At 43.2% G+C, this 142316-nt stretch overlaps 12 protein-coding genes, 1 long non-coding RNA gene and 1 pseudogene across 20 annotated transcripts in view; 5 read left to right on the plus strand and 9 right to left on the minus strand.

Annotated features, from left to right (window-relative positions):
• Positions 1-2443, plus strand: part of LOC8086415 (transcription factor PCF6) — a 6863-nt gene extending 4420 nt beyond the window's left edge. The window contains exon 2 of the mRNA XM_002459309.2: positions 1819-2443. The gene's annotated coding sequence lies outside the window, so the exon portion shown is untranslated. The remainder of the gene's footprint in view (positions 1-1818) is intronic.
• On the minus strand, positions 2932-7767 carry LOC8086416 (leucine-rich repeat receptor-like serine/threonine-protein kinase At1g17230). 2 transcript variants are annotated; one of them, XM_021453888.1, is made up of 3 exons: positions 4405-7766; positions 3546-3936; positions 2932-3342 (listed from the first exon to the last, which is right to left on the minus strand). In XM_021453888.1, the coding sequence occupies exons 1-2, from the start codon at positions 7358-7360 to the stop codon at positions 3548-3550; spliced, it is 3345 nt and encodes a 1114-aa protein (XP_021309563.1). In that variant the 5' UTR covers positions 7361-7766; the 3' UTR covers positions 2932-3342; positions 3546-3547. The 2 variants fall into 2 exon arrangements, with proteins under 2 accessions (XP_021309563.1, XP_021309564.1); XM_021453889.1 differs by lacking the exon at positions 2932-3342 and having other exon boundaries at positions 3397-3936; positions 4405-7767.
• Positions 23336-25004, plus strand: LOC110432419. Its single transcript, XM_021452808.1, has 2 exons — positions 23336-24638; positions 24919-25004. The coding sequence occupies exons 1-2, from the start codon at positions 23336-23338 to the stop codon at positions 25002-25004; spliced, it is 1389 nt and encodes a 462-aa protein (XP_021308483.1).
• Positions 29480-30654, minus strand: LOC110433079. The gene is made up of 4 exons (XM_021454694.1): positions 30446-30654; positions 30286-30318; positions 29986-30178; positions 29480-29900 (listed from the first exon to the last, which is right to left on the minus strand). The coding sequence occupies exons 2-4, from the start codon at positions 30315-30317 to the stop codon at positions 29604-29606; spliced, it is 522 nt and encodes a 173-aa protein (XP_021310369.1). The 5' UTR covers position 30318; positions 30446-30654; the 3' UTR covers positions 29480-29603.
• Positions 32326-33618, plus strand: LOC8079938 (glutathione S-transferase 3). The gene is made up of 2 exons (XM_002459310.2): positions 32326-32843; positions 33116-33618. Exons 1-2 carry the CDS (start codon positions 32511-32513, stop codon positions 33449-33451), a joined length of 669 nt encoding a protein of 222 aa, XP_002459355.1. The 5' UTR covers positions 32326-32510; the 3' UTR covers positions 33452-33618.
• On the minus strand, positions 35334-36827 carry LOC110432209. The gene is made up of 2 exons (XR_002449613.1): positions 36672-36827; positions 35334-35593 (listed from the first exon to the last, which is right to left on the minus strand). It is a non-coding gene; the product is annotated as an uncharacterized LOC110432209 (long non-coding RNA).
• On the minus strand, positions 44363-46775 carry LOC8086417. Its single transcript, XM_002461420.2, has 3 exons — positions 46631-46775; positions 46186-46478; positions 44363-45145 (listed from the first exon to the last, which is right to left on the minus strand). The coding sequence occupies exons 2-3, from the start codon at positions 46330-46332 to the stop codon at positions 44663-44665; spliced, it is 630 nt and encodes a 209-aa protein (XP_002461465.1). The 5' UTR covers positions 46333-46478; positions 46631-46775; the 3' UTR covers positions 44363-44662.
• On the plus strand, positions 48199-54652 carry LOC110432425 (annotated as a pseudogene). Its single transcript, XR_002449874.1, has 14 exons — positions 48199-48463; positions 48565-48857; positions 49727-49819; positions 49916-50332; positions 51199-51448; positions 51570-51777; positions 52393-52517; positions 52726-52772; positions 52882-52959; positions 53057-53181; positions 53399-53465; positions 53592-53724; positions 53838-54043; positions 54155-54652. The product of XR_002449874.1 is annotated as an uncharacterized LOC110432425 (transcript).
• On the minus strand, positions 54736-58253 carry LOC8079939 (protein TIFY 5). 2 transcript variants are annotated; one of them, XM_021454052.1, is made up of 3 exons: positions 57680-58253; positions 55333-55410; positions 54736-55293 (listed from the first exon to the last, which is right to left on the minus strand). In XM_021454052.1, exons 1-3 carry the CDS (start codon positions 57977-57979, stop codon positions 54982-54984), a joined length of 690 nt encoding a protein of 229 aa, XP_021309727.1. In that variant the 5' UTR covers positions 57980-58253; the 3' UTR covers positions 54736-54981. The 2 variants fall into 2 exon arrangements, with proteins under 2 accessions (XP_021309727.1, XP_002461466.1); XM_002461421.2 differs by having other exon boundaries at positions 54736-55410.
• LOC8079940 (protein TIFY 5) lies at positions 66091-68931 on the minus strand. Its single transcript, XM_021454053.1, is given in 4 exon segments — positions 66091-66141; positions 66144-66503; positions 68276-68500; positions 68502-68931. Coding segments are annotated over 4 exon segments (729 nt in total). The 5' UTR covers positions 68595-68931.
• On the plus strand, positions 80253-87566 carry LOC110432566. Of its 2 annotated transcripts, none has more exons than XR_002449992.1 (2): positions 80253-80978; positions 87323-87566. XR_002449992.1 is itself a non-coding variant. In XM_021453285.1 (2 exons), exons 1-2 carry the CDS (start codon positions 81391-81393, stop codon positions 87406-87408), a joined length of 2124 nt encoding a protein of 707 aa, XP_021308960.1. In that variant the 5' UTR covers positions 80987-81390; the 3' UTR covers positions 87409-87566. The 2 variants fall into 2 exon arrangements, 1 of the variants encoding a protein (XP_021308960.1); XM_021453285.1 differs by lacking the exon at positions 80253-80978 and adding an exon at positions 80987-83428.
• LOC8079942 lies at positions 87552-91686 on the minus strand. Of its 3 annotated transcripts, none has more exons than XM_021453288.1 (6): positions 91479-91686; positions 91027-91335; positions 90689-90806; positions 90504-90596; positions 89970-90173; positions 87552-87994 (listed from the first exon to the last, which is right to left on the minus strand). In XM_021453288.1, exons 1-6 carry the CDS (start codon positions 91577-91579, stop codon positions 87734-87736), a joined length of 1086 nt encoding a protein of 361 aa, XP_021308963.1. In that variant the 5' UTR covers positions 91580-91686; the 3' UTR covers positions 87552-87733. The 3 variants fall into 3 exon arrangements, with proteins under 3 accessions (XP_021308963.1, XP_021308962.1, XP_002461469.1); XM_021453287.1 differs by having other exon boundaries at positions 91027-91338; XM_002461424.2 differs by having other exon boundaries at positions 91027-91686.
• LOC8079943 (F-box/kelch-repeat protein At1g30090) lies at positions 92256-94829 on the minus strand. Of its 2 annotated transcripts, none has more exons than XM_021453286.1 (2): positions 94452-94829; positions 92256-94034 (listed from the first exon to the last, which is right to left on the minus strand). In XM_021453286.1, exon 2 carries the CDS (start codon positions 93853-93855, stop codon positions 92611-92613), a length of 1245 nt encoding a protein of 414 aa, XP_021308961.1. In that variant the 5' UTR covers positions 93856-94034; positions 94452-94829; the 3' UTR covers positions 92256-92610. The 2 variants fall into 2 exon arrangements, with proteins under 2 accessions (XP_021308961.1, XP_002461470.1); XM_002461425.2 differs by having other exon boundaries at positions 94456-94812.
• Positions 132228-133401, minus strand: LOC8080489. The gene has a single exon (XM_002461426.2). It carries the CDS (start codon positions 132998-133000, stop codon positions 132362-132364), a length of 639 nt encoding a protein of 212 aa, XP_002461471.1. The 5' UTR covers positions 133001-133401; the 3' UTR covers positions 132228-132361.

Raw genomic sequence — 142316 nt, forward strand, 5'->3', positions numbered from 1 at the left:
GTAGGAGATCCACCCCCTCTCCCATATCCACTTTAAAAGATATTGGTAATATGTTGGAGGAGAAGATAAAGCTACACCACCATTAATAGGAGATCACCTATATAGACTTTTAGGAGATGAAGGATAGATAATCTGTTGGAGATGCTCTAGCAGTTATTATTAGTTAGTATTATAGCTGTGTTAACGCTTTCCTAAGTTTTCTTTTGGGAAGGAATGTATACAAGCTGAATGTTTAATAACATATTTCCTTTTTTAGGAAAGTTAATAATGTATTTTTAGAGTCCTACTATCTATGGGGTTGCATTAATAAAATATAGTCAATATTCATATATGATCATCACTTTTTCTTATTTTTCTGATATGAGGATGTCGTTTTCAAAACTCAACACTATAATTTTAAATTTATAGAAAAACTATTTTTTTATCATTGTTGTTTTCTGTTCTGTAGTGTTCTATTTACAGCACCTATTAGAGAAATTAAATAAAGGACACTACTAGTCATTTATTAATTATGCTATCATGAATAGGTTGAACTAATCTTGTTGGTATCACTTATAATAGTAGAACCTTTATATCTTATATATGTTTTTCTTTAATGATGCCATTCAGATTCTAAAGTATGCTAAGTTGCTAAGCCCTAGGTATCATTGAATTTGGTTGCCCTATCTTATTTCTGGAAAGCTTTGAAGTGGAGACTTTATGATAAAAGCTAAGCACTTTTAATAATTAAATTATCCTACATATAGGCTTGTCTACCTCGAGTTCTGGCATATATCACCTAAATAAGGCCTACTGGCCGACCTACTAATATTATTTTTTATTTATTTCTCCTTTTTTATCTTAAGTATAACTATATCTGCTTCAGCAGAAGCAAAATATTTAGCTGGCTTATAAGGCTTCTAAATTTGAATAGCCTTTTTGAGTTATTGACAAAATAACAACCTTAGCTTTTAGGGGTTGCTGGCTCTGTGCAAAACAAGAAAACTAGGATTTTCCTAAATTAATTGAACAAGCTATGAGTGGCTCTGCATTCTTTGCTTCCAAGTTTCTTATGGCAGTCAGCCAATAAAGTTTGCCATTATGCATTGTAATGTCTAGTGTTTTTGCCTTCCTACAACTGTCTTGTGTTTCCATTTTGTAGCCTTACATAGTATAACGTACGATTTACTTACTAGAATCTCTGCCTGAAGGTCTTGTGGTTTACAGTTTACTACACTCTGGACTCCTGAAATTTATTTACATATTGATAATATATAAAGCTACATGGAATTGTATCCCCATCGTTATCCTCAATATTGATCCTGACTAGTGAAATGAAGCTTGAATTTGACTATGCATGCTGATAGAATAATCCTGGAGTCAAGTCACTCTTGGCTATTTGACCTGCTATTGCATGCACCTCAAGAAAGGGTGTTCTTGTGCTCAATTTTTATTCTGCGGTCAACTTAAGCTTGAGTTTGACATGCTAACAGAATATTCTTGGGAGGGTTGGTCAAATGAGCAATGCAATGGGCTATTTGACCAGCTATTGTGATTAACCTTATGAAAGGGCTTCAGTGCTTCTCTCTAAAATGAACTGGAATGAAAAAGAAAAGTGCTCTACTAATTAGTTCTGACAGTCTGACGATAGTGCCCGTTTTCAACAGAAAAATAGTAGTGTCATAGCTCAATCTATCTTGTTTGTCAGCCCTGCAAACTGTTTCGAGTGGCAGGAAAGTCATATACATTATGTATTGTTTGTTGATAGCAATAATGCAACACAATGCCTGCTTTTCCTTTTTTTATCTGACCGAAATCATCATTGTTGACATTTTACAGGATGTGAAAACATCAAATCAAATAATTGCAACCTGCCCCTGGAAGCACCATTCATTGCTTGAAGCTGCCATAAGTGCGTTGGGGATGATTCCCCGAATTCTTGGAAGCAGATCATCCTTCAGACATCTGGTCATCACAGAAGAACCTCATCGTCTTTACTACTCTGACAACCTTCTGCACTTCTTTTTCCGCCTGCTGCTGTATTCATTTCCTGGAGGTGAGATTTTCGGTGCATGATTTGCCAGAGTGCGCTGTCAGAAAGCCATTGTAATCCTTCCCATTCTGAACTCTGCAATGGATGGATTCGATTCGGCCCCTTGATCGGCGCTTTCCAGTTTCAGGGATCAGTTATCCCTGCCATTTGTATGGTTCTCGGTTGTGTGTTGTACAAGAAGTGAGAAGACTCCAATGCATGAAATGAAGTCATATGTGGGCAAGTTTGTGCCCCTGTTGTGTGTTCTGAATACTGGCATAATGGGAGTCTCAGATGTAAATTTAATTTCTTGTTTGCAGTGATTATTTCATATTGATCCCTGATTTGTGAAAATCTAGCAACTTGTGGTCGATATATGCTGCAGAATGAACGTGCTCAACTGATTGAATTCTGAACAATGATGAAAGTGTAGAATACAGTCTCTGCCTTAGTGGCTTGCAATTCATCAATTTGAGCAGCATGTGAGGAACTGATGGAAGTTCTGAATTAATCAGTGATTTCACGCCAGAATTTGACAGATGTGAGTTTAGACGTGTCTTCAGCAAGACCCAAAGCTATTTTAAAGCCGTGGAATTCTCAGTGAACAGTATCTTGTTAGGTGTGGTTTGCTGTAGCAGTCAGATAAAGCTTGGTGCGATCTAGCCAGCTTTAGAGGCGTGGCAGCACGGGTCACTGGATCGGCGCGCTTTTATCAAAGAGCTTGCAGGAGTACCTAATTCTGTGTGCCTTTGATGACATGCTTGCAGGTTGCAGGACACCAAGTCAAACACAACAGGAGATGTAGAGGGTGGTCAAGGCATCTATCGTTTGGAACTGAGTAGGCTGAAGGTAGAGGCTTTTCCGAACACGGTAATTCACTTTTTATCATGTTACTATTACAGTTAGTAACAAGTCAAAAAGAAGCAAAAAATAATCCAGGATCAATCTGTCATTATTTATAGCCACACTGGTCTATGTAGTATGTACAATGTTCAAGCTAGCTAGCGATAGTTGAATCTGTATGTTCTGCTGAAGTGAATCTATCAATCTAGCTGAGTGTTTCAGAAAAGGAACACTCAAAGGTGTCTGCCTCCATTGAAAGAGCACTATCTGAGGTAGGAGTGAATAACTTCACTTCAAATGCTTCTAGCCTTCAACTGGTGGTTAGTCTTGGTCAGAAAGACGGATCTCTTTTCCATTTGGAGTCAGGTTATAGCCAACAACTTCTTGGAAATCAAGATTTCAGACTAGATGGTCTTCAGCTACGAACAAAGTTAATCTATGGATGCTCCCTTGATGCATGCCTAGTAAAATAGATTGATGATACTGGCCTGCCAAACAAGGAAAACAATTAACTGGCGAGCAAGATTTTTGTAAGAAGGAACAAAACAACATTATTTTCTTCTGATTACTGTCTTAAAACTGGGCAATAGTTATACTAATAGTTCATTTATTTCTCAAACAATGTAGAAACTATCAGATGTCACTTGATCTCAGCACTCCTTAACAAAAGAAAACTGTTACTTGACCTCACCTCTAAATTTTTGGGGACGAATCATATTCTATAGGTGCTTCGGATGCTGGCGACGAGAATGAGTCATAGGAGGACGCTCTAGCGTCGATTAACATGGAAATGACTTCTCTCATGCTAGGTCTATCAAATGGCGACTCATTGGTGCAGAACAATGCAATTTTTAGCACCAGAGACATTTCTTCCACGACTCTCCTTGAGCTCAGGTCTAGTCTGCTGTCAAACACTTCTGTATTTGGCATCATTTTGTTCATCATCCGCCTCACCAAATTCACAAGATCTCCTCCTTTCTCAAGAGGCTGAATTGGAGACTGCCCAGTCAGTAGTTCCAACAAAACTACTCCGAAACTATAGACATCACACTTCTCAGTGACCTTCATGGTGAATGCATACTCTGCACAGGATAAAACACACACATGATTAGTAGCCATAGACATTGCTTAATAAACTGAGTTTGCTAGTTTGTTGCTGGAAAGAACAGCTTAGAGCATCCCCAACCGTTTTGCAAATAAGCTTTGCATTCATGTATTTGCAAAAAAGTCTTAAAAACACTTATCCAACGGTTTGGCATTTAGACTTTGCAATTTTGTTAACTTGGCAAAAAGAGAGGAAGGATTGGCATATATGCCAAACCTGTTCACACTTGGCATTGGGAAATTGGTGCGAAGTGATTAATGCCAAACCATTGGAGATTGCCTCTTTTCACCTTTGCCATATTTTTTTGAGACTTGGCAAACTCCCTCATTTGCCAAAACGGTTGGGGATGCTCTTAGTAAACTAAGATATGTGCATGCTGCAACTGCAAGGTAATGTGGAATCTATACAGAACTCCTAACACAGTGGTTTAGAGAACAGATCTTACCTGGAGCAATGTAGCCGTATGAACCAGCAACCGCAGACATTGATCTAGAGTTGGAAATGTCAATAAGTTTGGCCAAACCAAAGTCCCCTACATGAGCCTCCATCATCTCATCAAGCAATATGTTGTTCGATTTGATATCACGGTGAATGACCTGTGGTTTGCAGTCACTGTGAAGATACCGCAAGCCTTCAGCAGCACCCAGAGCAATCCGGTAACGCGTGTCCCAGTCCAGTAGATAGGCATCCTTGCTGCCATGAAGCAATTCTCCCAGGCTACCATTTGCCATGTACTCATACAGGATAAGATTTGAGTCCTGGTGGGAGCAGAAGCCATAGAGCTTGACAATGTTGCGGTGCCTGACATTTCCAAGCGTAGTTATCTCAGCTCGGAAGCTTCTGTCAATGTTCGAACCTTCTCCTTGGGCCTTGAGCTTCTTGACTGCGATTTTCCGGCCATCAGGCATCACAGCCTTGTAAACTGTGCCACAAGCACCTCTTCCAATCACAGCACTCTCTGAAAAGTCCTCGGTTGCTTTCATAAGCTCCTGATAGGTCACCCGTTCCTTCAGGCAGTAGTGGGGACCAGAAAACCCAGTCTTGCGCTCTTCACTTGATACAAGCTCTGGTATCTTGGCTCTTAAGGCCCAGCAAACGACTGCAATCAGCACCAATGAAACCAAAGCAATGACAATGGAAGCAATGCTGATGATCTTCTCCCTGAGAAAGCGCTTCTTCTGTGCTGCTGCTTCCTTGCTTGAGTAAGACGATGCTGAACCTGGACATGCTTTCCCCTTGATACCACAAAGGCCATTGTTCCCAAGGAAGTTGCTGCTGTCCAAGTGCTCGAACAGAGGAGTGCTGGGAAGCGGCCCAACGAGATTGTTGTAAGACAGATTGCACTCCAACAGGCTCGAAAGGTCACTGAACGAGGAAGGAACTTGACCTTCAAGCTCATTGTTGTCCAAGTACAGGTACTGCAGCATGTGCAAATTCCCGAGCTGCGTCGGTATCTCACCAGACAGCATGTTGTGACTGACATTTAGGGCAATCTGCAGGGAACTAAGCTCACCAAGCTCAACCGGGACCTGACCAGACAGACGGTTGCCTCCCATCTCCAATTCTATGAGCCTTGAGAGGCCTCCAAAGCTGCTTGGAATGGTTCCATTCAGACTGTTGTCAGACAACTTGAGCTGCTCCAGGTTTCCCAGCCCACCAATCTCTGTAGGAATCACTCCAGTGAGTGAGTTTCTACTAAGGTCAAGCCTTTGAAGCTTTTTACACCTCGCTAGCTCCGAGGGAATTGGTCCCGTGAGCTGGTTCGACGAAATGTTGAAGGCAACAAGCTCCGTCAGGTTGCCAATGGCAGCAGGCATCTGTCCGACAAAGAAATTGTTGGACAGAATTAACCGCTCGATGCTCCTGAACTTGCCAATCTCAGGCGGTATCGGACCAGAGAACCGGTTCTGGTTCATTTCAAGCGATGTTAAGTTCTGTAGCAGCGATAGTTCGACAGGGAGGCTCCCGGTCAGCATGTTTCCCCCCAACCGGAGCTGTGTCAGAGTCTTGCAAGTCTTCACTCCTTGAGGGATGTTGCCGATGAGGTGGTTCGATCCGAGGCTCAAGAACATGAGCTTCTGGTATTTGCAGAGGTGAGGAGGGATGCTCCCGGTCAGCTGGTTGTCTGACAAGTCGAGCACTGAAAGGTTGCTGTTGGCTCCCAACAATGGAGGGATGGCGCCCTGGAGTTGGTTGTCAAAGAGTTCCAAGTACTCCAAGCCACTCAGGTTCTGAAAGACCATCGGGATTGTGCCGGTGAGGTTGTTGATAGACAGGTCGATCTTTCTTATGCTGCTTAGCTGGCCGAGCTCCGGTGGGATGGTACCTTGCAGACGGTTCTCGAAGAGATAGAGTAGCCGGAGCGTGGATATCCGGCCGAGCTCGGCAGGGATGACGCCGGTGAGCTTGTTCTCCGAGAGGTCAATCTCCAGGACACTCTGCAGGTTTCCCAGCTCAGGCGGGATGGTGCCGTCGAGCTGGTTCCGGTAAATGTAGAGCTTTAAGAGCGACGGCAGCGCCGCGAGCTCCCTGGGCACGCCGCCGGTGAAGGAGTTGTCGTTGAGGGCGAGCATCTGAAGGTTGGTGCACTCGCCGAGCTCCGGCGGCACGTCGCCAGAGAGGTAGTTCTGCCAGAGGATCAATGTGGTGAGGTTCTTGAGGCGGGAGAGCTCCCTCGGAAGCTCCCCAGCGAGGTGGTTCTGCGCGAGGCCGAGCACCTCGAGGCTGGCGCACTCGGTGAGCTCGACGGGGATGGGTCCGGAGAGCTGGTTGAGCCCGGCGCGGATGACGCGCAGCCGCTGGAGCGCGGAGACGGAGGCCGGGATCCTCCCGGTGAGGTTGTTGCTGTAGATTTCGAGCTCCTCGAGCGCGGTGAGGTTGCCGATGGCGAGCGGGATGTCGCCGACCAGCAGGTTCTCGCTGAGGAAGAGGCGGCGGAGCGCCGGGAGCGCGCAGAGGTCCGGCGGGACGGCGCCGTGGAGCGCGTTGGTGCTGAGGTCGAGCACCTCGAGCGCGGCGCAGGCGGCGAGCCCCTGCGGGATGGGGCCTTTGAGAGCGTTCTTGGAGACGTTGAGCACGGCCAGGCGCGGGAGCGCGCAGACGGCGGCGGAGAGGCCGCCCTGGAGGTTGAGGCCGTGGAGCGTGACGCCGGTCACCTCGCCGGCCGTGGAGCAGGCAATGCCGGCCCACCCGCACGGGCCCGCGCCGGCGCCGCCCCAGGTCGAGAGGCGTCCGTCCACGTCCTCCAGCGCGCGCTTGAACTGCAGGAGCGCCGCCGCGCCACCGTCCACGTCCGCGGCTGTGGCCGCCGAGTTGAGATTGAGAAGAGCCAAGAGGAGGACCGCCGCCGGGAGCGAGAACCGCGGCACGCCCGCTGCCATTGCCGCCGTCGCCGCGCGCATCCTACTCCTGGAGCAAGAACCGGACCCCCCGGGGCCAGCAGGTGGAGCGAGAGGCGCAGAACTATGATGACAGCGGCGAGGAGCAGAGTGCCATGGACAGACAGGACAGAGGTGAGGTAGCGGCAGCCGAGGAAGCCGTCGTCTTGTCCGTCCCCCCCACCACCACCAAAGTACCAGTAGCCACTAGGAAGACGGACAGCGCGGCATGCGCGGGCGGGAACGAGGCGAGGTGGGTGACACTGGTTGCGCAACAGGGCGGCGGGAGTGGTGGTGGTGGTGGTGGCCGCGAGTGAGTGGCACTGTGGGGGGAGGGGCGGCAGGGAGAAGGGATGACAAGGAGCTTTATGGAGGGCGAGCACTGTGGAGGACGGGACAAGCGCGCGCCCGCGCCGGGGGTCAACAGCGCAGCGCAGGCGACGGACGGCATTGACGTGAAGCGCTGGCATTTCGTCGAGCAGGGCAAGAGCTGGCGGACGGGCGGGTGGTGGTGGTGGTGGTGGACGCCTGGACGGGCCCGCTTGTCAGAGACACGTGAGGCGGGGCTCGGCCGTACGGGCCGACGACGCGTAGAGAGGGAGAGCCGTGGAGGTATACGGCGGGCGCGTACGACTACTATCTGTGTTGGTGTGGGTTACGACTACTCGTCGCCGAAAGCCAGCTTTTGCGATCCGTGATCGAGTCGAGGTAGGAAAAAAGCGGGCCTCGCGACAGCTCTTTTTGGGTTGTTTCTTCTTCAATTCAACAAGCTCATATCTATGGCGAGTGAAAAAAAAATTGGAACACCATTTTTTTTTTCACAAATAGAACAAACCCATTTTCTTTTCAGGGACGAAGCCGGGATTTGGCCAGGGGGGGCTGATTCCTCTTCTTCTTTCTCCAGTGTCTCTTTTCCTTCTTCCTCCTCCTCCATGGCGTGGGAGGGGGAGGAGGGGCTTAGGGTGCTTAGTGTATCCATGGCCGATAGCCCGGGCTGAAGCACGGCTAGCACGGGCGATGGCTTCGTCGCTGGTTTCATTGAAAGTATCGTTTTTTATTTTACTTCTTGTTTGAATGGTTTTATTTAAAATTTATATATAAATATTATTTATTTTGTTATGACTTGTTTTGTAAATAAAAATACTTTAACAATGACTTACTTATTTTACTATTTCATAAAAAATTGAGTAAGACGAATGGTTAAATAAGAAGTCTAAAAGTTAAAAATGACACTTTCAGTTGGACGGAGGGAGTATATGTTAAGACAACCTAGTTTGTTATCATTTAGACTTTTAGGGAGCTCACTAGAAACGTGTTGTCTGTATTGTCAAACATTTATTGTAATTATAATGATGCGCAAATCTTCTATGTATTAGAGAAAATAATACAAATATGTGTAGTTCTCCTACAGAAAAACAAAACTTCTGTGATGTTCACAGGTTTTGGACAAAAGATCACAATACTTTAGCAATGATTGAATTTAACTATCGAACTATAGATGATATGTATGCATCTAACTTCTTTATTGGGACTGTGATGGTTGGTCATAGCTCAATAAAACAGGGCGTAATGAGCCGGTAGCGTGAGGGTGCATATCATGTGAAAATGTGTTAGTTTTTTGTTTTTGAAGAAAATAGGTTCAAATTCACTTGAAAGCATGCTTTCAATTTTCAAAAAAGTTTGTTAAATTTTCTAAATTTATATAGCCCCAATTTTTCATTCCATGCAGTTTTTTTAAATGGGTTTTGGTCACAACTTTTGTGACAAAATACACATCGATCTGTGAATGAACTGCACATGACACGTTACATATTGTTTCTAAACTTCAAACTATGCTTGCTTTTGGGTGAATTTGCACCATTTCTCAAATTTTGGTGCACTTTCACCTGATACGGGTGTGAGGGGAGAGAGGTGGTTGGAGTGGGAATGAAACTGGTGGCAAGGCCATGGGACATGAGAAGGTTAGATGATCTATGCAGCCGGTTGGTTGGAGATGACTGGGGTTGTATGTACGGGTGAGAGGTGGTTGAGATTTCAAAGGCTAATAATTACTTATTATAACTTCGACTTGTTTCCTCTTCTGCTTAATGAAAAACATGCATACAGTGTGATCACAAAAAAAAAACTTTGACTTGTTTCTTAAGAAAAAGCTAAACCTTGCCTTAGTTTTTTAGCAATTTAATTAGGAAAAGTGCGAGTGATCTGCATAATTTATCATGCATGAACGTGTGAAATAAATTAATTAATCACCTAAACGGTCATCTAGCCTAGCTTTTTACACATCGTTTTAAGCTACTAAGTGGTATGTTGTTTCTATTTAATGAGTTGTTTATCCTGTTTGTTGGCTGTGTAGACCTATTTACTGTTTAACATTTAGGATAAGATGAATAAAAATGATAGTAAACACAAAAAACCATAGTACATATGTACTCCGCATGTAGAATATATAAGCCACAAGTTTAAACCTCTGGCCTTTGAACCCAATGATTTGGGTCAAATTTCCGGTACGTCTGTGCTTATTGATTGTTCACTTGTACTATTGAAAAATTACTAGATAACAGAAGTTGACCGCAGAGATGGGGTCATTATAGATTTATTATATACTGTATGTTCCATAATGTAAAGTGCAACTTGTCAATTAACTTTGGCTGATTAAACAGGTAACAATAGGCCAATAGCCTGTCCTTTCAAAGCCCTTATAGCTTGCTCTCTAGCTTAGGAGGTTCCATGTCGTGTCGGGTAGAGTTACTTCCTTTCCGTAGCTAGCTATTTCCCTATAGATTACACGCAAAAGACAGCCGAATTTTACATCATCACATCACATCCATCCATTGAGCCCAACTCAGGCTTTGTTTAGTTCCCAAAATTTTTCAAGATTCCCAGTCACATCGAATCTTGCGGCACATGCATGAAGCATTAAATATAGACGAAAATAAAAACTAATTACCAGTTTACCTGTAAATCGCGAGACGAATCTTTTGATCCTAGTTAGTCTATAATTGCATAATATTTACCATAAACAAACGAAAGTGCTACAGTAGCAAAATCCAAATTTTTTCCCAAACTAAACAAGGCCTCACTCACATAGTCACATGCGTGTGTACATGTAGCAAATGGCCGTGAAGTTGTACTACTAGTCATGCTCATGTGATGATCCGATCGAATCATCCAATAATTAATTAATTGAACAAAAACATTTACAGAATAAGATATCACCTCTGGGCTCTGGCCCGTATTGGAGTCTTCAACACAGTTTGGAATTTGGTCCTATCTTGGCCTTATTTTACATACAGGCAGAGTAGATGATTTTTTTTTAAAAAAAAAATGGGTGGTGGGCAATGGACACAACCACCGTCTAATTCACATGCATGCACAGGTCAAGATATCCTTCCAAGGTTGGTCACCTCATCACATGGGTCGTCCTGCACACCCCACTTGACCTCGTTTAGGCCTTGTTTAGTTTCCACCAAAAACCAAAAATTTTTTTAAGATTCCTCATCACATTAGAGTACATGCATAAAACATTAGATATAGACGAAAACAAAAACTAATTACACAGTTTGCCTGTAAATCACGAGATGAATCTTTTGAGTCTAGTTAGTCTATAATTGAATAATATTTGTCAAATAAAAACGAAAATGCTACGGTACCAAAATTCGAAATCTTTTCGGAACTAAACAAGGCTTTAGCTTTATGTGCATAATTTTTGTTCTTCAGGTTACAAGTACTACTAGTGTACTAAGCTAGCTAGTACACAAAGATGAAAGATCCTTAAAGAAATATAAGCTACATTTCATTCTTGTTTTGTTTATGTACCTGTACCTATACCTGTATAAACTCTCTCCGTCCCGAAAACAATACAATTCACACATGTTAAGAAAAAGTTATCACATAATAAAAAAGACATATGTACCTCACTCTTTTTATTCTTCATATAACAAATGATTGCACCTACGAACTTTATATTTTGTTGCATCTTCTACATATCACACTTTTTTTAAAAATAATTCATTATGGCTAGAAATGCATTCTTTCCTAAACAGAGCAAACCGTGGTAATATAAAACATTATAGGTTACTGACTTGCTCTGCTGGGCTGGGGATAATAAATCCTATGGAAATTGTGCTGACATATGACCACATGTCATCACTGATGCATGCACGGTAGGCCAAGAAACTTTGGATCATGCGGCAGCCGGCAGATGATTCAACAGTTGACTGGTTTCTGGTTTATATCCCATCAGAGTCTGTGCCTGAACGACGGCCCTGAAGGCAGGCAGGCCGTTTGTCCAGGTGTGGGCCTGATCAGCATGAGTATCCTGGATTTCAGTTTGTTTAAGTGAGGTCAATCCATTGATCTGTTACATGGAACAGTTCTTTTTTGTAAACAAGGAATAGGTACAAGCAGGAGTCCTTGTGTTTGGCCGGGATGCTTTGGATGCTCTGCACACACATAGAAAGTTAGGCCCTGAACCACAAAGTGAAAAAAAAACAGAGGACATCCTAATATCCTATCCATCCATTGATCTGCTCTGCCTGGACTGAAGATACATGCATGGAACCTGAACAAAGGTATCAAGAGAGGGCAGGCTGTGTTGTTCCTCTCGAATGCAGACGAAAAGTTTGATCATATCTGATGTACATACACACATGGCACATATCAGAGAATTAGGTCAGTTTTTTTTTTTATATGGAGTCCATGCCTAACTCAATGGCATGTGGAAATGGGCGTGCAGCAGACAGCAGTAGTGACTAGTGAGCTTGCTAGTGCATGCAGCTGGGTGTCTGTGCCTGCCTTGGCAGTGTCATCGTAGATACACACATATACACCTAGGCCTTGTTTAGTTCCTGAAAAATTTTGCAAAATTTTTCAGATTTCCCATCACATCGAATCTTTAGACGTACGCATGAAGTATTTAATATAAATGAAAATTAAAACTAATTACACAGTTTGATCGGAATTGACGAGACGAATCTTTTGAGCCTAGTTAGTCTATAATTGGACAATATTTGTCAAATACAAACGAAAGTGCTACTATTCCTATTTTGCAAAATTTTTTGGAAGTAAACAAGGCCCTAGCTAGATAGCTAGTTGGGCAAGACCTGTGTGTCACTCACTATTGTTGTTCCTGACGCACCAATGCAAGAGGGCCGGCAAGAGCAAAGGGATGGGAGCAAGAACACAAGAGAGGAGGACCTCATCCTTTGCCTGTTGATTGTAACCACTGACCTTCTCATTGGGAGTGTCCACTCACTCACTCACTCACTGAAATGCAAGTGCTCCATCACTAGTCGTCGCCTGGTATGATCTATCCTTGTCAGTTGCCAAGAATTATGAGCTCCACTTCCACTGCCTCGACCATCACGTCCGTCGATCGCACCTGAAATGATTAAGCAGGGGACTCTGTTCTTCCATTTCGTGCGAGCCAATATATATGTGTAGTACTAGTAGTGCACGCATTTTTCAAGTCCACAAACCTTGCTGTTGCATTATTTTTTCAGTTTTCAAATTCAATGTTATTAGTATACTTCAGATTGTAACCGAGTTTTACATCGTTTGACTTGTTAGTGACCACAGAGAGATGCGTAGACAGGTCGAAATCCTGCAAGCAAGCCAAGCCGTGCAGCAACTGAAACGTAGTAGTCGAGGATCACAGGACTGCACGTACGTGACTGATCCATCACCACCTAACTGTAGAGGCTGAAATTTTGTGCAGCAAAAGCGATGCTATGCTATGTCCCTCACTCGCACCATCGGCACCGACTGAAGACGACGTTTCAGACCAAGATTTTGGGGCTGGGTTTCTGCCTAACATAAACCGGCGGTACGGTGACAGGGGCAGAACTAGCTTAGCCACAGGTCCATGTCAGGCACCCCCTCCATGTTCAACCGATCAACTCACTAATCATCGCCGGTCGCTTCGTCTCCCGTTGAAAATTACTTTCACGTTTCAATTACATCAGCTGGTTTCGGCTGAATCATGCATGAACAATGACAAGATGGACGATGTTGGTCGAGATCATGTTTTACGTGTGGATGAATCATCGATCGAACATCTGTGTGCTTCTGTTACACTGAATTAGCTCCACAATTGATCGATGGTTTGTCGTCACTTGAGCTCTTTGAAATAGCATGGAATAAGAACCTAATTCTTTAAGACTTTCATGGATTGGTTTGCTGATTAAGCCAGGGAACATACTCCCTCCGCTTCCAGAATTATATTGTTTTCTTACGGTAAAGATGCTTTTATCTCAGTAAACAAAATGAAGTCAGCTACGGCCCCTATCACTCTATTTCATTTGCCACTTTCCATTGAAGCATATGAACAATTTCAGCAGCTTCAAGTTATGATGCAAAATGTACATATTCTGGAGCAGCCAGATCAATGGAGTACGTTATATCTGGGGAAAAAATCAATTCAAATCAAGAAGAGCATACAAAGTTCTTATTGGGAGTTCACAAGTTCTCATCGAGTTTACAAATGGCTGTGGGACAATTCTCGCCAAAATAAAAGAAAATTCTTCTTCTGGTTACTACTCAAAGACATACTTGGTACAAGAGAGTTATTAAGAAGAAAGCACATGTTTTGAAACTATAGGGTCGAAGAATCTCTTTCACATCTCTTCTTTGACTACCCCTTCGCTCAGGCTTGCCGGAATATCCTGAATCTGATTGCACAACTGAACAAACCTTGAGGCCTTCAAGCTACAGCTTCATCTGCTTTACTTCATGGAAGTGATAATCACCATGTGTTGGGCAATCTGGACATGTTGTAATGATGTCATCTTCAGAAACATAACACCTTATGTGCGCCACTGCAAGATAATCTTCATGTCTGAATTTGCTTTAGTTATACTAAGAACAAAATCTTCTTTACATCTTAGTACAGATCTATGGCTAGAAGCTTATGTGTAATCTTATTTGTATCTTGAGACTAGTGTGGAGAACCTACTCTTAATTTTAATAAAAGCACAGTAAGGGTTCACACCCCTCCTATTTTCATAAAAAAACATACTCCCACCGCCCAAAGTACATCCTAATTGTTGGTTATCGTATAAGAGCAAATCCAGCGTAGGAGCCCTCGAAACAGAGTCATCATTTTTCATTTAAGGACTACCTCTACTTTTGATAGCCGAATTTTTCATCTACTCTAATAAGAGTAGGGGCTTAGGGGTGAATAGTAATTTGTAGGTCCCCTACTTTAATTGAGAGATATCAACCACCGGTGGGTGGGAAACAGCCACAATGACCGTGTAATTTGCTTTGAGTCTAATTAATCTATGGTTAGAAAATAATTACTAAATAAAAATAAAAGTATTACAATACCAAAAACTTTTCATCTTCTCAACTACACAAGACATAGATGAATACTTGATGCCGACAAAGAATTGTGTTAGGATGCTTGTTGGGATCCTCCTTGCCCATAATCATCATCTCTTGGTTTTCTCCACCCTGCCACTGACATCGATATCCTGGGTACGAAAACACGTGGGGTGCAGTCGTGCAGTCCGTGCTGAAGCCGGTTCAACACGTCATGTGAAAACTTGGTTGGGGTAATACACGCCCGTCGCCCTGTCCTATTAGAGCAACCAACATATAGTCCATATACATGGGACCCATATAACTAGTCTATAACTATTGTTTTCTTCTGACAATGTATATGGACTAAATAGTCTATAAGATGGGACCCAAAGAGGATAAAGAATTATTTATCTTCATTCCACCAGCCACTACAATGAGAGAGAGATGGAAAGAAGTAAGAAAATAAAATTTTTTATTTTCTATGGGGTAGTCCATAAGCTTATGGATACCTTTTACTATGGACTACTATATGGACCGGTCTCACACTGTTTCAGCTAGCTGATACATATTATTATAATGCCTATGGACTACTTTTGAGTAACATTGTGGTTGCTCTTAGACTACAAGAGTAACTGTGCTGTGCATGTACGGTGGCCGGTGGGTGGGACTGGAGGCACGAGGCTTTGCCCTGCTCTTCACCAACAGGCAACAGGCAAGGCAAACAGCGCTGGCCGGTGGGGGTTGCAATCCATCGGCATCGCCCTCTCACTGCTGCCTTTTTCGCATTGCCTGTAGCGTCACATGCATCGACCTTTTTTTGTTTTTACAACCATCGATCCCTGCCTTTTTTTTTACCACCCACGCACAGTGAAACAGACGCTACTCGATCAGCACTCCACTCAATTGGACGTGGCCATTCTAGCTTGCATGGGTGAGCTACCGTGCGTGCGTGCATGATCCAGCAATCATGGTCTACACATTGCATTAGATTATCGATCCAATCATATCCCCCGGCCCCTACACACCGGCCCTGCTAACTGCATTCTTTGTTCTCTTTCCTATGATGATCCAATCAATCATTTTCTAATTCTCCCTGGTTTACGAATCAGCTGTTTGCCATCGCGTTGACGCCATCTTGCTCACCATCGTCGTAGCACTTGATACAACACTAAATATAAACACATACTTACTCGCAAAATTGAGACCACATTAGATATTTAAACATGGAACACTAAACTGTTACTATCTATAACAGTTTGGTAAACACACTTATAATTTCAGTTTTTTTTTTGTCGAGAACAAAAGAAAAATTAACTCCCAACAACTCCGCATCGTGACTCCAAAACCAACCTTGCCATGAAAATTGTTGTCACCGCTGAGTATCAAAGTCCTATGAGCACCCAAGAAAGGGGTGAATTGGGTGTGCAAAACCAATTTTAAAACATAGGGCTCAGTTTAAACTACCACTAGAAAACACAGAAACTACTCTAGCAACATGTGCATTAAGATTTTTCTAGTGAGCTCTCAACTTACCCTCAACCAAAGAAGAGTTTAGCAACCTATTAGAGCCAGTCATGTCACTAGCATATAGCTAATTTAGGAAGATAAAGCTTGCATGAGCAAAACACATGCATAAGAATATGTGGTAAATAAAGAGCTAAGGATAAAGTGGGCAAACTCCAAGATATGTGACAATATATCTTATGGTATCAATTGCTAGATCATAGCTCCTACTCCATGTTGGAGAGTTCCACTGAGGTACTCCTCTTGGTCACTAAGTCTATTCTAGACGTGGTGTTTGCTCGACCAAAGGTAATGAAGTCACACAATCTTCCTATGCTAACTACTACAATGTTGGACCATCGCACAAAGCCTTCATCAACCAAAGATAGTGTCGTGTTCACCATATCTCATAGTAACACCACTATCACCCGATTTGACTATGATGTCAAATACAAACCAAAGGTAAGTGTGAGTCATACAATCTCACCACCTCCACCTAATCGCGGTCACCTTGACATCGTGTCCACTATAGAGTTTCTCCACATGAGAGAGGGGTCTCCTTGTCCCCTACACACCGACAGACCACCGCTCCACACCAAAAAGTGGAGGGTCGCCATCTTGAAGGTCACCATGCCTTCACTGGAAGATAATAAAGACCTTAAGCATTGAAGATAGCCAAGATACAAGGGTAACATGGCCCAATCACTCAAAACTCTCAATCTCTAAGGCCTAAACTCACAATGACACATTACAGTGTTTATCCTAGCCTTGGATGTGATCTTGAATACCTTGAGAGAGTGGCTGGAGTGTGTAGAAACACTTGCTCTAACTTGTATCAGTTTTGCAGCACTCCAGCACGCTCAAGCAAATGAGGCAACCTAATATATGTATCCTTTCCTACCTCGAAGAGCCATAGTAAAAAGTTCACTAGATTTTTTGCGCATTGCTGGATGATCCATTGAGTGCTTCTAGATACTACATCGCATCATCCGGTGGCGTGTATTCCTTAGGCAAACGTTGAATATTCACTTGCTGAAATTGCACCATGTTCACTAGATGATCCACCTCTTTGTGTGTTTGTTGTCCACCATATCATGAGGCGGGGTATTCAACCATTGGTGTGACAATTGCCATGGCTCCGGCCATCATGGATGATCTTCTAGGAATCTAGGTTGCTCCTTTGCTACACTGTATCATCTAGTGGGGATCGTGCTCTAGTCTTCAAATGTGCTAGCTCTCTAATGTATTTGGTTGTTTCTTCTTTAATTTTTATCGTATCATCTGTGGGCACTGTTAGGGGTGGTCATTCAGCTAACCTGAAAATTTTGGGTTGGTTAATTGAAAGTTCAGGTATTGGAAATTGCTAGCCGATGTTGGCCCCGAAAAAGCTTTACCTAAAATTTCAGGTACCCGACTATTTGGATTTAAGCTTTACATGATATCTCTAAAATTGATAACAATTTTGACAAAATCATTGTAGCACTTTAAAGCAATAAATAACAGTCCTTGAATTCACTTCATGTCTTTGTATCAATTAACAACAAATCAATTATTATGTGCTAGCATAGATATATATTAAGTCATATCAAATAAGAGATTTACACTACATTGAACCACTTCATGTCTTTATATGGAACTAAATTCTGGTTTTTATATTTATATTATCCAAAATTATTATTAGGTATTTCAGAGTCGGATACTTCGTGTCTGGATTTGGGGATTTTGTATTGGGTATTTTGCCCATCTCCTAAGTAGGTTCCTTAACATATACAAGTCTACCAACACTAGTATATATAGTAAGGGCAGTTTCAACGGTGAGTTTCACTTCACTGTTTTCAAAATTGCCAGATCAGCTTTGAAGATTTAGATTGAGAAATGCAACTGGCTCTCTCAGTGAAGAGTTTCATTTTACTATTTCCAAGACAAGCTGCTGCAGTTAATATATACATGAGATCCAATGTGCCATTTGGACTATGTTTTTTTCGCAGCAGCCATTCACCCGTATTTTATTAAGAGGAGCAACAAAGTTTACAAAGCCATTTGGACTATGTAGCCATATGAATGTGATAGCCGATAAGTACGAACTACGTGAAAAGACGCAATGACGACACATACTACACAAGCCAACTAACTTCCTGGGATTTGTATTTCAGACAATTGACATTTTCATTTAGCAGCTTGTCTATTTGTGGCCAACACCATGTAGCATCAACCGACGAGCCACAATACACAATACGGAGAATTTGCCTGAAATAACATCGTGACTTTCCAGATACATGATGATTCTTCCATTTTCAAATCTTAAAACTTCAATATTTGAGACCGTAGCTTCAGTTTACTGCTGCTTGTAGCCATCAGTCTTTGCCTCGTTGGCATGCTCCTCATGCTCTTCCTGTGAGCCTTGTTGGAATTAAAAATACCATATCTATCACAAGGCTAGTAGTAGATAATTGAATTGGACAGCAAATAAGTAGGAGCTATATGAAAACATGAAGTGTAGACCCAAAATGGAGACGCAGTTTAACAGCAGCCGAAAGTATTGGCATATATCACATTTGCACCTATACAATCTTGGATATGAGACCATATCAAATATACTTTCAGATAAAATAGACATATATAGCTTGACTGCAGTCGAGTTCAATCTTTCAGTTCAGACTTCAGTGACATATACCATATCAATATACTTTCAGCTTCAAAAAACTCATTTATTGTACCATGTGTGGACTATGTTTATATTGTACACAGCTCGGGGACAGGCCGTTCTTCGGTGGCGACGAGTTCGGGTTCCTGGACGTCGCGCTCGATCGTGCCGTGCTCGGCCATGTTTTATGGGTACGAGCAGCATGGAGGAGTGGAGACATGGAGGCCGAGTGCCCACAAGGAGTTCTATCAGATTGAGTGAACACAACACTCCAAGCTCTCGATGTAATTATGTATGTAGGAGTATAAACAATAAATAAAATGGAAAATGTGCCTCAAAAAAATGGAAAATGATCATTTTTTCATATAGAAAAAGTTGTTTATTCCTTCCCTTTCACGCATGCGCACGAGCTGAAGACATAACGTGGGTTCTCTTTTGTTGTCAATCAAAGGGAAAAACGTGGGCTTCTCTCAGAAAGAAAACCTTCTCAGCATTATTATTACTAGCAAAATATGCCCGTGCGTTGCTACGGGAGCAAATTGATAATTGTAGAAAATGAGCACTTTGTTATATTTATTTATGTTTTATCCTTTGTATTAAATTTGATAATTTTTAAGCTTTTAAAACTGACTTTGAAGGAGACTGTCCATATATATAGTTTATATACATGCTCTTAGACTTTTTAGGATTTTTATTTCACGCGCAATGGCACCTTATACTCTCTGGTTGAAAGGATCCTAATAAACTTTTGAATTATAATTTGTAGATTTGATTTTGATTTTATATAGATTGTATAAGTTTATGTCAATTTGTGCATTGTTCGTGAAAAGACAAGAAGCTAACAATATACCTTTTATTAGTAAGCTGAAGTCTATGTAAATTTTGAGATTGATTTTTATTGTGCGTTGCAACCGGAGAAATGCATCAAATGACCATAGAAAGTTATGACATAATGTTACATTCTATTTATAGTTATGTTTTTATAAAATTTAAAGTCCATAATTTATTTTATTGATAACCATGACATCTATAATATTAGATAGTTAATATTTAAAATAATATGTAGCTTGGAGACATATTTATTTAATAATAAAAATAGAAATTAGTCAAACCTTCTCTTACTTTAATATTACCTCTTAATATATCTTAATATTATATTAAAACATGAGAAGTTTGTTGGTAGCTTTATTTTTTTATTTAGATTAGGATTTCTATGAAATATGATATATCAGTTAAATGTATGTAGATTATAAACACATGGGTTAAATGTATGTAGATTATAAAAACATGGACTTATAAAGTGTTCATATGACATAACAGCACACCATGCAAAGGTAGTGGAAGCATCCTCAAGCATTAATTTAGTTAAATTAGTAAATCAGTGAGATATAAAGGAATTGTGCTAAAACTTTTACCACAAATCAAGTATCACATTAAATAGACTATTATAAAATTTTCATAATAATTAGAGCAAGATAACTACAATTTTAGTTTTATACTAAAAAACATAGGCAAGCATCTACCAGCAAAAAAAAGTATACTAAAATTTGTGATATTTTTGTTTACTATATGGATCTAAATATGTGGAGCTGAAAAACATTTGTTTTGTAATTTTTAGATTTTTCTATGAATTACTATATATTTATTAATTTTTATAGGAGATTTTGCATTAGGAACCCTAGAAAAATTTCTATTCTTTTTTCTTCCTCTTCTAGAAGTCTATGTACGGGCTGATGCGGCTGGTTAGATTGGCTGATAAATTTGCACTTAGATCCCCTGTACTTTCTTTATTTTTAATATACTCTAGTGTGTAGGAGATTTTGTATTGGGAACCTAGAAAAGTTTTTATTCTTTTTTTTTCTCCTCTACAAGTACCGGAAGCGGACATCGGATAGGGAGGCAGAAAAAGAATTGGCAAACTGAAATTTTCTCCTTTTATAAATAGGTAATAGATTAGATTAGAAAAAAAATCGAGGGGAAAAATGGACCCAATATGCAAGAAGTAGCCTTGTGTGGCTCTGATCCTCCGGCAGGCCCATTGGGCTAGTCCGGCCCATTATCAAAAATTGCAGGCCGGTGACGGTCTGGCCTTCTGGGCCTACATTCAAGTCGTTATAAGCATGCTTGCCCTGTTCATCAACGTAAATTTTTTTATCACGTTCTTGTATGTAAATCAGCATGTTTGTTGTAATTGTAATGCAAATCACCACTTCTAAAAAATGTCATTACCATACTCACCTTTACTGTATTTGTTTAATTAATGTACCCCTAATACTAAAGAACTGGCCTGCTAATTTCCTTTTTCCATCGTATAGAGTCGTGAGCATATGTCCCAATTTTTTACAATTTGGCCTTTTTTTTGAAAAAAGTTCACAATTGGACCCCTGGAAAACTTAAATGCAGAAATGGACCCAGGGGGTCGACGCCATGCATCATGGCGTCGAGGTATGACGTCTCGACGCCATGGATCACGGCGCCGAGGTCCTGGGTGCGGCTAACGTAGATTCTGACGTGGCATTAAAAAAAAACTCGACGCCACAGATCCTGGCGCCGAGGTATTGGGACAAAACACCGCCCCCGCCCGAGGCCGCGTCGTTCTCGTCGTCTGCACGCCCCGCCCGCCCGCGACGCTCCCGCTGCGCGCCTGCCGCCGCCGCCCCCGGCGGGCCCGCCCCGCCCAGCCGCTGCGCACGCCCGCCGCGGCCGCAGCCGCTTCCTCCGGCCGCTGCCCACGCCGGTTGCGGCTACTGCCTCCGGCGCTGCCCCCGGCCTGCCGCGGCCCCTGCGCCCGGCCGCGCCCCCGCCGGTGCCCCGGCCGCGCCCCGCGGCTGCCCCCGGCCGGCCCCTGCGCTGCTTTGGTTAGGTAATTTTTTTTCTTTTCCTAGTTGTATAATTGTTTAGATAATGTAGTTAGTTTTCTAAGTTTTATAATTATTTAAATAATTCATGTAGCAATTTTCTATATTGGTATTAATATTGGTATTATTTATATGAATATTGTTATGTAATTTAGACTTGTTTATTTAATTTAGAGTAGTTTATGTAATATTTCTAGAATTTAGTTATGTAATTTAGTTAGATTAATCTAGTTTGTAATTTTAGTTATATAGTTAGTTACATACGTATTTACTTAGATAGATATTTAGGTGTTTTATTTGTATTAGTTATATGCCTAGTAATATGGTTGTTTTGTATATCAATTAGATGGACAATTTAGTAACCTTATATCATGGAGGAAGTGTGGAGAAAGATCAGTTTGGCAATGTTGATTTTGTTGGAATGGAAACGGTCCCTTTGATGTTTGATGAGCGGCCCTTGTTTTCTGAATTGATGGGTAGTGCTCGTGATGAGCTTAAATGTAATTCGAATGAAGAAGAAATCTTAGTTGAGGGGGTCATTCACCATGGTGGGTCAGGGACAATTTTTAGGCGGTTGGTCCCAATTGTATTCGAGGTTCAATGGAACAAATATGTCAAAACTGTCATGAAGAGTGAGTTTAAATGTTTGGATTTGGTTGTGCGCAACTTGTCCAAGGAGCCAGGCCCTCTAGTGGATTCTCCTCTTAATTGGCAACCACCCATTGGCCCTCTAGTGGACAATCCGGCACCCTCAACTTCTCTGATACCCATTCAGGACGTGGGTGTGGAAGATGTGGTTGTCGTTCCTGATGCTCAATCCGGTCCCAATGAGGTTGGCTGCCTACAGACCCCTATGACCCAGACAATTCCATGTAAGTGGCGTAGTTGCATTATTCATTTTGTTAGCCTTCCTTCGTTCGATTTAGTTGTCTCAATTGTATCCATATTTGTGGTTTTGTTGTAGGTGACAATCCAAGTAATGATTGTTGTCATCTTGTGCCTCCAACATTTAATGTTGACGCAACTTTTATAGCATCTAATAGTTTGGATGTTAATATTGAGGATGATGAGGAGCCCTATGGCACAGCTAGAGCTGTTGATTCCGATGATGACCGCCCAGTTGCACCTTTAAGTGAACAAGAAATGGAGCTTATCAGACGTTTTTGTCCTGATCGTGATCCACTAGTTCACGAGTTTAGTGACCTCAGTCATTCTCAAAATGCTTATGCAGAGGGAAGAGATGATGAGCTGCTGGAGGCTCCTGAGCCCAGTGACAGTGTGCAAATTCAGAAGGGCATGATCTTTAATGACTTGCCCAGCTTAAGAAGGTGGTTACAACAATATTTTGTAATACGTAAAAGACCCTTCAAGGTGATGCACTCCCATGTTGAGCGCCGCTACACGGTTGTGTGTGAGATGTCAGATTGCAACTAGAGGGTCTGTGCTCGTAAACAGAAGGCCACCGGGAAGTTTAAGATCACCAAAATTGTAGGTCCACACACTTGTGCCCAGACTGACCTTCAACAGAAGCATCGACAGTTGACCTCTACACTTATTGCTAGTACGTTATGCACAACTTTAAAGGGTCAGCCCAATTTGAAGGTCAGAACAATTATGGACATGGCTCAGAAGATATTTAAGTATGATATAAAGTATGGCAAAGCATGGAGGGCAAAGTAAAGGGCCTGGAAGATGATATATGGGGACTGGGAGGAGGGGTACGAGCAGTTGCCAGCAATGTTCAATGCAATGAAAGCAGCAAATCCAGGCATGCATTACGAGTACATTCCGAAGCCTAATGAATGGAGGAATGGGAGGCAGATATTCTTTCGTGCATTCTGGTGCTTTCCACAGTGTGTCCAGGCCTTTAGGCACTGCCGTCCAGTGTTATCAATTGATGGTACTTTTCTGCTTGGCAAGTACATGGGCACTCTTTTGGTAGCCATTTCCTGTGACGCAGACAACGCATTGGTTCCTTTGGCTTTTGCTTTGGTGGAGAGAGAGAACAAAGACAGCTGGGGTTGGTTCATGCGCCTTGTTCGGATACATGTCATTGGCCCACATAGGGAGGTTGGTGTCATATCTGATAGGCACCAGGGCATACTCAGTGCCGTACAGGAGCAGATTCCTGGTTATGCACCTTTGCACCATCGTTGGTGTACTAGACACCTTGCAGAGAATTTACTTCGGAAGGATGGTACGAAGGACAACTTTCCTCAATTTGAGGAGGTAGCTCGAATGCTTGAGGTGCCGTTTTTTGAGGAGAAGTTGGAGCAGTTAAAAACCGCAACAAATGCAGAAGGTAGGCAGTGGCTGCTAGGTTTGATGAGGGAACCTGAGAAATGGACAAGAGCCTATGATGATGGTGGATGGAGGTACGAGTTTCAGACTAGCAACATGGCAGAGTCATTTAATAGTGTGCTCAAGGGTATACGTGCCATGCCAGTCAATGCCATTGTATCTTTTACCTTTTATAGGCTAGTGGCCTGGTTCAACGATAGACATGCTCAAGCATTGCAATTACAGAGTAATAATATGAAATGGGCACCTAGACCTAAGAAGCACCTTGACAAGGCAAAGGAAAGGGCTAGGACACATGACATAGAGTGTTTTGACCATGCCACTGGCAAGTACCAGGTCACTGAGAGGGGTGGTACAACGTCAGATGGTGAGATCCGACCATCAAGGAGTTATATTGTTGTCCTTACTGATTTTTCATGTGGATGTGGGAGACCAAGACAGTACCACTCTCCTTGTTCTCACTATATTGCAGTAGCTAGGCATCGCAACTTTGACTACGAGACCAAGATACCATGGGAGTTGAGTGTTGATAGCCTTGTGCTAACTTGGTCGCCCCATTTTGAGCCTTTCCTAGATGAGGGGCAGTGGCCAGAATACATTGGCCCAAGGTACATTGCAGATTCAGGTGCTCGCTGGAACAAACGTGGAACCAGAAAGCGGACGAGGCATAAGATGGTCATGGACCAGATTTCAGGTAGAACGAGGCGAGGGAGAGCAACCCCGTTTGTTACTGACCCCGAGCAAAATCAATGTGGCACATGTGGTAGACTTGGACACAACTCGCGTACTTGCCATTGGCCGCTAAGTCAGGTGCACTTAATATTCTATGTACTTTAGTTGTTAAATACTTTCATATGCAACTTACTTTTTGGCAGACATACATGTTCTAGTGCTCCTTTGTTTAATATAATGACATTGTAATGTATTATTTTTTTCTGCTTAATTACTAACTAATGGATCAAATTTGTTTATAGGATGGAGCAGTTCCACCTCCTGGATCCATACTACGAGGAGAAGCACCGAGGACGACTCACTGCCGAGGGGGCGGTACTTACTTTGATCTTTTCTTTTCAGTTATTACTAATTTGTGTACTTATGCATTAAATAACTTGATTGTATGGTTGCAGGAACTACCCCCGCTTCGACCTCGAACGCATGACAAGTTCGAGGAGATGCGGTATGACGACAGGTACACACCTCTGCTGCAGAGGGCTGGCCTGGATGTCATATCGTATCAGGTTCGTCGTGGGTTGCCTCCAATTAACCCCGCGGCGATCACAGCTTTGGTTGACAGGTGCACCATTTATCCATAGTAATCGTATGTTTTTTTCAACAAACTTTATCTATCTTACTGAAAACCCTAACAACAATGTTCTTTAAATTGTAGGTGGAGGCCAGAAACTCATAGTTTCCACCTACCTTGTGGAGAGATGACTGTTACACTCCAGGACACTCAGAAGATCCTGGGTTTGAGTGTTAGAGGTCGTCCAGTTATCGGACACTGCAGGCCCGATGGTTGGAGGGTCAGAGTTGAGGCCTTCCTTGGAAGACCACTTCCTCCGGAGGCATCGACGCACCGCACCTCAGGTGTACCAATTGCTTGGCTTAGGCAGAGCTTTGGTAATTGTCCGGCACATGCGGACTAGGAGACAGTTGCCTACTACTGTAGAGCTTGGATCTTGCACCTATTTGGGTGTGTTCTTTTCCCTGACGGGACAGGGGACACTGCATCGTGGATGTACCTCCCGTGCCTCACTGACTGGGACACCACAGGTACTTTTCTCTTACACAGTTATTATTAATTTGCTTACTTATGTTTACTTATGCATTGATTAAATTGATTGCAACGGTTACAGGTACTTACAGCTGGGCTTCGGGAGTGCTGGCTTACCTATACCGTAGCCTTTGTGAGGCGTGTTGTCGAACTGCAAATAGTTCTTCCGTTGGTGGTTGTGTTTACCTACTGCAGCTTTGGATGTGGGCTCGTCTCCCAGTTGGACGGCCCATAGTTGACGCTCCTCGGGAATGGTTTGCAGTGGGCAACCCTCGTCACCGTCCGACGTTTGCCCATCTTTGGGACCAGGCGAAAGTCCCCTTCAGCAGGACTTCACGTGCGTACGTACAGTATGCCAATGAGCTCGACACGCTTAGGCCCTCCATGGTGAGTAAAATGCAGTAGTTCTTGTTTAATGTATGCTCGATAGTTTCTCTAACTTGCCATATACATGTCTTATGTTTGCAGGTGAATTGGGAGCCGTACACGGCGAATGATGCGCTGCATCTTGGAGTAAGCAGCATGTGTAGCGAGGATGAAGACTTGTACTTGATGATGTGCCCTCTGATTTGCTTCTATGCTGTTGAGTGGCACCTTCCAAATCGAGTAGCCCGCCAATTTGGCTTGTGCCAGCAATGGCCTGTCCCTTCATTTGATACTTCCGTGGAGCTGCACAAGTAAGTCATTTTGGTAATTTTCCATGCTTGCTCAAAGTTCAATATTTATTCAATGTTCAATACCATAAATGTTGCTGAAATTTACATGCTTGCTGAAAATTACATGCTTGCTCAAATTTACATGCTTGCTGAAATTTATTTGCTACTTTTCATTCAATGTTTGCTGAAATTTATTCAAAGATGCATATTTATCCTAAGTTCAATACCACAAATGTGCTAGTCCCTATCCATGCTTGCTGAAATTTATATCCTTAGTCATGAAGGAAGTATTTGATGCATTCAATTCCAACCTACTTGCTGAAATTTACATGCTTGTTGAAATTTATTTCATACTTGGTCCTATATCCATGTTGCTAGTTCAATATTTATAACCCCCTACTGAGTTTTTGAATCAATGTTGTAAAATCTGTTTTATTATTTTCATCCTTAATATTTAATTTCAGGATTGATCGTCAGAAGCAGAAGAAGACAGTTGAGTTTCAAACGTTGCATCATCAGCACATAGAGGTGTGGGACCAGTTTCATGACAACCTCTATGAAAATGAGCAGCCACATACTAACTACAATTTTCGTGCATACCTTAATTGGTACCTAGGTGTTACACGAACAAGGTTGAAAATTCAGTGGACCCAAGCAGATTATGCGTACCTTGAATCATCTGAGGATGAGGACACTTCCTATGACCTTGCAGCACGACAAGGGACACTTATCGAGGCAGCACCTGTCTTGGACCGAGTGGTACATGTCCTTTCCACTTTCCAATTGTACGGTTGTTGTCTTTTCCACTTTATAAATTGCACCTATATAAACTAATGCAAGTCTTATCTTATAGGGCAACGCAATCAAGCAATCTGTACTTGACATCGAACGGTTTTCAAGACCAGGTGTGGACGAGCACACACTAAACTTTCTTGGAGTAAGTACTTGACATCGAATTTATCTAAGAACAGGTATTACGACCCTCATTTATTATATAACTAACAATATGAATTTTAATCTTTGCATAATAGAGACTAGCACGTAGGCTTAGGCGTGCTGCAGCTCGTTGCGGTTGCGGTACTAGTGCTGCGATGAATGTGCATGTGCCACAGGAACAACAATGCAACACACCTGTTGTGCATGGTACATCTTCTTTGGGAGGTATATTTTCATTACATTTGTTGTTTACTTGAACTGAACAATTTTCATGGTATGATATAATAAATTATGTGCACATATCATTTGAACAATGTTGATAGGATCTGGAGGACAGAGCTCGTCTCGGCCAACCATGGACACTTTTCAAAGCGATGATGATGACGACGAAGAGGAGGTGGCCGAGGAGCGTGACTATGACGAGCTTGGGTTATCTCAGCTTCCTGATGCTCCTTCTACTCAGCCTACGCAGGTTGCAAGAAGGCGACGTCGTTCGCCTTCTAGGTACACTCCAGGCACCGATGCTCTTGGCCACAAGGGTAAGGGTAAGACTAGGAGGCAGTGATGAGGACTTCTGTGCTAACACCATGGTAGCAGCTTAGAATTGATGGCTTAACTTTTGTTAATTTGCATGTATCGACACTGTGAACTTTGTGGACTATTTGTACTATATGAGACTGTATGGTCTTTGTGGACTATTTGAACTATCATTTCTGATGGCGTATGTGATTGTGTTGTGATATTTGGATGAATCAATGTTTCTATTGTACTGTGATGTCTATTTATAACTGTGGATGTACCTAAAACAGGGGAAACTCTGGCAAATTTTTTCCATGAATTATTCAATGTAGTGCACATTTTCTGTGGTCCATTCCTGGTTTTTCATTGAATCATCACATCCGAAACAGTGAACGAATCTAGCCTTTTCAGATGACAATCCAAATAGACTTTTCAGTTTTCAACTAGGCTTTTCAGTAATCGAATCTAGGCTTTTCAGATGACAATCCAAATAGACTTTTCAGTTTTCAACTAGGCTTTTCAGTAATCGAATCTAGGCTTTTCAGGTACATTTATTATATACTACAACGGCTACCAACTATTGAGTTCCTATATATATACGCAGTGGTGAGAGCGTTGCTACTCACTTGAGATTGTTCAGTTCAAGTAAAAATGTCTGGAGGGTCGTCTAGAGGGAAGGGAAAGGGAAAGGCGGCGATGAAGGGTAATCCCTTTCTTTGGGAGGGTCCTCTTGGTCCTAAAGACTTTGAGGAAGCAATTTATGATAGGTCCCCCCTTGAGAGCAAACATGATTTTACTAAAGAGGCACCACTGAGGGCATATGATGACCGAAAAGAAGAGTGGCCAAAATGTATGCATGGTGAGGATTGTTTGGTGCAGATGTACACAGAGGGGATAGATGGAGGGCGTCGTTTCTTCAAATGTCCACGAGCATGGGTAAGTCATATTACTAATTCAACCTTCAATAAGATACTCTCTTGTGCTAAAGCTACATACTTATTGCAGTCATCCTTGTCAAAAGAGAACTGTGGCTTCACCAGATGGGTCGATCCTAGACCTATTCATCCCCATGCAGAGTACATCTACTACCTGCAGGACCGTATCTTTGATTTAGAAACGGAAGTTAGCAGTGGTTACAAGGACGACGAAGAGGACAACAACAGCAATGCTACTGGCTCCCAAAACACAATATGCAATGATCCATACTGCACATGCCCTAATCACAAGAACAAGGGCCCTCCTTCACCACCACCCCCACCACCACCACCAACAACGGGAGGATACTATGGAGAAGGGGCAACACAGTTTGCTATGTGGCCACACTACTAGGTAGAACTGAACTAATTCACAGGCCACATCCATATGTTTGTTGTTTGGTTTAATCACCTAAGGCATGTTAGGGTTAGTCGAAAGAACTATGTACCTTTGTGTGGTATATGTTCTCACATGCCATTCCCTGTGCTTGTTAATTGCTTGAATTACCTAAGGCATGTTAGGTTTAGTCTCGAGCCTCTGCACCCTTGTTTGGTGCATGTTTTGACATGCCATTCATTGTGATGTGTGCTACTAGTTATGCAATATACTAGTTCGTTAACTTCCATTTCAACTAATTATCCTCATTTCATTGCCTATGCAATACTCAAATAAAAATATTGTCTACTAATAATGAAACCAAATTAAAATTGCTAAAGTGCATTACATAACAACAAATTGAAAAGTCCAACACAAAACAATATTGTCCATGAACCAAACAAAGAACAAGAAGGTAATGTAACTACTGAGTGCAACGAGGCCACTTTCCCTTCCTCTGGGCATCTGGATTCTCATCCATCGCTGCCTTCGCTCGGCGCACACGCTCAAGCTTCTTTTCCCTCTCCTCCCGAGCCGCAGCAACACGTCTTCTTTCCTCCTCTTCCTTGTGCTCCCTCTTTTGAGCCTCCTCTCTACGTCTCTTCTCTAATATCTCTGCACGCTCTGCATCCCACTCCTTTAGGCCTTGTAGAAGCCGCTTGTCGGACTCCTTAATCTCAGTGTCGATCCACTGCTCAAAATCACACAATGGTGGAGGGGTCTGCAACAAATATATTTGTTCAAAAAATTAAATCATGCTTCTTAGGACACAAAATACTAAGTGCACAATAGAAATAATAACTTACAATAAAGTTACTGCGGCGTTGTTTTGGAGTAGGCTCCCAGGCAAAATTGGAACACATCCAATACCTCTGCCGATAGGTTTCCTTGTCTTCCGAAATTTCTACCTTGCAAGGATCACCACAAAAGCACATAGGTACTGGAACACCGCTAGGAAGCGGCTTGTGGATGTACGGACTCCCGGTCGTCCGGCCATAGCTACAGTTCAAAGAAATCATAGCAAATAACGATTCAACCGAAAACTACAATTTACCAAATGATAAATAATAATGAATGAAATTTATCGAAACATGTCGAAAGGTTACCTTGGTTTGCTACTTTTTCCACGACGTGGCATTCTACGATAGCATAATATAAATATTAATCATCCATTCAAAAATCTAGAAATGGTTTATCTAAGTCTACAACATACGTGTAATATAGGTCAAATCAATGTGTCAAAAACTAATATGTGAAAGAGTATACCTGGCTCTTCAAGATCTATGGAACAAATCAAACTTTTGATGGTCGAAATATTGAATCCAAATTCATGCTCGGTTTTTGGAGAGAAAGAGCCGAGAGGGGAGATGAAAATATGAACTGCGTCCACGGGTAGCGAAGGGCGTCGGCCGGTATGTAGTAGGGAGCTCGGCGCCGTGATCTGTGGCGCCGAGCTCCCTGCCACGTCAGATCCACGTCAGAAGCCTCGCTGGGCACGGCCAGGGACCTCGGCGCCATGATCCATGGCGTTGAGACGTGATACCTCGACGCCATGATGCATGGCGTCGACCCCCTGGGTCCATTTCTGCATTTAAGTTTTCTAGGGGTTCAATTGTGAACTTTCTTCAAAAAAAGAGCCAAATTGTAAAAAATTGGGAGCATATGTCCCCTCCCCCCCGTCCAACACAAATCATGACCGAGTCCGTGTAAACCAAATCTAAGATCAAAATCTTCTCGGTTATTGGTGTCCATTCGTCGCAGTCGTCCATGTCAAATCCTGGAGGTTTCTTCTGTCTGCCATTTGTCATGCACTGGACGGGCGACCCTTTTTTCCGCCGGGCTTCCGATCGAGTTGCTGCCCTAGACGCATGTCAGCGCCAAATTAAACATTACCATAAAGCCACGACAACACGGTAAACAGAACCACATGGTCACTTGTCAGGCTGCCACGTGTTCCATCAGCAACATATAATCTCCCTTTCCTAAATTCCTAACTTAACCACCATCCAAGTCAAGAGGTCGGGGTACCTGTACGTTCACCTTCTATATGGCGAGCTTATTAACTAAATTAGAGCATTGCTAATAATATAATCTGCTGTTGGCTATAATATATATTAATATTATAGTCTTACCTATCAGCCCATCCATATAATAGTTGCTTACTAAAACATACTCCAACATTAATATATGGCTCACTTTCTTATCTCAAAGAGTTTCTTGGTTCTTGTGCTTGAGCTCACTGTAAACTTGCAACTCATTTTCCTTCTGTGCCCCCGACCTCAATATTTAGCTCGCTTGTAGCTCATTAGTATAGTTGCTCTTGATCTTATCACATGGGGTATTGCATCTTATTAGTATTTCAATGAAGAAATTATGTCCTCCGATGAGAGAAATCAAGAGGAAGGATAGTTATAAAATCCAAACATAAGTGGCTTCGGATGATGAGGACATGAGGTCGTTGATCCCAAGTAAGTAAGCTAAGGGCCTGTTTAGAGTGGGAATGAAAATTTTTGGGGTGTCACATCGGATGTGTCGGAAGGATGTCGGGAGGGTTTTTTAGAAACTAATAAAAAAACAAATTACATAGCTCGTCAGGAAACTGCAAGACAAATTTATTAAGCATAATTAATCTGTCATTAGCATATGTGGGTTACTGTAACACTTAAGGCTAATCATGGAGTAACTAGGCTTAAAAGATTCGTCTCGCGATTCTTAACTAAACTGTGTAATTAGTTTATTTTTTTATCTACATTTAATGTTCTATACATGTGTCCAAAGATTCGATGGGATGGATGAAAAAAATTTAGGTGGGGAACTAAACAGGGCCTAAGGTAAAGGAATTTATAAAATTTTGGTACTGTGGGAGCTTCCCCACGACAGTCTTTCCAGTCAAAAAAACACGTGTATACTTTGAAAATGAAAAGTCAAATTTACATACCTGATCATCAAAGAAGAGATAGTAGGTTTGTTGGCACTTTGCAGTTAGCGCAGTACTCGTGTAATAGTTCTCTTTGGCATGGCGCCCTCGGAGAAAAAAAGAAAGAAAAAAAAAAGACTTTTGGATGGCTTCATGCGTGACGCCACCGTCCTCTCCATGTTTCCATGGGCAAGTAGGCAACTGGGTAGTAATTAAGCCTTGGCGGCCAACGGCGGCGTCAGCGGTGATGCCTCGATCCTGCAACGACCGCCTATAAATACACCTCGCCGGCCGTCGCCGCCTACCAGCAGCTTCTACCTGTGCCACAGCACGCCGGCACACGCCCAAGCACATCTCGGTGTCGGTGGCAGGCACACGCCGCCAAGAATCCGACCACCGACCGCCGCCGTCGTCATGGCTACCTCCGAAGACGCCGATCATCAGGTGACGGTCGTCGACTTCTGGGCGAACGGCTTCGGGATGCGTGCCCGGATCGCGCTGCGGGAGCTCGGTGTCGCCTTCCGCTACGTCGAGGAGGACCTCCGCGTCCGCGAGCGGAGCGAGCTGGTTCGCCGCATGAACCCCGTCCACCGCTCCGTCCCCATCCTCATCCACGGCGGACGTCCGGTCTGCGGCTCCGTCAACATTCTCCAGTACGTCGACGAGGTCTGGGGGCCCACCTTGTTCCCGCGCGACCCACTCCAGAGGGCCCACGCCCGCTTCTGGGCTGACTTTGTTGACCAAAAGGTCAAATACTTTTCTTCCTTGTTAATAAATATAAGAACTTCTAATAAATTTTAATATACTAAAAGTTCTACTATGCCACAAAATGCAATGCCAATACATATTGCATAGCAGATTTTTAATGGAGCTAATTGGATTTGTATATATTCCTATATTATTCTTATGGCGAATTCGGTCAAAATGTAATAAATTGAACTTGTTATACCACAAACCAAACAGACTTAAAAAGCAAACAAACTTATTTTTGTTACAATGAACTTTATTTTGCTTATTAGGTGTTTAGCACACAGACGAGGTTCCTGAAGAGCAAAGGCGATGAAAAGGAGGCAGCAAAGGGAGAGCTCCTGGAGCAACTCAAGCGCCTGGAGGAGGTGCTAGGGGACAAGACCTTCTTCGCCGGCGACGAGTTCGGGTTCCTCGACGCCGTCCTCATCCCGTTCTCGAGCATGTTCCATGGGTACGAGCAGCATGGAGGATTTGATCTTGACGTGGAGTGCCCGAGCTTGATGAGTTGGGTGAGGAGATGCAAGGAAAGGAAGAGCGTCAAGGGAGTCCTGCCTGACGAGGATAAGATGTATGAGCTACACAAGAAGTGGTATGGCATTGAGTGAAGCAATGAACAAGCGAGATGGAATGATGCCGGTTGCAAAGAACGCAAGAGGGCTTTCTGTTACATCTATTCAGTTTCTTGTATTATTATCTTTTATTTTTACTTGTGATTGAACTTTACTATTGTTAGTTTGCTTAATTGGTTTTTGTTAGCCCATCTCCTTGAAAATTCTTTTGGTGGCAGTACTAGTTTGTACTATCTCTAACTTTAATATATAAATATAGGATGTTTATTTAGTACTCCTACAAGCTAATATAACTTATTTTTGAATGATTAACTTGCAAGCAGAAAATATTATGGAAGGAGCAAAGCAATATAATTTTTGAAAAATGCTATAACACAACTAAGTGTTCCTCAACCTCGCAATACTTGATGAGAAAATTCCTTGTATGGACCTATGAAACTCAGTTATTCCTTGTATGACCCTGGAAAGTTCAAAATTCTTTGTGTGGCCCTGTGTTCAACTTTATTGCCCTATATGACACTACCGTCAGTTTTGGACCCTAACACCGTTAAGTGGCCTGCGGATTGTCCATAATGCCCCTGGTGCAGAAAAATGTGCTAATTCCTTGTAAGCGCTGCTTCATTTGTTGTTTACAATATTACCCATATATGAGATAAGAGATCTCATATATGAGAAAAATGCACAATATATTGAGATCTCTTTAGTGCCTATATAATGTGGATGAATTTTCTTGCAATGTAATTATAACTTATTTTCAAATAATTAACTTGCAAGAAAATATTATGGAAGGGACAAAGCAATATAATTTTCGAGAAATGCTATAACACAACTAAGTGTTCCTCAACCTCGCAACACTTGATCCCTCTCTCACATTCTTCTCCATCTCTGGCCTCTTACCCTCTCTTCTTTTTCAACTCCGACATGATTAGAAGGGGCTCTAGGGAGGCAGGTCGGCCCACACTGGGGACAGTGGGAGTGCAGCGGTTAGGGTTCTGATGGCGTAGGAGGCAGCCGGACCAAGTTAGGGCGAGGACATCCATGCCCATGACGAAGGGGGGGGGAGGGGGGGGAGGGGGAGAAAGAGGTCGTCGCACGCATGGTAGGGTCTTTGTTGGAGCTCGATCTGCACGCGGCTGCAGCCGCGAGACCCTACTGTGCCGTGGCGGAGCGCCGAGAGCAGGAAGAAGATGAGAAGAACAAAAATCAAAAGTATTTTGGGGTCTCAGAACACTCATCTATAGTTCACCCTTGGCTACTGCTTTCCTTTAACAAACTACACCGCCTTACCAGATCTTGCCAATAAGTAAGGTTATTTTGTTTTTAGTACTCTCACTTCGAAATTATAAGGTAATTTGACTTTTGTAGTACTCTCAGCTGTGGATTGCATGATCCAACAAGCCCATGGGAAAAAAAACTAGTTGATGAACTAGGGAATCTGAAGAAAATATTTTATGCTTCAGAGTCAAGAAAAAGAATTGATTTATCAGTAAACAAAGTACATAATCCGAAGTTTTGAAGATCTACATAGGATGAAAACGCATTGCATATTAGGCATCCGTATTCACAAATAAAAAGCAGTAGCACATCAATATGTTTACTGAAGAAACCCATGACGCGAGACTTATGCAGAACAGAGCATGCAGCAATGAAAATAACAAAAACAAATTACAGACTGTACACATCTGAAAATATTTCATGTTTTGACAAGGCTGTTTTCCTATCTGCAAGTATATTACAGAGGTATATCTATCACCACATTCATAACATGACATATCAAGTGAAATCAATTGTAATTGAAGAGATGACCCTCTAACATAGTGACTGTGGCATAAAAATTGGCAAAATGATCTAGTTACCAGAATAAAATTGAGAATAAATCATCCCGGAATCATCTTGCTTTGTGTGAGCCTAGAAATTGTTAGTGTCATCAATCATCACCATGATTCTCATCTACTTTGGTATCCTTAAAAGTGTCACCACAAGCAGAAGCACAAGCAGGAATGCATCAACACTGCAGGCGAGAAACAGTGGTGCAGTCCACCAGACAACAGCCTCTAAATCCAGCCATGGCTCACCTTACATTTCTTCAAACACCGTCTGCAAAATTGATGGATTCTCTAGGTTCTGGTCAAAGCTGCCCCTTGAACATCTAACCAACTGCATGTCGATGTTCCAAATCTGAAAAAGGAAGCAAGCAGGAATCAAATTGGAAAGTGCAATGCAGATGAATTCTTGGAGCATAAAAACTCAATCTCGCAACATATACAAATTTTTGAAGCAGATGAGGTTTGGCCAGGATTTTTTTTTTGCCATAGTTCTAGACATGTAGGATACTTAATAGATGCTTAGATATGTACTAAAAAGTAGCAGTAATAAATAAATAATGTATCGAGAATGTCTAGTATAAATTAGGGGACTTCTGTACTATATGTATAAAAAAGAAGGTTAGCGTAGTTTGTACTCTGAATAGGTTGATATAGATTGTAAAAATAATTTTGAGCTAAAAAACTAGGGACCTTCATATTGCTATCTACAAACTACAGAACCTGGTATTATCGTACAAATAAATAGGGTAGGAAAGTAAAAATTGCTTGAGAATTTAATCAGGAAAGGTCAAAAAGTGGTGTGCAATTTGACAGAAGATTCCGGTTCAGGTGAATAATGGAGTTTTTTTTTTAATTCTATTGCAATTTACGTTCTGAACAGGTTTATCATAATGTGAAAATAAATAAGAACACACACTAGGATCTAGAATAATCCACACAAACAACGGATTGTTTAGGGAATAATGAATGGCATGACACTCCATTCCACGAGAGATGGTAGCATGCAAATAAATGGTTGAAAAAAGGATTTGCAAGTAAAAAATAAATTAATAAATAATGCACTTGAACTTGCGGACAAGTAGATACATGATGAATCTGCAACATAATAGCCTCTATATCCTATCCAGCCAATAAATTTCTTGGTGGTTCAGTAGCCTTTAAGACACTCCCAATAGAATACAAGGCAATCTCACTCCAAACTGTGTACAAATCACAAACTAATCTCCCCATAATAACTCCCTAATCGGTGATGAACTGAAGATAGAAACAGGAGCATAGGTCATTTCACCATTTTTGACCTAATAATTGTACAAAACAAATCACGGACTTATCTCCCTGTAATTCCCACCAGTCACTGATGATATTAAACAAATTGAAGATGGAATCAGGAGTAGGGATGCAGATAGAGAGGATTCGATCAGTCCGCTCACCTTTAATTTTCTGAGGAAGATGCATAGGCCCAGGTGCTGCGAGTTCGCCGGTGGTGAAATTGATCGGTCATGGGTCATCTCGACCCCGGCTATGGCGACGACGAGCTGATGTGAACCGCAGAGGAAGACACAGGTGCAGGTGCAAGCCTAGCTAGAGGCGGCAACTGGGAGGCGAGGCATGGTCCGTAGGACAGCCAGCCGCCCCAGCTGGTGCGCGACGATCTCGCTGGTGCAGCAGCGATGGGATGATCTGCGGCTGCGGAAGAGCTCCTGCAGATCGACCGGCCGGCACGCAGGGAGATGCATGGGATCGGACGCGCGCGGCCGGGCAGCACCTAGTCGACGACGTACGGCTCCAGCCCGCAGCAGCAGCACGGATTGGATCCGATCGAGTTGCGGTGCCGTACAGGTGACGGATCGGAGTCGGAGGTGGTGCAATGCATGCAATGTTACAAGTCCGATTCGGTTCAGAGTTCCCACGTAGTACTAGGCTGCTGCTACGCCTGCAAATAAAAGCACGGCAAAGGGGGCTACTAGCCTCCATCAATCAAATCTTCTACGTGCTCTAGCTAGCTAGCTAGCCCACGGACGTTTTTTCACGTCGGTTTAAGTCTCTCGATCGCGCGCTGTGAAAAAAGGTCCTAGCTAGCTAGCTAGTTGTGTGCATGAAAAAAAGATCCATGCTGCTGTTGGCACTGTCGAGTTTGGTTTTGATAAATTATGTATAATAAGGAGTAATAATGCAAAAAGGCTTCATATAGACTTTGAATTGACTTTTTTTTTTCTCTTTCTCATGTTCTGTTCTTTTTGGTCCACATCTACTACCCACCGCGCCGCGCGTGTGCCCGCGTCACTCATGCATGCATGCGCACCCAACGCGTCCGTCCCAAACTAAAGCAGCAAATCACTCGCGACGCCGTTGCTCGATTGTGCCAATGCTACCCATCAATATAACCGACGCGTTACGTACGTTACGATCGGACGCGTAATACGGATCGGATCCGATCGAGTCGCACGCCGTACAGGCCACGGATCGGATGTCGTGCAAGTGTAACGCTGCCGCACTTCATCAGGTACGTGAGACGTACGGTCGGAACGGAGTCGAACCATCATCCGACTCGGTTTAGAGTTCCTACGTCATCATGTCTCTAGTACGTGTGCTCTAGTACGTGATGACGGTGGCTAGTCCTCTAGTACGTGCTCTAGTTAGCATCATGTCTGAAAAGGTTTGACGATTATCCATATCTCGCTTGCCACACACACACACACACACGAGACTTACAACATATTACTGGTTTGATTATCCATATCTCGCTTGCCCCCCCCCCCCCCCCCAACCACCCACACCCACCACACACACACACACACGAGACTTACAACATATTACTGCTAGTTACCAAGTATTGTACTGTTATATATAGCTCAAAAATTATTATTACTAATTATTGTCTTTTGTTCCATTTAGCTAATATTATATATAGATTGTTTAAACTTGTATCGTTTTGTATATATGTATTCAATGGAAATGGGGAGATCCCTCATATCGGGAAACAAAAAGTACACAGCTGCATTAACAGAGAAATACAGAAAGGTTAATGTAGTGTAACTTCATCAAACACAAGATACTCTGCATAGCTCATGCCTCTAGCTAGTCTCAAACACACGAACTAGTGTAACACTCAAAATTTTGCTCATTTTAAAAATAGGTGAAAAATGATTTATTTATGAATTTTTGTGCTCATGAAACATAGGGGAATAATATTTTTCAGTAAATTGAAACTTGTCATAGGGTTTAGTAACATGTATGTGCACTCATGCTGGAGCATTTATATTTTTGTACTGTGTGACTTTGAGTAAAGTTCAAAAGTATTTCAAAACTGTTTTTAAAAGGGACTTGAAATGGCTTTGGAATAAAAGAAAGGAAAATAAAAAAAAACAACAAAACCTTTCTCCCCCCTCATTCTGGCCCGAAGGCCCAGCACTCCCCTTTCCCCCCGCGGCCCACTCTCTTCCTTCCCCCTTTCTTCCCTTGGCTCGGCCCAGGAGCGCGTGTGTTCCCCCCCCCTCTCCCCCTGTTTGGCTGACGAGCGGGTCCCTCTTCTTCTCTCACTGACTGGTGGAGCCCACGTGGCAGCGCCTTTCCCTTCCTTCCCCTTTTCTTCTTCGGCGTGACGGAACAGGTCTCTTACCAAACCGAAGAGCTTGATCCCGATTTATGCGGGATTAGCTACCAAAACAGAGGCTAACGCGGCCAATAAGTAGAGCCAAGGTCTCCACCGCCTCCGATTCTTTCCCTCGCATGTTTTCTAGGTCCTAATTTCGTGCTTTGGCTCCGTTTCGGATCTCATCGGAGAAAAAGGAGCCGCCGCCGCAGCTCCCGTTCTCTACTGTGTCAAGCCGCCAATGACCTTGTGCCGAGCACGGTGACTGAGCAACGAAGCCGCCGAGCCCTTTCCCGCACTCTCCCTCGACCTCAGTGAACCGTGCGACACCGCCGAATGTCGCAGGGAGGCTTCCGTCCGCCAAACTACGCTGCACAGAATCTCCGACCGATTTCCGGCCGCAAAAATCTCCTAGGTGAGTTCGTCTTGCGCCTAGCTTGCTCCCCATGTTCTCAGATTCGTGTTTGGTGCTCTATATCGCCGATTCGACGAACTCCGGCGAGGTTTGCTTCCCTCCGGCAATGGCGCCACCGCGCTGGCCACTGTAGCCGGCCGGAGCTCTCTCTCTCTCTCTCCCTTCCCGAACTAATCTGCGCCATCCGTTTCTAATCCGATGGCCCATAGAGGCCGATACCCTTCGGCCTGGCAGATTTGCTAAAGAACCCCTGCTCTTTTTAAAGTCTTAACCCGCGGTCCAAATCACTTTCTCGGTTTACGCTTTTCGACTTTGAAAGCGTACTTTCCATCGGTTCTGCTGGAATACGTTTTCCAGAAATTACAGTTTTGCCATTAGAATTGTTTTCATCATAAAATATTCATTTTAATCCCGATTTGACCCATTCAAATTGCGTTAGGTTCGTTGTAATGAGCTCTACATGTTAGTAAAATTATTTAGTCAGTTTGAAACTCTTTAATTTTGTGATCCATTTAATTAATTATTTTTCTATATAAAATCTTAGAAAATTCATAACTTCTCCGTTTTAACTCCGTTTTTCGTGATCTTTACGTCTATGAAATCGTAGCGATGCGTAGAATCATTTTATAAACTTTTCATACTGTTTTTATATGATTGGTGTACTGTTCTAATTGTAGTCTTGTTTGCTTCGTGTATGTTTTCTCCGATTGTTTGTGTGATCGATGATCGAGTTTAGACGGAGAGCAGTTTCGGTGATCAAGATCAAAGTTTTGGCAACAAGTGAGACCAGCAGAACCAAAAGGATAAGCAAGAGCATTTGGATTAAGGCAAGTATAGCATTTGGATTTTATTTCTGTGACCATGATCCTGTGACTAGATTAATGTTAAGTAATAAATGATAAAAATGACTTTTTAGCAACTTGATGATTTGTCTGTACGTGATCACCCGGGACAACAGCGCAACCATGAGGGCTATAATGGCTCTGGCTTTAGTTAAGTATGAGTAACTTTTCTAGCTCGTTAGCGGTTACCAGTTGTGGCGCAATTGGGGAATAGCAGACCGTGGATTCCTGCGGGTGAATCACACGGACTGACTAATGAAACCAAGCGGCCCTAACTTGTTAGACGAACCTTTGAAAGACTTCATAGTGATCCCTGTCGACCTTCCTAGAAAGGGGGTAAGAGATTAGCTACCTCGGGCGAAAGGGTAAATCATGACTCATGGGTAAAGATGTGCAACCTCTGCAGAGGGTTAAAAACTAGTATACTAGCCGAGCTCACGGTCAGGAGCGGCCTTGGGGACATCTACATTAAGGGTGATGATTCCTGTGTGTTAAATATGCTCATTATTATTGTTTAATGCTTTACATTATTTATGTCACATTGATCATGAGATTGTTGGAGCTATACAATCTAGTTGCTATACTTGTGGAGTTCGACATGGACTCACTCTTGCTATTTCCCCCAAACCTCAGGAGAAGTTTAGGCTTGTGATCAACCAGTCAGTTGGATCCTGTAGAGTGAAGTTAATACCCGAAGTTGGAGTTATCTTCCGTTGTTTGCTATTAAAGGTTATCTCTTTTATACTAAGTACGTTATATACTTATGCATTGTCTTTTGATATTACCCCTTATTTGTAGCTATATGTGAGATTTGTCTTCTAAGACTCACATATGGTGCATATCTGGTTTTGTCCTTAAAATCGGGTATTACAACTAGCTGCATTGACAGCTTTAATGTTTTCTGCCATGAAGACAACAACATTTCAAGGTTTTCCGTCACATCGAATCTTGGAGCACATGCATGAAACATTAGATATAAACGAAAACAAAAATTATTTGCACAGTTTACCTGTAAATCACGAGATAAATCTTTTGAACTTAGTTAGTCTATGATTGGATAATATTTGTCAAATAAAAACGAAAATGCTACAGTACCAAAATCCAAAATCTTTTCGGAACAAAACAAGGCTAAAGCAGAAACAAGCAGCAAGAGAACATTCTTTCTTTTTTAACCAACCAACTCAACAAGAGGCATGCCACCAGAGCTGTTAAAAGGTTTTACACTATCCCAGGAAACACACTGGTACGGACAGAAGATACAGACTCCGACACCTTGATTCACAACCACTAGGATTTCCATGATACTTTCATGGAAGGCTAAGTACCAATAAAGACTTCCATCGTGGATGGAAGATACTATTATGCTTGATAGTAGCTCACACTATACCAAGTAGCACTACGACTTCCATGATGGATGGAAGACATTATTATGCTTGATAGTTGCTGACGATTATCATAATCAGTGGGATGGCAGCAATGACAACGGCCGATACGTTTCCAACTTCCCTCAAGTTATCAATAGCTCTCGAGTACTCAGCCAACCGTTGCCTTGCATATAAGACACACAAAAGGTGAATAATCTTCATAGAAGTTTCAAGTTAGACAGTGCGATTCGGACACAGCATACCTTGCAGCTTCCTCAATCTGAGCAAATTCTTTGTCATACTTCTCCTGTTCATCTATGAAACGTTGTCTGTTGAACCTTATTATTGATCCATGCTCCGCAACTGTCTTAGCTTCACCCTAGAAACAATTTCATGCAGATCTAGGCATTTCAGGTCCAATTTAGGAACAATTAAATATGGTCAAAGTAATGTCAAATAATAGTGTTGTAGTAGTATAGGAAGAGAGATATAGTCCGTAATGGAGTTTCGGATCACTCAAATTGAGTACTATATTTTAGAGCAAGTATAATTACAGTGTTACGACAAAGTTAGTTAGCATATATTTTTGCTGATGTAGAGAAGAGAATAAAGGAAGAGAAGAGAGCTTGGCTCTCATACACCAACAACTGAATATGAAGATACAAATACGAGACAATTGTCATATAAATTGGCTTTTACAATTTGACTTATATAACCAAACACTTGACCCTATTATTAAATCTGCTCTTAGTATGCAATAAACCAATAGGAATGTAGTATTATATATACGAAGAAATCGGAATAGCCATTAATAGCAATTTAACATAGTGATATATGTTAATATTTGGCCTGGGCATCAGCTATTTGGTTTTACTTTTCCTTTTACATGGCACACAGTATTCAAAAAGTGCGATCATCAGGACACACTACATACACCCGACCCTTGACAAAATGCTTCAACCCATACCCTAGTAAGAGGTAAACTATATGTTCCTTATTAAATATAGAACGCCAACATAAATTGACTCCTATCAAGTAACCAGCAAAACCAGATGCAGTCGCAATAGTGAGCAGGGAGAGAAAAAAAAGGGTTCTAGTAACAGGTGCCTTCGAACGTCGGCAAATAATAGGTTGGTTTTTTTGCTTCCATGGCAGCAGCGTCTCTGTAAAACCAAGTACATAGACAATAAGGGGTAAATAAAAAATTAGTAATAGGTTGGTTTTTATCATGGAAAAAAATAGCCCGCTATTTTTGCCGCTATAGCCCGAAATAGCTTGAAAAAAATTATACCGCTATTTGCATTCATGCATAATTTTATCGCTAAAGTACGCTAATTACGGTTTATAAAACGCTAAACACCTTGGTCTTAGCTCGCTATTTAAAACATGGGTTTTTATTGTTACTAGGGTCGGATCAAATCAAATCAAATAAATAAATAAATAAAGCAATTACTAATTGCATAGCCTACCTGGCGGCTTCAGGTATTCGAGCTCTCTCTTCTTGTATAATTTTGGCCATCTCTTCATTTATCTCCATCCCAGCATTCTTTAATTTCTCAAGAAATTCATCCATCTCCTTCTCCATCTGCGGGCTGTCCGATTTCAGTTCCCTGCAAGGATTGATTTTAATGATTTTTGGGAGAATAAAGGAAGTTTAATCAGAGATGTGGCGCCTTCAACTCGCTAACAATTTTTGTATCCTGTTTTTTCAACATTATATTGATCATGTGCCTCGTATCGTATTGATCATGTGCCTCGTATCGTATTGATCATGTGCCTCGTATCGTATATAACTCGAAAAAATCATGACTATTATTCGCTAATTTGTTATAAGAAAGATACTAATACTATTAAATAGCTAGCAGAGTCAGCACAAACAGAACCTAGCTGCTAATTGATCGTATGCATGGTATAGTCCATCATCATATCATCAATATAGCTAACTAGCGAACGGCGTACCTCAGAGGTGTCTGCTAGAGGCGGTTCATGGTCGTCGCGGAGCCCGGCGAAGAGCGCTGCGCTGGCAGGCACGGACGGCAAGCGGCTGGATCTCAAGGAGGACGGAGCCTCTATAGGGGTTCGATCCCTGATGGGAAATATAAGGTTTTTTTTCACGTAGTTGGATTCATATCAATCCACATGTGTTAAAGTAGATTGGAGTAGAATTTTTTTAAAAAAAAATCACTCCAATCCACACCAAAACACGTGGATTGAAGTGAATCCGACAACATCCAAACAAGGCCTAAGGGATTGCTGATTGGATTGGATCCGGCCGCATGCCCTTGACTCTAGCTTGTAGTACAAGACTCCACACGATCGTCAAACACTTATTTTTAAAACTGTTTCATGGGTGAAAGTGAAACTGTCTTTCTTCTCCCCTCACAAAGATATGAGTTGGGATGAAGCTGAAAAAAGTAGCTTATTGCAGTTCTCTTCCCCCTTTCTTTCTCACATCTATGCGTAAAGTAGTTGGTGAAGCTATTTTACCAAACAATTTATTCAAAATAGCTTAGCTTCATCTGTAAAGTTGTTCATAAAAAACAGCTATATAGGTGAAGTTTCGAGACCGTTAAACTTCCAGTGCAGGTAAATGCATCTTTTTTATTCAAACAATCACATTACTCTCTCTACTATTTTCTGGTCCCCTCTTTCTACTATAGAGATTCTCTTGTTTCTGCAAAAGCACAGGACTCTGCTAGTTCACTATACATGTTCATTTGTTTTATAAGTCGTATTTTTTTTATCAGACAATAATGTTTTTACCTCATAATAAATTAGTAAACAATATTTCAGCCATGATTTTTCAGATCAGCGAATAGGCTAATGTTTGATAGATTATGAGACTACCCGTTATACTGTAGCATTGGCGTGGCCTCGGCAGGCACACCAACTCTGTCTGCGCTCCAGGTTGGGGAAAGTGAACGAGTTCATTAATGAAATCCATTACAAGAAATTATACACAAATGGAACAGAGTTTTATAATTTCACTCCAATCTGGTACTCCTGGAACAAAGTTGTGCTACTGTACATTTTCGAGAAGGAAAAGGAAATAAGAAGGATCTGCTGTCAGATATATCTCCAAATAATTTACTGCTAGTGGTCTGACATAGAAATATGTTACTGTGCCCTTCAGAAGAAATGTGCAAGGGGCACTTTTCTTCGAATACCAGATTGGAGTGAAATCCAAGCTGCTCACGTGGACAGTGCATCACCTTTCTTCTGTTCCATTAGTTCTGCTTTCAGATGACAGATCACAGTTTGGTCCAGCAGTAATGCTGCTAGCCACATTCCGTTCATTGTTTCTGTTTCCAGAAACTGCATGGCCATTTTGTCCAGGGTTCCTGTTACCAGCTGCACATTGGCTAGAAGGTGTTCCGGCATTCCTTTTACCAAGAATCTCTAGTTTTTTGGCCTTATGTTTTTTGCCTCCAATATGAGCGCCAAAATTGAACTCAGTGACACAATCAACCTTGCAAATTTTGCACCAAAAGGATGGTACCACATTTGGTCTGGGACACTGCAGAATCTGTGATGGAAGATGCGGAACTTTCACCTTTTTCTTTGAGGGATACCAATTTTGAGGCTGTTTCTGTCCAGTTACACAACTGAAACTAGACTGCTGCGGAGGCACACTGGGCTCAGAAGCTATTTTTCTCTTAATTGCATCAGGTACTGATCCTGTACTGACATCCTGAAAATTGAAAATATTTATTAGTTACGAAAAATGGAACTTAGCATGAAGAATCCTACCAAAAAAAATCATAGGCCAAAATATCATGCTTCCAGACAACACAGATTTTGAGCACCTAATAGTGAATATAGCTACAACTGACAAGTATGTAATTTGTTTTCCATAATGGATGGGTTTTGGTTTCCAGAATTATTATTCATAAAGGAATAAAATGGAAAATGTGTTTTTTTTTCTAATAAGTAAAGGTGACTATGTGTTGACAGAAAGGAGAAAAAAAGAGAATCAAACCAAGCTAGACCCTGGCTCTCCATGTCTAAACACTAATGAAACTAAAACACATCCCTCGCACAGGACCATTGGAACTCTAAACATCAGGGCTGTACCAACTCACTGTACTGTTGCAAGCTATTACAGGCTAGATTGCCACGACTGTGGAACTATGGAAGCTGAAGTACTCTGGTTATCTGAAGTAAAGATTTCCGAATCAGAAGCTAAAGAAAAAACAACTGTATGCCAAAAGAAAATGCATGGCCAGAACCATTTCATTCATGGTTTTATGATATATTAAGCCCTGAAGTGGAAAAAAAAAAAGCCATTTGCAAAACCATCCTTGCATTCCAACTACTGAAGATTAAAGCATTGAGTGTGTTATTCCAGAGAAAGAATAAATACAAAATCTGAAAAGAGTAGTTTCAAGATAGTAACTCATGGAGCTAAAATGTTGATCCCAATTCCCAAAATTGATCACAACTTGAGCACTGTTAATGAGTTCCAGGTAGTTTGAAGTGGCAATTCAGAAGAAACAAACAGTAAATACAGCATGGGCATCTAACTGATTTCATCATCACAGTGTGCGCCTACTTGCATCTGAAAAAGAAAAAAACTGGGACTGAGCACTAACTGAGAGAACAAATGGCCCAGTTATGCCAATGTAAAATTCATCCACGGATCACATACCTACCCCTAAATTCCTTGAAGCATGTTTGCTAACTGTAATGCTTAGTAGTAGTAATACAAAGCTCATCAGACCAGAACCTTACTCTGTGCATTTCAGGGGCTCCACAAATCCCAGCAAGCAGATGCGGGTGCGTCCTCTCCACCCACTTGCGGTACTCCATCTCCCTCCTCAGAGCCTCCTCGAAGGTGATGGTACCACAAGCCGATGATGACGCATTAGGTCTCTGCATGCTTGAAGGCAGCAGCAGCAGCAACTAACCACGCTTCCTCTCAGTCACAGGAACCAACCAAGTGATCCTCACTCAGCTATCAAATGGCCGCCCGCCTATCGTAACTGAAGCATCATAGGCCGGCGGCGGCCCACATGGTTGTACGCCTGATATAGTAACGAAATTAGTAGGCAGAATGGATTGTATGTAATTCCATCAGATCCGAATACAACTGGGATAAATAAGCTAGGGTTTGGCTGCTCGGTTCCGCACAGCAGGAAGGGAAGGGAAGGGAAGGGAAGAGAAGGGTTGAGCCTACCTGGTTGGTGGGTGCTCGTCGCCAGCGAAGGGCCCCGACGGAGAGCAGGCACCGGCGGGCGGGCGGGCGGGCGGCCGGCGGCGGTTGCCCAGTCGCAAGTCCACGGCTGTTTCTTCCTTGGTGCTTTTTTTTTTTTTTTTTGTCCAACCGAACCGTTTCTTCTTCTTGGTGACGAACTGATGACGTTGAATTCGGGAAAGAAAGAAAAAAAAAACTGATAATGATGAGAGGAATTGTAGCTTGGGCGAAACAGGCCGGTCGTGGGCCTTCCTGATGTACTACCGCGGACGCGGGCTTAGTGATCAGCGGCCCATACAATATGGGCCCGACCGACCGCGGGCTCCAAGTCCAACCACCAAGCGCGTCGACGCGCACGCACGCACGAAATACACGAGCAGGTTTCCTCCGCTGACTCGTAGCAAGGCAGCAGCAGCAGCGGCAGCGCGTCGACCAGACCCGGCCGGCCTGGTAGAGGAGCAGGACGGGATAGCAGACGAGAGGAGAGGACGCGCACGCCATGTCAGGTTCGTCCCGCCGCTTCCCATTCCCCTTCCCCTTCCCCTTCCCCTCCGCCGCGTCGTCCCCTGCATCCCTAGATCCCCCAATCCGCGCGCACAATTTCTCGGTAGGACTGCTCGATTCGGCTCGAACCATGTCTCCCGCGGAGAATTCGAGCGGTTGGTGCCTTGGGGAGCTCGATTAGGGGGGTCCCGATTTCGCACGCAGCCTGCCCGGGGGGTGGGGGGACGGTCGGACTCCTTAATTTTCCCCTCTCCCCCCCGTGGAGACGGTGGTTCCGGGGGGGACGCGACCGTAGGGGTATGGATTTGTTGAGGAATCGCGCGGCAGCAGCGCTGCTGGTTAATCTGCTGCCGGTGCTCGATCCGCTCTCCGCTACGCTCCGGGTAACTCTGTTCTGCTGCGCTTGCTTGCTGTAGCGTCCACGCGGTTCTGTGGCGCGGCACACCGCCGCTTGCTTCGTCTGGGGAATATGCTAGCATCAGGCAAATTACAGTGCCTCTGAGGATCCTCTTTCCCTGCACGGTTCATCCCCCGCTTGGCCCTTTGGGTTCCTATTGTTTATGTTCAGCGGTGGCAGGATCTATATAAGCTTTGCTAAATACGTTTAACCCCCTTCGTAAATTTTGCAACTATATGTTCATGTTTGTGCAATGATTGTGTTGTTTGACTTAAAAAAATCAACAAGTGGGCCCACAGGTTTCAAATCCTAGATCCGTCACTAGTGTTCAGTAGCGAATTCAGCTCCTTTTTGTTACACAACGACAACGTGAAGAGCCATTGGTGCTCTCTTCCAATCAAATGAAGGTCTTGGCTTCAACATATTCACCATTCTTTTAGGAGTCTTTTGCTCCTGCGTCTTGTGTGGCGGTCAAGAACATTTTGGCCACTGTGTGCATGCTCTGCTTAGCTGCTAAATCAATAGCTGTAAGCTTGTTATCCACAGTTTTGTTGCCGGTAGGCAGTACAGCATCTGTGCTCGTTAGTCAGTTATTGGAATTTTTCTTCAAATAACCCTTGATTTCTCTGAAAGGTAATGGATTCTGATGTTATTAACATGTAAAATGCACTTTGCAGGTTCACCGCCAAAGCCTTGGGAGCGTTCTGGAGCTGAAGGAACATCAGGCCCAGCACCTTTCAAGCCCCCATCTGGTGGAAGCACCAGCGATGTTGTTGAAGCTTCTGGTACCGCTAAACCTGGCGAAAATGTTACTGCGACAGAGAGGAATGTCTCTGCTAATGTAAATAGCACTGTTTCGAGGCCTGTGCCACAGCGGCCTTGGCAGCAGACAGGCTATGGAAACACCTATGGAGGTATTCAACCTTTTCAGAGTTACTTGTTTCTTGATTGTGGTTGTCTTAGGAACACAATTTCAGTCTCAGACTGACGTTCGCAATTTGCCTTTTGGGTGCAGGATATGGTGGATCTAACATGTATAGTTCATATGGTGGATTCGGTAACACTTATGGTAGCGGCGGGCTCTATGGAAATAGCATGTACTCGAGTTACGGAGGAGGTTATGGTGGTGGCATGTACGGTGGTGGGATGTATGGAGGAGGCATGTATGGTGGTGGGATGGGAGGTTATGGTGGTTACGGCATGGGCGGAATGGGTGGTATGGGTATGGGTCCATACGGTAATCAGGATCCAAATTCAATGGGCCCTCCTGCATCCCCGCCAGGTTTCTGGATGTCCTTCCTACGAGTGGTAAGATACTTTTTACCACACATGCCCATTAATCAATATTTGGAACTGATCATTATTTGGAATTGTTATAGTTATGAATTATGATACAACACATGAATATGCCCATTCACATGTGGTATTGGTCACAACCATTTGCAGTTCCACTATGTTTACGAAATGTCCAATCACCCCACTTTTTATTTCCAGAAGGACCCAAGCAAGCCAATTCTAAACTATACCTTGTGAATCCAAACAACCCTATTTTATTTAGGGGGTCTTTAGTTCCCCATAAAATGCAAAATGCTAACTACTTTGGAATGGTGGAATGCGAAATACCAAAATTTTCAGGGTTATGTTTAGTTCCATCCAAAATGCAGAATTTATTGCCCTCATGAGGGCCTCTTGAGGCTCTTTTGGGTTTTTTTGGCCTCTTGGGGCCAAAATCCAAAATGGAGAATAACCACCTTTTTGCTAAAAATTTTGCATGGTGTTTAGTTCCATTATGCAAAATGATGGACCAAAACCCAAAATTTTTTGAAATAAAAGGGGAACTAAACACCCCCTTACCATGAAACCCTGACTGTTATAAATTCTGAGAGTATCAGATTTTCTTCTAGCTTTAGTTACATGGGTCTCTTTGTTATTCCCACCAGTACTTATCATTTATATGCACTGTTCAATTCATTGCTCTGATCTGTGTGCTTTAAGATGCTCATATCATACTGGCCGTATTTAGTAGTTTTATTAGTGAAAGTATTTGTTTTCATCTTTGCAATATGCAAACAGTAATTAAGCTACATAATCATTCTTACAAAGCAAGAACTGCCACTTCTTTTTTGCATTAAGTCATGCCTAATCTTAACACCTTAAACTGGCTTGAATGGCGGCAGATGCATGGTGTTGTCAATTTCTTCGGGCGAATCTCATTCCTTGTTGAACAGAACACTCAGGCATCCTATTTTTTCATGACAGCAATGCTGCAGGTACTTTTGCTTACTTGTCTTTTCTGCTGTCAGTATTCGAATCAAATAAGTCACTCATCTTCGTACTAAAATTGTTGGCATCATGGTGTTGGCCAGCTCTTCGATCGGTCTGGTATGCTCTATGGTGAACTTGCACGGTTTGTGTTGCGTTTGCTAGGAGTCAAAAGAAAGCCAAAGAAGGGCAGCCTTCAGGGACCTCAAACGCAGGCATTCGAGGGACCTAGCCAACAGTTTGTCGAGGCACCAAAAGCAAACAACTGGGACAACGTTTGGGGAAACTAAGATGCCTACGAGTGGAATGAGTTCAATCATATAGAAACGTACAGTTTAAGGAGCAAGGGCTATGGCAGTTTTGCCTGCTGGATCACAAGGAAGAAGAGTGTGGTCAGATATCCTTTTGTGGCAACAACTAGGGGAAGTTGCGAAGAATTGCTGGGTCTCTTCTGCTTTTCACAACTTTTCGTTAATGTACCTGTGAGGGGTGTGGCCAATGACCACGGGTATGGTAGGGTTTGATCGCAACTGTAAGGTTGATGAACGGTTTGACAGTGCACTGATATATAGCTGCTGCTGTTGTGATATCAGTGTGGGTATTGGTTGTATATCTCTCTGGGTATATAGTAGTCGGCCTTCGAAAAGAATACAGCAAATGTTTGTGTACCAGTCTCGTCTAATTTGGTTTTGAATTTGGACTTGATGAGAGTACCCCATGCAAGTGTGGATTCTGTTGTGATGGTACCTTCTGTGAATATGCTTGTAACTTAACTGTCACGGTGGCATGGAGACTGGAATGCTTCTATGAAAAAGTCTACTTAACCCCACAACTATTGGTAGCTATCTACTTCACTCTCTCACCTGGTTTAAAATCAGGTATTCTATTCCTCAAATTATTAAAACCTGTCTAAATAACCCCATGAGATGGTTTTGAAAGTGGTTTTGCTGATGTAACATATTTAAAAGTCTATATAACCCTCTAACCTATCAAAGGTTAACTGTATGACTCCATCATCAACTATAAAATATGTTAATGTTATTATATTAACATATTTAAAATAAGAACAAAGTTTTAATTAAATCTAAATTTTAAAATTTGGATATTTGTTCGGATATCACATTGACGGACCTAGAGCGCTGCCAAAGCATTTTTGCTCATCCGGGGTGTCTCTTGCCAATAAAAGTAGCAAAAGGTGACATGCTGCTTGCCACGTATAACAACAAAGAAATCCTGAAAACTGGGAGCATTTTGTGTGACAAGGCAAAGAGATAAACCTACTGATGATAACATAAATTCAGTTTCAGAATAATCAATCTCTTTTTGTTTTGCTGGGGACGGAATGCGAGCAAGCTGTGGTGCAGAAGCGGATGAGGAAGTAGTGTAGGAGAGCTACCCTCGCTTCCCACCCTCCAGTGTCTCATCCACTCCACGGACAAACACATCTCTTTCCCTGCGCGCACTTCCATTCCATGGACAAATAATTGAATTCCGGTCGCTTTGTCTGTCTGTACATGCAGATTGCACAAGGCTCCAAGGGCGAGCACCCTCATCTCTTATACGAGTATTACTCTCGCCTCCACCACACCCTCCATCCATTTCTTGGTCTCCACACGCTTTGTCCGTTCTGCTGCAAGGTAACAACAGCCTAGCTATCTCCCGTTCCTTCTCTTCATCATTCAGATGAAGCCTGCTGCTGCAAGCATTCACTGTCAAGACTGAGTAGTAACTGGCTTGGTTCCTTGTTGTATTCAACAGTGGATCGAAGAAGAAGCGCAGGTGTTGATCGAGGAGCCTGCTGCCGATCGACGACGGACGACGCCAGCATGGGGGAGATCACCAATGTCATGGAGTACCAGGCGATCGCGAAGCAGAAGCTTCCGAAGATGGCCTACGACTACTACGCGTCTGGAGCTGAGGACGAGTGGACGCTAAAGGAGAACAGGGAGGCCTTCTCCAGGATCCTGTGAGCTCCGTCTCCCTTCTTCATCCCACTTTGCTATAAAACGGGCTGACCTCCCGATCGCGAGAAAAAAAAAAAAAACTTGCTATCCTTCCTATGTTCTTATTCTTCAGCTGGTGTAGGAGCAGCAGTTAGTTCGTTCGTGAGATAAGTTAACTAAGCCAGTTAAATTACAAGGGGAGCAAAAATGGGCCATAACCATACATAGGTAGTTCTGTTCATTGATCAGGCTCTACTATTCTTTCATCAGGGTTTCAGTTTCTGTAAAATTTTACTTATCTATTTAGGGTGGAAATATTTGTACAAAACATGTAATTCATACTGTCGACTTCGTGCAATAAAGCATAACGTGTAGCAGGTTTTTGACACTTCACTGTGTTATAAGTATTACTCATCAACTCAAGTTCATCCTAAAGCTACAGCTTAGTAGTAGCAAAGGAAAAGGACAGCCAGCCCCAAGCTAGCCTAAGTTTTCTCAGTCAGTTCTCATGCTATCTGCACTTTTGAATTTTTTGTCATTCATATACTGAATGTCTGATTTGCGCTTCCTTCGTCCAAACATATATGGCTTCAGAGCTGCGTAGTTGCTTATCTGTTGTGAAATCTGATTTTGGTTAGGTTCCGTCCACGCATACTGATCGACGTGTCCAAGATCGACATGACCACCACCGTGCTGGGATTCAAGATCTCCATGCCTATCATGGTTGCCCCCACTGCTATGCAGAAGATGGCTCACCCAGATGGTATGTCGTTGTAAGATCTTGTTTTGGTTTGGTTCGGTTGACACCTCTGTATGCTCCTCCACACAACAGCATAACATGTTTAATGCTAGTTCTCTGAGAAAACATGTTTAGTGGGAACTGACAAGCTTCACCTTCAAAACAAAGCATGTGAACTCCTGCATCTCGTCCTGCATTTTTTGAGCTGAAACCATCTTCATCCTGCTTTCAGGAGAGTACGCCACAGCACGCGCCGCAGCTGCAGCAGGCACTATAATGGTCTGTAGATGTCACAGTGATTAAAAACAGAATTGTACCATACACAACACAGAGTGATGTATCTACGCTGATGATACTGAACATACCTCCATGGCCTGTTCTTTTTCAGACACTGTCATCCTGGGCAACTTCAAGCGTTGAGGAGGTTGCCTCAACTGGACCAGGGATCCGATTCTTTCAGCTCTATGTAAATACATTGACACTTCACTACTACAACACAAGTATCTTCCTTCACCAACTTAGCTTATCAATGGCTATGCATGCACATTGCCATGAATGTTTAGGTCTACAAGGACAGGAAAGTGGTGGAGCAGCTTGTGAGGAGAGCTGAAAGGGCTGGGTTCAAGGCCATCGCGCTCACCGTCGACACCCCGCGCCTCGGCCGCAGGGAGGCTGACATCAAGAACAGGTGAGCTGGGCTGGCTTTATTGTACAACTACTATTTGCTTTGCTTCAAAACAGCTGCACGGACTAATGGTGATATTAGTGTAGCACAATACTACAATGTACTGAAATTCAGTACATTGATTGTAGTAACTGAAACATCATCAGAAAGATAGTGCTAGAAAAGATGCATATGGCAGGCTTTCAGACAGGTAATAATCTGAATGTGACTGTTGCTGCAGATTTGTTCTGCCACCACACCTGACACTGAAGAACTTCGAAGGTCTGGACCTCGGCAAAATGGACCAGGTGAAGTACTGAGCCCAAGTTTCAGTGCAGCAACAGTAGTACATTGCAGATGCCCTCCGTATATGGATACAGATCATTTCTCCACACTTACTGATGGAAGAGTTTGTGCGCGCTGAGCATGAGCAGGCAGCTGATTCAGGGCTGGCTTCCTACGTCGCCGGCCAAGTCGACCGCACCCTGAGCTGGAAAGACGTCAAGTGGCTGCAGACCATCACCACGATGCCGATCCTCGTCAAGGGAGTGATCACCGCTGAAGACAGTAAGCTCGCGCTCTGCTTGTTTCATTCACCAGTCGATGTCGATCGGAGGAACACACGCGGTGGCCGGTGGATGTGCTTGCTGATGCTGTTGCGTGTTCGCGTCGCGTCGCAGCGAGGCTTGCGGTGGCGAACGGCGCGGCGGGGATCATCGTGTCGAACCACGGCGCGCGGCAGCTGGACTACGTGCCGGCCACCATCAGCGCGCTGGAGGAGGTCGTGAAGGCGGCCCGGGGCCAGATCCCCGTCTTCCTCGACGGAGGCGTCCGCCGCGGCACCGACGTCTTCAAGGCGCTCGCCCTCGGCGCCGCCGGCGTATTCGTAAGCTAGCTAACGTGTCTTCCGCCTCCCTGCTGTCGGAGTTTGTTTGTTGCATTGTACTTGCACGGCGGCTGGCTGATCGGCGGTGGACGCATGCATTGGTTGTTGCAGGTCGGGAGGCCGGTGGTTTTCTCCCTGGCGGCGGCGGGCGAGGCCGGGGTGTCCAACGTCCTGCGGATGCTGCGGGACGAGTTCGAGCTCACCATGGCGCTCAGCGGCTGCACCTCCCTCGCCGACATCACCCGCAACCACATCATCACCGAGTCCGACAGGCTCCGCGTCATGCCGTCGCGCTTGTAGATGATCAATAATCAATCACCTGCTACGCTACGCCGCCGGCTGCCCACCTCGCGAGGCTCGCTCGCCGCCGGCCGGCCGCGAACGAAGACTTATCACCCCGATCGGGGATATTCAGTTTCGTGCATGTATGCATGGATGCTCGATGACGATGATACTATTAATTCTGGACTGCATATATGTTTTGTTTCATAAAAAGATCCGATCACTGTACTGTAAAATCTTACTACAGATTACATGCATGGTGTGGTGCATCTTCATTAATTAATTGTTAATAATGGCGCATGATGATCGCTGTATTTGGTCAGAAAACATTTCTTCCAAATGCTTTATGTGTGCCTACTATCTGTGAAGAACAAAACAAACATCTTTGCTTGCCATCAGCAAAACGAAACAGAACAAACAGCAGATTCCAATCAAATTCCAATCTCGTCGAAAATAAACAAACTATCTTTCCGTCTTAACGAGACAAGTGTCGGAAAAAAAAACAAACAAACTATATATATATACTGCGAGCGATGCACGCTGCCCCTCATGTCAACAGAAAAAAAAAATTAAAAAGAGAGCTCTTTGATCTAGCTAGCTATCAGACCAGACGACGACGTCAGCAAGGCCGGCTGCCGGGCGGTTCGGTTAGTGCCTCATCGCCTGACAGCCTGAGCCTGGCGGCCGCCGGCAGCGTAGGGCGGCGCGACAGCGGCGGCCGTCCTGGCCTTGCGCTTCTGCAAGAACAGCTGCAGCGACCGCTTCATGGACAGCCCGGCGGCCGCCGCGGGGTCGATCTCGACCACCGGCGCGGCAACGCCGCCGCCGCCCTGCCGAGAAGAACCGACGACGCCGGCGGCAGCCAGCAGCCGCGACGGCGCTGCCGCCGCCGCCGGTCTCACGAGGCCGCTGTCGCGCGCGCACCGCGGCGGCACGGCGCTAGTGCTGCTGCTGCTTCTGTCGCCGTCACCGTCCTGCAGGCGGCGGCGGCGGCAGTCGTCGCCGTCTCCCCGCATCAGCTGCTGCCGCCGGTGGTCCGCCGCCTGCAGGGTCTCCTCGCTCGCCATGGATATGATCGCCCTTGCCTGATGCACCAACACAGCCGTAAATTAAACCCGTACACACCAACCAGTAACTTGAAACAGTAATTACACGAGTTTAATCAACTATTAAACACAGTTAAGCTAATTGTGGAATGCATACATCTCGATCAAGACGACGTGCGAGTACGCTGTTGCAGAAATCGACGTGCATAAAAATCCTCAGTCGTCAAAGTCAAAAAGAAGGCAATGCTTTTTTCCCCCTGGCCTCGACGTGTTGGTTTGGTTTGGTTGTGTGCCAGTTCGTCGTTAGCGCGCGTCGTTGTTTGCGTGTGGAGAATGGAGATAAGAAGATGGCGGCAGATGGAGACGACGACGACGACGACGAGACGAAGACTACAATTATATTTTCTGGAGGGAGGCGAAGTCAGACATTGTTATGACTTTTACGATCGAGATTCGAGAGTTGATGATCATCATCACACACAGGTTTTATAGCGTGGTTAATTAATTGCGGTGTGATTTGGTCAACGACCCAGCTACCAGCTGACGATCGATATGCATGGCGCGTAGTATGTGTGTCCCCTCGATTTGGCGCAGCACGTGCGGAATTGTTCTGTGAGAATTTTCAACGGTGACCGAGCCATGTTAGCTGCATGCAACGACTGAGACCTCGATCGGAGTAAAATCACCTAGCTCGCTCAGTTTCTTTTCATGGAATTTGTGCGCCGGGCCGGGATGAAAATTCCCAAGAGACTAGTGTTCCTGTTTTATTGGTTTATTCTACTCCTCAATTTCAAAGTTATAAGTCATTCTAATTTTTTTTAGACATATAGCTTTTACTATGAATATAGATAAGTAATATATATTTAGGTTAGTAGCATAAGCTATGTGTTAGAAAAGTTAGAATAACTTACAGTTTGTTATGGAGCGAGCAGAATTTTAACAACACTATTGTCTTAGTGATAGGAGGTTTGTTTGTTAGCGACGAGTTCATTGTGGTGGTTTCGTCGATTTTAAAATATATGTTGGCTCAATCTCCCGGGAGGTGCTTATTATAAAAATAGTATGTGCGTGTATTTATAGAGGTAAGAGTATATACATATGCATATGCATAGTATCTATGACATTACTACTTTTACAAAAAAAAAAGTTCCTCACATAGCCTAGTTCAATACCAGATTAACCTGTTTTTGTCCATCTAACATGTCGGTTGATCTGAACACTAGTTCTTGGGAGATTCAAGTCGCCCTTAATTTTCTTTGAACATGTAATTAATCTTTCTTCTCCTTTTCTTTTAGGGTATCTGTATGAATTGCTATCTAGGGTTTAATTAGCAACCGATCATTCTTCTTCTTCGTATACATAAAAGATGGGGAAGTATGTGCTCAACGAAAATAACAGAACCAACAGAGGTCATCTAACAATTTACTACTTGTTTTTCTCGAATACATAGAAGATTTGCACATCTTTATTCTAAGATGGGGAAGTAGTGAAAGTTACAACGACACGTAACATGACGTATATACTAGGAGGTAATTTAGGCTGTCTCCAATAGCATATGCATTTGGAAACCCAAACCCAAAATAGGTTTCCAACACAATACTTATAGCCTCCAACAGAGTACCCATACAGAAAACTCATTTTGGATATCAGGGGAGGCATAACCCAAATTTGGGTATCATCTCTCCTCGAGGTCTTCTTGTTGGAGAAGACTAAAAATATGTATGGAACCTTTTATCTATAGCGCTACCCAAAGGACAAATGAGTCTTGTATTTTGGGTGACGATTGTTGGAGATAGTCTAAGTTGTAACACCCAAAAAAGGTTGTAGACGTATTTACTTCCTTATCTAGTCTAAACTGAACCACTGCACATGATCGATGACGCCGGGGGATATATGAAGTAACTAATTAAAAGGCAAATTATTATTGCAGATGAGTTTTGTGGGTATGAAAATTGACTGTTTTTATTCTTACAAATCCAGCACAAACTCATCTGAAAGGTGGTCACCCAGCCTACTACTGGTAGGTAATGGTAGCAAAAAGGACGAGTTCGATCGTTCATGCGAGTTTCGTGATCCGGATGTATAGCTGTATATTCCAAGAATAACGACTGCATGCATGCCTGCCGTGCGTGCGTACGTACGCCATGGCAGACTTAATTGAGAGAGCAGCAGGCTATCTCGTTGCAAATTACTTGAACAATTGCAGATTAATTCTCGTCGCATCAGGATTCAGGACTGATCCATGCATGCAAGCAGATTATTACTAAGCGTACTAGTAGTGATGATGGTGATGAAACGAATCCATTACCTGGACCTCGGTGACGTCGACGGCGCACACCCGGCCGTTGTAGAAGATGGTCATGTTCCTCCTCGCCTCCGCCGCCTGCGCCACCGGCGCCGGAGGAGGAGTAGCTGCACTCGCGGCACCGTCGTCGTCCGCCCCCGTCCTGAGACGCAGGCTGAGCTCGACGCCGCCACCGCCGCCGCCGCCGCTGCTCCCGTCACTACTCTCCTCATCATCGCCGCACCACCGCCGCCGTCGCTCCTTCGCCGCCGCCGCCGCTCTGTAGGCGTCGCCACCACCGTCGTCGTCCCTCCCGCCCTCCATATATCGATCACTAGCCTAGCCCTCTAGTCGTCGATCCTCCTCTCGAGTTCGAGTCTCGATCGATCGACGATCGACTAGCTAGTAGGCAGATTAATTAGATGGATGTGGAGCCGACGAACCCCGGCCGGCGTCTCCTGGCCTTCAGTTGGATGGTCGTCTCCTTCCTCTGGCCGGTCTGCCCCGGCCACGCGCGCGTATAAGTACTACCCCTCCTCCTCCTTGCTCTCGACTTGACTGCGCGAGGCGCGCACGTGGAGAACGCGCGCGCGCGCCCCGAGGAAGACGGCGCGCGCGCGGGAGAGGAGGGTGGGCGCCGACTAGTGCGCTGCGGCGGGCGGTGCGGGTGGCGTCCCCCCCCGTTTTTTTTTTTTTTTTTTTTGGGGGGGGGGGGGGGGGTCTTTTCCTTGCTGTTTGCGCGTTTATTGCAACGTGCTCTGTGCCTGTTGGTTTGTGTTGGGCATGCGATGGGTTTCCGTGCTCCATTTTTGTCCAAAGCACGCCGGCTAATCCGAATCAAAGACTTGACCACCCTTCGAATTCTCCATCACCGCTCGCGCGCTAATTCCAAACGTGTGCGTCTTCCTCTCTCGGCGCACACACTCTCTCATACACATCTTTTCGCGCCACCTTTTTTTTTTTTACTGTCGGCAGGCAGAGGAAGACGTGTATCATAGAGAATGTATATGCGGCGTGATTATTGGGGGTTTTCTGCGTCGTAATAAAGTGGTAAAGACACACGTGTCGTGACCTAAATGGATGGATACGGTTGGTTGGTTGGTTGGTAACAGGCGCGCATGCAAGATAATTAAACGTGTTATATGTGTTCTTTTATCGGAGCTAAACTATTTCTTCTTTGGAAAAAAAAACAAAAAAAATGGACGCCTCTGCTCGATCCTGTTGAGCGCGCGCGCGAGGGGACCACCGTCAAGTACTCCTATGTACGTGCCCGTCACGTTTAAACGGTGATCCGGCCAGGACCATTTTGATCAAGATGATGAGACTGCTCTTTAATTGATTTGATTTGATTTATTTCTTTTGTCGTTTTATTTATTTCCCCAGTTTCATTTCTTCGTCGCCGGCTCTTTTCCGGCGGACGTGCAGTGCCCAAAAGTCGCGGAATCTGATGCCTGGGGCTCACAAATAATGTCATTCCTCCTCAACAAGTCAATCTACACACACAAAAAAAAAAAAAACAAAAGTCGTATAAAATAAATAAAACCAATCAAAAAGGTTCAAAGTCCACCAGGAATAATAATGTTGAAAGCGAGATTACCTCCTCGTACATTTACTGCTCGACGGGGAAAATGTGTCTTCTCCGGCTATATTCAAGTTCAAAGAGTAATATTGGAACGAGTATCATGCACCAACAATTTCCATTAAAATCTTAGCGAGATTAGCGAGATGAGGTGGTTCACATACTCCTACATACACCCACGTTTTAAATTTGGCTCTCTTGCAAACATCCGGACCACCAAAGCTTGTTTTGTTATGTGCAGTTAATTAAAAAAATTAATTAAGGTGCCCGTTTGGCAACCAGAATCATTTCGGGATTAGCGAGATTAAAATCTTAGCGATATTAGCGAGATGAGGTACTCAGGTTGATGGATTAGTTATTCATAATCAGGGCAGAGAGTAACCACTGATGGCAAGCTTGGCGTGTGGTAAACTATAGAGTAAAGTCAGTCTAAGGCCAGTCTCAATGGGAGTTTTATATGAGTTTCATTTATATTAAATAAGTTGCCACATATATAGCGGTGTATTTAAGAAGAGAAAGAACAAATATATATGTTTCATATAGATAAAACTCTCTTGGCACGATTATTAACTCTCTATGAGTCTTGAATTTAAATGCCTATAAAATTATAAAATAAAACTCTCCATTGAGAGTGGTCATCCAAGTCTCATTTTATTTTACATGACATGATAGTTTTGAAAATAACGCCATGAATTAAACTCCCTGCTAGTGAGACTGGCCAAAGAAAATTGCTGCATGGGACGCGCAAATTATTAATTGTACACCAGGACTATGTCTGATCTTTGCGATTTATTTGCGATGTGGCGATGTGTCTATCTCGTGCATGGAACCTGATGCCTCAGCTCGGAATCCTTTTGAACACAGCCACATCGCTACAGCAATTATATCTCTCCCTCGACATGCCAATTGAGTAACCAATTTAATGTTGAAAGCAAATTAAGCTGCCCTCCGTTAGACAATTATTATAGTATTATATATGTTGAAACGAATAGATACGAATCGAGTTTGATGCACCGACAAGTTCGTTTAAAATCTTACCAGAGTTGAGGTTCATGGTATGCAAGCTTTGGCTCTCTTGTCAAATGCCTAGGACCAGTGTGTGCAAAACTTTGTCGTGTAGCCGCAATTGTTGCCTTGGAAATGAGCTGCTCGCCGGAAATTGTAACACTCGGATATGATACCTATCTACTTCGTCAGTTCCAAGTTGTAAGATTGTGTTAGATTATAAAGCTATGGCTTCTAAAAAAACTGTCCTAAGTTGTGAGCTGTGTGATAAGCTGTTGGTTGTAGAAAAACTATAAGACAAGTACTTCCTTATCCCAAATCATAAATCACTTTGACTTTTTTTTGTTATATCTATTTTCCAAAACCATGAGCTACAGTGTTTTATTCCCTTCATTCCAAGTTTTTTTTTTGTAATTGTGACAATAATATAAAGACAGTTCTCCGGACCGGTCCATGGCCCACTATATGAAAAACACCAAATTTAATACAGATTTCAACAAAGTATAAGTAAATCACATTCAAGTCACAACTTGACAATTCATATAACACAATATACACATACCATATTTCACATGCCAAAAGTCACAAGTTTCACAAGTCACAGAACTTGATATTTCAAGTTTCACAAGTTCCCTGATACCAGTTCACACCGTGCGTGCTGTTAAAAGCGGGCCGGGCCATGCCGCCCTACGGGCCGAGGAGTCAGTCCAAGCACAGCCCGCTACGTGCTTCGGGCCGACACGGGCACGGTTAAAATCAGGTTGTGCCATGCTTGGACCGAACCAAATCACTATACTTTAGGCCGTACCTTTGATCCGCGAGCTGCATTTAGAAAAGTAACGAGCATTTGAATCACTGTACTATATCTACACGTGCGTGTATATGTCTTTTGAGTGTTCTGGAGATCCCACGTTGGGGCTACTACTAATATAATAGCGAATTAAAATATGTCTAATTCTAAAAAAAAAGGATCCTTTTTTGGAACGCAAGGAGTTTTTCTACCTGTGTTTTTCGGTAAAAATAAACTAATTTATTTAAAAATCCTGAATGATTTCTGCTAAATTCCTATGTTCCAAAGAGGTCTAAAAGTATTATTTTTCTGAAAAAAATCCCTACAGTTACACTAGAGTTAAAAAAAAATATAATTCTAATAATTTTAGAGAAGAGAGCTTGCACGGCATTTTGGATGTAACTTTACGGAAGGAAAATGAAAGCAGATGATGGGCATGGCTGCACGCCACTACTCATGTCGCTGTTCTCACGCTAGCTTCGTGCCGGCACGTGCAAAATGAGGCACTAGTCATGCATGGGAGCCACGTGTTCGTTACATCAGTTTGTTTACTCCTTCCTCGCCAACTTGTGGGTCCCATGTCCATCCCTAATCTCGTGCAGGCGTAGCACGCAGGTCTGCTAATTAACGTGCTAATTCCAACGGTTTTTCCAGCAGAAACCCAAATGCGCAAGCAAATCCATGTGAACCCCTCTCCAAAATCCAGCGGGCAAAAGCAAACAGAGCAGTTTTGAGCTGTGAAGCACTGCTGCCACAAAGTCCACGACTGTCGTATTCACAAGATTGAGAACGAACAGCTCTCAGTCGTCCAGCATCGTATTCATCATCATATCTCCGAGGAAGGATGGGCACATGTCGGATGTTAGGCAGCCCATGTGAACCAACCAAATCTTTACTACAACTAATAATCCATAGGTTGTTGTATAATGAATGGATGGAAAAGAATCAGGTGATGCAATCTTCAAAAGGAAAAATATAAAAATAGAGAAAGGAGACGTAATGCTTCCCCAAGTTTCAGATATCTGACCTGACTACTTAAAAGTAGACATGTGTCATTACTTGCCTGGCTGGCGTGCCCTATAGCACTACTTCAGCACTCCTTTTCAATAAAACAACAGTATTTTCCCTCCCAAAACATTACAGTAATCAGACAAATATGCGCATTGAAAGTGTAGGTGTATAGTTTTTTTTTTTAAGATCCGGCAATGCTGATTGATAAAAGGGGCAAGAAAAACATCAACGTTTTATAAGTGTGAGCTGTGCTACAGCCGTGCGGAGCTTATTACATAACTAACTACTCGCTAAAGATTGAAACGACCAAAAGAGACCTGAGGGCCTTACAACTTGCTAAAGACCACTGCAGCGCTGTTTACTTTATCTCAGGTCTTGTTTAGTTCCCCAAAAATTTTGCAAAATTTTTCAGATTCTCCGTCACATCGAATCTTTAGACGTATGCATGGAGTATTAAATATAGATGAAAATAAAAACTAATTGCACAGTTTGGTCGGAATTGACGAGACGAATCTTTTGAGCCTATTTAGTCCATAATTGGATAATATTTGTCAAATACAAACGAAAGTGCAACTATTCCTATTTTGCAAAAAAATTTGGAAGTAAACAAGGCCTCAGCCACAATCATCTAGGGTATCTTTGTGCCCCTTTTGAAAAATTTGTCATTTCTCCAGTTCCAGATACTCCAGATGGTCAAGATTACCAAGGTTTGGCATTTCTTTTCGTTGCTTCTGCAGGCTTGGCTGTAGCAATCTTCAAGTTCTAGTTCCTGGCCACCAACCCAGCTGTTTGGGTTGAGGGTGTTTGAAAGCCCAAGTTTGGTTTTGGTAATTAATGACACCAAGTTGCTAATGCCTTGTGTTTAAGTGATTTGAGTTAGGCATAGCAACACATGTGATGAAGGTGCATGGTGGCATGGAAAGGTGGCCACATGATCACAAAGGGATGAAACATGAAGTGAAGATCATTGTGATAGACGAGGAGCAAAGCTATCAAGGCAAAGGTATAAACATAGGGTTTTGCTTTTGCCGGTCTAAGATGAGTAGAGAAGTGATTGACCGGGTTTAGGATAGATAACCGACTATCAAGAGGGGAAATCACGGTTATCTCTCAAATCAAGTGCTACTAGGTCTACATCTTGAGCATATGCATTAGGATCTAGTAAAGTGCTAACTTAACTCCTTTGGTTAAAATGTTTGTGAAAAGCTAACATACTTGCACTTTGGTGGTGGACACTTGTTAGTGTTAGCACATTTACAAAGGAGGTGGAGTTCCTAGGGTTGAGAGGGGTGTGGGTTCCTCTCGATTCGGCGCTTTTGAGAAAAATAAGTGTATATTTTCTATTGCGCCGGTGGAAATTTTGGAGAAGTCGCGGGAGTGTTTTCTCAGTGAGAAACACTCACCGGACGCTGAGTGCGGAGGCATCGGACGCTGGCCTCAGAGTCCGGTGTGCTTGACCCTGCTAGGGTTGAGCACCGGACGCACTCTGAGAGCGTCCGGTGGTTAGCGTCCGGTGTGCGGGCGTTTTGCGACCCTCTCTGCGCATGGGTCCGGTGAGCACCGGACGCTACCGGTGCTTAGCGTCCGGTGACCCTGCGGTTTGCGGAACTCTCTGCGCATGAGTCCGGTGTGGACTTGCAGAGCGTCCGGTGTGTTGCAGGTAGCCGTTAGAAACTGACACACGAAATCGAGGAAGGACACGTGGCCAACCCCTAAGCACCGGACGCTGGGGTTCGAGCGTCCGGTGCCCACTTGGTAGCGTCCGGTGCCTCCGAGTTCAGCCCAGTGAAAACAGCCAACGGCTAGTTTCTCTGAGGGACTTATAAATAGAAGGTGGCCGGCTTTGGGAGGTTCTCTCTTGCATATTTGAATACTTGAGGCATACATTGAGCTAGAGAACACTCCCTCCACTCATCTCCTTGCTTGATTGCTAATCCTAGTGAGATTGAGTGAGATTCAAGTGCATTGCTTTGAGAGTTGCATTTAGTGGCACTTGATTCTTGAGTTTGCTGCAGATTTCTTGTTACTCTTGGGTGTTTCCCGACGCCCTAGACGGCTTGGAGCAGCGGTGGTGTTGAGCTCGTGATTGGAGATTGTTTCGAGCCTCACCAAGTGATTTGTGAGGGGTTCTTGAGCCTTCCCCGAGGGAGATCGCAATTGACTACTCTAGTAGATTGCTCGTGGCTTGGAGGATCCCTATCTTGTGAGTGGATGTGTGGCACTCGCTGAGGGTTTGGCTTTGGATTGCCAATTAGCTCGTGATCCATCAAGTGGGTGTATCGCCACAACGAGGAGTAGCTTGCCGGGAAGCAAGTGAACCTCGGTAAAAAATCTTGTGTCATCTCTTGCCGAGGTCTCTCTTGTGATTGTGCACGTGATTGCTTGGATATATTTCTACTCTACAACATTGGTATAACAATCACTCCCCTCTCCTTTACCTTTGTGCATACCTTGCTAGTTGTGCAGCTTGTTTAGCTTAGCTATCTTGTTTAGGAGTGTGGCAAGCTTCTAGTTGTGCTTTCTTGTTGTAACTAGTGTTTAGCTTTCTTGCTAGGCTTGTGTAGGTGGCTTGCATAGCTTAGTTGTGCTAGTGCTAGAATAGCTTCGCCTTTTGTTTTACTAATCAACTTGTCTAGTTGAAGTTTGTAGAATTTTTAAATAGGCTATTCACCCCCCTCTAGCCATTTGGACCTTTCAGTGTTGCAAGCACTCCATGTGGCTATCAATTGCCAGATCATCCGCGAGCATGGGCATTCGAAGAACAGGTGCAGCGCCGTTTCCAAACTGCGTTCACAAAGAGCACAAAAAAATAGTTATTCTCCCACCCACGCACCTGTAGCCGCGACACCATCCAAAGTCTGTTCTGGAGGAGCAATGAGATGAAGAATTTGCATTTCGCTGAAGCCCACACCTTCCAGATTAGAGATGGATAGTTTGATGAAATTTGACATGCAAACTATGCTACGTAAGCTGACTTTGCATAATATACTCCAGAACTCTCAAGTATCCCGGTTATCATATTATCTCCGGTATACTATAAAATATAGTTAATGAAGACTCTACCAATATTTATTTGACATCGCAAATGTTATTATCTTATCATATGTGTTTGGTCAAACTTAAGATGGTTTGACTCTCCAAGATTCTTAAATGACGTATAATTTAGGACGGAGGGAGTATCTTTTGAGGAAAACATGTCGAAAGTAATCTCTTCATCTCTAACAGCGAACAATGTTAACAATTATCAATATCTGTCAACTTGTGGTGTCTACAAAGGCATCAATCTTACTATTAATGATTAGAGGTTCCAATAGATACATCACACGCGCTAAGAAAAAATATAAATTTTAGAAATTCTCATAATAATACAAAATATCTAGTCTTTAATTTGGTAGACTCTAATTATCATCTCTGATAATAGCCACTAAATCTATTGTAATTCATAAAAATATTACCCACCTCTGCCATTATAAAAAAATACTTAAAGTAACCCCTTAATTGTGCTTATAAATTACTCACCCTGTGTTGGTATATGTAACGCACACACAGGTAAATCTACAAGCGCACGAATATCGTTGTATTTTTCACCTAAAAGTATTCCAAGTATCACATTCACAGAGAAACATATGAGAGTAACTAGAGTCCATCTTAACTAGGAGTAGCAGCAAGGCTAAGGATAAATAGGAGCGTAGAGAGAATAACTCAGGTTCTCTAGTTCTGATATCGGTAATCTATGTCAATGCTTGCATTCTACAAAGAACTCAACAAACACTTGCATTCTAACGCTACCTCGTGATCTGCCACCAGTCCGGAATACAGGGTATTTAATATAAAAATGACTTTTGTCAATGTTTTATATTTAAAGATAAATTTTAAATGTACAGTATGAAAGGAGTAGGCCTTTAAGGGAACATTTTAGTTCCCCGTATCAGCAGCTCACATGCGTGCACTACAAGTCATGCTTCTCATGTCAACAGAAAATAAATAAATAAAGAGAGCTCTTTTATATCTAGCTAGCTAGCACGACGTCAGCAAGGCAGGGCGGTTATCTCATCGCCTGACAGCCTGAGCCGCTCAGGCGGCGTAGGGCGGCGCGACGGCGCGGCGGCCGTCTTGGCCTTGCGCTTCTGGAGGAACAGCTGCAGCGACCGCTTCATGGACAGCCCGGAGGCCGCCGCCGGGTCGATTTCGAGCACCGGCGCGGCTACGGCGGCGCCGCCGCCCTGCAGAGGACAACCGACGACGCCGCCGGCAGTCAGCAGCGACGGCGCCGCCACTGGTCTCATGAGGCCGCTGTCTCCCGCGCACCGCCGCCGCGCCACTGCGCTAGTGCTGCTGCTGTCAGCGTCCTGCTGGCGTCCGCGGCCGCCGTCTCCCCGCATCAGCTGCTGACTCTGCTGCCGCCGCCGGTGGTCCGCCGCCTGCAGGGTCTCCTCGCTCGCCATGGATATGATTGCCCTTGCCTGATGCGCGGAATTGATAGCAGTAAAAACCGTACACAGCGATCAGTAACTTGAAGCAGTAATTACACACCTACCTGTTCAGTTTAGCTTGGAATTGCGTATAAGGCCTTGTTTACTTCACCCCGAAAACCAAAAACTTTTCAAGATTTCACGTCACATCAAATCTTGGAGCACATGCATGAAGTATTAGATATATACGAAAATAAAAACTAATTGCACAGTTTGTCTGTAAATCACGAGATGAATCTTTTGAGCCTAGGTAGTCTATAATTGAATAATATTTGTTAAATAAAAACGAAAATGCTACAGTGCCGAAATTGGAATTTTTTTCGGAACTAAACAAGGCCTAAATAAATTGATCGTTGTCGTCGTCGTCAGTCAGTCGTCGTGCATCCGGACCATATAAGGCCGGGCAGTACGGCGTCGATCAGCCGTCAAAGTCAAAAAGAAGACACAGCATTTTTTTTTTCTCCCCATCGACGTGCGTGTTGGTTCTGTGCGAGTTCATCGCTGCGTAATCGCGTTGTTTGCGTGTGTGGAGATAGACAGATGGAGACGAGGACGAAGACAATTTGTGGAGAAGGCGAAGTCTAATCACGATTGAGTGTGTTGATCATCACAGCTGCGGGGAAAAAAAAATCACAGCTAGCTTGCGTGCGGTGTTATTATTTGGTATTGGCGCGAATGTCCCCCCGATTTGGCGCAGGACGTGCGGAATTTGTTTTCTGAGAATTTTCAACCGTACGTGACCAAGCCATGCATGCATGTTACTTGCAACGAGTGAGACCCTTTTTTTTGGTGGGGGGGGGGGGGGGGGGGGGCGACTGAGACCTCGATCGGGGTCAAATCACAGATTAAGATATATGTTTTAGTAGTAGTAAGTATGCCGGTTCACAACAAATCTGAGTGTGGTCGTTTTATTAATTTTATTAAGATATGTTGGCTCAAACTTTTGAGGTGTATTGTTGTAAAATATAGGGGTGAGAACGTGGTGCATATATACAGTATCTATGTGATTATAGTTTTTACAAAAAAAAGTCCTAACTCAGCCTAGTTCAATACCAGATGAACCTGTTTTTGTCTAACTAATTAACATGCATGTGGGTTGATCCGAACAGTTGTTCAACTCGCCGTTTTTCTTTGAACATGCAATCTTTTTTTTTTCTTTTTCTTTTGGGGTATCCTGTATTTCATTAAAAAGTATCTGGTGAACGAAAATAACAGAACCAACACAGCGGACATCCAATTTACTAATTTGTAAGTTTTTTTTTTTTGACATCACTACTTGTAAGTTTAAATTAACACCCAAAAAAGGTTGTACGTACAAGTATTTACACTTTCTTGTGTAGACCGAACTGATAACCACATGATCACGCCGGGGGATGAAGCAATAATAAATTAAATTGCATTTGAGTTGTGTCGTGATGTGTGTGTGTATACATGGTCTCTCTTTTTTTATACAAAACCAGCACGTACAATCTGAAGGGTGGTCACCGAACCAATGGTAGCAAATGATATATACGAGTTCATGCGAATTTCGTTATCCGGGTGTATACCAACAACAAGGTACGACTGCCTATCGTGCGTGGCGTACGCCATGCATGCGTGGCAGACTTGAGAGAGCAGCAAGCTAGCTTGTTGTTGCAAATTACTTGAACAAATTGCAGATTAATTCTCGTAGCATCAAGATTGAGGACTGATCCATGCAAGCAGATATATTATTACTAAGCGTACTAGTAGTGATGATGGTGATGAAATGAGTTATATATTACCTGGACCTCGGTGACGTCGACGGCGCACACCCGGCCGTTGTAGAAGATGGTCATGTTCCTCCTCGCCTCCGCCTCCTGCGCCACCGGCGCCGGAGGAGGAGTAGCTGCACTCGCGGCACCCCCACGGTCGTCGTCGTCCGCCCCCGTCCTGAGACGCAGGCTGAGCTCGACGCCGCCACCGCCGCCGCCGCCGCCGCTGCTCCCGTGACTACTCTCCACCGCATCCTCCGGCACCACCGCGCCACCGCCGTCGCTCCTGCCCCGCCGCCCCCGCTCCGGCTGCGACGCCACCGTCGACGTCGACCCTCCCGCCCTCCATACTAGCTGTAGCTAGCAACTAGCTGATCCTCTCCTCTCGACGGCGATCGATCGAATCATCTCCTTCCTCGAGAGAGAGATCTAGTCTGCCCGGCCTGCGCTCGCGCGCGCGTAAAACTACTACTCCTCCTCCTCCTACCCTTGCTGTCGACCGACTCAACTGCGCGAGATCGAGGTACGCACGTGGAGAACGCGCGCGCGCGCGCCCGAGGGAGACGGCGCGGGCGGCCTCTAGCTGGCTGGCTTGGCCGCGCGAGCGAGGCGAGGCAGGCCGACTCGTCGTGCGTTTCTTCGGCGGGCGCCGCGCGGTGGTTCCTCTCCTTTTTGGTCTCTCTTTCTTTGCTTTTCCCGTTTATTTCAACGTGCTCCAGCGGCTGGTTTAATTTCTGCGATCCGCGATTTCCATGCTCCATTTCGTCCAAACCACACACACACACACACACACACGTACTGCAGCTAGGCTAATCCGAATCGAAATCAAGAGACTTGACCGCTCGCTAATTAATTAATTAATTAATTAATTAATTAATTAATTATTAGAAACGTGCGTTTTCCCCTCTCGGCGCAAACTCAACATTTCGGCCCCCCACCTTTTCTTTTACCGTCGGCAGGAAGACGCAGACATGCATATGCATGTGTCTGTGTGTGTGTTTTTGCCTTTGTTTTTGTGGTCATGGAGTTTAGCGACGTAAAGTCACACGTGTCGTGACCTGATCGAATGGGTGGCTTATGGTTGGTTGGTTAATTGGTACGTACTAGTATTTGGAAAAAGAACATAGCCGGCTATGTTTACTTACGGTCTTTTCTTAGCTCATATAGTACTGGACTTATCGCTATTAATATAGGTGCTTCATCACTTGTCTTTCTTACAAACTTTTCTTCATTCTTATGTATAAGCCGGTGTAAGCTTACAGCTTGCTTATGGTCTCTTTCCTTTCCTCTCTTTTCTCCACCTCAATATTTAGCCGACTTACAGCATGTTATTATATATTTGCTCTAATAGGCGCATGCAAGATAATTAAACATATGTTCTATTGTCCTGTGCTGTTTATTTTCGGATCTGCTAACTCCTGGTCCACCGTCACGTACTATACGTGCTCGTCACGTTTAGATGACGGTGAGCCGGCGAGTACCATTTTAATTAAGATGAGACTGCACTTTAATTCATTTTATTTGATTTGATTTATTTCTTTGTCGTTACGTATTTATTTCCCCCAATTTCGCCGGCTCCATCTTTTCTGGCTGACGTGCAGTGCCGCGCCCATGTCGCTTTCGACAACAAGTCAATCTACACACACTAAAAAAAAAGGTCGTATATATAAAATAAATAAATAAAACCAATTAAAAGGTCCAAAGTCCACCAGGAAGGAATGTTGAAAGCGAGATTACCTCATCATGCCTATATATATAATATATATTAATTTATTTATGTGTCGTACGCCTCAGGTAATGTTGAAATTCATTCAGAGACTAATATCGGAACGAGTTTCATGCGATGCACCAACAAAGTTCGATTAAAGATCTTGGCGAGTTGAGGTGGTCGACATACTCCTACGTACATACCCACGTTTATAGTTTGGCTCTCTTGCAAGTTGCAAACATCCGGACCAGCAAGGCTTTGTTTTGTTACGTGCACAAAATTATTAAGGCCTTATTTAGTTTTTAAATTTTTTTTAAGATTTACCGTCACATCAAATCTATGGATGTATGCATAAAACATTGAATATAGATAAAAAATAACTAATTATATAGTTTGTCTATAATTTGCTAGACAAATCTTTTGAGCCTAGTTAGTCCATAGTTAGACAATAATTACCAAATAAAAACGAAAGTTGTACAGTAGTCAAAGTCAAAAAAAATTTGCGAACTAAGAGCTAAATTGATTAGGTGTCCTTGGGAAACAAAAAATGTTTCCGATTGTTGTGAGAGTTAGTAGAATCACTGCCAAACGGGTTGGGTAGGAAATATTTCACTTGACAATCACTACAAATGTCTATAGTTTTTATATATGCCTGGCAAGGAGAAACATCTATGAGTTGGTTTCATTTTGATTCTGTTTTTTGCCCCCCCCCCCTCCGTATCACCGACGAACTATACTTTTAGTTAACTCTTTTTAAGTAAAATATGTTAAAAATGTTATACTTGAGTAGTTATTTGCCCAAAAAAAGTATTGAATTGACTATATATGAAGAATATTTTTTTTATTTTTTATTTAATCTAGTCTACCAGCCAAACAGTTTGAAGAAATGGTTCTGATTCATCACCAGAAAACTTTGTTGAGAGCATTTGAATCTAAAATGCACCCTAAATACCCACAACTATACTCTCCAAAGTGAGCTACTCCCTATTCAGGTCGAGTTCAAAACTTCAAGGATGAAAAAGTGTGTGTGCGTGGGGTGTTTCTAATGCTTAATTACTTCGTCTCCTAAGATTGTAGCCCAATACAAGTGCACGGATTGATGGTTTAATTAATTTATTTATGATAACGGCAGGGAGTAAACTGTTGATGCCAAGCTATACCCGTGGTAAACTTTGGAGTAAACTCAGCCTGAAAATTGCTGCAAGGGACGTCAAATGATTATACACCGGCCAAGGGTTCTATTATCCAAACTGCTCTTTGCGATTATATTATTGGCCTGATGCTGCCTCAGCTCGGAATCCTTTTGAACACACGCCACATCGTTACATCAATATTATATATATATATATATATATATATATATATATATATATATATATATATATAGACATGTCAACAACGAAGATTGAAAGTGAGATTACCAACTCATATTTAATATTGAAAGTAAAGCTGTCCTCCATTACCATTAGACCATCAATAAGTCGAAACGAATAGATACGAATCGAGTTTGATGCACCGACAAGTTCGTTTAAAATCTCACCAGAGTTGAGAGTTGAGGTGCATGCATGGTATGCAAGCTTTGGCTCTCTTTGTCAAATGCCTAGGACCAGCGTGCCAAATAAACTTTGTCATATAGCCGCAATTGTTGTCTTGGAAATGAGCTGCTCGCCGGCGTCTGAAGCTCAAGATATGCATTAGGACAAGAAATTGAGACATATTTTAAGATCGGAGAGTGTTGGGGGCTGGCCGCATCCTTCTCCCTGGTAACTTTGAAGGATATCCTTCACCCGAAGGACCTTTGCACGAAACTGCGCGGAGGATCCTGAGAAAGACAAACGCTGACGCGTCTCTTGTGATACTGAGCAAATGCAGGGGCTGAGACATCGGCGGAGGTCTGCAAGCGGAGAAGGAAGGAAACTTCGAGCCTTCCCGTGGCGGAGGATGGCCGAAGGAAGGGCGAAGGACGCGGCGGAGGGGGCAAGCCTCCGGCGCGTCTGAGCCGAGGAACCTCCGGCGTGGCTAGGACGAGGAACCTCCGACGTAGAAGCGTCGGAGGATCGGCGGTCGGGCGGAGGATTCGAGCATTCGACAGGCTGAAGCCCTAGACAGGGAGCGCGTGAGGGGCTCGTGGTGTGAAATTACATAAATGATTTAGGGTCAGTAGACTGTAACATAGGAATATGCTGGGATATTCCCCCACCGTCACGGGGCATTTCTGTAATTGTGTTAGGTCGGTTTCCGAGCCCTATATAAAGGGAGCGAAGCCGTCACTAAGGACAGAGGGCATTTACTGTTTCCACCTACTGTTGTGCCACTGTTCACTGTTGCTCAGTCTCTCACTGCAACGTGTGAGAAGGCTCTCAATTCACCGTGTTGCTGGGGAATGTGGTGCGCATTTTCCCAACAGAGAGGTTACATGAGTGCTAAAATTGTAACACTTGGGTTTGATACCTAGGAGTATCTACTTTATCGGTTCAAACTGTTAAGTCGTTCTGGCTTTTTCATCCATGCATACTTTTACTAGCTGCGTACCTACTAGATATACATTATATCTAAATACATGATAAAATCTATATATGTATCTTGAAAAGCTAGAAGAACCTATAATTATTTGGAATAGAAGTAGTTAACCAAATGACCTTCGTTCGACCTTTTTGATTCATTTATTTTGCTACATATCTAGACATGTATTATTTATCTTAATATCTAAATGTATAGAAAAATAAATATATAAAAAAAATCAAAACGACTTATACCTTAAGTGCCAAATCTCTGTGCATCCCAAGACATAACTATGTTAGGAGGGCCATAGTGCCAATTCCACACTAATTTGACCATCCTAACGCCATGCGTAAATATAAATGACTTTATTGGTGCCTCCGGACGGTAAAATCAGCCTAATATAATGACTAAATACGTAATTACATGTATATACCAGCGTGTTAATACACACGATAGAAAACCAAAATGTATAGTAACCGTCAAACTAGGGCCTTGTTTAGATGCGAAAATTTTTTGGATTTCGCTACTGTAGCACTTTTGTTTGTTTGTGGCAAATATTGTCCAATTATGAACTAACTAGGATCAAAAGATTCGTCTCGCAATTTACAGATAAACTGTGCAATTAGTTTTTATTTTTGTCTATATTTAATGCTTCATGCATGTGTCGATGTGATGGGGAATCTTGAAAACTTTTTGGTTTTCAGAGTGAACTAAACAAGGCCTGGGCAAATTTCCATGTATCATGCATCTTATAGGGACAGGTTGAGAAATCGATGCTTTGTTGAAAAAAAAACACTTGGAATCGTGCATCATGCGTACAACGAATGAACCAATTGTTTTTATATACAAGATAAATACTCGTACTATATACTAGGAGCTAGATAGCACACAGTGCACATGTGCATGACGGTGGCGGCGCTGTGGAAAACCACCAAAATTGTAGACACAGTGCACCCTGGTGCATTCCCGTACGTGCGCACGGATGCAAATGTATGTATCACCATGGCCGTACGTGTTACTTGCAGGGCTCTGCATCACACGCTACGAAAGTGCATGGAAGGGCGATCGATCGTTCTTCAAAGGGGCACGCAAAGTTTTGTATATATGTGTAGTACAACCCAAAAGTTTGAAGATGGATGGAGCTCTCTATATATCTTGCTTTCCGAAAAGTTTGTTGAAATCTGATTTGTTTCCAAAATAATTAAATCCTACAATAAAGCTAATAACTTACTATTTTTTCTTCACAAAAAAAACTATTTTCATTTTTAACAACTTGATGATGAAAAAACAATATTTATGACACCAATAAATAGATTATAAACATATATTTATTATGTATCTAGTTATAACAATTTGATGTCATAAGTATTAGTGCTCTTTTTTATAAATTTGATTATTTTTTTAAAAAAATTGAAAAATTGACTTAGAACAATTCTTAAAGTTGATTTATTTCTAGAACTAGAGGGAGTCCTTTAGTTTTGAGATTTCCCGCAGATTTTGTCAACATGAGAAGAAACATAGATGCACGTGTGTCCTCGTATATAATTCAGCTCGGGAAAATCACCAAATGATTCCAAGTACTAAAAAACCAAATATTTATATTTAGTTTAGGCGCAGATCTCTCGAGACGTTGTTTGCTCCCTTTTTGTACTATACTATACGAATCGTTTTCTGCATGATAGAATATATATAATGATACCTTTATAGTCCTTTCAAGATTCAACTGCTAATGCAAGTTGCCCATGTTGGTGAATCTAGAGAGAAAAAGGTAGGCACGCATGTGTATTACTGAATGTTAGGCATTGATTAGGTCAGGAAACAACATGGAAAAAAAGAGATTAAGTCAAACTTCTTAATGTTTATTGGCATGTACATATTTGTCTATGTTAATACTACACTTACTCTCTCTACAGTATTGATTTCTATAGTTAAAATAGTCCCAAATAGTAGGTAAGGCCAATAAAAAAACCTTTTTGGACCCCACTATTGTCGAAGTTCCACCCTCAAGCAACTCTCTATGGCCAGATCCGGTGCCTACCACCCGATCCGATGCCTCTCATCCTCCAACAGTTGTAGCAGCTTGGTGACCTAACGTTGGCACCAAATTATTCTTTGGGATGAGGGCGGGCAGCGGAGACAAGTGAGGACTCATGGCCGCCACTGTTTCTGACTGAGGGTGGCGCCAGCCGCGAGCTTGCTAGACTCGTAGCCTTATAATGGTTGATGGAGCCACTGCAAAAAAGAAGGGCTGCAAGAGCCAAATGTGCCCTATTATGACCAAGTGTGTGTGTGTGTGTGTGTGTGTGTGTGCAGTTGTGGTCGATGGTGCCTGCATTTGTTCACGGTGCCCAAATGCAAGATTCTAGACACAAGGTCGTTGATGCCAAGATTCACCTCTAGCAGTCATGGAGGATGTCATGTGAACCACAAAGTGTGCAAGCAACGAGTGTGTGTCAATTGTGGTCTTGGCACTAGTGTGGACGGAGACATGTGGCTATTCGCCATGGGGTGCTTCGTCGTCATGATGTTTCTTGGTAAAAGTTTAGCTCAGCTCACAGTAGTGCCAATGACAATAGTGTCCTCATGTGTCATGTTCATTCTTGGAGGTGTCTTTGAAGAACCACTCACCACTTTGCCATGTGTGTGGTCTTAGGGTGTAAACCAAATCTGGTGTCCCCAAATGTGTGATGGTGGCATCTTTCATGTCATTCTCTTTCTAAAGGTGTCACATTATTTGGAGACAACCTGCACCTCGTGGATGCTAATCCTTGCACATAGCCCAAATCCACTTTGGTGCTCAAACCCTAGATGTTTGCACAAGTTACTAGCTAACAAATGTCATCTTCACAGTGTCTTTACTCCACCATCATCCATGATCCTTGATTGCTTTGTCTTGCCAAATGTCAGGTTAACAAGATGATCCTCTCTCTTGGATCTCCTCATTCTCCTTTTATTTGGCCTCCCTCCTTTGAGGCTTTCTCTCATCAATTGTTGTTGTTAGTCATCAAAGGATCCCTGATGTGCTTCCATGACAAAGTAAATCACGATGGTCATATGCCATACTCAGCTCAAAGCTTCAAAGTCGTATTTGGAATGGAGGTTGCTCGAGTATAGCCACTTGAGAGTTGTGTTAGTAGGTGAACAATGACTTGCTTTTGCCATTGGAGTTTTTGTTTCCTCCTTATGTGTTGTATGGTGTGGTTGTCCTCTGCTTTTTGTGTGTTGGTGGTGATGTGCGATGTCAATAATTTTAATTCAGTCCAAATATATTCATGTGGGGAATTCTTCCTCCTTGAACCTTAAAAAATGAATGGTAGGAAACCAAGTTGAACTTCAAAAAAAGGTTTAATATATTTATTTTTTTGAATCATAGTATATACTAGGTGTGGAGCTAGAGACCAACGTACTGTATATAGAATTATAAATATACCTCTGCTCATTCATGCATATAGATTTTTAGGAAAAAAAACTTAGTTCTAAAAACAACATTTTTTAAGGAAAAAAGGAGTTATTTTGTCTCTACAATTGCACACAGCCAAAATTTTAGAATGTTTTCATCTATTCAACTTATCAAAAAAATGGAAACAACAAAGGAGGAAAAAATGATCACACAAGTGAAGTCGTTTATTACTCCATTTATTCTTGGTGAAAATGTCCAATACAATGACCTCTAATGCTTTTTCCTACAAAGTGGATATTCTGGCTTGCGTGTTTACGCGGTAGGTTTGCCAAAATTGAAGCCAGTATGTTCACTCTAAAAGTAGCTTACAGTTCTTTTAAAAAATACCAATCCATGTACACAAGATTGCCGAAAGAAGAGCTGTGACCCCCACAAAAATCAACATTCTTACCTATATGAGTTAACTAATTTTCAACCATATGGGTTATAGATATAGGTGGGTTAACCCAATAGCTATATAAGTAATAGTTACGGGGGAAAACATTACATAGTACTGCCTCGGTAAAATAAAAGGAGCACCACAACAATTTTTAGAGTAAACTGAGCAGGAAGGAAAAAGACGCATATGCAACTGATTGAACTATTAGGCAATTAGGTTCTTATTGGCACAATTATAGCTTAGATAGATGGCACTACTCAGATGACATATTCTTATATCCATTGGACAGATTTTAAAGGTAGCAGGAACTCCAATTGTAGGCCGGCGTAGTACAATTTTAGTGTGACCAATCAAAATAATGTGGTACATATCATCAAAATTAACAAAACAAAACACCTATATTCTAGAAGGATATTAATACAATAAAGTACATATAGAACGGGTTAAGTCCTTTTTAATGGTGACAATAATATAAACACCGTGTAAAATAGCCCAAACAGTATACTAGTAGCTTTTTATAGTAAAAGCCGTAAGGAAACCATTGGAAGATTGGTCGTCCAATGGGCAGAGACGCTTGATAGTTGAGAAAAGTAGCGGGCATTTGAATCTTGTATTGTACGGAGTATTCCTTTCCTTGTCCACTATCCTTCATTTGCTAGCAAGCTTATAATATCTACACGTGCGTGTATAAGCTTCTTTTGAATGTTCTGGAGATCTCACGTTGGGGCTACCGGGCTACTAGTATAATAGCGCATTAAGGCCTTGTTTATTTCAGTCCAAAAACTAAAAATTTTTAAGATTTTTTGTCACATCAAATCTTACGGCACATACGTAAAGCATTAAATATAGTCGAAAACAAAAAATAAATTGCACTGTTTGTCTGTAAATCACGAGATGAATCTTTTGAGACTAGTTAGTTTATGATTGGACAATAATTGCTAAATAAAAACGAAAGTGTTACAGTAAAAAAACCAAAAAAAAAAATTGAAACTAAACAAGGCCTAAAATATGTCTAACTCTACAAAAAAGAAAGAATAAGCCCCCCTTTAAAATGCGAGAAATTTTTATGTTTTCTGCAGTTTTTCTATGAAAATGAACTGATTCTTGTAGAATTCATGTATTCCAAACGGACCTAAAAGTCTATTTTGAGTTGAAAATAGTTTATATGCTAATAATTCTAATAATTTCAGAGAAGAGAGATCTCGGACTGCACTTTGGATGTAACTTTAGGAAGGAAAATGGAAGCAGGTAGGCCGAGGCCGTATCTCATCGATGGGCATGGCTGCACGCCACTACTCGATCATGTCGCTGTTCTGACGCTAGCTTCGCCCCGGCACGTGTGCAAAATGAGGCACTAGTCCTGGGAGCCACGTGCTCATTAGTATCTCAGTTAGTTACTCCTCGCCAACTTGTGGGGTCCATGTCCATCCCTAATCTCGTAGGCGTAGCTACTTAATTTTTGAACGTGATGGCAGGAGCTCTGCCTTTAGATCTGCTACTTAATTAACGTGCTAATTCTAATTCCAACGGTTTTTCAACAAAACCCAAACGCGCAAGCAAATCCATGTGAATCCCTCAACGAAATCCAGCGGGCAAACAGAGCAGTTTTGAGCTGTGAAGCACTGGCACTGCTCTGCTGCCACAAAAAGTCCATGACTGTCGTGTTCAGAAGATTGCGAACGAAACCTTTGAGCACGAGCAGGAACTGCTCGGTCGTCCAGCATCGTATTCATCATATCTCCGAGGATGGGTACATGTCGGATGTTAGGCAGCCCGTGTGAACCAACGAATGTTTACTACTACTAATCCATAGGTAGTTGTATAATGGATGGAAAAGAATCAGGTGATGCAATCTTCAAAAGGAAAAAAATAAAAATAAAAATAGAGAAAGGAGACGCAAAGCTTCTCCAAGTTCAGATATCTGACCTGACTACTGAAAAGCAGACATGTGTCTTTGCTTGCCTGGCCGGCTGCTAAGCATCCGAAGTTATGTATAATATCTTGCAGCCATCAGGCACACATGTGCATTGAAGGTGTAGGCGTGTAGAATATACACACACACTACTTGCACATTCCATAGGATACAATGAAGCTGAACAATTGGTCAAAAACTAGATACAACGCATACTATTTTTTTTTTTTTGAAAAAATGGTACAACGTATACTATTAACTACTAGTATAATGTCCGTGCTAACGCTACGGCTTAATTTTGGGATGCTTCTAAAAACAAAAAGTATAATGCCCGTGCTAACGCTACGGCTTAATTTTGGGATGCTTCTAAAACAAAAATTATAGTTCGGAAATATTTTTATGTGACAAGGCATAATAGAGCTATTTGTCGTATTATGAGTATCTATGTTACATTTTGTCTAACTCTTTAATCATATACTCGACATCTTCAGGAATGTTGTCGAAACATTCGTTTGCTTTGCTCGCCAAAATATCCGCAAAAAATTCCATCCTCAGCAAAGTTGAGTGCTGTGCATGACAAATGAGGATAGTTATTATTATTTCTATAGTGTAAGGCATGTATTGTTATAGGCCATATATGCTTACACCATTGATTTGTGGCAAATTTTCACCGTCCCACAACTTTATGAAGTTGTATACAAGAAAGCCTTCCAATTTTCTAGACAAGAGAAGTTGTTATTGATGTGCACAATGAATGAAATAACCATTTTAGTGACAAATATGAAATGTATTACAAGTGGTTATCACTGATTAGCTCATGGTAACATCACTAGCAGAAGATGAGTTCAAAAAAGAAAGAAAGAATGAATAGCACCGGATTGTGATGATTGGCCAGTTTGACTTTTTAGGTTCCTGCGCCCCTCACCGACGGGACGAACTACGGCTCCACGGTGCTTGCTTGACGAGCTGGCGACGCAGTCTCGTCCTCCCACCGGTCGTCCGGCACTCGGCAGGTCTCGACGGTGACCTCCGACAGCCACGAGCCGGGGAATAGCATCTGGGGACACAAGGTTTTATGAAATTATAAACGGGGTCCCAGGAACAGGGCAAAGGGACAGACAGAGGAGGCCGGAGGGAGCGGGGACGGGACTCACATCGAGCTGCTTCTGCACGAGGCGAGGCCGCCGCCTAGGGCAGCGGCGCGGCCGAGCGCCCGTCACGGCATAGATGTCCTCCTCGATCTCCTCGCTCGTGAGCGTCACGGAGAACCGTGCCCGGTCTAGGGCTCCGCACAGGCCCGCGACGGCCTCCGCTCGTGCGGTGCGGTGGCGACATGCTCGCAGACGGCGTTGCCACCTTGGGCTTGGGGCGCCGCCGGGTGCGTAGCTTCCACGGTGGCAAGGCGGGGGCGGCCTCCTCTGCCGCCGCCGCCACGTGGTCCGCGTCGGCGTCGGCGGCGTCGCTTCTCCCTGCTTCCACCTCGCGGAGATGGCTCAGCGCCGCCTTCTCCTCGACCACGGCGAGCTTCCCCGGGGAGCGCATGGTGGTGGCGTCGCCGGCGCGGTTGACGTGGGCGTAGCGCAGGGCCCGGTGGCTCCCCCACGTCTTGAGCGACGGGAACGAGGAGAACGCGGCAGCCTGGCGGGCGTTCGACGTGGCCGCTGCCGCCACAGCCTCCACCGCCGCGGCGTCGGGATCCGGGGGAGGCGGCGGGAGTGGCTCCGCCGAGATCACCATGACCGTGGGTGACGTGGTTGCGCTCGGATGCGGGAGCAACCCTTTTGGTGACGGCGTAGAGAGGAGCGTGTGGGACATGGTGGTGAGAGGAAGGGAGGAGGCGAGGAGACGAGACGAGAGGGCGGAGCGGCACGAGTAATTGACGCGAGGCTGAGGGTGTGTAAGGTCGTGATCATACTTCTAATCTAGGCCGTTAAATCTGTAGGATATGTGCTGTGAGTCGTTGATCTTGCATGTGGGATTTGCCTAGAGAAGATTTTAATTATAGTAGAGATTGTATCCTTTGAGGAAAAGGAAAACATGTCCCAAGTAATCTCTTCTTCTGCCTCCGAATGCACTTCACAAGGCATACACATATACACAGCTCGAGCGCCGCTTGCCGCGCGGACCACGGCCTCGATCCGGCAAGCTAGCATCTTCCGGCCCCGGCGGGCGTCGCCTCTGTCCACCGACCCCGACTCCGACGCCCTCGTCCCCGAACGCCCTCGTCCCCGACCCCGACGCCCTCGCCCCTGTTCCTGAAGCTGCCCTGCGGCTGGTGGTGGCGCGGCGTGCGACGCTGCTGACCGGGGAGGGGAGCTCTGGTGGGAAGATGGCGGGCGGGTAAGGCGCCGTTGAAATTCCAGCAGCAGGGCACACACGCGCGGGAGACGGGTGGAAGAAGAGGTGGTGGAGCTGTTCATGCCAAGGAGGTGCTCGATGAAATGCCTCGCCGACTTACTCTTGCACCTTGCTGGCACAATGAACGCTCTCCACCATTGGAGGCCTCCAAGTAGTGGTGTGTGGAGGAGGGACGCGCAGCATTATCTAGGGCAGTGGACTTGGCGGTGGAAGCAAGCCGGCGCCCGAAGCCTGTACATGCTGTTCACGAAGAGTCGAAAGCGATCAGCTCCAAGTTCTGGGCACAACCTGGAGATCAGGACCAATCCGATGAAGATGAAACGAGACCGTCGACACCGGAGTTTATCGAAGAGGCGGCGCATGCTGGGTTCTCTCTGGATCAATTGATCAGAGCGGAACAGTCTCTGAATTCAGGTAAAACTCCGACCTCTGAAGATCTATGTTTGTCAAAAGCAATTATACATACAATGGTGCAAAGAAAGTTTGCGGGAGTGCCATGGCAGGGCCCTCTACCTGAACCACGTGTCTCTCCACCGAGGACATTGGGTGATGCCCTAGCCAAAGCTACTCACCGGAAGTCAAGCTCTCGCCTAGGCTCGTCGGTTTCGTCAGGATCGTTATCGCCGGCGTACCGTTCTCAGGCGAAAAAGAGGGAATTTCAAAAAAAACTGAAAAGCCAAGATTACAGGAGGTTGATCCGGACTTTCCTCCACTTACCATCTTGACACCGTCGGCCATATCTGCGACGGGCGTGGGTGGTGTGGACAAAACGGATCTAATCTGGTACCCAGGCACGTTGGACCGGATCAAACTTGGCTCGGGAAGGATGTTTAGGCCCACCAAGGGTTTATGCTCTTTGTTCCGTTGTACGGGTACCAGGGTCCTACCACGCAAACCACAGCAGCCGCCTCCTGTGCCTTCGACACAACGACGCTCCTTTGTGGAAGTCGTCCGTGAGGGATCCATGGAGGCGCAGGGGTTCGGCAAGGGGGATTTTGGTGAGCATGGTGGAGGTCGTGGAAGGGGTGGTTTCAATCCTGGTTTCCAACCGGGTTTTGGTGGAGGGGGTCGTAACCATGGCTATCACTCACGTGGGCGTGGAAATTATGGAGGCGGCAGAGGAGGATATCCAGGCTACGGTGGTTTTGGTGGATATCAAAGCGCTGGCTATCTTGGCCACCATGGTGCCGGACGGGGCCGTCGGCCCCATGGGGGCGGCCTTGGTGGGCGCTTTGGAGGTGGTCGTGGCCGGGGCAACATGTACTTTGGAGGACACCGTCATCATCTGCATATGATGCCACCAAACCAAGAGGCTAGCCAACGCACTGGAGCAGGCCACAATCAACTACAGCTGCAACAGAACACCGTGGTGATGGCCACGGGATACCAGCTCATGGGCGGACTTCCGCAGCAACACGCAGCAGGTGATGATAAGTCACAGCCGCTGCATCGTCCCCAGGTGACATCAACTCAAGAGAAGCGTCAAGAGGAGCATCAGAAGGTGGATGGGGTGGCGACGGATAGCTGCCCAAATTCAGTCCAACAGAGAGAAGGCAAGAAGGTTATTCCTGAGGTATCTAAAAACACAGTCCCACCAAATGTACCAATGAATATTGATGTTCCAGAGTCATCCAAGGGAGTTAAAAAAAACAAGGGCAAGCCTTACTGTTACCGTTGCCTCACAAAAGGTCATACTTTGCATGACTGTCTTACAATGTTGTGCTGTGATATATGTTGTGATGACCATGTAGTCAAAAACTGCCCAAATATGAAAAAGACAACTACTTCTGCTCTACCTTTTGGTTATGCAGTCGAGGGTCTTGGCTTCTATTTTATCCCTGCCGTGAATGAAAATCCCAAAGAAAAAGTGGAAGAAAAATTGGGAGTGGTGCGTGTTTTGGAAGGATCTATCACTGCTGACTTGTTAGCAGTGGAGCTCGAAAAACTACTACCAGAAAAATTATTGCCAGGGAAACATAAATGGGAAATTGAAGAGAAGGGAGTAGATGCCTTCACAACTAATTTCCCATCAGCGGATTGGCTAGACACCGTGGTAAACTGGGGACCTATGAACACAAAAACTTTAGAAGGAAAAATACAATTCGAGAAGAATAAAGAGGAAGATGTCTGTAGGTATGAGATTGAGAAGGTGTGGGTACAGTTCAAGGGACTGCCTATGGAATTTAGAGAATTCCCCATCATTTGGGCAATCGCCTCTATTCTAGGTGTGCCTAGATCTGTTGACATCAAGTTCACTAAGGCTTTTGGAAGAGCAAGATTGAAGGTAGCAGTGCTTGACTCCAGTCTCATCCCAGACTTAGTAGATGTTGTAATTGGAGACTATGTCTACCAGCTACACTTCGGTGTTGAGCAGGGGATGTCTGATGGTGAGCCAGTTTTGCTTGATCTGGACTCTACCTACGAGGATGACGATCCCAGGGGAGGGGACACCGAAACTAAGCATGCAGATCTTAGTGGCAAACCCAAAGAAAATTTGAATGGGGATAAACCTATGGACATTGATGGTAAGAGGGAGGAACAACCTCGCAGCACTGGGAAGCAGTCGCCTAGTGCTCAGCAAGGAAATGCTTCAGATGGTTTTATGGCAAATAAAAATGTTAAATTAAATGCAAGTGCACATCCAACAGTTGTGATGACTCCAGATAATAAGGGGCAGTGGCAGGCCAATTTGTTAAACCCAGTTAATGACTCTGTGAAGATTTATAAATTAAAAGGACAGAAGGGTGGGACTGTGTCGCCAGGGAGATCAAGTAAGAGGTCGGCTGATACTGCGGACCAGGACTCGCTGGAGAAGGCAGCAAGATTAAAAGCTCGCCAGAACTTGGAACACTTTTCAGGAAAAGGTAAAAATCCCCAAAACAGTTCTTTTATTTTCAGAGATGATACATTCTTGTTTAACTCCTCAAAGTCTTTAGGTATTTCATTAGGGGATAACGAACTTGATATGCACAATTCTTTAGAAATTTTACGACAGATAGAAAGGCAGCGCTTGCTTGATGGTAAATTGCTAATGGAGTCTAATAGTTTAGTAGTTGATGATGCTTCCACAGTTTGCTCTTTTCAAGAGGGTATAGATTTAGAAGCCTTAAATTTCATTTGTGCTGAAATTGATGAGGGGCTGGGTGATGGGGGTTGCGACCCAAAGGGTCTACAAACTCCTATATCACAAATCAAAGGCTCAAAAAAAGGCTCTCGTCCCAGGAATAAGAAAAAGTCCAATAAAAAGAATTCAAGATGAAAGGAATTTTTTGGAATTGCAATGGTTTCGCAGATAGTAAGAAATATAGATTCTTATCAGATTTAACAAAGGAAAAAGACTTAGACTTCATTGCCTTATCGGAAACAGGTCGAGCTAATTTTCCGCAATACACTTTGAATAATATCTGCGCCGGCAGAGATTTTCTTTGGCATTGCATGGCTCCAAGGGGAAGGTCCGGTGGAATGATTCTAGGCGTTCATTTGTTAAATTTTGATGTGGGGGAAATTGAGGAAGGGGACTTTTTCATCCGTTTTAAGATTAGGCATAGAGAACAAGACTTCAAATTTAATTTGATTTCAGTTTATGGACCAGCACAGTCGGAACATAAAACACTTTTCTTATCTGAGGTTGTCCGTGTATGTTCTAAAGAAGCCTTACCTATTATCATAGGAGGCGATTTTAACATTATACGACGACCGGACGAGAAAAATAATGATAACTTTAATGATAAGTGGCCTTTTTTGTTCAATGCCGTGATTGACTCTTTAAATCTTAGGGAGTTGGAAATGTCAGGGAGAAATTTTACTTGGGCTAATCGTTTGCAGAATAAAACTTTCGAAAAATTAGATAGAATACCCGTTTGCACATATTTTGAGTCTAAGTTTCCGCATACTACTTACATGCCTTGGGAAATTTCTGACCACACTCCTTTACTTTTATCCACAAATAATCCATCCCCAGGTTATCAGCCCCAGTTCAAGTTTGAACTAGGATGGTTACTGAGAGAGGGATTTTGTGAGATGGTTATTGATTTGTGGCAGAATACACATGTCAGCGGCTCGCCAATAGAAAGATGGCAAGCTAAAACTAGAAGGCTTCGCCAACACCTTAGAGGATGGGCAAAAAATGTGAGCTGTGCGTACAAACTAGAAAAGACGAGCATTCTGAACAAGTTGGATGAATTAGATAAAAAATCAGAGATCACCTTACTTACTCAGGATGAACTGAATATCAAATATGTGCTAAACGAGAGACTAGCAGAGTTATTAAGGGAAGAGGAACTTAAATGGTACCAAAGGGCCAAAGTCAAACATCTCCTAGAGGGAGATGCAAACACAAAATATTTTCACTTCTTAGCCAACGTTAGACACCGTAAAACTCGTATTTTTCAGCTCGAATATGGTAGTAATATAATTACTGGTGATGCCCAACTCAAAGAGCATATCACCAGTTACTTTAAAAACCTCTTCGGAACCTCAGAGATGTCTCCCATTATGTTAGATGAGACACAAATTGAGGATATCCCGCAAGTTTCTCAGATAGAAAATGAGTATTTGACAGAATCTTTTACACAAGAGGAGGTGAGGGTTGCAATATTTCAAATGGAACATAATAAGACCCCAGGGCCGGATGGTTTCCCAACAGAGTTTTATCAGGTGTTCTGGAATATAATAAAAAGAAGATCTGATGGCTCTGTTCACAGATTTCCATCACGGAAATTTACCGCTAAACCGCCTTAATTTTGGAAATCTAATTCTTTTGCCAAAAAAGAAAGATGCGAAAGTCATTCAGCAGTACAGACCGATCTGTCTACTAAATGTGTCTTTCAAAATCTTTACAAAAGTTGCAACCAACAGGCTGTCTACCGTAGCACAAAGGTTAATCAGACCGACCCAGACGGCTTTTTTGCCAGGGAGAAATATTATGGAGGGTGCGGTAATCCTTCATGAGACAATTCATGAGCTTGACTCAAAGAAGAAAGATGGAGTCATTTTTAAAATTGATTTCGAAAAGGCGTACGATAAGGTTAAGTGGAGTTTTCTACAGCAAACGCTGAGAATGAAAGGATTCTCGAAAAAGTGGTGCCATTGGATAGAAAGCTTTACGGAAGGGGGTAATGTCAATATTAAGGTCAATGATCAATTAGGTTCTTACTTCCAAACTAAAAAAGGCTTGAGACAAGGTGACCCACTATCGCCCATACTATTTAACATAGTAGTCGACATGCTGACCATCCTTATTGCCCGAGCGAAAGCAGATGGGCAGGTCGAGGGGGTTATTCCAAACTTAATTGAGGATGGGTTGTCTATCCTTCAATACGCGGATGACACAATAATTTTCATGAGTCATGATGCTCAAAAGGCGATAAATATGAAATTTCTACTAAGTACTTTTGAACAAGTGTCGGGCTTGAAGATAAATTTTCACAAAAGTGAAATATTTTGCTTTGGCAAGGCTAAAGACCATGAAGATTTTTATTCGCAGTTGTTTGGATGTGTTATTGGTAAATATCCTTTTCGTTACCTAGGCCTACCTATGAACACTAGGAAGTTGAACAATAAAGATTGGAAGATAATTGAAGATCGAATAGAAAAAAGACTGAGCGGCTGGAAAGGAAAGATGCTTTCAGTGGGGGGACGCTTGGTTTTAATAAACTCGGTGTTGTCTAGTCTACCGATGTTTATGATGTCTTTTTTTGAAATGCCGAGAGGGGTATTAGAAAAAAATTGACTGCTTCAGATCCCGCTTCTATTGGCAGAATGATCAACACAAACGAAAATATAGGTTAGCTAAATGGGAGGTTATGTGTCAACCCAAGGACCAGGGAGGTTTGGGAATACAAAATTTAGAAACCCAGAATAAATGTTTATTAAGTAAATGGCTATACAAATTATTGAATGAAGATGGCATGTGGCAGGAGTTACTAAGAAATAAATACATCAAAGATAAGACTATAGGGAGTTGTGTTAAAAAACCAACATATTCTTATTTCTAGAAAAGTTTAATGAATATTAGAGATTCTTTCTTGGAACTTGGCTCGTTTAAGATAAAGGATGGGTCTCAAACCAGGTTCCGGTACGATACTTGGTTGGGAAATATACCGCTCAAAGACAAATTTCCTTCACTGTTTAGTATAGTCAGAAGCAAACAAGATTTAGTAGCACAAGTGCTTAGGTCTGTCCCTTTTAATATTTCCTTCAGAAGAAATTTAGTAGGGGCAAATCTAAGAGCTTGGCATAGAGTTGTTTCATCTGCACTAGATATTAATTGGTCGGAACAAAGGGATGTCTTTGTGTGGAGCTTGAACGCATCTGGAACTTTTACAGTCAAGTCCATGTATGCCGCGATAATTAACAATGGAGTTAGAGTGTCACAAGACATTTGGCAAATCAAAATACCAATGAAAATTAAAATATTTCTCTGGTATTTAAAAAAAGGTGTGGTTTTAACTAAGGATAATTTACTTAGACGACAATGGAAGGGTGACAACCATTGTTGTTTTTGTCATATTCCTGAAACAATAAACCATCTCTTTTTTGATTGTGTTTATGCCAAATTCCTATGGCGTTCTATACATTTACTTTTTGGTTTAGCGCCTCCAACAGATATGAGTGATCTTTTTTTAGTTTGGTCAAAAAATGGACACAAAAAGTATAACTCATTGTTATTAACAGCGGCAGCTGCACTTTGTTGGGCAATCTGGTTAAGCAGGAACGAAGTGGTTTTTGATAAATGTAGACCAAAAACTTTCTTGCAGGTACTCTTCAGGGGAACGTATTGGCTCCGACAGTGGGCAAGTCTGTAGCGGCATGGTCCAAGTTGGCAGCTTTGCATTTTTTTTAGTTCCAATGGGTGGTTGTCCTCAAGATATATTGGTCATGTTTAGCTTAAACCTTATTTCCTTTTGGTTTTACGATAGTGGACTGCATGAGTATTTGTGTTCACTAGCGGAACTATGTAATAATTGGCCGGGTATACAATATCCATTATCTAAAAAAAAAGTAATCTCTTCTTCTTTAACAGTGAGCAATGTTAACAATTACCACCTACTGGAAACTTATGGTGTCTGCAAAGGCATCAACCAAATCAAATTGTGATGTTTGGTCGCGCAGGGGAGCACCAGACCGTATTTGAATGAACACAAAATTGCATATCTGAGTTTTCTTTTTCATGACCAAGGCCACTGAGCGTCCATCCAAACGCACCACCTCTTCGTGATGTTCTCATCGCACTTGCCATCTACATGGTTCGTGGTTCCGGCCGTCTTTTCTGCGGTTCTGCTTCTCTGGCTGTTCACCTTCTGCCTCTGACGGAAGATGCAGGAGGCACGGAGCTCGAGGTCACGCTCCAGCGCTTCGTCCCTGTAACTCGGGTTCGAATACCTGGGATGGTCTAGGAACTTGACGTTCTTCAGCCACAGTCTGAGGGCCTGGATAACAGCAGCAGCAGGGCACCGGTAAGATTAGGCAGAGAACAAGAGCTAAGTGAGATGAATGTATCAGCAGCTCATGCGTGTAGTACACGTTATGCATGAAATGATTCTAAGGACAATTGAGATGCTGACGACGACATGTCAACCGAAGCAGGTTCGGATTGCCAGTCATGAGTGATCAGTTGGTGATGATGTATCAACAAATGAAATGCCATATATTCACTGTCCACTTCAACTTTTCCTACTACAGCTGCTTCTTAAAAAAATTTGATAGTATGTAACAGAAGTCTTCTGAACCATTAGCAGTTCACAGCATTGAAGTATGTGATTAGAGGGGATGCCTCATCTACTAAACTACGAAACTTTGTTAAAGCAAAAGATAAACCTACCTTCGATGTGAATAGCTTGCACAAATTGAGTCTAATGGATGTGGTCTGATATCAGGATTCAGGATAATGAGAATGGTCACCGGAGCCTTATTTGAAAGCATAAGTGCACTGTGGCCATGTCGTTCTCCGTAATGGGGTTGGGATCTGCTCGAGAGGAGGGTCTAAAGCACATGTACAGCTTAAAGTTGCCAATAAAATTATGGTTTGTTTGCTTGTTAGAACCTAAAAAAGATTACATGTTTGCAAGAAGTATTGCTTCCGAAAAGAAAACTCTGGAGACAGTGAGTAGATGCAATGCAACCAAAAAGAACAGATGGGACATGGTTTTCATGTATGTGCTACCAGGAATTCTATTGGAAGCTAGTTGTTGAGTTCCTCAAGGCTCAGTTAGACCTTGTCTGTTAAAGTGCTCTTAAGCAAATCTGACAGGCTTGTGTATCTAAAATGAAGGTCTCCATTTCATGGCTCATGTTAGGCTAGTTTCAACTTTCCTATATGGTAGACTTTCAGATTTATCAGTTCTGTGCATCGCATTTGCTCTCAATATAGGAAGGCTATCATGAGAAATGGACTGAAGAACCCCTCGCGAGGGAGTAAAAAACTAATAAAAGTATGCTGGAATGCTACCAGGTCATATGGCATTCAATCATTTACAAGTTTGGTTCCCCTCAGAGTGTATGCATGGGATGTTAGTGTGACTGGTGCAAGATCTTGTGTCTTTGAGCTATAATGATACTCGCTGTGCCAACATAATGTGCTCTTTTTTGTAAGAATGAACCCTAATGGACCACGTTTAATTCTAATTTCATAATCCAAAGTCCAAACTTCTAGTTGCCATTTTCGTCCTAAAAAGCATGTATAAATGCACCGATACTGACCTGGTCAGTGAAGTAAACAAAGTGCTTTGAACAGACTAGGGCCAAAATTTATAGGCACATAAAAGAGAGAACTACATATAAAAGAGAGAACAATGGCGGTGTCATCAGGAAGCAAAGGTATAGAGTACAAGATCAAGAAGGCAAGAACGTGAACTGGGAGGACATGAGGAGCAAGAGGCAGCCAGTACGAGTGCTGCCAATGAGGTGGAGCAGCCAGGGTTGTTATGGCGGCACCCACGTGCTGGCGCCCTTTTATGCTGAACATGAACAGACGAGAGGGAGGAGGGATGCAGCGAATCACTGAGGCATGCATTCTTGTGCGTTTCTTAAGGAATTGATGATGGGCCACATGGTTCATTGGGCTTTCAGAATGGGAGCACTAGACAGGGGTACCTAGTGGCTTTGAACACAACAATGGAGCTCATAAATCAAATCCTAGAAACTCTATCAACATCTGCAACTCAAGGCTTTCTGAAGAGTCTGCCATGACAGATATTCAAAAACAGAGGGAAGAAGAATAAAGAAAATAGCCACCAAGTTTATCTCATTTCTTACGTCAAAAAAAAGCTTATCTCATTTGTTATACTACTAATAGCCTTTTCGTTAGAGTTATTATCAGAATGGGATTATTGTTCATTATGGAAACTGCAACCATAAACTTAACCATGGAATCAGAAAAAGTTACATAACACATAGGACCTTTACCTCCCAGTATATCCATGCAGCAACTTTGTGTGGCATCAGCCAGAAGAAGGTTGCCAGCCTCAGAGAATTACTTGTCTGTCCAACCAATTTGGCATCCAAAGCTGCAGTGAAATAGTCCCCAAGTGTCGGATGCTGAACTGATATAACAACATAGAGTCTATCACCAGGGGCATCGACGCGAATACTCCAGTTGCTGAGCATATCCTACGACTCATGCCAACAGAAAGAAACCCACTTAGAATAAGCAACAGAGTTGAATGCAGTACACAAAGTTCCCAAAATTTAACTAGGCAACACACATAAGCTGAGTATCAGAATTCAGAAACATCCATTACATGATTGTGCAAAAGAATTTGCAATGAGATCAAAGATGGAACTGAAGTGAGCAAGCTAACATTTCAACTGATGTTACATCAGGTTTTGTAATAAACGTGTTCAAGATTCCTCAGTCAACACAACACGTTGTTTGAATCTGAATAAACAAGGGCATATTTTTTTAGCTGGCTTTATATTGATTTTTAACTGAGACCATACCATAAAGGGGCTGACATGCAAGGGCTTCGCGACGAGATCAGAGCCCGGTTGGAAGGTAAACATCACCCTCTCTCCCCAGGGAGTGTTTGTGACCTGGTACCAATAGCAAGAGATTAGACAGTAAGACAGTTGCAGATAATCAACCTCGAACCAATGAAGACGAATCGTATGTACAATGATCTAACCTCGGCAATGCACATTCTGAGCTGTCCATCTTGTCCCTGTGATGCAGAATCGTAGCAGTAGTAAATGCTCAGCGGGTTCTGCTCGTATCCCACGCTCTTGGGTATCGTCAGAAGGTGCCTTTCATTTCATCAAGGGAAGAACAAGGCAAGTCAGCGCTCAAGGGCCATTTCGTGAAATAGAGATTTTTATAATGAGATTGCTCTGCTTTTGCAAATGTGCAACAAACTGAAGACTGTGTACAGCAAATTGTGGCTTCCCTCCAAATTTTAGAGCACCACAGGCTCGATTTATTTACAAGGAGGGTGCGAAACTTTCGCTGCGGAGAGGAGGGACTCACACGGGGCCGGAGGTGGAGGCGACGCGGCGGGCTTCGTCGGCGGAGAGGTGGCCGGGGAGCGGCAGCAGGTCGAGGTTGACGAGCGCGTAGCGCGCGGAGTACTCGAAGGCGTGCGCCGCCGGGCGCCGGCGCGAGTGCCGGACGCGGCCCTCGTAGAGCCGCGCCGCCGCGTCGTGCCCATCGGCGGGGGCAGCGCGGCCCGGGTAGCGGACGAGGAGGCGGAGGAGGAGCAGGAGCGAGTGGAAGGCGGAGGTGGCGATGGTCGCGGCCAGCGAGGCGAGCAAGTAGAGCGCCTCCATTGCTGGCTTGCTGCTGCTCGGATTTGCTGAAATTAGAACTTTTTGGGGGATATATGCTAAAATTCGAATTTTTTTTGGGATATATATATGCTGAAATTCGATTTGTTCAACGTGAAACCAACATTTGTGTGCAACGGTAGAATTTGCTTGTACCTTTGCAAATCCACACGGCCGATTAGCCTACCAATGATTGATGGGAGGCTACGGTAAAGATGGTGCATACAAGGACAATGAAATTTCGACGGGATGAACATAAAACATCTACGCAACGTCAACGTGGGATTTGTTGGGAGAGAGAAGCCGATGGATTTTTCTGCTACATTGAACAGTCGACGTCCTGTTTTTACAACGAGCTAGGGACTTTGGAGTTTTCCTTGCGTTGAGATTATTTTGTTTGTCCTTTTACTTGATGGACGTCTTTATTTTAATCTAAATTTACTTTACTACACATTTTGGCTTTTCTAGATCGTAGTTACTTTTATGGGCTTAACTATACACTATGTGTAAATGTATAGTAAAAATAATGTCTAATGTCTATAAAAAGTTAAAACAGAATAGAAGTACACAGCAGAGCTAATTTAGATATTTGTATTACCTTTTGAGTTCCCATTTCATCAGGAAAAAAAACAAGAAGAAGAAAAGATGGTTTATTACAGCATGATGTGGTAACCTAGCGATTGGTAAATCATTGCCGTGCAAGTTGAGGAATATCCTGTTCTGTTGTGTCTCCAGTCCAGTCCTCACGGACCACAAGAGGGCCATCTCTGGTTATTGGATGGCTACACTCCACGTCTCCAACTCCATCTGAGGTCATGTCACTATGGATAATAACATGATAATCATTTTGTTTCGCATGGAAAAAAAATAGTAAAAAGAATGATGATGATCAAATCTCTGCACCTATCTCCTCTCTCTGGCCCTTTTACAAAGTAACACAATCCAACCTTTATCTGGCTAAAAGGCATCTGAATAGATACTACAGTACATACAAAAAGAAATTTTGCAAGCTCAAAGTTTTCAGGAAACTGTTGCCACTCTGTGTGAGGAAATGCGAAGCGTTGCACTTGCAGAATGACAGAACAGCTTACTTCTTATATCACATATCAATAAGAGTCATGCAATGCACAAAGGAAGAAAAGTTACAAATACAAACTTAAGCTATCAGCTTGTCAACAAAGCAAGGAACACTTGTGCATTCAACAACAGTTCTGAACTTGGCAAGGAAGACTTGGCAGCTGCGGTCATTCTGCGGATTACCAATGGTTCTCGCTCACTCAACGAGCAGCTAAGCATGCAGAATCTGGCTGCTTGAAGGTGTCAGGTCGCTGAATTCCTTAGGAGCATCCACATCTTGCCAGCAAATGGAGTAGCCTGAACTCCTGCTATCAGGATCACCAGCAGGTTCCTTCTGAACATGGCCAATCGCGACATGGAGACCTCGTCCGACGACGACGATCTTGCTGTCGAGACAACTGACCGAGAAGGGCTTCATAATCCTTTCAGGCATCGGAGGGCCGCTGACTGAGTCCCATGAATCCGCCTCTGCATCATACACTTTAACCTTCATCCTCTCATACTCTGAAATGACAAACAGGCGTCCCTCAATGACGACACTTAGCCCCGTCCACCCTTCACGCATTCCAACCGGCATCACCTCCCACCGGTCGATCTTGGGGTCATACACTTGGCCTCTCGGCGATGAGAAGAACGGCCAAGCGCATCCTTCAGTGACATAGAGCCTGCCGCCGATCACCGCAGAGTCAGACGACGCCATGTTCATCCCCATACTAGCAATGGGCTGCCAAACACCCTTCTCAGGATCAAGAACCTCGGCTGAATTGAGCTCGAACTGATCCGCGCTATACCCACCAGCAACATAAACCCGGCCATCAATCACGCCACCAGCAAAGAAAGACCGAGCAGTGAGCATCCGTGTCATGACGGTCCACCTGTTCTTATAGATGTCATACTTGAGCACGAGGTGCAGCGGGCAGTCCATGTCGGAGACGAGGCCGCCGCAGACGAGGAGCGCGCCGTCGGCGCCGTCGCCGCCGGGGGTAGCGACGCAACCGAACCCGCGCGGGCATGCCCGGTCGCGGCACGGCATGGCCGGGATGGCGTGCCACGTGAGGTGGCCCAGGTCCAGCACCTTCCACTGGATCTTGCCCGTGCAGCGGTGGAACGCGAGCGTGAAGAGCCAGGGCGTCCGGAGGCCCAGCTGCCTCCGCTGCGCGAAGAACCGGGCCTTGTCGGCGAGGAGCACGCGCCAGCGGCGGCACACCAGCCTGCACGCGTCGTGGGCGGAGACGGGCAGGCGGAGCAGGCAGTTGAGCGCCGCGTCGTCGGGCAGGCCCGGGATCAGCGGCGCCTGCTCCTCCTCCCACGACGACGGTGGCTGCTGCTGCTGGTGCTCTGGATCCGAGGTGGAGGTGGAGGTGGCGGCGAGGCGGAACCTGGGCGTGAGCTTCATCTGGGCGTCGCCGAGCTTGTGGACGGGGGCCTGCTGGGAGGACACCCGGACGCGACGCATGCTCCGAGGTAGAGGTACAAGCACCGGCCGGCCCTCCGCACGAGGAAATCAAGCCGAGAACCTCGCGAAAAAAGCTGCTTTCCTGCCGGTTAAGCCAGTGAGGAAATGAAGAAATCCCCCCAATTTCGTGGCCTCGCGAAGGAATTCAATCAATCACTGGAGTTGAACAGCCCTCCTGCCTAACACAACAAGTAACAGAGGAATCAATCGCTGTAGAACTTTGACTCGAGAGAGAAAAAAAAAATCGCTGTAGAATGAACAAGACGTATGACGTAGTAGTAAAAAGCTCAGAGGATACTGTGAATGAAAAAACAAAACAGGAAGGAAGGGAAGTGCGCCGGATTTAGACTAACCGATGGGAATCAATCCCAATCCCAATCTCAGCTGAAGCGCATCCCACACTAACCCTAGTAGCTCGTATTCGTATCAAGTCAAGAGTCCAAAGATTGTAAAAAATCCATGGGCGCAAGCAAACACGAGCAGCAGGTCCTAATCCTTGGCCCCGAGGTCGTGGAAAACAAGACGGGGGTGCGATGACCATGACCCCAAGCAAACTCCCAAAAATAAAGAAGAGAGAGTGGGGGAAGGGAACTTGCCTGCTGGAGAAACGGCTGCCGGAAAGAGCGGACTCTTCCTCGGGGACGCCTTCTCTTCTCCCCCTAATCCGGGCGGTGGTCGCTGGCACGCGCACCGCACAGGGGGGACGGAGGATCGGAGGCGAGGAGGAGGACGCGGCCGCCGGACTACTGAAGCGGGGGAAAGACGAGGTCACCTCGCCGCCATTGATTTCGATCCGGCCTCGCCAGACGCCAGCAGCTGATGATGCGGTTGCTCCAACTCAAACCACCGCCAGCGCCGGCAGCAAGGCCGCCGCAACGCCAGACCAGGCCAGCGGGCAGCAGAGCAGAGAGGATGGAAGGGGAAGCAACCCAACCGGCCGAAGAAGCCGACGGTGAGGTCAAAGTGGGTATTTAATGAGGTTGGAGGTGGGGACGGGCTGGCAGTGGCAGCTCAAAGGCCTCACCTCACCAGTCAGTCACCCACCTCACGAGGCAGTGGCCAGTGTCCCTGTCACTACACAACAGACCCACGCTCTTCTCTCACTACAGGAAAAAAAAGGAATTGTTTAGCTTTAAAAAGTTTTTTTTAGATTTATAGTATTTTTGTTTTATTTAACAATTAGTATATAATTATAAACTAATTAGATTTAAAAGATTTATCTCGTAATTTATTAGCAAACTGTATAATTAATTTTTATTTACATCTACATTTAATACTCTATGTATATATTTAAAAATTTGATGTAATTTTGAAAAGTTTTTTACCATGAAACTAAACAAGACCCTAGTACTATAAATTACGCATTTTTTTTTCCTTTTTTTAATTAGGTGTGTGGTAGGTATGCGCGGCAGAGTGGGGTTGGTGAATAAATGAACGAATGAGTCTATCTACGTAATCGTCATCGTCAGACGTCGATTAGCTCGGTGATGACGACGGACGGCGACGGCCTCGCCAAGCGACCGACCTGACCAACCACACCCAAATCGACGTCGACTGGAGCGGTCGTCGAGGCAGCCAGCCGCTACCGGCTGGTGATGACGTGGACGGACGAGCTAGGCTCGCAACGTGATTGGGCTTAAAAAGCTTTTAGATTTGAGGTGAAGGCCTCTAGTCTGCGTGTGCCTGTCTCTGTTTATTTTAGCGCGATCAACATGTCTACTTTCTAGAAATTTGGTTCCATACGTGTTATTACTAATACATTAGATTTTTAGTTCTAACAAAACTCAGCACGTAAAATAAACAGGGACAGGCACACGCATGAATTTATATGATTCGTTTTTTTTTTCTGATTTTTGAAACCATGATACTTTGTGCACGTATGCTAACAAATTACTCCCTCCGTTCATGAAAGCTTCAATTCCTAGAATCCGTGCTAGTCAAACTTGTTTAACTTTGACCAACTTTATATAAAAGAGCATCAATATGTATAACATAAAATGAGTATCTTATGAAAATATATTCAATGATAAATCTAATGGTATTAATTTGGTACTATAAATCTTAGTGTTTTTCTATAAATTTGGTCAAAGTTTTAAAAAATTGACTTAAGACAACTCTAGAAATTGCAGCTTTAGGGACGGAGGGAGTACAAGATAAAGTACTGCATTTAAACCCATTAATTTATATATGAGTTCTTTTTACACAATTTTTAGAAACACATTTTCAAGCTAAATAGCTTAACACGTAAACTCGGATATGACATTGTGTGTAGAATTTTAATTTGAAGACTTCAAAACATACGATTCCAGATATAAGCAAAATGAGTTGTTCTTGATCTTGAACAAAATGGGTTGTTTCTGTTCTTGATCTTCGGCAAAATGGGTTGTTCTTGATCTTGAGGTTATTCTTTGTTCTTATCTTGAGCATCTATTTTTAAAAACATTCCATGTTGACCTTGCTCGATAGTCCTACTCTGCTCAGCCTGAGCTCCTCACCATGGCTGAGCTAATGCCCTTTGCCACACCCTATTGGTCGTCACTGTAGCCAAGGTCGACATTGCCTACTACTTTGCTTTGAGTGGCTGATAAGCGGGCCCCATGACTCATGGATGGAAATATTATCCATCCTCTGTCACCTTATCTATGGAACCAACACAAAACTAGAGCGGATCCATCCCTACTACCTAAAACGAAACAAATAAGTGGGATCATCTCATCACGCAAAATGGTGGTACGACCATTACATCCCATGTTATCAAAAGCCAAATTAATGCCAAGATTTTTTTTTCTAATCAAAATGAACATCATCCACCTTCAATCAGCAGTACTCCCAATCTTTCCGAAAAAAAAGCAGTACTCCCTTGCATTAGGAAAGTTTTTAGTTGTGAATAGAACGTGGACTCAAGTTTGACTTGCTTGAACAAAGCGTTACTACCGGTTCATCCGGTTTCCATCTCCGGCAAACTGGGGAAGTGTTCTCACTTTAGGCGATACAACAAAAAAAACCGAAAACTTTACAAAATTCTTTATCATATCGAATTTTGCGGCACATGTATAGAACATTAAATATAAATAAAATAGATAACTAATTGTACAGTTTATCTGTAAATCAAGATACGAATCTTTTAAGCCTAGTTACTCTATGATTGGACAATGTTTGTCAAATAAAAACGAAAATGCTACAGTATCAAAATAAAAAAAAATCGGATCTAAACAAGCTTTGAGGTCGCTGTGTTCACCGTTGCGGTTGAGGTGTGTCTGGCAATTGAGCATTTCCTACTGTCTGTTTGCATCTCATAATAAATTAAAATTAATATCTAGAAAAATACTTCTCATTTTATTATTAAATTATTTTCTAATTCCTTTAAATTTCTGAGAACAAAACATGCCTTTAAATGACCACCACCGTGATCAAAAGTTTTCTTCACTCGTGCTCACGGAATTTTATTTCATGTTTTTTTTTTCCTTTGTCAACCTTGGAACGAGACCTTGGGCTGCTATGTCAGGGAATGGGCTCTTTGGGCCTTGATGGAGAAAGACTAAGGCGAACAAGAACTAGGCCAGTTCGGCCCAAAGAGGTGTTAACGCAAATACGCCAAGCACATGAGGATCTCGCTATTTATTCTCTAAAAAAAAGAGAGTATCTCGCTTGGGACCCGCAACAACGCGTGGCACACGTGAATTCCTTTTAATTTCCATATAAATGGTATTTCATTGTCCAAACATAAGTCCTAGTAAGAAAGTTGCAAAAATTGAATCGGCGGAACTTCACTCACACAGAGTTAATCGGCAGAATGTTCCTTTGCTGTGCAGTATCCCTTAAAAGAATCATAAATTTCCCATGTATGAGCTTAGATGAGAATAAAATTATAGAGGCGATCTATAATTTTGAATGTAGTTCAAAACTTTACCATGAGTTTTTGATATGAGGATATAAATTTCATATAAGTTTTATTTTCATATGAGGATGAGAGATTTACTTGTGTGTCTCTCAAAAAAATGCATCTTCCTTGTATGATCTTTTTTTTAACTTCCTTCTATGGCCCTTAAATGAATTTTCATTCTTTCTATGGTCTTCCGTTCGTTTTCAGCACTTAATTGTGTTAAGTGGAGGGTAAAAAGACCATAATACCCTTGGTATGAATTTTTTTTTCACAAAGTTTGGTTTGGTTCTTGTATAAATAAAATTTTTGAGCACATACTGTATTGTACTGTGATGCTGTCCAAATATTTATTGTGATCCAAATATGTACAGTTATAATATACAAGAAACAAACCAAACTTTGCGAATTTTTGTTGACGCTAGAGGCATTATGGTCTTTTTACCCTCCAATTAACACTGTTAGTGTTGAAAACGGACGGGAGGCCATAGATGGAATGAAAGTTCATTTGAGGGCCATAGAAGGGAGTTAAAAAAAGAGGTCATACAAGGAAGAGGCGTTTTTTAGGGTCATACAAGTAAATCTCTCTACGAGGATATATGAAAAAAATTATGGCTTTTTAGAGGTACCCATGTGTAAGCAAGTTTACAAAACGAGGGATATTTATTCACCTCTCTATGTAGTACTCAATTAAAATATTTTTAGAGTTGTTTAAAGTTAAACAATTTTAAGTTTAATTATAGAAAAAGAGCATCAATATTTATAACATTAAAATATTATCGTTAGATACATTATGAAATGCATTTTTGTTTTATACTTATTTTATATTATAGATGTTGGTATTCTTCTCTATAAAGTTGATGAAACTTAAAACAGTTTGACATATGATAACTCTAGGACTAGGCTTATATATTTTGGGATGGAGGGAATATAACTTTAGAAAATCCTAACTTCTTCATATGACCTTGTATGAAAAATAAATTTCTATAATAACTATAGTGCTTGATGGTAACTACAATTTTGTAGTTCTTAACCTTTTTGTTTATGCAAACTTGATGTTAATTGATACAATGTCAAATGTGTATTTGTAGATTTGATCATTATATTGATTATTTTTGCACTAAGATAATGACTTCAAATAAATAGGTTTTGAACTATAATCCTTTTCTTATAATTTGTTTACGTGGAAAAAATGGTTAGCTAAGTTAGTGACATGGGCAAAGCTTATGATTTGGCGTTTGGAAATAAGAAGCAAGTTCAATTTTTTCAAAAGAGATTAAATAGTCCATGAGAAGTGTATGGCGTGTTTGGTTCGTGGAACCACCCCATGCTTTATGAGGTGATGGATTATGAGTTCATCCCATGAATTTTGATGGAATCAACCTATTCCTCATGTATATACTAATTAATAGCTTATGATGGATGAGGTGATGATGGTTGAAGTCATTCCATTCTACAAACCAAATACAAAACGTGAGAAGATGGTAGATCATCTCATTCCTCAAGCTAAACACACTCGTGGTGGACCGAGTGATCATTTTCTTTTTTAGAATCGAGTGATCAATTATTGGATGGAGTGACGGAGTTGGGCTGCGAAAGCTATCGAGAAAGGGAGTTTTTTTTGCGACAAGGGGAGTTGGAGAGTTGGCGTTGAGCTTATTTGGGTCGGGGTCGTTTGGGTCTAAGAAGATAGGTAAAGGAGGTAGTTTTTTTAAGTCCATATTATCTCCGTAAACTTTCGTGTCCTGAATTCTAAAACTGGGCATCACCTCCTTAACTTTTAAAGTTGTTCATCTTACCTCCCTAGCCTATTATAAGCAATTTTGTCTTTGTCATTTTTATTTATTTCGACTGAATCTTAAAACTCATAATAAATCATAAAATGAAATATATATATATATTTTTTAAACTCTACGTGAGTAGATCTACACAGTAAATATATAATATAGTATGCTTTAAAACAAAGTTTTTACTATAATTTTAGATAAATATTTTTTTGTAATTAAATGGAATAATTCATACCCGCATTTTTTATGGTTCAATTTTTGTGAAACTTTTTTGGTGGGCAAATTATTGTATGATTAAACTGTAATAAAAATTTCATACTCATTGGATCATGTATAACTTAGTTATAGATTTTGTTTAGGTTTATGTTTGTTAAATGTAACACCCAAAATTTGGCTCTTTTAAAAATAGATGAATTTGGCTTTATTAAATAATTTTGTGAGCATTTTCAATATAGAAAAATAAATAAATTTGGAGAAAATAAAATTAAATATAAGTTAGGCTAATATTTTGTTGCATACATGCTGGTGCATTTCTTTTATGTGATGAGTGGTTTTGATGAAAAGAATTTGAATTCAAAAACTCATTTGGAAAAGAGTTTGAAAATTTGTTTGGAAAATAAAAAGGAAAAGCTTTTCTCTCTTCCCTCCCCTTCTTTCGGCCATTTTGGCCCAAAACCCCGCGCCCCGCGCCTCCTTCTTGGGCCTGGCCCAGCCGGCTCCCCTCCCATCCCCTTTTTTCTCTCTGGCGGCTGACGGGTGGGGCCCACCCGTCAGGACCACCTCCTTCCTCCAACTGCTCCGCCCCGAGTCTCTCTCCCGTTTGGAAACCGTCGAAGCCGCTCTCCCCGCGCCCACGTTCTCCGCCCCCCCGTGTCTCGGCTTCAAGTGGAGGGAGTCCGCGCGCCCGAGTCTTCCTCTCCCCATTTTTCCCCCTCCTCGCTTCTGCTCCCATCCGTGAAAGCGCAGAGAAAACCGCCGCCGGAGAATCTTCGTCCGCCGCGTGAAGCCTCCATCCTGAGCCGTTTTCGCTCCGATTTAGCGCCGTGGTGAGCTTCCTCTCCCTTCCCGCTCCCTCCCCCGTCCTGTTGCCGAGTGAATCGTGGCCCGGAGTCCCTGTTCCGCGAGCTCCGACGGGACGTTCATGGCGCCGCCGTGAACCTTCTCGGAAACCGCCTCCTCGACCGCGTTTTTGGGGTGGAATGGACTCGCATCGCTCTCCTCTTTCTCCCAGTTCAAACGGAATTGAAAACCGTTCACCGTTGCACCTCCTCCGCTCAACTCCGGCGAGCTTCAAGGGCCGGCCATGGTGGCCACCGTGTTCTGGCCGGAGGTGGACTGTGCGCCGTCACCTTCCTCTCTCTCTCTCTTTTTTATTTTTTTCTTTTAATCCAGCGCGTTCATCTTGAAAGGATCAAGATGCCCAAGAGGGGGGTGAATTGGGCTTCTCTAAAAATTTAAGCAACCTATAAGCTCCAATTCAACCCCTTGTGCCTAGTGTGACTAAGAGAGCTACCGGATAAAAAGTTTTGCAACCTAGTTCCAATCCTATTCTAGCAAGGCAATTCTAAGAATGTAAAAACACAAAGTAAATGCTAGAAAGTAAAGGAGTAGTGGAGGAAAGTGCTCGACGATGTTTTGCCGAGGTATCGGAGAGTCGCCACTCTCCACTAGTCCTCATTGGAGCACCCGCGCAAGGGTCTAGCTCCCCCTTGGTCCGCGCAAGGACCAAGTGCTCTCTACGGGCTGATTCTTCGACACTCCGTCGCGGTGAATCGCCCAAAACCGCTCACAAGCTTGACACGAGCCACCCACAAGAACTCCGGGCGGTCTTCGTGCCTCCAATCACTACCGAACCGTCTAGGTGATGGCGATCACCAAGAGTAACAAGCAAAGAACTCTCACTTGACCCAAACAAGGCTCTAGAGAGTGGTGGATGCACACTTGACTCTTGGAACTCACTAGAGAAAGATTCTCTCAAGAAATCACTCAAATCTCAATCCTCTCTAGGCTCTTGCAACTCTCTTGCTCCACAACAAGGTTCTCTGATGTTCAAATGGGCAAGAGCACTCTCATGGACCAGGTGGAGGAGTATAAATACTATCCACGAAGTCCAAAGGTCGGCCAACCGTTTCCACTGAAAACGGGGTCACCGGACGCACATTATGTTGCACCGGACGCACTGCACCGAGCGTCCGATGCTTCATAACGGCTACCTGCACTTTTCTCTGACAGGTCACCGGACGCTAACTCTCAGCGTCCGGTGCACCGTCCGGTGCTCGGGTAAACTTTACATGCTCCCTGCGCATGGGACCGGACGCTACCCGGCGCGTCCGGTGCTCAGGGAAAGCTTGCAACCTCCCTGGGTAAGGGACCGGACGCTACCCGGTGCGTCCGGTGCTAGCGTTCGGTGCCTAACCCTAAGCACCACACTGTTCTAACGGCTAGGGACCTCACCGGACGCACTCACAGAGCGTCCGGTGCCCCTTTGGGCACCCAAACTTCGTCGAAACGCGATCGCTCCAAAACGAAGTTGGTTTCTCTCGATCTAAGGACTATCTCTGAGCTGCCTAGTGCTAGGTTTACCAAGTGTGCACCACATCTAAACCTAAAGCCTTGCCTAAGTCAAGCTACTAGATCAAAACCCCTCTTAATAGTACGGTCAAAGGAAAACAAAGACCTAAACTACTCCAAGTGCCCTTCTTCACCATATGGCACTTAGACCTAGTCTAGCCTTGATGATGTCCATCCATCCTTTGAAAACCGAAACGATTTCCACTATTAAGTAGGCATGTACGTCCCTGTCCATCGAGTACCTATATACCATGACCTTACCTATGACTTTTGCCTCTGCAAAACACACGTTAGTCATAGTAATCAATAATGTCATTAATCACCGAAATCACTAGGGGCCTAGATGCTCTTTCAATCTCCCCCTTTTTGGTGATTGATGACAACCTCGAGTATGAAAAGAGTTGAGGTTTTTAAAGAGACTTGGTTTCAATAAGCATGATACAATAAGAGCAAAGGGATTAGACATGCTTATGTCAAACAAGTCTGATACCCTGCATCCAAATATGTGAGTGAAATACAACAGGATATAAACACAAGGCTCATAAGTACATCGGAGTAAAAACGCGGAAGCAAAGGTAATATGAGCCAAAACACATGACATTAAGATAACACAAAAACCACAAGTCATGTCTCACAACCATAGTATCTCACCAAAGTGCAATGCATAAAAGTAAACATGATGCATGATAAGATAGCACACATAAAAAGTATCTCAAAAGAATAAACTCCTAAACACCCTCTCTAACTCCCCCTAACTCCTAACTCTCATATGCACTCTCTCCCCCTTTGGCATCAAGCGCCAAAAACCTAAGAAGACGGTGGAGGAGGCGGAGCAGTAGAGTCCCTCGGCACGGCCATGAAGCGAGCTGCATCATCTGAACTGTCGGCCGTCGAGGCGGAGGAGGTGGAGTGACCCTCTGAAGCTGCAGGAGCTGGTGAAGCGGTCCGGGTCTGCTCTAGAGCTGTCACAGGCTGTGCTGGCTGCTCGAGTCCGGCTGACGAAGCTGGCACGGACTCGGTCGCTGTAGCTGTCGTCTCTGGTACGGTAGTAGACGGTGCAAGCTGCTCGGACGACGATAGAAGCTCTGTAGTGGTAACTGGCACCGTAAAGACTGCAGTAGCCTGCAGAGTTGGAGGCGTAGGGTCACCAGTCAGAGCACTGTAGGTGAAGCTGAGGTGCGGATCTGTCTGCGAGTCCCACACGAGCTGTGACGCGACGCTGACTGAGGGGTGAAGCTTGAGCGAAGAGGAGTGAACTGAGGTACCTGCTCAAAGCCGGAAGAGATAGCACCCTGAGAGACTTGGTGTTGTGGCGTCGAGAACGGCTGACTCTGAGCTGGTAACTGAAGCGGCTGCTGAGACGGGCTCTGAGTCTGAGGCACTGGAGTAGGTGGCCTGATAGTCGACGTGCCTGGGAGCTGAATCTGCGGTAGCTGAATCCCTGAGGCAGACATGAGAGCGGCCATCATCGCTGTCTGCTGGGCCTGGAAAGCAAGCTGCTGCTCCTGAAAGGTGAGAAGCTGACGCTGGAGCTCATCCTGCCTGGCCTGCATGGCTGCATTGATGGCAGCCTGATCCCTGTCTCGCCTCGCCTGCTCCTCAGCTGCACGGCGCTGATCTGCCCTCATCCCCTCTAAGATAGCAAGCAGGGCGGGGTCTGAAGTACTCGAAGAACCGCCTGCCTCGTGGTCGTGTGCTCTGGGAGGGAGATCTGTCACTGGCGGCTGATAGTCATCATCTGAGCTATCTGACGCAAAATCAAACTCTCCCTAGTCATCATCGGCGAAAGCCCCAATGGCTATATCCTGCTGCTCCTCTGTCTCTGCAACTGCTGCTGTACTGCGGGTGCCCCTAGGAGAAGGTGGGGGCACCGGTCCACGTGGAGCACGAGGAGGAGGTGCACCGCGAAGGTTGTGGTGCGCTCTCAACATCTGCCGGGGGTCGTAGTGGGGGAAGACGGTGTCAGACTCTATCAACTCCCTCTGTAAGTGAGTTGGCAGGGGCAGTGGCCTAGCACGAAGTATAAGCAGAGTGATCCAATGTGCATACGGCAACTGACGCCGTCCCCTGAAGCTCTCTGAGATGGTGTCCTCTATCTCTGAGACGATCGGATCCCACAAATAAAACTGCGTCTGGGAGATAAGGTGAGCGACAAGCCATTGCTGGATACGAGTGAAGCCGTCTCTGTAGCCTGTCCTGGGGAGAAGAGTCTTCCTCAACACAAAGTCGAGGATCCTAGTTGGGCGTGTCAAATCTCCCACTGTCCTGCTGGAGCCCTCCCCAAAAGGTGCACGGAAACAGGGAGCCACGAAGTCAACCGGTGGGATTTCACCACCGTGAGGACGACGAGGGGGATCCACGTTCCCGTAGCACAGCTGGTGAATCCTGGTGGGAGAGGCTCGCAGTCCAAGCACCTCTCTAGCCCTCTGAGCTGTCACTCTGTAGTCTGTCCCCGCCAGTGCGTAGTGTATGTAACTGTGATCTGGAGAAATCCACACTAACGCGTAGAACTCTCTGACCCACTGCTCACAGTAAGTGCCGGGGAGTGCTAGTAACTCTGGAAGTCCGTGGAGGTAGGTGAAATACTGACGAATGTCTGCTCCTACCACGTTCCCCAGTATCTCTAGGTCAATCACTCTGTGCTCCCTGAACTGAGCCTGAGAGCGAACCAGTGCCTCGTAGATGTCCTCCTGGACGACTGTGTAGAACCTGGCACCAGCTCTGGGATCCCTGGCAGCTGGAAACCAGGTGGGAAACGGAACGAACCTCAGCTGCTGGATCTCTCTGGCTGACACAAGAGAGAGATCCCTGTGGATCCTGACTGGCCTCGGTCGAGAAGCTGGAGTGCCTCTAGCCGGTGTAGCACGAGCGGTGGAGGTAGACTGACCCTGCGTACCAGTCCTAGGAGGGGCCTGAGTACGAGCGCGAGTCGACCTCCGGAGGGGCTGCTCCTGCTCCTGCTCCAGTGCTGGACCCTCTGCCTGGGTCTCTGTCTCAGTGTCTGGATCCTCCTGAGCTGGATCCCTGACCACAAGCCTAATCCTCTGTCCTCCAATCGTCACGGTGCCTGGAGGGGATCCATGGAATGCCTCTGTCTCAAGAACTGCACGCCTCTGACGCGGTGTAAGATCATCACCTATCCTCAGAGCACCTGAGCGACCACCCCTCTCGGTTGCCTCAGCCGCTGCTGCAACTGCCTCTGCGACCTCTGCATCTCTGTCACTGGCCTTCCGCTTCTTGGTGGCCAGCTTCTTGCCTTTCCCTTCTCTGCCGCTGACAGGCGACGGGGAGGATCACCTCCACCATCACCTCCTGGGGAACCTCCTGAGCCAGCTGTCGGACCACTGACGTTCTTGGTACGAGCCATTGCAAAACAAGCGTCCGACAAACAACCGACTGACAATGGAGATTAACGCGCTGCAGGAAATCGACAAGATAGGATATATATAAGAAAACATATCGACTAGAGATGAGACAATCCTATAGATCGCAAGAATAGATAAGATACGCACGCGAACGGCTTACGATCCACGGACGAGTCGTGTTCCGGATGAAAACTTTCGATTGACAACCACCGGAAACCACGAGCCCTTTCCTTATGGTGCTGCACAGGGTTAACGAGGAAGATCGAGGTTAAGAACCCTTTTCTAATCCAAGGAAACGAAAACTCAAACACCTTAAGGGCAAGCAATCGAGAAACTCACCCAATCCCTCAAATCCCCTCGAGATGGATCTGCGCGTGAGGAGAAGGATGGGGGAGAGATCCCTGGGCAGATCTGGCGCAGGGAAGATGGCACGGGATCGCTGGAGGAGGAATCTCGGCGGTCGGCGGCGGTTCCTGCGGGCTAGGGCACGGGCGGCTCGGCGAGAATCGGGAGAGAAGGAAGAAAACCGCCCGCGAAACCCTCTGGGCGCGGGCTTTATGCGCCCGCCGTGGGGTCACCGGACGCTCTTTATGTGGCACCGGACGCGTCCGGTGACCACCGGACTCATGCGCAGAGAGGATTGCATTTTGGCTTTGCACCGGACGATGGGCACCGGACGCTGGCTTTAGCGTCCGGTGCTTCGGGTTACGCCTGGTGAGCACCGGACGCACCGCACCGGACGCTGCAGGGATACTGTTCCTGCGTCCGGTGAGTGCAGTCTGGCACACTCACCACACCGGACGCACAGAGGCAGCGTCCAGTGCATCGTCCGGTGCTCCTCTGAGCACTTTTTCAACGAAGCACTACGCCCGACTTTGACCAAACCAAGTTCCATTTCCAAAAGCACACAAATAAACACCAAATGGAACTGGTATGAGTGACTTCTCTCAAACCCTCAAATTTTCACAAATATTTAGCCATAGGCTTAGTAGTTTTTATGAAAATAACTCGAGAAAAACACCAAGGAGCATCGTATGGCCATAAAGCTAGGGGTTTGAATCTTAATGAGCTTTGAATGCTCCCCCTATCTATGGACGAACACAGCGGATGCTCAACGAATAACCGAAAAGAAACGGTCAACAAACAAGCATGCATATGATATGAGTTGTAATGCAATACTTGAAAGTAAACTAATGCTTGTCAAGTTTGATCCAAGGTTAAGATTTTTCACACACTCAAGGGGGTTATCTTAACCATGTTAGACAAGCCCTACATGCAAGTTGTATTTTTAGTTTTAGTATGCATGATATGCAAAGCAAAAGTTATTTACAAGATTCAACACACAACTTTTATCTTTTAGTGAAGTTGGATAGGTCAAGCACATTAAGTTCATTTCTCAACATACAAAACCTAGCTTCATCTAGGGGTTTTGTGAAGATATCCGCCAATTGATTTTCCGTTCCCACATTCTCTAAGGATATATCACCTTTAGCAACATGATCCCTAAGGAAGTGGTGGCGGATGTCAATATGTTTTGTGCGGGTGTGTTGAACCGGGTTGTTTGCAAGTTTTACGGCACTTTCGTTGTCACACAACAAAGGTACTTTGTCTAGTACTACTTCATAGTCTAGCAAAGTTTGTTTCATGTAGAGTATTTGTGCACAACAAGCACCGGCGGCAATGTATTCCGCCTCGGCCGTTGACAAAGCAACACTATTTTGTTTCTTTGACATCCAAGAGACAAGTGATCTACCTAGGAAGTGACACCCTCTGGATGTGCTTTTTCTATCAATCCAGCACCCGGCATAATCCGAATCGGAATAGCCTACAAGTTGGAATCTTGCACCTTTAGGATACCACAAGCCTAGGCAAGGTGTGTATTTTAGATACCTAAGAATTCTCTTGACGGCAATCAAGTGAGATTCCATAGGCATTGCTTGAAATCTTGCACACATACACACACTAAACATGATATCGGGCCTAGATGCGGTGAGGTAGAGTAGACTTCCTATCATGGAGAGATAGAGAGTCTTGTCAATAGGGTTACCTCCCTCATCCAAGTCGAGATGCCCATTTGATGCCATGGGAGTCTTGATTGGCTTGAAATCCATCATCTTGAACCTCTTGAGAAGATCTTGAGTGTACTTCTCTTGAGAGATAAAGACCCCTTCCTTCATTTGCTTGACTTGAAATCCTAGGAAGAAGGATAGCTCGCCAATCATGGACATCTCAAACTCCTTGGACATCAAATCACCAAATTCCTTGCAAAAATCTTCATTAGTATTCATTTTCTTGGTGAAGAGTGTTGTGTCAACTTTCCCAATCTTGAAGCCCTTCTCAATGAGGAAGTCCCTAAGCCTCTCATACCAAGCTCTAGGAGCTTGCTTGAGACCATAGAGTGCCTTGGACAACCGGTAGACATGCTTGGGGTACCTAGGGTCTTCAAAACTGGGGGTTGCTCAACATAGACAAGCTCATTAATATAACCATTTAAAAAGGCACTTTTCACATCCATTTGAAATAATTTGATATCATGACTTGATGCATATGCAAGTAGGATACGGATTGCTTCAAGTCTTGCCACCGGTGCAAAGGTTTCACCGAAGTCAAGACCTTCCACTTGTGAAAAGCCTTTTGCCACAAGTCTTGCCTTGTTGCGCACCACTTTGCCTTGATCATCCTTCTTGTTCCGGAAGACCCACTTAGTTCCAATCACTCTTGCATCTTTGGGTCGCTCTTCAAGTGTCCATACTTGGTTGCGGGAGAAGTTGTTTAACTCCTCTTGCATGGCTATGATCCAATCCGCATCACGAAGAGCATCCTCTATAGTCTTTGGTTCATCTTCAAGAGACACAAAAGCATGATGTTCAATAAATAAAGCATGTCTAGAACGAGTAGTTACACCACGTGATGGACTCCCGATGATGAGATCTTGAGAGTGATCTTGGAGGAGATGTGATGTTCTTCTTGGTGCCACTTGAGGGGTTGGTTGGGGAGCATCAACATCTTATGCTTGTGCCACCGCTTGCTCATGAGTGACTTGAGTGTCTTCATGGGCATCTCTCACATCCTTGTCTTCATCTTGTGGACCTTGTGAGGTGGATGGTGGCTCAATGACTTGCACATCATCATCATCTTCTTTAGGCTTGATGTCTCCCACCGGCATGTTCTTCATGGCATCCCTCAATGGTTCACCACCTACATCATCAAGGTTATCACTTGCTCCTTGGGAGCCGTTAGTTTCATCAAATTCAACATCAGATGTTTCTTCAACCATGTTTATGGCATGGTTAAAGACCCTATATGCCTTAGACTTTGATGAATAGCCAACCAAATAGCCAATGTCACATCTTCTTTGAAATTTTCCCAAGTGTTGGCACTTCTTGTAGATGTAGCATTTGCATCTAAACACTCTAAAGAATGAGACATCAGGCTTCTTCCCATTGAGCAACTCATACGGTGTTTTCTCTAGGAACTTGTGAGGAAAGAGCCGGTTTGAAGCATAGCATGCGGTGTTGATTACCTCGGCCCACATCTTCTCCGAAGTGTTGTACTCATCTAGCATTGTTCTTGCCAAGGTGATCAACGTCCGGTTCTTTCTTTCTACAACCCCATTTTGTTGTGGTGTATATGTTGAGGAGAACTCATGCTTGATTCCCACTTCATCACAATACTCTTCAATGTTGGTGTTGTCAAATTCTTTGCCATTGTCACTTCTAATTTTCTTGATCTTCACATCAAATTGATTTTGGGCATTCTTTGCAAACTTCTTGAATATTGATGCAACTTCGGCTTTGTCTTGCAAGAAGAATGTCCAAGTGTACCGGGAGAAATCATCAACTATGACCAAGCAATATTTGTTGCCTCAAAGACTAGCATATGTGGTTGGTCCAAATAGATCCATGTGAAGTAGCTCAAGCACTCTTGAAGTAGAGAGATAAGCTTTGGTTGGATGAGTGTTTGCAACTTGTTTGCCCGCTTGACATGCACTACAAAGCTTGTCCTTTTCAAATGTCACATCCTTCAAGCCTCTAATCAATTCTTTCTTCATCAACTTCTTAAGTGTACCCATTCCAACATGTGCTAACCTTCTATGCCACAACCACCCAAGTGAAGTCTTGGTGAATAAGCATGTCTTGACATCAACTTCATTGGATGAGAAATCAACTACATATAAGTTGTTGTGCCGGAAGCCTTTGAAAATTACTTCATTGTCATCTTCCTTGGTCACAATTACTTCCTTCTTCTTGAATAGACATTCAAATCCAAGGTCACATAATTGTCCAACCGAGAGCAAGTTGAAACTTAAAGATTGCACATAGAGCACATTGGTGATTGAGTTGTCATTTGATATAGCAACCTTTCCTAGCCCCTTGACCTTCCCTTTTGAATTGTCACCAAATGTGATCTTTTCTTGGTTGTCAACATCTTCATCAAGAGAGGTGAACATCCGGGGATCTCCGGTCATATGTTGAGTGCAACCACTATCAATTACCCAATGTGATCCACCGGTCTTGATGAGGACATCCCAACCAAGCATGCTCCCTCTAATTCCACGCCAACCTCTACACCGACTACGCCGGCACCAGCCCATGTCATCAATGGACCGATTACACGTAGTCGTGCAAAGAAGCTACAACAAGAGGTCCACGCGCTACTTTATGAGATTCATTTTAACATTAATGAGAATTATATACTACCTAAGTGTTGTACCTTGGTTGTACTCAGGTATATAGAAGAAGAGAAGGATAAATCGGACCCTGAAGAACGGACCAGTGCAAGTTCCAGAAGAAGTCAAAAACGGACCAGTGCAAGTCAAAAACGGACCAGTGAAAGAAATCTTCATAACCTTTTACTCACAAAAGCTATGAAGGTCCATGAGCACTTGTTGGAAAGCTTGACGAGTCTACTTTCCAATGAATCTAGTGGCGACCAGTTTGGATACTCCATATTGCCTGCAGACCAGAATTAGTACAGACTGCTCAGAAGGTCAACAGTCTGTCGTGGCAGAATATTGGTACAACTTGCCAAGTAAAACTATACCAATCTACAGCATTTCGTGGTGCATGGAATACATTGATGGAAAGCTCTTGGAGTCTAGTTTCACACCCAAGAAACGGTTCATCATTTGGACTTCCCAATAAAAAGTTATGGTCAGTTTATTGGAAACTGCTCTGGAGGCCAACAGTCACGCGAAGCCACTTCGGGAATCCATTTCGAGGGGACCTTTCACATTGCCTTCCCTCAGAAACTCTATTTCGTTTTCATACCTATCTAGCAGGGCTGTTGCTAGTATAAATACCCCATAAGACTCATTGTAATCTAAGACTTATGATATTGGGAATACAAACCACTTTGTTCAGCTGTGTGCTAACAAATTCAGAGAGAGATCTCTACCCCTTTGCTCTTGTGTTTTCCTTCGCGGAGATTACAGAAGCGGCCGCGTCATCGGCACCCAATCCGTGCTCCTGATCCTCGAGTTCAGGTTGCGTAGGTTGGTTCTTTGAGAGTGTGGTTGGGCGAATCCTTGGTTCAGGCTGCCGTATAGAGACGGTGGTTGGCTCCTTGTGCGTGTCGTCAGGTTGCACTAGTTATCCTCGCTGCTTGCAGCAAGTTATCGGCTGATCTTCAGCTAGTTATCCTACGTCGTGAAGATCGGGACAACGACCTCACCATCTGGTATCAAAGCTCAAGTTTCCATGGTAGAAATTTTACCCTTAGCTACATATATATATATATCTTGTTCGTCCTATCCACCAAAAAGCCATAAAAAAATTGCATTAGCCCTTTGTTTCAGTCTGTTTTTCTTGTGAGTTTGGTTAAGTTTCAGTCCATTAGAGTTTTGTTTAGTTGCTGATCATCATATCCTTTGTGTGTCCTTTGTGCCTCTTTTATATCTACAAATCCCTAAAGAAAATCTTTATATCTACAAATCCCTAAAGAAAATCTGAAACCAGTATCATCCTTCGCGTAAACTTTGATCCTATCAAGTTAGAACGCTGACGGTTGTGTCTTGTTTCAAAAAAAAGTGTGTGCAAGTGTTATATCTGCTCTTGTTCTTAGTTATAAAAAAAAGTATCAAAAAAAGGAAAGTGAAAAAAAAGGAGAGTTGAGGAAGAAAAGTTGTGAAGAAAGAGTAGAAAGTTCACTTTGTTTATGTGCTCAAGTTCTGAATTTTATATCAAGTCACACAATCAGTCATTATCCATCTTTGGTGCAAAATTTTGCTTGGGTTTGATTGCAACACTTGCATCCTAGGCATACTCCTTGTTTGCATCAAATCTGAATTATCTTTGCGCGTGTGTTTGATCTATTTACATCACTCATATCTTGTGGTCAGCACTAGGCATTGAACTTCTTGTTTGGATTGTGGTTTAACTTTACAATATCAAGAATTCAGATTGCATTCCTTGAGAAATATATCCCCACCAAGCTCCACAAATAACCCACCGTCATAAGAAAATACTGATCTTGGATTCTCCCAACCATCATTCTCGGTTACCACCTCGTATTGGCCGTTGTAATCTGCGGGGAACTCACATGAGCTTCGGTTGGTAAGAGAGGTGAGATTGTGAGATTCCACATATAATTCCCTATTCTACATATATTGTTGCTTTGCCTACACTAATTTTTTTTTCAGCAAGATGTCTGAGCATCCAGAGATTGATGATTGTTTCACCATGGTACAATTCAATGAGATGAAACAAAGCATGGAGACGCTAACAAACAATGTTCAGGCACTCATGAACCGGTTGCAAATTCATCCTCATGATAATGCAAATGGCAGTCACAATGAAGATGAAGTTGAAGAAAGTGAAGGAGAAGCTGCTCGTCGTGCAAGGGAACGGCGTAGAGAGCGAGCTGCTGCCAATGCAAGAAGACCTCCTTTTCCACAACGTGATCATGGTGGTAGAGGTGCTGGTCATGGACATGGGAGAGATATTGGATTGGAAGAAAGTGAAATTGAAGAAGAGGATGAACAGCCCCATTATGATGATCGTCGTCACCGAAGAAATCGTAGGCGTAATCAGCACAATGAAGAGAGGTTTGGCAAGTTAAAATTCACCATGCCCCAGTTTGAAGGAGGATCTGATCCTGAAGCATATCGTACATGGGAGTTGAAGGTGGATAAAATTTTTCGTGTGCATAATTATTCTGAGAGAAAGAAGGTTGCCATGGCTGCTCTTGAGTTCGATGGGTATGCTCTAATCTGGTGGGAGCAAATGTTGAATGAAAGAGAAGAAGCTGGTCAAGGTGATGTTCGTTCATGGGCTGAAATGAAGAGAGAACTGAGAGGAAGATTTGTCCCCAAACATTATCGCCGTGATTTATTTGACAAGCTACAGAATCTGAAGCAAGGAAGCCTCAGTGTTGATGAGTATTATAAAGAGATGGAGAAGGCGATGATTAGAGCCAATGTAATTGAAGATGAAGAACAAACAATTGCAAGATTTATGTTAGGGCTGCATCGGAATATTCAGCGCATTGTTGAATTTCAGCAATATCGTAATCTTGTTGAATTGGTGCATCAAGCTAGCAAAGCTGAGCGGCAATTGCAGCAGGATATGAATTCCACTAGAGGAGTATCTTTCAGCACAAAGAGTGCAGCAAATGGAAGTAAATTTGCACCCAAAGGAAGTGGAAGTAAAGGTACATTTTCCAGCTCAAACGGTGGTGCACGATCTAGCAACCTTGGTTCTTCTAGTAGCAAAGAGTTGGCTGCTCAAAATGAGAAATTCAAATCAGCAAACTCAGTGGGTTCTTCCAGCAAGAGTAGTGGAATTCAGTGCTTCAAGTGTGGTGGTCGTGGTCATGTTGCAAGAGAGTGTCCAAACGCTAGAACCATCATTGTGAATGATCAAGGGGAGTATGAATCTGCTAGTGAGGAAGAACAAGAAGATAGTGGAAGTGAGAGTAATCTTGAGAAGGACATCTGTGAATTTGAATTTGGTGCTGCTCTTGTTGTAACTCAGATTTTGAGTGTACAAATGAGCGAAGCTGAAAATGGACAGCGGCACAATCTTTTTCAGACTAGAGCTAAAGTGCAAGATAAGGTTGTCAAAGTGATCATTGATGGTGGCAGTTGCCACAATCTTACAAGCAAAGAAATGGTTGAAAAGCTTGGGTTAAAGCTGTTGAAACATCCCCATCCATATCATGTGCAATGGCTTAATAATTCAGGTTCTATTAAGATTGCACAAAGAGTGAAAGTTCCATTCAAGATTGGTGAATATATTGACACTGTAGAGTGTGATGTGGCGCCTATGACAGTGTGCCACATGCTGTTGGGAAGACCATGGCAATATGATCGATCGTCTCTACATTGTGGTAGAACCAATCAATACACCATCAAGTGGAAGAACAAGGAGTTGATTCTTAAACCCATGACACCGCAGCAAATCCTAGCTGAGCACTTGCAAAAGAGCTCCGAAGTGAGGAATGAGAGTGCTAAAGAAGGAGAGAAAAATAATTTGAGTGCCCTCCACAATTCAGTGAGTGAGAGCCACAAGCCAAACATGAGAGATGACAAAAAAAGAGAGGGAGAGAACTTCGTGATGATAGCCACCGAATCTGAACTGAGAGATGTGAGGAAAAACCCAGATCAAGTACTATTTGTACTTGTGTGCAAGGACACATTGCTTTCAGCTAATGACTTAACATCTGTCCCTAGTGTTGTTGCACATGTTTTGCAGGACTATGACGATGTTTTTCCAAAGGAAACACCTGCTGGACTTCCTCCTTTGCGCGGTATCGAACATCAAATTGATCTCATCCCTGGAGCTGCACTTCCAAACCGTCCGGCGTACCGCACCAATCTGGAAGAAACCAAGGAGATTCAAAGGCAAGTACAAGAACTTTTAGATAAAGGATATGTGCGAGAAAGTTTAAGTCCTTGTGCTGTTCCTGTGATTTTGGTGCCAAAGAAAGATGGTTCTTGGAGGATGTGTGTAGATTGTAGAGCCATAAACAACATCACCGTTCGTTATCGTCATCCTATTCCTAGGCTAGATGATATGCTTGATGAATTGAGTGGTTCTATGATGTTTTCTAAAATTGATTTGAGAAGTGGTTACCATCAAATTAGAATGAAGATTGGAGATGAATGGAAAACTGCTTTTAAAACAAAGTTTGGGCTGTATGAATGGTTAGTTATGCCTTTTGGTTTGTCCAATGCCCCTAGCACGTTCATGAGATTGATGAACCATGTCTTGCGAGCATTCATTGGAAAGTTTGTTGTTGTTTACTTTGATGATATTCTAATTTATAGCAAGACATTGGAGGAACATGTTGATCATATTAAGCAAGTTTTGGATGTGCTAAGAAAAGAAAAATTATTTGCTAACCTTGAGAAGTGCACATTTTGTACAGATCAGGTTGTGTTTCTTGGTTTTGTTGTTTCAGGTTCAGGAATTCAGGTTGATGAATCAAAGGTGAAAGCAATCAAGGATTGGCCAACTCCTGAAAATGTGAGTCAGGTGAGAAGTTTTCATGGACTTGCTGGTTTTTACAGGAGATTTGTGAGAGATTTCAGCACCATAGCTGCTCCGTTGAATGAGTTAACAAAGAAAGGTGTTGCCTTCCAATGGGATGAACCACAAGAGAAAGCATTCCAAGAATTGAAGAAAAGGCTATCCGAAGCCCCCTTGCTGGTGTTACCAGATTTCACTAAAACCTTTGAGGTTGAATATGATGCAAGTGGGATCGGAATTGGTGGTGTCCTAATGCAAAATGGACAGCCAGTTGCATACTTCAGTGAGAAGTTAGGAGGTGCGCAACTGAACTACTCGGTGTATGACAAAGAATTGTATGCTTTGGTAAGAGCTCTTGAGACTTGGCAACATTATTTATGGCCAAAAGAATTTGTTATTCATTCAGATCATGAGGCTTTGAAATATTTAAAGGGGCAAGCAAAACTGAATCGTAGACATGCCAAATGGGTTGAATTCATTGAAACTTTTCCATATGTTGTGAAATATAAGAAAGGTAAAGAAAACATTGTTGGTGATGCTTTGTCACGTAAAAATGTTTTGTTGAATCAACTAGATGTCAAGGTGCCAGGACTTGAAAGCATAAAAGAATTGTACCCTACTGATCATGAATTTTCAGAACCATTTGCAAACTGTACAACTGGAAAAGGGTGGGAAAAATATCATATACATGATGGATTTTTGTTTCGAGCTAACAAATTGTGTGTACCCCACTGCTCTGTTAGGCTTTTGTTGCTACAGGAAACACATGCAGGTGGATTGATGGGTCACTTTGGATGGAGAAAGACATATGAGATGCTAGCTGATCACTTCTACTGGCCAAAGATGAGAAGAGATGTCCAACGACTTGTGCAAAGATGCATCACATGTCACAAAGCTAAGTCAAAACTGAACCCTCATGGATTATATACTCCCTTGCCTGTTCCTAGTACCCCTTGGGAAGATATTAGCATGGATTTTGTTTTGGGTTTATACCTAGGACAAAGAGGGGAATGGATTCAATTTTTGTTGTTGTTGATCGGTTCTCTAAAATGTCACATTTTATACCTTGTCATAAAAGCGATGATGCTTCCCACGTAGTCTCTCTATTTTTTAGGGATATTGTAAGATTACACGGCGTGCCCAAAACAATTGTGTTAGACCGTGACGCCAAGTTCTTGAGCTACTTTTGGAAGACATTGTGGGCAAAGCTTGGAACAAGGCTTCTGTTTTCCACCACTTGTCATCCTCAAACGGATGGACAAACTGAAGTTGTGAATAGAACACTTTCTATGCTGCTACGAGCCTTGATAAAGAAGAACCTGAAGGAGTGGGAAGAGTGCTTGCCACATGTGGAATTCGCTTACAACAGGGCAGTACATTCTACAACTAATATGTGTCCTTTTGAAGTTGTGTATGGATTCAAACCCCTTGCTCCGATCGATTTGTTGCCTCTACCATTGCAGGAAAGGATTAACATGGAAGCATCCAAGCGTGCATCATATGTCAAGAAGATTCATGAGAAGACCAAAGAAGCAATCGAAAGAAGGTCCAAGTACTATGCTGATTGGGCAAACAAGCATCGCAAGAAGGTGATATTTGAGCCCGGAGATTTAGTGTGGGTACATCTTCGCAAAGACCGCTTTCCTGAGAAGTGTAAATCCAAGTTGATGCCACGGGGAGATGGTCCATTCAGAGTGCTATCTAGGATCAATGATAATGCCTACAAGATTGAGCTTCCTGAAGATTATGGTGTTAGCACAACCTTCAATGTTGCTGACTTGACACCATTCTTCGGATTAGAAGAATCAGAGTCGAGGTCGACTCCTTTTCAAGAGGGGGAGGATGATGAGGACATCCCAACCAAGCATGCTCCCTCTAATTCCACGCCAACCTCTACACCGACTACGCCGGCACCAGCCCATGTCATCAATGGACCGATTACACGTAGTCGTGCAAAGAAGCTACAACAAGAGGTCCACGCGCTACTTTGTGAGATTCATTTTAACATTAATGAGAATTATATACTACCTAAGTGTTGTACCTTGGTTGTACTCAGGTATATAGAAGAAGAGAAGGATAAATCGGACCCTGAAGAACGGACCAGTGCAAGTTCCGGAAGAAGTCAAAAACGGACCAGTGCAAGTCAAAAACAGACCAGTGAAAGAAATCTTCATAACTTTTTACTCACAAAAGCTATGAAGATCCATGAGCACTTGTTGGAAAGCTTGACGAGTCTACTTTCCAATGAATCTAGTGGCGACCAGTTTGGATACTCCATATTGCCTGCAGACCAGAATTAGTACAGACTGCTCAGAAGGTCAACAGTCTGTCGTGACAGAATATTGGTACAACTTGCCAAGTGAAACTGTACCAATCTACAGCGTTTCGTGGTGCATGGAATACATTTATGGAAAGCTCTTGGAGTCTAGTTTCACACCCAAGAAACGGTTCATCATTTGGACTTCCCAATAAAAAGTTATGGTCAGTTTATTGGAAACTGCTCTGGAGGCCAACAGTCACGCGAAGCCACTTCGGGAATCCATTTCGAGAGGACCTTTCACATTGCCTTCCCTCAGAAACTCTATTTCGTTTTCATACCTATCTAGCAGGGCTGTTGCTAGTATAAATACCCCATAAGACTCATTGTAATCTAAGACTTATGATATTGGGAATACAAACCACTTTGTTCAGCTGTGTGCTAACAAATTCAGAGAGAGATCTCTACCCCTTTGCTCTTGTGTTTTCCTTCGCGGAGATTACAGAAGCGGCCGCGTCATCGGCACCCAATCCGTGCTCCTGATCCTCGAGTTCAGGTTGCGTAAGTTGGTTCTTTGAGAGTGTGGTTGGGCGAATCCTTGGTTCAGGCTGCCATATAGAGACGGTGGTTGGCTCCTTGTGCGTGTCGTCAGGTTGCACTAGTTATCCTCGCTGCTTGCAGCAAGTTATCGACTGATCTTCAGCTAGTTATCCTACGTCGTGAAGATCGGGACAACGACCTCACCAGGTCTTGTAGTTCACCTACACACAAGAGATCAAGCTTGAGATTTAGGGACCCACATTTGCTTAGGGCCCTTGACCTTCTCTACTAGTTGCTTTGGCACCCAAATCTTCTTTGGCCTTTGCTTGTTGGGTGGCCCCATGAAGCTAACCTTGACCTTGCCATTCTTGTCTTTCCTTATGATGTAGTGAGCATTGAAGGCAAATGGTCTTGCATGCTTGGGCAAGGGTGGTGGTAGTGGTGCCTTACACTCATGAGCAAAGTGTCCTTCTTGACCACACTCAAAGCATCTCTTTGGTTTTAGCTTGCTTGATTGATCATGAGTAGCTAGTGACTTGATGAGCTTTGTTTGATGTGCCTTGTAGCCAATTCCACTCTTGTCCATCTTCATGACGGTGTTCATGAAAAACTCACTTTGAAGGTCCTTCCCCTTTGTGAACTTTGCTAACCCCATGGTTAGGTGTTCCTTCTCTTTCTTGAGCTTGTTGTTCTCTTGAGTTAGCTTCTTGATGATTGGGTCATTGTTGCTTGCTAACTCATCCAAGATGAATATCTCATCTTCTTCTTGCTTGTCATACATCAAACCAAGCTTGAGATATTGATTTTCTTCTTTGAGTAACTTGTTCTCATATGCAAGTTTCTTGTCTTGATCAAGTGACTCAATCACAATGGTCTTGTGCTTGGATTGGTCTTGCAACTCTTTCTTGAGCATGACAATTTCATCCTTGAGCTTGATAGTGTCCTCATAACTCTCGGCCACTACCACTTTCTTGCCCTTGCAATCAACACATTTGCTTGTGCTCTCCACAAGTAAGTCATCACAAGATGTGGCTACATCAAGCTTAGCAACATTGTTAGTAGCAACATGTGTTTCATCAATTGCAAGTTTATAAGCAATCTCAAGGTTGTCATAGTTTGCCTTTAGAGTTGTTAGTTCTTCTTTCATTGCTCTATATCTAGTGATAAGCTCATCATGAACACTCTCAAGTTTATCATGTTTTTCTTTGAGCTCTTTTAGAGAGAGTTTTAGCTCCTTGAGCTTAGTGGTCATGATCTCATTTTGGTCTCTAAGCTCATCACTAGACTTAAGCTTTGCTAGAAGTGTGTCATTTTCAAGTTCAAGCTTTTCATTTTCACTTCTAGTCTTTCTTATGACTTTTGTGTATTTGTTTAGCAATTTTACAAGTTCATCATAAGAGGGTGATTCATATTCACTATCACTTTCACTACTCTCATCCTCACTTTGTACCTTCCGGTCACCTTTGGCCATAAGGCATAGGTGTGTAGAGGATGTAGATGGTGGTGAAGATGATGGTGATGGAGCATCGATGGCGATGGCGGCAACCTTCTCATCATCACTTTCATTGCCGGAGGAGTCACCACTTGAGCTCTCAATGTCGGTGAGCCAATCACCAACAATGTAAGCCTTGCCATTCTTCTTCTTGTAGTGCTCCTTCTTCTTGCCACCTTTCTTCTTGTATTTCTTCTTGTCATTCTTCTCATCATCACTTGAGTCATCTTGCTCTTTGTTCTTCTTCTTGTACTTGTCCTTCTTGGGCTTTGGACATTGATGAGCAAGATGACCAAGCTCACCACAATTGTAGCAATCCATCTCGGAGATGGGTTTCCTCTTGCTACTTGTGAAGAACTTCTTCTTTTTGGAATCAAGTTGACTCCATTCTTGTTGAGCTTCTTCAACATCTTGGTGGTTCTTCTCACCAAGAGGGCAATAGATGCATCATCATCACTTGAAGTTGATGACTCAACTTCAATCTTCTTGGCTTTGCCCTTGTGAGAAGCTTTGAGAGCCAAATCCTTCTTCTCTTTCTTGGCCGACGAGGAGCCATCTTGAGGGTTCATGTGCATGTACATCTGATGAGCATTGATCTTCCCCAATATGGTGGTTGGTGTAGCGGTGGAAAGATCGCCTTGATGAAGCACGGTTACTATGTGCCCATATTTCTCAATGGGAAGCACACATAGTATCTTCCTTGCTACATCCGCCGTACTCATTTGTGTAAGCCCAAGTCCATTTAGCTCCTCTACAATGACATTTAAGCGAGAATACATTTCATTAGCATTTTCTTTAGGAAGCATTTCAAATGTATTAAGCTTGTTCATCACTAGGTGATAGCGTTCCTCGCGTTCACTCTTTGTTCCCTCATGGAGCGCACAAAGTTCCTTCCAAAGTTCATTGGCGGTTTTGTGGCTCCGAACGCGGTTGAACACCTCTTTGCAAAGACCTCTAAAGATGTGGTTTTTGGCCTTCGCATTCCACTTCTCGTTTTCTTGCTCTTGTGGAGTAAGAGCGGTGGCTCTTTCCGGAGGGGCAAACCCTTCGGTCGTGGCTTTTAGGCACTTTACATCGCATGCCTCAAGGTATGACTCCATCCGTATTTTCCAATACGGGATGTCATTCCCATCGAACATGGGTGGCGGTCCATCCCCGTTAGACATCTTTCTCTAGGCGGTGAAGCCTAAATAATGAGCACTAGACTCTGATACCAATTGAAAGGATCAAGATGCCCAAGAGGGGGGGTGAATTGGGCTTCTCTAAAAATTTAAGCAACCTATAAGCTCCAATTCAACCCCTTGTGCCTAGTGTGACTAAGAGAGCTACCGGATAAAAAGTTTTGCAACCTAGTTCCAATCCTATTCTAGCAAGGCAATTCTAAGAATGTAAAAACACAAAGTAAATGCTAGAAAGTAAAGGAGTAGTGGAGGAAAGTGCTCGGCGATGTTTTGCCGAGGTATCGGAGAGTCGCCACTCTCCACTAGTCCTCGTTGGAACACCCGCGCAAGGGTCTAGCTCCCCCTTGGTCCGCGCAAGGACCAAGTGCTCTCTACGGGCTGATTCTTCGACACTCCGTCGCGGTGAATCGCCCAAAACCGCTCACAAGCTTGACACGAGCCACCCACAAGACTCCGGGCGGTCTTCGTGCCTCCAATCACCACCGAACCGTCTAGGTGATGGCGATCACCAAGAGTAACAAGCAAAGAACTCTCACTTGACCCAAACAAGGCTCTAGAGAGTGGTGGATGCACACTTGACTCTTGGAACTTACTAGAGAAGGATTCTCTCAAGAAATCACTCAAATCTCAATCCTCTCTAGGCTCTTGCAACTCTCTTGCTCCACAACAAGGTTCTCTGATGTTCAAATGGGCAAGAGCACTCTCATGGACCAGGTGGAGGAGTATAAATACTATCCACGAAGTCCAAAGGTCGGCCAACCGTTTCCACTGAAAACGGGGTCACCGGACGCACATTATGTTGCACCGGACGCACTGCACCGAGCGTCCGGTGCTTCATAACAGCTACCTGCACTTTTCTCTGATAGGTCACCGGACGCTAACTCTCAGCGTCCGGTGCACCGTCCGGTGCTCGGGAAAACTTTACATGCTCCCTACGCATCGGACCGGACGCTACCCGGCGCGTCCGGTGCTAGCGTCCGGTGCTCAGGGAAAGCTTGCAACCTCCCTGGGTAAGGGACCGGACGCTACCCGGTGCGTCCGGTGCTAGCGTCCGGTGCCTAACCCTAAGCACCACACTGTTCTAACGGCTAGGGACCTCACCGGACGCACTCACAGAGCGTCCGGTGCAGCGTCCGGTGCCCCTTTGGGCACCCAAACTTCGTCGAAACGCGATCGCTCCAAAACGAAGTTGGTTTCTCTCGATCTAAGGACTATCTCTGAGCTGCCTAGTGCTAGGTTTACCAAGTGTGCACCACACCTAAACCTAAAGCCTTGCCTAAGTCAAGCTACTAGATCAAAACCCCTCTTAATAGTACGGTCAAAGGAAAACAAAGACCTAAACTACTCCAAGTGCCCTTCTTCACCATATGGCACTTAGACCTAGTCTAGCCTTGACGATGTCCATCCATCCTTTGAAAACCGAAACGATTTCCACTATTAAGTAGGCATGTATGTCCCTGTCCATCGAGTACCTATATACCATGACCTTACCTATGACTTTTGCCTCTGCAAAACACACGTTAGTCATAGTAATCAATAATGTCATTAATCACCGAAATCACTAGGGGCCTAGATGCTCTTTCACATTTGTGATCCAACGGCCTACAATGCCCCATACCCCTTCGAGGGCATTTTTGTTAAAGAGTCCCCTAGGAATCCCATTTTTGCGCGCGCAGTCCTCGGCCAGAGAGTTTTTCCAGGATTTAATTTATTTATTTAAATTCGTTTAAACTCTGCCTTATTTACAGAATTGCCACCACATTGTTTTAGCTATAAAAACGTCGTTTGAACTCCGAATCGATCTGTTCAAGTTGCGTTAGTTTCGTAATTTCATAAGCTTCGCGTTGGTACCACTGTTGTTTAGGCTACCACTGTTAGATTTCCTAGTTAATTACAAGTCCATAGATTGTTGTTGAAATCCCGTTAAAAGCGTAACTTTCGCGTCGTAAGTCCGTTTTTCGTGAATTTCGTGTTGACGTGATCGTAGCAGCACGTAGATGATTTTGGAAAACTTTTATTTAATTTATTTACTGCTGGTGTACTGTTCTAACTTTAGAAATTGTTCTCTTGCATGTTTGTCTTGGTATGCGTGATGATTGTGATGTAATGATCGAGCCCAGACGGTGAGGAGTATTTCGGGAGTCCGGAGCTCTTTGGGGACCAGCGGGACCAGCAAGAACAGCAGGAGTACGTGAACCAAGGCAAGTATAGCATGGGCCTACCTTGTTGTCCTACTCATTTTTAAGCATTTCACCCTGCATGTGTACAATATTGCAAACTATAAGGACATCCTAGCTGTTGATGACAATTACCTTGTTCCCAAGGGTTTTTATTGCATATGGGTAGAAGTGCTAGTGCTCTAACTCCAATTATATATGATCTAAAATCAGTGATGGAACCATGGTTAATTGATTAAACATGATTATGATAAATGGAACATAGGGCTATGGTACAAATGACTGTTGGTCATGTTGTCCTAGACCCTCCGTAAGGACTTATCTGTCGGCAAAAGCTGGGACTTACAGTGCAACCGGGAGAGTCACATGGCTCTGACTTTAGCTCAGTAATAGGATCTTTTCTAACTCGTTAGAGGTTACCCGAAAGGGCGCAAGAGGCGCTTGCCACTTTGGGTGTAGGGCTGCCCCTGTTTCTATGAGTATAGCCGCGATGGAAATGTGCCATAGAAAAGGGGGGTTTTCTACATCTGCCTGCCGAGGAAACCTCGCGGCCCTAACTGGTTAGAATAGGCCTATGGAAAGCTTCATAGTGTACCCTGCCCGCTCACCTTGGTAGTGTTTGGGGGTCGACGGATCCCGGGCATATGGGCAACACGACTCACGGTGAAAGTGCACAACCTCTGCAGAGTGTATAACTGTTATAACAGCCGTGCTCACGGTCACGAGCGGCCCGGAAAACTCACAGAATAACTGGTTACTGATGGCTTTATGGTACATGATGATGTATAATTATGCTTTAATGTGACTTATTGACTTACTATGGTTCTAATAACTGATCATATGGGATATTTGGGAGCTTAAGCATAATCTATAATAATTAGTGATAAAATACTGACCTACTAAAAGCTGATGCAGTGAACCTAGTTTAGCCTATTTGAGCCTCATAAATCCTCATGCTATGCTTGTGGAGTACGAGATGTACTCACGCTTATATATTTCTTTTCTTTGGATAAAAATCCCGGATGGGTAACAGATGGTGGTAGCTATGAGGACTACCCGGAGGACTATTAGGCTTGTGCTTCACCAGTCGACCTTCCCTGTGTGAGGGCCAAGAGATAGTTATCTTAGATTATCGTATTTATATTTCCGCTGTTATATCAGACTTTGTGATGTAATAACTACGTTTGTTGTAAACACTGCGATGATGGTATTTAATTTGTGACTTATGTGTGTGATTGATCTTTGGGCGGACATAAGTTTATGCATTCAATTTCTTCCTTGAAATTGGGTGCGACATTAAATATAAACAAATCTATAACTAAGATATACATGATCCAATGAATATGAAATTTTTATTACAGTTTGATCATAGAATAATTATCCCACCATAAAAAATTATCATAATTGAACCATAGAAATTGCAGCTATGAATTATTCTAATTAATTATAAAAAAACATAGATCTAAAGACACATCAAAAACTCTATACCAAAGTATACTATATTATATGTTCACATGTGGATCTACTCATGTAAAGTCCAATAAAATTAGTTTTTCTATTTTATGATTTTTTGTGATTTATTATGATTTTTTAAAGATTTAGCCAAAATAAATAAAAAAGAAAACACAAAACCGCATTCAAAACTGCTTATAATAGGACCAGGGAGGTAGGATGAATGATTTTAAAAGTTGAGAGAGATGTTTTACTTGGTTTGGAGTTTAGAAAGAAAAAAATAGACTTGTGCGAAAGTTCAGAAAGGTGATGTAGACTTTGTTTTTTCTAATGGGCCGGATAGGCTGTTTGGTGTTGGGTCCGTGAAAGACATGACAAATCCCAAATGGAAGAAGCGAAAACAAGGTGGGCCGTGGGCCTAATAATTTGGTAATAATGATATACACTCCTATGTAGTACGTTCTTCTCAAAAATAAATACGTGTGATGCATTACATAGTTGTGTGCATTCTCTCATCTTGGTTTTTGTAATTGATTTATGTTTCATTTTCGATTATTACAAAGATGACTTACTACTACTGTTCGCAAAAAAATACTCACAAATCCACTAAGGCTTTGTTTACTTCCAATTTTTTTTGCAAAATATGAACAGTGACACTTTCGTTTGTATTTGACAAATATTGTCCAATCATGGACTAACAAGGGTCAAAAGATTCGTCTCGTCAATTTCGACCAAACTCTGCTATTAGTTTTTATTTTCATTTATATTTAATACTCCATGCATGCATCTAAAGATTCGATGTGATGGAGAATTTGAAAAATTTGGCAAAATTTTTTGGGAACTAAACAAGGCCTAATTGACACCACCTACCAGTAACTTACTACGTGCACACACACTAATTGACACCACCTACCAGCACCTATGCAAGCAGGCACCCACAAATCCACAATCACAAGTGCACGTCCTACCACGCACAGGGCCTATACTAGAGTAAATCAATCGCTGAATCATTTAAAGTTGTACTGTAAATCAGAGCACAAGATTCGGGTGTCATATCCCGTGTACCTTTAGTTTTTGCCGAGAGCAAAAAAAAAAAATTGCTGGACTAAAAAGAATTTGCCTATTGAAATGAGAGCACATTTCTGGGTCCAACAAAAGCATGCTGGATTCTGTCTCCTCTTTACATCGCACAACACAGGACAAGTTCGCCAACTCAATTTTGTCGTAAGCTAGCACTCAGCTGACCTAAATTTTCGTTATTACCTTTTTTGGACGATGAAAAGAACCAGCGTTCAGTATCGATTCATTTTAGATTTGCACCAAAATATAGTTACAGTTGATATAATTATTATTCCCTCTATCCTAAAATAATAAGCACATTTTAAATAGAGTAAAGACTTATGAAATAATAAATGTTAACTCTTATTTTCTCTTATAACATGTTGCCAGTTGCTAAAAAAAAATCATCTCAGAGGCATTTTAAATACAAATATATTGATGCAAGTTTTATGTCCTAAAGTTTTATATGTAATTTGATTAATTTTTTATCAAAGTTATAAAATTTGACTTTTCACTGTACAAAATTCACCTAGCATTTTGGGACACAGGAAGTAGAAAAATGTTTATTTTTCTATATTTCTTGAACAAGTCCAATTTATAACCTACCCTGAGGTCAATTTGACCAATGCAAAATAGTTAATATATTTTAAAAGTAGAGTTGATGATGGCCAAAAGGAAAATAATTTCTTAGTTAAGGTTGAAAACTATACTCAACCCTTGAAGGTTTAAAAGTGGGCTATTTTTTAACTATTAATGTATTGCGATACAAAATAGTAGTGATCAATATAATTGCTTATACATAGATCATCCTATATCTCAAGTGCATTTTTTTTAAAAAAAAAGGTGTATGCGTAAGGCCTAAGATGCCTAAGAGGGGGAGTATAAATTAGGTTTCTAAAGACTAATGGCTAGAACACATATGAAGACCTATGTAAATGTTGAGATGTATTGACTTAGAAGAATTGTAGAATTGCATTCTTCAGGGATGAGGGAGTAACTAGAATTATATATAGTAGCACCCACCTATATGCTAGTGCTACACATAGGGAGACACTGCAGTCCGTTTAATGGATTTTTTTGTGGTGATGATCACTATTGTGGATGGCAGACACAAATGACAGGCCTTATGACATGTCACTAATGACTAAATAGGGATGGCTCCAGTGAGGAACTCTCACTTATGTAGCTTTTGTGATATAAAAAACTATTTTGGATTGTGAATAGGTAGCACTCAATAAAATAAATGATTTTATTATTCATCTAATTTTTAACCTTTCTTTAATTTATTATCAACTTGAATAGTGAAAATGACTTGTTATAAATTATTTTAGAATTGAATTGGTTATTTCAGTTCATGCCTTTGCATAGATTTTGTTATTTCAATATTGAATTTGAAGTTCAATTAATGTCTCAAATAGGTTTTTGTTCTATTTTCAAAATCAAGTTTAAAAATTATGTTTAGAAAATTAGTTTAAGATAAAATCTAAAACTAAGGTTAAAAGATTTTAAAAACTAGAGCTTATTTTGTTGATCTTAATAATATCTACATTTAATCCATTATTTTCTACTTTGTAGTATTGCTGCTACTTACTTGTCTTTACTCTAGTTTTGTTCAATAAGATATGTTAAACTTGACATTGCCATATATGTTGATGGTTCAAAATAAATCTGATACTCCATCACAAAATATATGGTATCCATCAAAATTTATCCTAAAATGTACTGGATTTAGGTGTAGTAAACCCAACCTTAACTATTGCCACTAAGTTTTTGCACACATGGTTACCTTGAATTTATTGTTAATTTCAAGTTTTGATAGATCAACATCTATTGAACAAGGTTTAGTTTAGAGACAAAGGATAAATGTTTTGTAGCATGTTGTATTATGAGCATATAAAACGTTATATTTAGGATATAACGTATGTGAGACTGCTATAAAAATATTAAGCCATTTTTGCATTTTTAAATTGAAATTCTATCCATCTGTTGTCTAGTGGCAATGTCAATGCCAAGATATGCAAAACTATTTTAGATTAAGTCAAGGATGAAAATGAATGATTTTAACAATTGATGGTGGCTGAAAAAATAATTTCTTAGTTAAGGTTGCAAACTATAGTCAACCCTTGGTTTAAAAATGGATTATTATTAAGTATTAATATATCATGGTAGAAAATAGTGGTCAATGCAACATTTATAGATCATCCTATATTTTAAGCACTTGTTTGTTAAAAGAAATAGATTTATGCGAAAGGACTAAGATGCCTAAGAGGGTGGGGGAGTGTCATAAATTAGGTTTCTAAAAACTAATAGCCAAAACACATATAAGGTCCTATATGTCAGATGTTAAAAATTGACTACTTGTATGCACACTATTTTAGTGTTTTGAAATATTAATATTATTTTGTATAGTTTTTGTCAAATTGAGATGTGTTAACTTAGAGGAATGCTAGTATTGTGTTTTTCCGGGATGGAGGGAGTAACTAGCATTATATATAGCACTACCCACTTACAAGGTAGTGCTACACATAGGGAGGCATTATTGCATTATTTTTTGTGGCAATTTTTTGTGGTGATGACCACTATATGGATAGCACACATAAATGACTGGCCTTAATGCCTTATGACATGCCGCTAATGACTAAATAGTGATGGCTCCGGTGAGGAACTCTCACTTATGTAGCTTTTCTGATGTAAAAATCTATTTTAGATTGTGAATAGGTAGCACTAAATAAAATAAATGATTTTATTATTCATCTAAGATTTTTCCAACCTTTGTTTAATTTATTATCAACTTGAATTTGTGAAAATGGCATGTTATAAATTATTATATAATTGAATTGAATTGCTTGTTTCATTTCATGTCTTTGCATAGGTTTTGTTATTTCAAACATAAATTTCAACTTCAATTAATGCCTCAAATAGTTTTTTGTTCTATTTTCAAAATGATGTATAAAAATCATGTTTAGAAAATTAGTTTCAGATAAAGTCTAAAACTAAGGTTCAAAACAATTTTAAAAAAGTAGAGCTTATTTGTTTTTCAAAATTTAATTTTAATAACTTTAAAATTCAGTAATATCATTCCTTAATCTCTATCAAGTCATTGATCTTAATAATATCCACATTTAATCCATTATTTTCTGGTTTCTAGTATTGCTATTACTTACATGTATTTACTATATTTTTGTTCAATAAGATATATTAAACTTGGCATTGCCATATACGCTGATGGTTCAAAATAAATATGATACTCCGTCACGAAATATATGGTACCCATCAAAATTTATTCTGAAATATATGGAATTTTAGGTGTAGTACCCAACCTTAACTCTCATGATAAGTTATCACTGCTGATTTGGAAGAAAAAAATGCATCTTTTGAACTAGCTAGGGCATTATTACTAATGGTGCTTGCTATAAACCGGCTGTCACTGCTAGCTTTTAACACACACTTAGTAGTGATAATACCAATAGACCTGCAGGAAGTTTATTCGAATACACTTAAATCCAATTCCATGCCTACTCAATCTTTCTCCCGTTCTACTCCCTCGGCTGAGCCATGACTTGCTCACCTGATAATGGTATGATACTCTATCACTGGCACTTGCCCACTACTAAGAAGTAGGGATGAAAACGGATCGGATACGAACGGATATCACTTGTATCATATTTGTTTTTATATTTCTGGTCGGATTCGGATTCAAATACGGATAATGTCAACCATATCGGATAAGATAGAATTAGATATCGACATCATAAATATGTGATTTAAATATTCGGATACGGATACGGTATCGGATGTTAAATATTCGGATTCGAATACAGACAGATCTAAATCTCTCCAAACGAATTCGGTCTCGAATACGGTCGGAAAATATCCATACCGTTTTCATCCCTACTAAGAAGGTATTTGGTTGGTGTTAAAATTTAACAGTACTATAACATATTTGTAATTATAGTAATTATAATTAGTGTCCAATCATGGACTAATTAAGATTAAAACATTATCTCATAAATTATTCTCTAACTGTGTTTTTAATTTTATAAATAATCTATATTTAATACTCTATGCATGTGTTCAAACGTTCAATCGGTGTTAAAAAAACAGGCCACGTTAAAAGAAGGCCAAACCAAGCAGGGCTTGAGTGACAAAACCACCCGCGCCAGTCGGCCCACAACCAGCGGTGTTTATCGATTGTGTGGTAGTGAGTATTGATATTTTTGTATGTAATAATCATGTAGGAGGTGTTTAGTTCCCCGTAAAATCAAAAATACAAAATACTAACTACTTTGGAGTGATAAAATGCAAAATGCTAAAATTTTCAAGGTTTCTATCTAAAATACAGAATTTATTGTCCTCATGAGAGCCTTTGAGGCTTTTTTGGATTTTTTTGGCCTGTTGAGGCCAAAATCCAAAATGGAGAATAACCACCTTTGTGCTAAAAAATTTGCATGGTGTTTAGTTCCATTTTGCAAAATGATAGACCAAAACTCAATTTTTTTTAGGAAAAAAGGTGAACTAAACACCCTCTAAATATGGTCAATCCAAGGATAATGCTTCAACTAAACACTAAGGCCTTGTTTAGTTCCCAAAATTTCTTGGTTCTAGATATTGTATCACTTTTGTTTTTATTTGATAATTATTGTCTAATTATGGACTAACTAAGCTCGATCAAATGATTCATCTTGCCATTTACAGACAAACTGTGTAACTAGTTTTGTTTTTTAACTATATTTAATGCGCTATATATATGCTGTAAAATTTGATGTGACTGAGAATCTTGAATTTTTGAGTGAACTAAACACGGCCTAATTAAGCACAATATTTGAACCGTATCTTTCTCGGATGGAGAAACGTAACGCATCTAAGATATGGTGGGCGTCACACCACCACCACGTGGCCCCGCATCTAATTGGTACGGTCGTGCAGTAGCTTCACATGCGCGCGCTTCCATGATCCATCGCGCTTAATTGCTACTCACGGCTGCCTGCTCCTTCCTGTCGTCTTGTGGCAATCCCGATAAACAACCCTGGCGCACTGCACACCAATTATCAGCAGCTAGCCGTTCTCTCTTCTCGATCTCCCTCTCGATCTTGTTTTTTACCCCTTGTTAATTAACTTGTTTCATTCATGTGTGTACCTGCCAATCTCGGACAGTACAATGTTACTGTTTGCCTCTTGTGAGACCCACGGGCCAAGGCTCTTCTCAAATTCTCTTTTCCGTCGAGGCCTTGTTTAGTCGGTAAAGGTATATTTATTTCGTGATTTACAGGTAAACTGTGTAGTTAGTTTTTGTTTTTAACGATATTTAATGCTTCATGTATGTGCCACAAAATTCGATATAACAAGAAATCTTAAAAAGTTTTTTTTTGAACTAAACAAGGTCCAACTAGCTATTGATGACAAAACTAGTAATTATATAGTCTTCTTGTTTCAAACAGATATATATAACTGGGCAATGGTAAGTATAAACATATATAGAATAATATTATGGACGCAGTTAACACACGGCCATGCATGCGGTTAGCGTATGAAACTCACACCTCAATCTCGTCCTCCTCCACCACCCCACAGCCTGCGGGAGGTTGGATCTCGCAAGAGCTCCAACGAGGCCTTACTGCTTGCGGCTACCTCCTTCCTCCTCCCCTCCCGAATGTCCTCATGAGCTCCAAATAACCTCCTTCTTCCACGGCGAGCTCCGGCAATGGGTGCTCCCAGTCCCACCCCAACCTGGCCCGACCGCTGCCATAACCCTAAAGCCGCCCTCTCACCGTCCCTACGGCCAGGCTGGCTTGCCTCTCCCGATCGAGTCTCTTCTCTTTTAAACCCGCCAGAGTTGGGGAAGATAGAGAGAGAGATATAGGAGAAGCATGCTGAAAATCCTAACTCCGAGATGCTTGAAAGCGAGAGGAGGAGGAGGGCTGGCGCTGAACCTGCGGTCGGAACCCTACCAGAGAGACGAGACACGGGGAACGAAAGGAAGAAGAAAGAGACGAGGCTGGTGGGACCAATCGCGCGCGGAGTGGGCGTGGCGTTTTTTTCGCTGCACGGCCAGCAGTGAGAAGCTTTAATTTTGCCTAATATTATATGACCTCTACCGAAACGGGAACGATCAGAAATAATGCACACAACTGTCTCATTCTAGCTAGGGGCTTGTTTAGTTCACCCTGAAAACCAAAAAGTTTTCAAAATTTTCCGTCATATCGAATCTTGTGGCACATGCATGAAACATTAAATATAGACGAAAACAAAAACTAATTACATAGTTTATCTCTAAATCACAAGACGAATCTTTTGATTCTAGTTAGTCCATGATTGGATAATATTTGTCACAACAAACAAAAGTGATACAGTACCGAAAATTTTTCATTTTTCGGAACTAAACAAGGCCTAGTGTCACAAGCTCACACACACAGTCACACAGCTGGAAGGCCAAGCTTCCCCTGCCGGAGCTGCAGCGCACGGTGCCGCTCGCAAGGTAGTGTAGCTGTTGGGTCTCTCCGGTGGCCGGTGTGGGGGCGAATCGAGATGCTGGAGCGCAAGGCAGAGTGGTCGGGCGCATGCCGCCGCCGGCTGGCTTCTCGAGCTCGACGGCAGCACTGCTCGCCTTCGGCGGCGTGCTCTATATATATATTGAACAAGGAACACCTAATTAATTAGCAACTCACAGTAGACACATGCATTTGCACAAGCATATTAATTAGTACTTCATAACAAGCACAAAACAATCCATATCAAGCTTGGTTGGAGCAAGAATAAGAGACAGATATATGTGCAGTCATATCATATACTCCCTCCGTCCACAAATAAACGCACGTCTGCGCTTCAAATTTTGTCCAACAATGGAAGATCACTTACAGTCTGCAGGGGCCTAAAAGCTGTCAGTTCAGTAGCCGCAAGGATCAGAAAATAGCCACAGAAAAAACAGAAAAGTGATGGGAGTACGTGGAAACATCTGGACCATCCGTTTGGTCATGCCAAGACCCACGTGTCCAAGGTTTCCTTGTTTGCAGACCGCACCGCATGAAGAGACGTGGGGTCCACAGGTGAAGGATGGGGCTCACATTTACAGATATAGGGGTAGTTTTGTAATTCTACACCTAGTATTGGTTTGCGTGCACAACCTCAGATGTGCAAATATTATTGGACGGAGGGAGTAAGTAGATATGTGAAGGCAAGAAGAGAGAGAGCAGACAGTGATGATGATGATGATGACCCAGATTCGTCTTATTAATTAAGCTTTCTCCCCGAGCAGAGATTGGGTCGTCACGGTCCTAGCTAGAGCCGCAGCTCGAGGTCGAGGTCCAGGTCCAGCTCCTCGCCGGCGCCGGACGATGCGGCGTTGGTGCCCGCGCCCTTCGGTGGGGCAGAGGCGCGGGAGCTCCTTCTCCAGTTGAGCATGTCCACGGTGCCGTCGGGCAACCTGGTGAAGGGGCGGTCGGCTGCCGGTGACGCCGGGAGCAAGGCGTGGTCCGTGAAGAGCGCCGCGCCACCGCCAGGCCTCTCGAGCTTGAGCTTGGCGCTGGCAGTGGCAGGAGGCTCAGCAGCGGCGGTTCCGCCGCCATGCGAGGCGAGCGGCACGGACACGGGAGCGGCACCGAGGCTGCTGCCCGGCCCCGGGGACGCCGATGCAGCGTAGTGGTCGCCGTAGACGTAGGGGTTCCAGCTCCAGCCGGCGGCGCGCTCCTTCTTGTGCGCGTTCTGGTGCCCGCCGAGCGCCTGCGACTTGAGGAACTTCTTGTCGCAGAAGAGGCACGGGAACAGCCGCGCCTCCTGCTTCCCGGCGACGGCGACGCAAGCCGTCACCTGGACCTGGTCCTGCTCCTCCTCGTGGCGGTGTCCCGTCGGCGCCAGGCCTAGCGCCAGGTCCACCGCCGCAGCCGGTTGAGAGGGCAGCGACCAGGGCGCCTTCTCCATGCAATCGGAAGGAATTTTGGCAAGAGGCTGCCGTCGGGGTGGGACTGTTACAAGTTGTACCACTGCCAGTGCCAAGCTAGCTAGGTATACTAAAATTCGACGGCTGTGTTACAGAAATGGAAACGAATGGGAAATAAGCATTGCGACGTGCTACCGGTGAGATCGATGGGTAGTAGTACTACTTGACATGAGTGGATGGGCTTGAAGGGCATCCAGGTCTCTTTTGGTGTGTGTTGTAAAAAAAAAAAGGGTCTCTTTTAATTTGGTACTACTAGCAATAGCAAGGAGTAGAGACAGAAGGCTATATATGCAAAGACAGCAAGTACATATGATATACAGAGGGGGGAAGGAAGAAAAATTCTGTGCTAGGCTATCTATATGCTAGCTAGGTTATCCAAGAAACCGGCATTTTCCTAATACAACAAAAATAACTTGTCTAAACCTTCTTTCGTATAGTAGAGACTGTTTGCCACGTGCAGAAACGTATGGGGAGAAGTTATTATTAGATTCATCACAAAAGAATTATATATTTATTTGATGTCATAGGTCTTTTTTTTTGCGAAGGGAAGAGAGGATTATATTAAAACTCAGCATATTACGTCTTAAATACACATGAAAAAATATGAATTAATAAATAAGGCACAATATTCTATCCAAATTCCCATCATCTTCTTCCCTCGTAGCTTTTCTTGATGCAGTCGAACACCGAAGCCCAGGGAGCAGTCTACATGTCCAATCTAATTATCAACTCTAAAACACTGGACAAGCCGCAAGATGCAACATTCTAGAACCAATCCAAAACGAGACTGAATCGATGAATTGAAAGAATATGTCGACAGAGGCACAATATAGGACACAAATTCATTACCTTCAATCCTTGATTTCTCTAGGTGAGCATCAAAGATGAGATCAACGATCACGAGTAACTTTTCTTGCTGCGAGTGCCCAGATGCACCCCTCCTTTTGCAGATAATGGCCATAAATTGACCGTGCTGATGAAATCGACGCCTGCAACTGCAATCTTGTTGCAATCACCAAATTCTTCACAGGTAGCAAAGATCCCGACTAAAAATCATCTAACTTCGTCGGTAGATTTATTTGGGCTAAATCCTAAGCAAATTAGATTAAAAACTACCAAGGAGAGAGATGAAAACCCTCTCGTTCCTTACCACCGGCAAATGCACCAGAGAGAAGGAGAGGGGTCCAAGGTGGTGTTAGCGCAGGCAATGCCCTGCGACGAGCTAGAATGCAGCAGCGGCGGCACGGTGGTGACCGCGGCGAGATAACAGATGAGAACAAAAAGTCTAGGGTTTGTTGCTGCCAAATGTCGTGGCGGTTTCGGTCCTCCTTTGTTTGTATTTATAGGGATACATGATGAGATCACGAAACATGCCTCCGCGTATCTCCGCACCACGCTACACGCCGTGTGCATCGCCATTCTTCCGTGGCGTGCACCACGCGCCGCAGTGCGCACCGTGGCGCGAACCCAACTGACTCGGCCAGACCGTGTCCAGGATGAGCATGCCTCCAACCTGGCACGTTCCCTATCTTGACTCTAGACGACTCCTGAACCAGCGCCGGCGGCACGGTGGTGACCGCGGCGAGATAACAGATGAGAACAAAAAGTCCAGGGTTTGTTGCTGCCAAATGTCGCGGCGGTTTCGGTCATCCTTTGTTTGTATTTATAGGGATACATGAGGAGATCACGGAACATGCCTCCGCGTATCTCCGCACCACGCTACACACCGTGTGCATCGCCATTCTTCCATGGCGTGCACCACGCGCCGTAGCGCGCACCGTGGCGCGAACCCAACCGACTCGACCAGACCGTGTCTAGGATGAGCACGCCTCTAACCTAGCACGTTTCTTATCTTGACTCTAGACGACTCCTGAACAAATATCTTAATTAACTTATGCAATAGTTTAGCTAACAGGTGGCATGGAGCAAGGGCTGGCAGTGGTGGCATTTTCTGGCGGTGGCTGCAGATTCTAGGTATCGTAGTAGCTCTTTTCTGTAAACTTGCATTTGGTTAAACTTAAGATATACTGTGGCTTAGGATCAAATTAAAATCGCAATTTTTTTTGGGCAGAGGTAGTAACATATATACATTTATAGCATCATTTCTCTAAACAAGCAAACGTTAATGTTGTGACGGTATCCTTCCAACTCTTAAAACCTGTCCCAAAAGTCTTAAAAATGGTTACACACATTGAGAGAGGGAATATATTCTAGTGCGTCCCAAGCCCCTTTTGGAACGTAGGAATTTTGCAGGTATTGTATAGGAATTTCACGTGAGTTAGTTTATTTTTCACATTGAAATATACAGGACACAAAAAAAATCAGCGTTCCATGAGGCACAACATTGGCACAACATTCTACTAAAATAATTGCATCCTACTATATAGAACACTACTGTCATGCAACTTGTCCAGCAGCTAGCGTTGACGACAATAAGACAAATGCTACGGTCATTAATGTGTCTGCCGTAAGATCTGTGTGGAGCTAGTACCATGGCCAATGGTGCCTCACATATGGCAATGCAAACGAGATGTGACAAGCAATGCGGACACCACTCGCATGCCAATCCGATTGTCACGGTTTGTTCGGTTGTCACGGTTTGTTTGGTTTGTGGTCCGGCCTAATCATCAAAGTTAAAGTTTATGTGATTGAGCAAAACTAGGATCTTTACAACTTGTCTTTTAGTGTACTACCCAGTTAGCTCTTCGCTATTAATACATGACTCATTTGTTTTTTTCACAATTTTTTAACCTTTTGTGTTAGACTTGACTGTAGCATGTTTCTTCTCTCTCCTCTACTCTCTCCACTACCTTAACATTCAGGCTACTTATAGTCTCATATTATACTTGCTCATACAAAATTCGAGTAAAGTCCATCACCGGTCCCTAAACTTGTTTGGGTGTGTCATCCCGGTCCTTAAACTCACAAAACGATTGTTTAGGTACCTAAACTTGTTCAGCTGTGTCAACCTAGTCCCTAAACTTAGAAATCTCCCATATAGGTCATCAAACTTGTTCAGTCGTGTCATCCCGGTCCCTAAACTTGTTTTTAAGTCATCTAGATCAAAGCAGGGCGAATCTAAAAACTCTATATAGAAAAATAATTCATAACTTTTTCATATGATAAACTTTATATCAAATTTGTAGTAAGCAATGCGATCTACAACTTTGTAGTTGAAAAGTTTTTAAATTGAAATCTTTTGGGGTCCCAAAATATTTTTTGAAAGTTTTTAGATCTAGAAATTTAAAATTTAAAATTAAATTTTGTGATATTAAACGACTTTAAATAAAAAACATTTCAACTATAAAGTTGTAGAACACATTAAGGGCTACAACTTTGATATAAAGTTTGTCTTCATTCAAGTACATATGAAAAAGTTATGAATTATTTTTAATATAGAGTTTTTAGATCACTTTGTTTTGACCTAGATGAGACTTAAAATCAAGTTTAGGGACCTGGATGACACAACTGAACAAATTTGAGGACTTAAACAGGTGATTTCTAAGTTTAGGGACCGAGATGACACAACTAAACAAGTTTAGGGACTAAGATGATACAGACGAACAAGTTCGAGAATTTAAATGGTCGATTTGCGAGTTTAGGGACCGGGATGACACATTAATACAAGTTTAGAGACCGGTGGTGGACTTTACTCTATAAAATTCCGTTTGTTTCGTCGTGGCGGTGTGCCGCCGGCACCAGGCCTAGCGCCAGGTCCACCACCTTAGCCGCGCGCTTGAGAAGGCAGCGACCATGGCGCTTGCTCCATCCAATCGGAAGGAATTTCCGCAATAAGCTGCCGTGGGGGTGGCGCTGTCGTTACAAGATGTACCACTGACAGTGCCAAGCTAGGTAGGTATAAGATTCGGCGGCTGTGTTACAATATGTACAGAAAAATGGAAGGAGCTAGCTAGGACGAATGTGAGAGAAGCATTGCTACGTGCTAGCGTGGCGAGATCGACGAAAAGTTGTACTACTTGACATGAGTGATGGGCTTGAAGGGCATCCGGTTCTCTTTTGGTACTAGCAATATAGCAAGGAGCAGAAGCCTATATACTCCCTTCGTCAGAGCAAGAGTGGTCCATTTTAAATATAAAACCAAATTATAGAGCGATCTATGTGTATTTTTTATGATTTTAGAGAGTTCATCTACTAAAAGGGTGGTCTATGGACCACATATCCACCTAGCTAGCTCCGCCTATGCCCTTCGTTGTCCCAAAATAACTGGCGTTCTCGCTTTTCAAAAAACAATTTTAATTAAATATATATTAAAGAAATATTAATACTTATTATACATAATTAGTATCATCAGAAAGATCTTTGAATCTAATTTTTTAACAAATTTATTTGGAGATATAAATGTTACACATATTTTCTATAAACACTACTACATAAATTCTTTTGCGCAGGGTTTGGTATAGTGTCTCGGAGGCGGACAGAAATTTTAACCGCCTCGGTTAATGCCTGGATTAACCGAAGCGGTTATTTTTTATTAACCGAGGCGGTTAAAAATAACCGCGGTCTAAAATCTATTAACCGAGGCGAGTCTTATAAGAGGCCCGCCTAGAAAAATAGGGCTATTTTCTCGGTTAATATGGCCAAGCCCAACATACCTAGGCGAGGCCCAGGCCAAGCCCAATAGCTGAAAGTAGTATAAATACAGGGTTAGGGTTTCACTCCCTTTCCTCACTCAACCGCCTCTCGCTCTCTCCATAGACCACGCCTCTTCTCTCCGTAGCCCGACGGCGCCTCCTCTCTGTAGCCCGATGGCGCCTCCTCTTCGTAGCCCGATGTACCCATCCAAGCGGCGCCCCTCTGCCCATCTCGATGCCCTCTCTCCTCTCGGCACCTCCTCCTCTCCCCATCACGCTACTGCTCGCCCCTTCCCTCCCAACGGCGTGGGGTAGCGGCCCAGCGGCAGGAGTCGCGCGCCCTGCCGCGGTTCGGCGAGCAGCAGCGGTGCCTCCCTCGGAGCAGCAACGGCGCCTCACCTGGAGCAGCAGCGGTGTGGGTGCCTACAGCAGCGCTGCCTTCCCTCTCCCTCGAGCTTCTCCGACAGCGCCTAAACTCTCTCTCCATCTCCTTTGGCGGCAGCTACGGTGAGGAATAGCGGCCCCATCGAGCTTGTGCTCAGATCCGACGAGCGGGTGCCCATATCTTGTCATGGCGGCAGCAGATCGACCAACATACGGGCTTTTTTTATTTTTTTATTTAATTTATGATGCGAGCATTTGAACCGCCTCGGTAAAGATTTATTTACTATGACCTTAGCACCGAGGCGGTTGCGATGCCCGCCTCGGTTAATCAGTTTTGCCCGGCTCGGTAAAATTTTCTATAGTAGTGAAAATTTAGTCAAACTTGCGACACGAAAACTTAAAACGACAGTTATTTTGAGATGGAGGGAGTATGCAAGACAGCAAATACACATGCGATACATAGATATAGAGGGGAAAGGAAGAAAAATTCTGTGTGCAGCAGTGCTAGCTATGTCTATCCGGTTCATATAGGGCACTGCAATTCGAACACAGGGCCATATATGGAATTTTGAAGTTTTGAGGGCCATAGAAGGAATAAGTGAGTTTCGAGTTTCACAGGGCCATAAAGATAATTCCCCTCAATGAACTGAGTTCCATTGAGATGAAACTAGTTTACACTATTTTGAACATACGAGTATTGAATACTTGGACAGAAAACCACCACTGGACTGGCCTTATCGTTCCTCCTTCTAAACCTGTCCCAAAAAACTTCAAAATGGCTACATACATTGACAAAGGATGTATATTCTAGTGTGTGCCAAGGTGCCAAGCTAGCAACTTAGTAAGGCTCAAATAAATAAATTCCTCATCTTACAACCATGCAAAATAAGCGCATCCTACTATAAAACACTACTGTCACGCAAGTTGTCCAGAAGCACAGCACAGTCGACAACAAGACAAATGCTATAGCTATCAATGTCTGTAGTACAAGATCAATTGAGCTACTACCCTAGCCAATATGTTGCCTCACATGGCAATGCAATTGAGATGGAACAAGCAATGCAGACACTACAAACATGCCAATCCGAATTTTTCACGGTATGCACTCATGCCCTACAAAATTGGCCAATTAAACACGAATACAGTGTACAAATAACTAATAATAAGACAAAAAGTTGAAATCCAAAATGTGGGTTCACATGACATCACAAAAAGATGCAGCAAGAGGTGATATAAGTTAAGGTTTCAACTAAATACATATTAAAAAATTCATAGACATACAACACAACGATGGAAACACATACAAAGTAATTGATATATTTATCATAATCGGATAAAGATTATAGAAAATCTATATCGGTGTACATCAGGAAATAAATGAGGAGAGTAAGTAAAAATAATCAAATTTCATTAGTTGTAGGAATCCATGAAAGTACATAATTAACCTCTAGCTGGTGTTGGAGCATGGATCGATTGATGTGCTGTTAGATGCTAATAAATGTTAAAATCCATAGCATCATAGACAGATTTAGAGTGGTGAGCAAAAGGGGTTTTATCTTCCTCAATTCATCACCCCATCTTCTTTTTCTTCTTCATCATCCTCCCTTTTTTTCTTTTTCTTTTTTTTGTGTTGTTGTTGCAGGGTCTCGTGTACCATGTTGGATATATCACCCCAAGAGTATGCATTAGTGTTTGTTTGGATGAACTAGGACTAGTTGTTAGCCATGGCTAAAAAAATAGTCACACTATTACAAAATTTATAAACCGTGACCTTTCAAAATGGCCCTTGGAGGTGGGTAGGATTCCTAATCGCCTCGGTTAATGGTAGACATTAATCGACGCGGTCATCTTTTATTAACCGAGATGGTTACAAATAACCGTCTCGGTTAATCAATTTATAGAGACGGGTATCCTAAAATGACTGCCTCGGTTAACGTAGATTAACCGAGGAGGTCATCCTAAGGCAACAACCTCGGTAAATCCTTAATGGAGCTCGGTATTATATCTCCAACCGCCTCAATAAATATGTAGCCCAAATAACCCATATCACGGTCCATATCACGCTCATCATATATATACAAGGTTAGGGTTTTGGTTCACTTATCCCTCTCACTCCTCTTAGAAGCTCTCGTCGATCTCTCCCTCTTCCATTTCTCCCCACGTGCTGCAGCAACCTCCTCCCTCCCACTCTCTCAATCTCCCTCCCTCGGCGATGGCGACGGTGCTGCTCTTCTCTCCCGACATGGCGAGGCACCCCCCTTCTCTCTCTGGTAGCCAGGCATAGGAGCTACCTAGATCCATGGCGGCGCGCTCCGATCCTCCTCTCTCTCCAGTGGCCAGGCATGTGGAGCGGCTATATAACACTCCAAAATTTCAATTTTGGGTTGTCATTATAAAATACTAAATAAAATGAATGATTTTTAATATGTGGATAAAATTTGTCAACATTAGTTCAGATTTCCATTTAGGAAAATGATGCTTTAAAAAACAATTAATTGTGTCGGCTTTTGTTGATGTGATGCTTGTCTATTACTTGAGTTTATTTTTTTTTGTTTTTTTATGTGTGCTAAGATTTAAAAAAAAACACGCTTAGACATCGTCCGATCCTTCCCAAGAATTTTTTGGACATTTTCGAGACTTTTTCCCTTTTTCCTAAAGCAAAAATCTAATTTTTGGATGCTCTAAAATTCTTTTTCATAGGCACCAAAAACTTTATTTGGATTGATCAACTCTCAATATATCTCTAAAAGTTTTCCTTTAATTTTTAGAATTTTGGAAATATTTTTCAGGGATTTAAAATGATTTTATCTTTTTCTGGAATTATTTTTAAACTGAAAATGATTTTTATAAATCCCGAAATTAATAATTTTCGAAATTTTTCTAAACCCCAGAGCTATATATATATATATATATATATATATATATATATATATATATATATATATATATATATATATATATATATATATATATATATATCCGTTCTCCTTCTCGCGCTGGTTCCAGAAGTACAAACCCTATCTCGAGCCGCCACTCCGTTTGCTCTAGATCTAATGCCGAAGTTCCACCGGTGAACTTTTCCGGCGAACACTCCGGCGAGCTTTTCCGATCAGTTCGTCGCGTTCCAGTGAATCCTACCACCACTACATGGTAGCCCTCTTCTTTCCCTACGTCGTGGTATATTTGTCTTCTTCGATCTGTGGCCGTTTAATAGTTTTCTCTTTATTCCGGTGAACTTTCTGATGAACAACTATATGGATAGTCGTTCTTTTCTCTGTTACCGGTCATCCCCATTCCTCCTTCCTTCAGGCTGTGACACCAAGACGACACGTCCCGCGTACGATGCCACGCCGCAGCCCTGGCCCCCTCCTTTGCGCGCATGGTGGATGGACGCTGCCACTGTCGCTTGCGGTCAGGAGCTGCTGCCCCGAGCAGCCCTGTCCCACTCGCGAGCTTGCCCCTGTGCCGCCGTGGCTTGGCACGCCGCGCTGCCTGGCCGTCCAGCCGAGGCCCGGCCAAGCCCCTTCCCCCACGATGTGCAGGAGAGCACTTTCCTGTGTGCGTACGTGAAAGAGACGAAGGAGATGGATGAAGGTCTCCGCCATTCATTCATATTATATCGAGTGGTTTAAGTTGCGTTGTTTTCGTATCGTCGTGCTCTACGCAATAGCAGTAAATTTCATCATGGGACTCTTTTATTAATTATTTATTTGGATGTAATTTGATTAATAACTATTTAATAGTTTCTAATTAAAAGTGATTTAGGGTTTTATAATTCTGTTCTTGTTGCTATTATGTTGTTGCTATTATGTAAGTTACGATCGGTGCCATGTTATGTGTTTATAAATTTTAATCATATGAATTTGGTTACTGATTAGTGATTGCTCTTCTAAATTTAAAGCGAATTAGGTTTATAATTTCAACTTTTATAAATAAATGCTAACATGATTAATATTAGCTTAAAATGTTTCTCGATTATCATTTATTTAGTTAAACATGAAGCATGTAATTAATTTGGTTAATATTTATCTAATGTCATTTTTTAATGAAAAGCAAGTTAGATTTATTTATTGGTCTTTCACAAGTTAATTATAATATCATTAATACTAACGCTAATGTTTTCTCAATAATGACCTACTTAGATCCACTCTAAAACAAATATTTATTGATTAGTGTTGTCACATGATTGCTTTCTAAATTATATCAATATTTAAGTGACTTAGATAATATTAAATATTAATATAATTAATATCAACCTAAATGATTTTTCAATTATGACTTGCTAAAATGCTATAAATGCTAAAATAGTTTAAATAATTTA

The sequence above is a fragment of the Sorghum bicolor genome, chromosome 2 (assembly GCF_000003195.3).
Source record: "Sorghum bicolor cultivar BTx623 chromosome 2, Sorghum_bicolor_NCBIv3, whole genome shotgun sequence".
In the NCBI taxonomy this organism is placed as follows: domain Eukaryota; kingdom Viridiplantae; phylum Streptophyta; class Magnoliopsida; order Poales; family Poaceae; genus Sorghum; species Sorghum bicolor.

Coding starts and splice junctions, on each gene's coding strand:
- LOC8086417 (XM_002461420.2), bottom strand. CDS start 46,332: ATGCAGAGACCTAATGCGTCATCATCGGCTTGTGGTACCATCACCTTC. Junction 45,146..46,185: donor GAGCCCCTGAAATGCACAGA/GTAAGGTTCTGG, acceptor TTCAATTTTCAG/GATGTCAGTACAGGATCAGT.
- LOC8086416 (XM_021453888.1), bottom strand. CDS start 7,360: ATGCGCGCGGCGACGGCGGCAATGGCAGCGGGCGTGCCGCGGTTCTCG. Junction 3,937..4,404: donor ATACGGCTACATTGCTCCAG/GTAAGATCTGTT, acceptor TATCCTGTGCAG/AGTATGCATTCACCATGAAG.
- LOC8080489 (XM_002461426.2), bottom strand. CDS start 133,000: ATGGAGAAGGCGCCCTGGTCGCTGCCCTCTCAACCGGCTGCGGCGGTG.
- LOC8079938 (XM_002459310.2), top strand. CDS start 32,511: ATGGCTACCTCCGAAGACGCCGATCATCAGGTGACGGTCGTCGACTTC. Junction 32,844..33,115: donor CTGACTTTGTTGACCAAAAG/GTCAAATACTTT, acceptor TTTGCTTATTAG/GTGTTTAGCACACAGACGAG.
- LOC8079943 (XM_021453286.1), bottom strand. CDS start 93,855: ATGCGTCGCGTCCGGGTGTCCTCCCAGCAGGCCCCCGTCCACAAGCTC.
- LOC8079939 (XM_002461421.2), bottom strand. CDS start 57,979: ATGGAGGGCGGGAGGGACGACGACGGTGGTGGCGACGCCTACAGAGCG. Junction 55,411..57,679: donor TCGACGTCACCGAGGTCCAG/GTAATGGATTCG, acceptor TTGGTGCATCAG/GCAAGGGCGATCATATCCAT.
- LOC8079942 (XM_021453287.1), bottom strand. CDS start 91,579: ATGTTCATCCCGTCGAAATTTCATTGTCCTTGTATGCACCATCTTTAC. Junction 90,807..91,026: donor GCCTCCACCTCCGGCCCCGT/GTGAGTCCCTCC, acceptor ATGAAATGAAAG/GCACCTTCTGACGATACCCA. Junction 87,995..89,969: donor CTGCATGGATATACTGGGAG/GTAAAGGTCCTA, acceptor GCTGTTATCCAG/GCCCTCAGACTGTGGCTGAA.
- LOC110432566 (XM_021453285.1), top strand. CDS start 81,391: ATGTTTAGGCCCACCAAGGGTTTATGCTCTTTGTTCCGTTGTACGGGT. Junction 83,429..87,322: donor GGAACACTTTTCAGGAAAAG/GTAAAAATCCCC, acceptor ACTTTCTTGCAG/GTACTCTTCAGGGGAACGTA.
- LOC110432419 (XM_021452808.1), top strand. CDS start 23,336: ATGATATATGGGGACTGGGAGGAGGGGTACGAGCAGTTGCCAGCAATG. Junction 24,639..24,918: donor GGTCATGGACCAGATTTCAG/GTAGAACGAGGC, acceptor ATTTGTTTATAG/GATGGAGCAGTTCCACCTCC.
- LOC110433079 (XM_021454694.1), bottom strand. CDS start 30,317: ATGCCACGTCGTGGAAAAAGTAGCAAACCAAG. Junction 30,179..30,285: donor GGAAAAAGTAGCAAACCAAG/GTAACCTTTCGA, acceptor TTTGAACTGTAG/CTATGGCCGGACGACCGGGA. Junction 29,901..29,985: donor AACGCCGCAGTAACTTTATT/GTAAGTTATTAT, acceptor TATTTGTTGCAG/ACCCCTCCACCATTGTGTGA.